General features: G+C 49.6%; 8 protein-coding genes across 18 annotated transcripts in view; 5 read left to right on the top strand and 3 right to left on the bottom strand.

The window, feature by feature from the left end:
* Positions 1 to 9980, top strand: part of FOXP3 (forkhead box P3) — a 12807-nt gene extending 2827 nt beyond the window's left edge. The window contains exons 2-12 of one of the 3 annotated variants that reach the window (XM_042974550.1): positions 4002 to 4230; positions 4757 to 4861; positions 4949 to 5087; positions 5475 to 5562; positions 5634 to 5738; positions 6630 to 6717; positions 6906 to 6986; positions 7746 to 7896; positions 8568 to 8644; positions 9388 to 9489; positions 9699 to 9980. In XM_042974550.1, coding sequence (XP_042830484.1) covers positions 4024 to 4230; positions 4757 to 4861; positions 4949 to 5087; positions 5475 to 5562; positions 5634 to 5738; positions 6630 to 6717; positions 6906 to 6986; positions 7746 to 7896; positions 8568 to 8644; positions 9388 to 9489; positions 9699 to 9848 — 1293 coding nt within the window. In that variant the 5' untranslated portion in view covers positions 4002 to 4023 and the 3' untranslated portion in view covers positions 9849 to 9980. Of the gene's footprint in view, positions 1 to 3316; positions 4231 to 4756; positions 4862 to 4948; positions 5088 to 5474; positions 5563 to 5633; positions 5739 to 6629; positions 6718 to 6905; positions 6987 to 7745; positions 7897 to 8567; positions 8645 to 9387; positions 9490 to 9698 lie in introns of those variants that run through there. The other 2 variants (XM_042974549.1, XM_007095999.3) reach the window with 2 other exon arrangements.
* Positions 9981 to 10678: 698 nt separating this feature from the next.
* On the bottom strand, positions 10679 to 24656 carry CCDC22 (coiled-coil domain containing 22). The gene is made up of 17 exons (XM_042974548.1): positions 24450 to 24656; positions 23178 to 23355; positions 17536 to 17668; positions 16656 to 16762; positions 16442 to 16508; positions 16155 to 16333; positions 14403 to 14597; positions 13798 to 13860; positions 13594 to 13713; positions 12921 to 13040; positions 12708 to 12824; positions 12499 to 12600; positions 12306 to 12413; positions 11933 to 12028; positions 11627 to 11686; positions 11473 to 11547; positions 10679 to 11037 (listed from the first exon to the last, which is right to left on the bottom strand). The coding sequence occupies exons 1-17, from the start codon at positions 24497 to 24499 to the stop codon at positions 10924 to 10926; spliced, it is 1884 nt and encodes a 627-aa protein (XP_042830482.1). The 5' UTR covers positions 24500 to 24656; the 3' UTR covers positions 10679 to 10923.
* Positions 24657 to 25978: 1322 nt separating this feature from the next.
* Positions 25979 to 50707, top strand: CACNA1F (calcium voltage-gated channel subunit alpha1 F). 2 transcript variants are annotated; one of them, XM_042973930.1, is made up of 48 exons: positions 25979 to 26074; positions 27766 to 28018; positions 28621 to 28726; positions 28950 to 29089; positions 29335 to 29477; positions 29561 to 29713; positions 30355 to 30551; positions 30649 to 30752; positions 31456 to 31613; positions 31913 to 32005; positions 32119 to 32212; positions 32381 to 32407; positions 32546 to 32706; positions 33835 to 34060; positions 34949 to 35156; positions 35250 to 35370; positions 35487 to 35568; positions 36480 to 36525; positions 36710 to 36761; positions 37176 to 37338; positions 37525 to 37654; positions 38123 to 38182; positions 38331 to 38437; positions 38529 to 38616; positions 39066 to 39173; positions 39261 to 39313; positions 40293 to 40439; positions 41257 to 41458; positions 41552 to 41710; positions 42522 to 42632; positions 42882 to 42965; positions 43779 to 43799; positions 44006 to 44134; positions 44464 to 44529; positions 44789 to 44880; positions 45564 to 45723; positions 45951 to 46078; positions 46358 to 46454; positions 46642 to 46744; positions 47008 to 47109; positions 47276 to 47406; positions 47653 to 47787; positions 48081 to 48250; positions 49030 to 49133; positions 49253 to 49384; positions 49491 to 49603; positions 49999 to 50196; positions 50477 to 50707. In XM_042973930.1, the coding sequence occupies exons 1-48, from the start codon at positions 26050 to 26052 to the stop codon at positions 50705 to 50707; spliced, it is 5913 nt and encodes a 1970-aa protein (XP_042829864.1). In that variant the 5' UTR covers positions 25979 to 26049. The 2 variants fall into 2 exon arrangements, with proteins under 2 accessions (XP_042829864.1, XP_042829863.1); XM_042973929.1 differs by having other exon boundaries at positions 31456 to 31646.
* A 3606-nt stretch (positions 50708 to 54313) lies between these two features.
* LOC102950250 (synaptophysin) lies at positions 54314 to 62228 on the top strand. The gene is made up of 6 exons (XM_042974756.1): positions 54314 to 54349; positions 55520 to 55585; positions 56705 to 56829; positions 59625 to 59820; positions 60553 to 60744; positions 61905 to 62228. The coding sequence occupies exons 1-6, from the start codon at positions 54314 to 54316 to the stop codon at positions 62226 to 62228; spliced, it is 939 nt and encodes a 312-aa protein (XP_042830690.1).
* A 5376-nt stretch (positions 62229 to 67604) lies between these two features.
* Positions 67605 to 76428, top strand: PRICKLE3 (prickle planar cell polarity protein 3). The gene is made up of 9 exons (XM_042974726.1): positions 67605 to 67720; positions 68862 to 68947; positions 69787 to 69970; positions 71965 to 72078; positions 72649 to 72786; positions 73558 to 73761; positions 73860 to 74046; positions 74822 to 75121; positions 75694 to 76428. Exons 1-9 carry the CDS (start codon positions 67679 to 67681, stop codon positions 76284 to 76286), a joined length of 1848 nt encoding a protein of 615 aa, XP_042830660.1. The 5' UTR covers positions 67605 to 67678; the 3' UTR covers positions 76287 to 76428.
* Positions 76429 to 76529: 101 nt separating this feature from the next.
* Positions 76530 to 79469, bottom strand: PLP2 (proteolipid protein 2). The gene is made up of 5 exons (XM_042974727.1): positions 79206 to 79469; positions 77967 to 78119; positions 77766 to 77861; positions 77138 to 77228; positions 76530 to 76938 (listed from the first exon to the last, which is right to left on the bottom strand). Exons 1-5 carry the CDS (start codon positions 79299 to 79301, stop codon positions 76916 to 76918), a joined length of 459 nt encoding a protein of 152 aa, XP_042830661.1. The 5' UTR covers positions 79302 to 79469; the 3' UTR covers positions 76530 to 76915.
* A 2139-nt stretch (positions 79470 to 81608) lies between these two features.
* On the bottom strand, positions 81609 to 87253 carry MAGIX (MAGI family member, X-linked). 2 transcript variants are annotated; one of them, XM_042974133.1, is made up of 6 exons: positions 87182 to 87253; positions 85755 to 85901; positions 84884 to 84966; positions 84571 to 84807; positions 84289 to 84460; positions 81609 to 83520 (listed from the first exon to the last, which is right to left on the bottom strand). In XM_042974133.1, the coding sequence occupies exons 1-6, from the start codon at positions 87234 to 87236 to the stop codon at positions 83213 to 83215; spliced, it is 1002 nt and encodes a 333-aa protein (XP_042830067.1). In that variant the 5' UTR covers positions 87237 to 87253; the 3' UTR covers positions 81609 to 83212. The 2 variants fall into 2 exon arrangements, with proteins under 2 accessions (XP_042830067.1, XP_042830068.1); XM_042974134.1 differs by lacking the exon at positions 87182 to 87253 and adding an exon at positions 86756 to 86860.
* A 9993-nt stretch (positions 87254 to 97246) lies between these two features.
* Positions 97247 to 117563, top strand: GPKOW (G-patch domain and KOW motifs). 7 transcript variants are annotated; one of them, XM_042974960.1, is made up of 14 exons: positions 97247 to 97324; positions 98605 to 98751; positions 98948 to 99059; positions 109369 to 109814; positions 110586 to 110740; positions 110840 to 110964; positions 113019 to 113128; positions 113916 to 114129; positions 114548 to 114680; positions 115355 to 115481; positions 115686 to 115809; positions 115898 to 115967; positions 116716 to 116801; positions 116896 to 117563. In XM_042974960.1, exons 4-14 carry the CDS (start codon positions 109639 to 109641, stop codon positions 117028 to 117030), a joined length of 1455 nt encoding a protein of 484 aa, XP_042830894.1. In that variant the 5' UTR covers positions 97247 to 97324; positions 98605 to 98751; positions 98948 to 99059; positions 109369 to 109638; the 3' UTR covers positions 117031 to 117563. The 7 variants fall into 7 exon arrangements, with proteins under 7 accessions (XP_042830894.1, XP_042830895.1, XP_042830893.1 ...); XM_042974961.1 differs by lacking the exon at positions 97247 to 97324 and adding an exon at positions 97601 to 97634; XM_042974959.1 differs by lacking the exon at positions 97247 to 97324 and adding an exon at positions 97646 to 97750.
* The last annotated feature ends 20939 nt before the right edge of the window (positions 117564 to 138502 follow it).

Here is a 138502-nt window from a genome sequence, read left to right as displayed (position 1 = left end):
TCTCCCATCTCTCTGTATCTCTTGTTCTCTGGGTCTTTCTGTTCCCCTATGTCTATCTGTCTGTCTCTTTCTGTTTCTGTCTCTACGTATCCCTGTCTCTCAGTCCCCTGGATAGAGGGGCAGTTGTCAACTTGACGCCCTGCAGACAGGTGAACAACTCACCCAGACACAAAGTAGAAGGGCCCTGGCCCTCATCTACTCCATGCTTCTCCCCACCCAGTGTACAAAGGGGCAAATTGAGACCCAGAGATGGGCAGGAGGGCTTCTCCCAAGGCCTCACAGAGAAGCAGAGGCAAAGTTGAGACCCAAGCTCAAACCATGGGATTCTCCGTGGGACCCTGGTTCTGTCTGCCCCCACCATGGGCCTCAGTTTACTTCTCAGCACCCATGAGGGGAGAAGGGGGACCTGAGCTGCCTGCCAGCTGCTGCCATTCCCCCTTCTGCCTTCTCATGACTTGGGCCCTTACTCAGGAAGGAGGCCCTGTGGCCACATGGGCCAGTGTAGGGCCCAGCCTCACAAGAGCTAGTCTGGGTGGGGTCCCATAGTCCCATGGGTTCAGAGGCCTTTTGGCCAGAGGGTGGTGATACTGGAGGGACATAAGTCAGTCAATGTATCTGTGGGTCTGACTATGAATAGAGCTTAGCCACGTCCCGAGAGTTGACCCTGGCCCCTGGTAACTTCCATACTGGAGCCCCTCCATAGAGCCTGGCAGTGGGCTCTCTACTGGCAAAGGCCGAGGCTTTTCCTGCTCCATGCCATGAGGCAGGCCCTAGCTGAAGGCACGCTGGCCTCTACCTCCCTGCCTCCTTCCCTATCCCTCATGGAATGGCTATGAGTGTGGGAACATCATCCCAGAATGGACAGGGAGACTGAGGCCCTGTAAGTGTTCGTTTACTGAGCTGACATTTTGTTAAGCATTTCATGTACATTAACTTTAGAAGAGGGGTACTATTACTGTCCCACCTTACATATGAGCCTGAGGAGAGTTATAGCTAGTTAGTGGCATAGCCCAGCCCCAGGCTGGGAGAAGGAGAGGAGATGATTCTGACCCTCCTGCCTTCACAGAACTTAGGAGGGAGGCTAAGAGGAGACTTGCTACAATTCCAAGCCTGGTAATCCAGAGACCCTATGAAGTAGTGACCTTCCTGTCCTTCAGGGAGTTCTAGTGAGTTTGGACACCATTGACATTGGCCTTCCCATATTGAGAGGTTGGACCCCTGAACCCCATAGAGTGGGTTTGGGATTCTGAGATCCTTTGAACCTAAGAAATGATGTTCTGTGATTCTGAAGTATAGTGATTCTGAGGTTCTGTGATTCTGGCATAGTACCATTTGAAGATCCCCAGGGTCCCAATACCTGTAGGCTCTACACAGTACTCCCCAAGCATCAAACCTTGGGCCTCTCCATGGCCCAAGAAGGGCCAGGTCTACAGGTCCCAGGGCTTGTCATGGTGGCCAGATGGACGTCACTCACCACATCCGCAAGCACCCACATCACCCCCACCTGGGACAAGCCAGCTGCAGGATGGGCCAGCCAATTCTCGGAACGAAACCCGTGGGGTGGGGTATCTGCCCCCTTCTCTTCCTCCTTGGTGCCGATGAAGCCCAGTGCATCCGGCCGCCATGACGTCAATGGCGGAAAATCTGGGGAAGTGACAACAGGGCCCAGATGCAGACCCCGATATGAAAACACACTCTGTGTCCCAGAAACATCCTCCATGCAGCTTCTGAGAAACAGTCAGAAAGGGACGCCCCAACAGACGATGCAGGAAGCCGGCTGCCCAGCCCGGCCCTCCAGGTTCCCCACCACCAGACAGACCCTATCTATGTCCCCTTTCTGAGAATGTATTGGTGCTTCCCTGAGTCTGGCCATTCCAGATGTGTTTGGGGAGGAGATTTCTTATAAGCCCTAGCCAAGTGTCCAGGCAGCTTAAGAAGTGACCACAGGCTAGTGATGTGGGCCAGGCCAGAGTGGTAGAAACCATCTATAAACTGACCAAAAGTCAGTATTCGTTTACTCAGTTTTCTGTAACAAATTACCAAAAACCAGGGGGCTTAAACAACAGAAATTTATTGTCTCACAGTTCTGGAGGCCAGGAGTCCGAGATCAAGGTGTAGGTAGGGTTGGTTCCTTCTGACGCTGCAAGGGAGAATCTGTCCATGCCGCTCTCCTAGCTACTGGTGGATTGTTGGCAGTCTTTGACATGCCTTGGCTTCTAGAAGCATAACCCCAATCTCTGCCCTCATGCATTTGCTCACCTTCTCATGGTCACTGAGTTCTGAGCCTCCGTAGACCCAGGATCTTGATTCTCACTCAGTAATGTTCTAACCCCGAGCGCCTAAGAGTTTAGTACCTAGTTTCTCACCTCCAACCTCCCTCTGCACTAGAGCTCTGTCAACCCCTGTGAGCTCACAGTAAAGAAAGGAAGGAGTGACTGTTCCCCCTAAACCCTCCTTGTGCTGGCCTAGGCTACTATCGGCAGCTGTGTGCCTAACCCAGTGCTGCGGGGTGGGGATTCTCTCTCTCTCTCTCTCTCTCTCTCTCTCTCTCACACACACACACACACACACACACACACACAGCCCCACAGCATGGGCCTTGTGAAATGTGCACACATGCACACTTTCTGGAGAAATATATGGAGCTCTCAAGTTGCCATGGGACTGTGAAACGCTGCACCTGGGTGTCCCCTTCAGTAAAACGGAGGCTGGACTAGGCAGTCCCTTCCAGCTCAGGCTTCCTCTTAGACTGGGATTCTGAGAAACTGAAGCCCTGCCTGTTGCAGAGTGTAAGGTTCTGGGGCTCAGCAAAGGTGCCTGGAGCCATTATGGAGAACTTTCTGGATAGGGTTCAGATAGGAGATACCGAGGAAGAGCAGACTTTCCAGGCAGGGCATATAGCACGAGTGCAGGCTTGGACAGCAGAGTTGGGATAAACTCTGGTGGGGGCTGAGTCAAGATGCTCCCACAGACCTTGGCTCAAGAGAGTCGGTCTCTCCTCTCTGGCACCTGCCATGTCAGCTCCATTTGGGGCAAGAGCCCAGAGATGATCAGACCCTGCCCCTGCCTGGGCCCCAGACTCCTGTACTCAGCTGCCGCTCAGTATTTCCACTGGCATGTCTAACACCAGACCCTTTGTGTCTATCCACACCTGGTGTCATCACCCCCAACCTTGCTGTCCCCATTGTCCCCATCTCAGGTGATGTCCGCTCTGTCCTTCCAGCTGCTCAGGCAAATACCTGGAGATCACCTTGACCCTCCCTTTCTTACCACCCCCTACCACATCCAAGCTGCCAGCAAATTCTGACTCCACCTTCAAAACACTCAAAATCCACCCACTTCTTACCATCTCCACTGCCACCACCCTGGTCTGTGCCCCAGCTGTCACTTGCTTGACCCTCCTTGCCAGTACTCCTGTTTTCACCTTCCTAGAGTCTGTCCCTCTCACAGCAGCCAGAGGGATCTTGAGTCCATGCCCCCCTCCACTCTTGTGTATGCCAGGTCACTGGGATAAAATAATGCCATCAGGAGAGTCATGGACCAGTCCCAGCAGGATCAGCAAAGGTCACATGGCCTGTGCAGAGTGCAGAGAGACCCAGGTGGCTGAGGCTTGGAGACAAGCCTCAAATGGTTGGGGAAAAAAGCTGAAACCTGCCCTGGCTGAGGCCCCACAAACCACCCCAAATCCCCCACCTCCCTTGTGGAGGGCATATCGCCACCAGGGCTGTGCCAGCATGCACAGGACCAGTGCACATCTGCACACTGAGCATGTGTGGAGACACACACATACCTGTGTTCCTGACACCAATGTGTGTGTGGTGTGTGCCGCACGTACACGTGACCGGTGCTGGGGTTCAGCTGGGGAGCCTTTGGGGACATGCCCCAGCCAATGCCTGCTCTGACCAGCGGAGGTGCCCACGTGGTTCAGGTGGTTGAGTAGTTCACACACACACACACCCCACAAGGGACATGTGTAACTCCTTCCCCATATGTCCCCACAGCCTGCCCTCGGACAAGGACCCAATGCCCAACCCCAGGCCAGCCAAGCCCTCGGCCCCTTCCTTGGCACTTGGCCCATCCCCAGGAGCCTCACCCAGCTGGAGGGCTGGACCCAAGACTTCAGACCCGCTGGGGGCCAAGGGCCCAGGGGCAACCTTCCAGGGCCGGGACCTCCGAGGCGGGGCCCATGCCTCCTCCTCTTTGAACCCCATGCCACCATCGCAGCTGCAGGTGAGGCCCAGGGCCCAGAATGGGGCAGGCAGGGTGGGGTACCTGGGCCTACAGGTGCCGACCTTTACTGTGGCACTGGGCGGGGGGCCCAGCTGGGGCACAGGAAGTGGTTTTCTGGGTCCCAGGCAAGTCTGTGACTTATGCAGATGTCACAGGGCCAAGAAAGTCCCCAGTTAGCAGGTCTCAGAGATTCGAGGCTCTCCCCAACCTCCCAATCCTTGTCTCAGGAGAGGAGATCCTATCGTGGTCCCACAGGCATGGCTATGTGACCCCATCCCCATGTGACAGAGGGGAGGGCTGGAGCCCAAAGAGTTGAGGCGATAGGATTGAGGCCAGCTCTGCCACTTATTAGCTGCTTGATCTTGAAAAAGTCATTCACTCTCCCTGAGCCTCAGTTTCCTAGTACGTGCAAAGGGGATGGTCAGAGTCCCTGCCATGTAGGCTTGTGGTAAGGAGTGTGTGAATTAGACATGTAGGCCAATGAGAGGAAGGATGACATCTCACCTGCCTGCCTTCTCCCCCCTAGCTGCCTACAGTGCCCCTAGTCATGGTGGCACCCTCTGGGACACGGCTGGGCCCCTCGCCCCACTTGCAGGCACTCCTCCAGGACAGGCCACACTTCATGCACCAGGTACTGACCCAGACTGGGCAGGGAGGAGGGAGCAGGAAGGAGAACTGGGTGGGGGCAGGCTAAACCACAGCCCATATGTGCCCCCAGCTCTCAACGGTGGATACCCACGCTCGGACCCCCGTGCTGCAGGTGCGCCCACTGGACAGCCCAGCTATGATCAGCCTCCCGCCACCCACTGCTGCCACTGGCGTCTTCTCCCTCAAGGCCCGGCCCGGCCTGCCACCTGGTAACACCCCACCCCACGGCTCTACAGAACCCAAGCCCCCAAGTCCTTGAATGTGAGCAGTGTAGGCTGCTGAATGGTAGCCCTCAGGAGGGCAGAGGTATCAGGTCTTATCATATTGGAAACTCCAACCTCCAAAAAAATGTCAGGCTCAGAACCTTAAAGATGCAGAATGTCAGAATCACGGAACTGCAGATCTTTGCATAGTCAAAATGTCAGCTCTTGCAAATGGCAGTCTTTGAGCGGCTCTACCAGAAGCCTTGGACGTGAGGGACAACAGAACCCATTGGGAGTCAGGGCCTGCGAAGCTCAGGAGGGTGGGAAGCTCAAAATGAGAGTCTCTGTGGGCTGAGCTCTCAGTCCCCAAAGGTGCCCTGTCCTGACCTACAGGAATCAACGTGGCCAGCCTGGAATGGGTGTCCAGGGAGCCAGCACTGCTCTGCACCTTCCCAAGCCCCAGCACACCCCGGAAAGACAGGTCAGTGGACAAGGCTGGGAAGGACCCCCGCCCTGGCATTCCCTCCCCTGAACACCCTCTGTTCCCCCTAGCACCCTTTCAACCGTGCCCCAGGGCTCCTATTCACTGCTGGCAAATGGTGTCTGCAAGTGGCCTGGATGTGAGAAGGTCTTCGAGGAGCCAGAGGATTTCCTCAAGTGAGTGACCCAGGCCCTATCCTGTCCAGGAGGGCCCCCAGTTTGTAGGAGGATGCCTGTGGTACAGGTCTCAGCTCAGGCCTCATAGGTAGCAAAGAGGCAAAAGGCAAAGGCTGAGACTGTAGGTTCAAATCCCAGCTCTATCACTCACTGGCTGTGTGACCTTGGGCAAGTTACTTAGCTTCTCTGGGCCTTGGTTTCCTCATCTGTGTAATGGGGCATCATAATAGAGGTGCATACTATTATTTACCTCCATTTTACAGATACAGAAACTGAGGCCAAAAAAAGTTAAGTGTCTTGATCAAGATCACCCAGTTCCTAAGTGACAGAGCTGTGGTTTGAACCCAGGCAGAAGGCTCCAGGCTCCAGAAACCACACTCCTAACTGCTTTGCCCTGCTACCCTGATACCAACACACCAGCCTGATTTTATTGATCCCTAAAGTCCTAGATTCTCACAGTAGCTGTTGCTGCCTCCCTCAGCCCCATCACACACGCACATACCCCTTCTCCAACCAAACCCAACTATCAGTGGTGACTCTGCACCCTGTCTTCTTCACGACCAGGACTTTACACAGGCTGTCCCCTCCACCTGGGGTGCCCCTCCTGCCCTAACCTACCTGGCCTGCTCTCAGTTTAGCAGCCTTCCAACATCACCTCCAGCACCCTGGCCAGGCTCAGGTGGTGAGCTCAGGCCTGGCACCAGGAGGTGCCAAGTAGCGTGTGTTGAAGGAATAGCAGGTGTAAGAGGAAGACTGAGGTATAGAGAGGGGAGGGAGGCTGAGACTCTGAAGAGAGAACTCCCAGAGTGTCTGGCCCTCCTCACTTGGAATATTTGAGCCAGAAAGCCAGGCCCACCATGGTCACCCACATGGAATCTCCTCCCGACCCAGGCACTGCCAGGCGGACCATCTCCTGGATGAGAAGGGCAGGGCACAGTGTCTCCTCCAGAGGGAAGTGGTGCAGTCTCTGGAACAGCAGGTAATGTAGGGGAGGGGTGGTTGGGCGATGATGGGCAAGCCTTATGTCCACCCTGTGCCAGGAGCCAAGTTCACCCAGGATGGGGGCTGGCATAAAGGGAGGGGGTGGAGCACTCCCAGGGAACCTGAGCAAAAAGGTGTGGTGGAGAATGGCCAAGGTGAGGCCTCACTTTGTGCCCATCCTCACAGCTGGTGCTGGAGAAGGAGAAGCTGGGTGCTATGCAGGCCCACCTGGCTGGGAAGATGGCTCTGACCAAAGCTCCATCCACGGTGAGCCACACCAGGCCAGTAGGTGGCACAGACTGCTTGTGGCGGGGGGGGGGAGGGGATGGGGACTTGTCCTTGCACCCAGGCCCCAGGACATCTGGGCCCCTGTCCCCAGCTCCAAACATTCCCAGACCTGGAAATCTGTCCCTTCCAACTACAAAGCCTCTGACCCTAAGATCCCAAAACATCATGCTCTTGAGTTTTCAAAGCAACAGCAAATAGCCAGACACTGACTGAACACAGACCCCTTGCTACTGGCAGGATTGGCTATGTAACTCGCAGGGTCCAGTGCAAGATAACAACACGGGGCTCAGATTTCAAGATGATAATCACAGAGGAGTAAACAAAGTGCAGGGACCTATGTGATTAAACAGGTCACACACCCATGAAGCAGGCCCTGGGTGCCAGGCACCGTTTCTGAGAACGTTGCTAGAGCATAATGATCTAATCCTCAATAGGTATTACCATCATCCCTAAGGTCACAGGTCACAGGTCACAGTTGGGGAGAAGAGAAGCCTGATTCAACCCCAGCTCGAGGCCCCAGCTTTGGTGTTCTACACACACACACACACACACACACACACACACACACACACGGGTCCACACGCACACTCTAATAAATACAGCTCACACTGCTTCATGGGATTCCGCACCAGACGAATTGAGAAGAGAGCTCCCTTGCTTTTAAAAAACACTTACTTATTTAAAATTCAAGTGGAAAGTTTAAGGCTCTGAATCACCAGCGTCTCCCTCCTCCTGCAGGCGTCATCCGACAAGGGCTCCTGCTGCATCGTGGCCACTGGCACCTCAGCCGCCACTGGCCCAGCCTGGCCCAGCCCCCAGGAGGCCCCTGACGGCCTGTTTGCTGTGCGGAGGCACCTCTGGGGCAGCCATGGAAATAGCACATTCCCAGGCAAGGATGTCCCATGCCCTACTTGGTGCCCCTTGAACCCCTAATACCCCTGACTGGCACTGGGTGGGAGACAGGAGCCCCAATAGTGCTCTTCCCCAGCACTGCCACCCAGCCTTTGGGAAAACACAACTGCTTACAAAAGCTGTCTGTCAGCATTTCCAAGGCCTGCAAGCCCCCCACTATGGTTTCTAATTTCTAGCCCCATCTCTCCTGGGGACTGGGAGAAGCCCTCATTCTGGGCTTCAGCTACTCCATTTGGTCATCAGAAGGGAGGGAACTAGCTAAGCAACTCCCAGGGACTCTCCTTTTCCCTTCTCCCAAGCTCACGAATCCCCTACTACCCACAAGGCCCGGGGCCAGGAGCTTATCAGGGATCAGGGCCCTTGAGTGTCATCCTGGCTCTGCCACATGGCCAGTTACATCCCTTTGTGTGCATACTCCACTTCCTTTAAACTTTGGAAACAATAAGGCCCATTGAGGTGGGAGTGGTACACACAGTAAATGATACATTTGATGTCCGGTGCTCAGCACAAGAACTGTGATGGTGAAGCCTGGTGCTGTTAGCAAGGGATTTTAGGATTTTAGCCGCGTAGACTCTGCTTGTAGACTGGAGGATGGGAGAGGGGGCGAGGAGCCCCGGAATGGGACCTGACTCTCCCCCATTCCTACAGAATTCTTCCACAACATGGATTACTTCAAGTTCCATGACATGCGGCCACCCTTCACCTATGCCACCCTCATCCGCTGGGTAAGCAGGCAGCACAGACCATGGAGAAGGAAAAGAAACAGGGGGTGGGGACAAGCCTCCCACAGTCCCAGCCTTCCTCTTGAGTGCCCCCAGTACAGGCTCCTGCACAAACAAACCCATGTCTCAGATGCGACCCCCCCACGCTGGCTTCACCCCAGACCTGCCCCGAGCCCAAACCTAACCACTACCCAGGCAAGATTCAGGCCCTTGACCCACCCCTTCCCTTATGCCCATCTCAACCCCATACTTAACCCCCTCCTGGACCTGTAAAATAGTCCCCAAACCAACCTGATCTTTGTCCCTGGCCCCAAACCCACCCCAGATATTATCCTAACTCCTTCCCCAGCCCTCACATATCCCAATGTGCCCACATATCCCCCAGCTGGACCCTGCCTCTGACCACTTCCTTGTGACACCTGTCTGACCCTTGTCCTCATCCCATCCCAACCCCTTCATCTGAATCTCCCTAATGCCTTCCCAGAACTTTCATCAGAGCCTGCCTAGACCTTCATCCTAGGCCCACACCTAATCCCTACACAACATCACACATTCCCCTACCTATCCCTAGCCCCATCCTGACATCCTGACCCAGAACCTCACTGCAGCCATCATCTCTGACCCTTAAACCCATTCCTAAATCCAAACAAATCAAGCTCCCACAGTTCTACCCATGTCAGACACTGCCACCCTCAGCCCAACTATGAGGGAGTGGCTCCCTTACCCCCATACCCCCTTACCCCCAGGCCATCCTGGAGGCTCCTGAGAAGCAGCGGACCCTCAACGAGATCTACCACTGGTTCACACGCATGTTTGCCTTCTTCAGAAACCACCCCGCCACCTGGAAGGTGAGCTCCTTTGGGGTGGCGGAGGCTGGGAGGGCCTCAAATGCCACCATGGTGCTGCACCAAGTTCAGGAGTGGGAGGGCCTGAGGCTGGGCTTGCAGGCATGCTGGAAAGGGGCAGGAGGCCGGTTTTTGGTGAGTAGTGCTGACCTTGGAGGATGGTTGCCTACCCATCTCCCCTGCCCCTGGCCTGGCCGGCCTTCCTTCCACAGAATGCCATCCGCCACAACCTGAGCCTACACAAGTGCTTTGTGCGGGTGGAGAGTGAGAAGGGGGCCGTATGGACCGTGGATGAATTCGAGTTCCGCAAGAAGAGGAGCCAGAGGCCCAGCAGGTGTTCCAACCCCACACCTGGCCCCTAACCTCAAGACCAAGGAAAGGAGGAAGGAAGGACAGGGGCCGAAACAGGGGACAGGGTGGGGGTGGTGGAAGTGGCCTGGGGCAGGGGTGGCAGGCCCCAGATGTGCCCACAGGGACCAAGAAGTGAGGGGTGCACAGTCTTGCCTGCCAGGGACCCTGATCCTCAGCTGACTACCCTCCTAGATCATATGCTCTGCACCAAGGCTGCTCACAGAGGCCTGGCTTCCTACAAGCTCTTTAGCCAAACTGAGCCTTTGCAACCAACCACACACATGGCCTGCCTCAGTCACTCTCCCAGATGACCGTGGGGGCTCAAAAAGACACACAGGCAGTCACAGTCCTGTCCCTCGGATACAATACAAGCACCAAAACACAAAGAGCCTGCCACAGCACACCCAGGCAACCTCAAATCTGCAATCACGCAGACGATTGCACCTGAGCACAGTTCTGCCAGCCCACATACCCCAAAGCACACACCCACAACCATCCTCCAGGCCCACAGGTACAGGGCCACATGGGGTGTGCCCAAGCAGCCTTGGTACCTTCAGGATCTCAGGACCCAAAGAACCACACAGACACATACCAGTCACACACATCCTCCGGCAGCTCCCAACAAATCCTCTTGGTCACACAGCCCATCAGAACACACCTGTGCATCTCACGTGTGCACACACCCACACAGCGCCACAGTGGATTTCCTGAGTCCCACATGGGCTTTCACAGCCACACACACACTGAATCACCAAATATACCCCATGCCTCTCCTGTCACCCACCCCACCTCCCCCGTTCTGTGCCTTACATCCCCATCCATGCCTCAGCTTAGAATGCAGTCAGAGTCCCTCATTTATTCAGGATCCAAGGCCCTAACCCCAATAAACTGTAGCCAAATTCCCACACTCTGGACGATCACCCCAGATAAGGGTTGGGGTCAGGTGGGCAGGGGTCTGGAGCCAAGGCCATAGCAGGAGGAATTGCACAGCCAACAGAGGGAATGGCTAGGGCAAGCACTTGGCCATGGCCCCCAACATCCCAAATCCCTGCCTAAGGCCAGGAGGAGACCTGTGCTGGGGGTTCCTCAGGCCTCACGGACCCGCCCCAGGAGGCCAGCGTTCTCCTGGCGAAGGGCTCGGTAGTCCTCGCGGATCTTCTCCAGGTTGCTGAGGGTCTTCTTTCCCATCTCCGTCTCGATCTAAGGCAACGCGAATCACATCCCTTCAGTGGGCCTGGCCCCCTTCCCAGCTCCTGTTAGCCACCCTGCCTCCATGGAGGCCACTCAAGGCCCCTCCCGTGCTCCCCCACCCTCCTCCAACAATAGCCTGCTGTGTCCCACCGACAGGCCTCTGCACGTGTCATCTGTTCACCTAAAGCATCATTTGCTATATGGCAGGATTAGCCACCGCATACTCAAGCTGAAGCCCTGGGAGGCAGGTGTGAAGACCTTTGGGGTGGAAACTGGGGCTCAGAGAAGGCCACCGGCCTATGCCAGCTCACATACACACAGCTACTAAGGGGCAAGGCTGAGAGTCCAGCCACAGGCTGTGTCCGGTCCCACAGCCTCTCGTGATGTTAACCAAGCAGCTGTCCACTGGCCTGCCTTGGTTTCCCCTCCTACCCCAAGCCTCACCTGCTCCTCAAGGTCTCGAACCTCCCGCATGATTGTGCCTGTGTCCTCGATGGTCTGGATGAGCTGGCTGCAGTTCTGGGGACGGCAGGAGCAGAAGGCTTGCACCCCAGCCATGCCCCACCCCAGGCAGCCCCAGGCATGCTTCTCCACTCACCTCGTGCAAAGCAGCTAGATACTTGTATGCCTTCCGAACGGCATCATCCTTCTTGGCATCCTGACCGGACAAAAGGGATCAGTGGGCCTCCCCCACGCTCCCCACATCTACCACCTCCAGGACCCCACAAGGCCACCCTCTCCCACTCCCCTGACTTCATCCTCCATGGCGCACAGCCAGGCCCAAGCAGCAGTGTACCTACAAGGCTCACACAGGGCCTAGGCCCAAGCCAACCTGTGAGCAGACAGGCAGGCAGTAGCCTAGCACCGCCCCCCACCCCTCCACCTGGCCCAGCCTGTCCCACACCTTGAAAACAAGCTCATCAGTCACTGCAAATGTCCGGTCCAGCTTCCCAGACAAGGAGTTGATTTCCTTCTGAAGTTCCTTTGTGTCCGATAAGATCTGGTGAAGAGCAGTGTAGCCAATAAGCCCATGTCTGGCACAGACTAGCAGGCCAGCTGAGGGCATTCGTGCGCATGCTCTCACATCCAGACAGGGTGTGAGTCACTGCATCGGGTGTGGCTGGAGTGGACTGGGTAGGACTGCTCTGTGTTGGGGTATGGCTACACAGCTCTGCCTTTCGGAGGGAGTGGGGTGTCCATGTGGCCATGCTACACACATCTGCCCCTTGGGCGTGCCTGCCCGTGTGCCCCAACCCTCCACAGCCATGATGGTGCACCTTAGTGATCTCTTCCTTCTGCTTTCGGATGTTGCCCACAATCTCCAAGATGCGCTGGGTATAGGCCAGCCGGGACACGTCTCGAGGCAGGGTCTCCAGCTCTGATACCTAGGTGGGGACACAGCAGGCATTCCCCTGGGACCCCCACCCCCACCCACTCCGAACCACCCAGGGCTCCCCATGCAGGCCTTACCAGCTGCTTATAGACCTCCTCCTTCCTGCGGGCCTCTTCGGCAGCTGCCCGAACACTCTGGTGCAGCTCCTGGATCTCTGCCAGCCGTCGAGAAGATTCCAGCTGCCAGGACCCCATGGGCAGAGGGACAGTGAGCAGAGCACAGGGATGGCCCCCTAGGGAGGGACTGAACCTGCCCCCCACATACAGCCCAGGACCCCACAACCTACCTCTCTGCAGTCCTGGAGCTTTCGGAGTTGGCGGTACTCAGCCAGGAGAGGGACCCGGTGCTTTTCCCACTGACCCGCCAAGTGGATCACCCGCTGGGCACTACTCTCTACCACGAGCTAGGTGGGGGTGGGGGTGGTGGTAGGGGATACCCGTCACACAGGCTGGACCCTTCCGACTCCAACCCTCCCACCCAGCCATGGCACCAGCCCCACCTGCAGCTTGGCGAGGTTGGCAGCACCGTCAGGCAGCAGCTCCACAGCCCGGCTCTTCAAGCGCAGGGCCTGCTCACGCTCCGCTGTGCTCAGCTCGCTCTGCCGACACTCGGTCTCCACCTGGCACCCGTGACCCCCACTGCCGTCATTGCAGGAGCCCAGCCACACACTACATCCCCCACTGAGCCTGGAAAGCCCTAGCCTAGCCTGAGCCCCCACAGATGACAACACATCCCTCTACCCTCTATTGGCCCCCTGGCCTGTCCTGATTGCCACAGAAACCTACAAGCGGTGAGAGACACCCATAGTCCCCTCTGACCCCTCCACATCCACAATGACCCCCAGGAACCCTGACAAGGCCCACCAGCCCCTGCCCACACAGATCCGTCATGCCCACACAGATGCCCACAGATGCTCGCACCCCTCCTGATTCTCATAGACACACACATGGCCTGACTGATGCCCACAGGTGACCCAACCCCATAGGTCCAACCCCCCAACCCTACATCCCTCTCTCACCCCCACTGGTTTTCCTGAATCATCAAGAGCCCACAGGTCCCCAAGGTCGCCTGTGAACCCTTCTAACATCTGCAGACCCCTACAAAGTCCTCTCAGCCCCTTCAAGTCCCTCTAGGCCCTCTAGGCCCCACTGTGACCCACCCCCACCTCCCACCTGCACGAGGCTGATTCCCAGGGTCTTCATGTCGGCTTCAACCTCTTCAATGTTATGCTTCACTCCCTCCAGTTGTTCCCGAAGAGACTCCAGCTCCTGCTCTTGAGCTGCCCGTGTGTCCTGGGAGGCACAGGTCAATTGGATGGGGGTGTCGGGCCCAGCAGGCAGGCAAGGGCCCAGAACGCCCGCCACTGCTCTGCTTACCTGTTCAGGCCGCTGGGAGGTGGCCGGCACATCAGACACCTGGGCTGCCTGGGCCTCAGGCTCCTGGGGGAGTGAGAAGGGAGTATCCTGACTGTTGAGGAAAGGCCCTGCCCCTCCCAGCCCAGCCTTAGCACCCCCTCCAAGTGCCCTCCCTGCACCATCCTCATGTCCACTCAACCACTGACAGCTGTCAGACTGAGTGTATAAGGACCCAGGCACTCTCTGAGACCACAGGCTGGAAGCATTTGCTCATAAAGAAACCTCCCTGACCCTGACAGCTCCTGCCCACCTGCCCATGAGAAGGATCAGCACCCTTCTGGGTAAAGGACAGAAGATATCTCCAGAGGAGACTGTCTGGGGGAAGCCGGGAGTTGCACAAGGAGCACTCCTACACCCTTACATGGTCTCCTGCCCTCCACCCTCTCTCCACTGAAGCCCCTGAGAACCCAGGGGACGCCTCTGGGTATCCACCCCAGTGTGGAGAGGGCATGCCCAGTGGGAACACAGAAACCTGTGTGGACAAAGTGTGCTGTCTGTACACAGAGCAACCCTGTGAGCCTGCCTCGGCCCCGTCAGCACGCCGGTGTCCATTGAGACACACTCACGGGATGGAAGGTGAACTTCTCTGAGTGTGTGAAGCGGGAGCCCTTGGAAGCACCAGTCCTGGCTCCAGCACCCCAGGCCTGCAGCAGCTCCCCCAGGTCTCGGGCTTGTGGAGGGGCCCCTGGCCGGCCCCAGGTGTGGCGCAGATGCTCAGCCAGGTGCTTCTGTAGCCGCTGCCGCTGAGCCCATGTGTCCTCCTGGAAACAGATGGCAGGGCAGACAGGAGGGCGTAGAGGCCCACTAGGCACCCAAGGCCCTGTCTCCTCCAGGGAGCTGCCTGACAAAGTGCTACCAACCAGTCATGGCCACCCAGTAGCCTCTCCCACCGAGGGGGCCCAGTCCCCCTCTCCTGACCCACCGGTCTGGGAGCTCCCCAAGGACAGGGTCCCCTCCTCACAGCCACGCTTCTCTCCACACCAGAGGAGCAAATCAGTAGCTCCCAAATAAGAGAGGAACATTAAAGGGTATGTGGGGACAGAGCAGAGACAGAGAGCCAAAGGTGCTGGGCAGAGAAGCAGGTAGACGCAGAGTGGAATGGGGCGGGGGACAGAGGTAGTTTTGAGACAACTGAGGAAATCTGATTACAAACTCAGTGACAGTATTAAAAGATTATTGTTAATGTTACTCAGTGTGAAAAAGACCCAGTGGTTACTTTAAAAAGTGAATGCCCTTATGAGTTAAGAGATGTATACTTCAGTATTTAGAGTTGAAATGGCATGAATACTGGGATTTGCTTTAAAATAATACTGAAAGGGGGCACCTGGGTGGCTCAGTCAGTTAAGCGACTGACTCTTGATATCAGCTCAGATCGTGATCTCCTGGTCATGAGATCGAGCCCTGTGTCGGGCTCTGCACTGAGTGTGGACCTGCTTGGGATATATTCTCTCTCTCTCTCTCTCTCTCTCTCTCTCTCTCTCTCTCTGCCCTGCACCCATGCTCTCACTCACTCTCTCAAAATAAATAAACATTTTCTTAAAATAAAATAATAGTGAAAAAAATCGGGGGAGAACAGATGAAGAAAGATTGGTGAGACGCTTATAGTTGAAGGTGGATTACAGCTCCATAAGATTCATTAGAATATTCTATTTCTGTGTTCGAAAATCTCTGTAAGTTTAAAAAAGATGGACAGAAGTAAAGATGGAACAAGTGGCAGTGGGGGAGGCAGGGGGCAAACAGAACAGACAGTTACAGAGGTGAACAGACGGGAAGGGGAGAGACGCAGTACAGACATGAGGAGACAGACAGAAGGGTGGGAAGGAGGGGCAGCAAAGCCACAGAACAAGAAAAACAGTGACCAGAAGAGACAGTGCAGAGATCTAGGGACAGAAAAAAATGAGTATTGGTGACAGTGGCAGAGACAGAGAAAGAATGAGACACTCGGAGGTGGGAAAAAGGTAGTAGAAACAGGAAGGAAGGAGTCAAGTCCTGACCATTCTGGTTGCTGGGAGCCTACACGTGGTTCAGTCAAGCACTAGCCTGAGCTGGGGGGGGGGGGTACTATCAGCTCCTGTATCTCAGAATTGGAAACCAAGGCTCTGGGGAGGGATACTGACTTGTCCGAGGCCCACAGTCTTTCTGGCTCCGGTGTTCTCTCAGGGGAGGAGCCAGGGAGGTGCATGCATGCAGAGGGGGGATGATGAAGGACAAAGTGGGGAAAGGAGGGGGCAGAGGACCAAGGGAAGCTGAGATGGGAGCAGCAGGAAGCAGCCATGAGCAGGAGCCCTGGCAGTTGGGAGCCAAGCGTCAGGCAGTACCTGGGTGGGATGGCGTGGTGCCCGGTGGACCCAGTCCTCATCCCCAGGGTGGTCCTGGCCCATGTGCTGGCAGAGCTGGATGGCATGGCATTCGAGGAGTGAGGCCACCCTCCCAGTGGGCTGGGGCACCTGGGTGGGGGCTGGTAGCAGCAGAGGACTCGCCTGGAACTCCCGGGACTCTGGAGGCAGGAACAGAGTCAGCTAGCCCTCCTGCCTGGCCGCCTGGCCATAGGGTCAGGCCCACCTTTACCCTTCTCTCCAGCCCCTCTCTGCAGCTTCACACTTACCTCCTCTGGAACTCAACTCAGACATGGCCAGCCTGGTAGTATGGAAAGGCTTCTGGGAGGCAGAGCCCTGGTGGGAGAGCAGAATCAGAGCCTCCATGATGAACTGTAATAGGGGCACTGGTGGGAGGGGGGTCAAAAACCTGAGCCCCCTGGGGTGGGGGGGGCAAGCTAGGGATGAGCAACATCGATATAAGTTGGGGGGGGGGGGTCCCACCTGGAGGTGCTGTAGCTTGGGAGTGCGAAGGAGGGGAGGGACCCAGGGCAGGGCCAGCTGGTCCCGGATTTGGCTCCCGATGGCCCGGAGAAGGATAGCTGAGTCACCTATGAAGAGTGGGGAAGGAGTATCAATCAGGTGACAGTGCCACAGTTCCAAAAATGCATATGCCAGGAAAGCAGCCGTGGCTCTGGGACCCCGTCCCAGAGATGCAGATCTGTCTAGCTATGGTTCTCACACTTGGCCATTCAACACTTACTGAGCACCTACTATGGATCAGTCACTGTTCTAGACTCTTGAGATCCTTCGGTGAACAAGCTGATAAACATCCCTGCCCTCATGGAACCAGCATGCTGGTAGAAGAGAACATGACGAAGGTCATGAGTACGATACAGAAAACTGTCGGATGGTGATCCAAGAGGAGGGTAAAAACTGCGGAGAGGAGCATGTCATTTTAAACAAGGCAGTCTGAGGAGGGCCTCCCCAAGGGGACATGTGAACAAAACCTCTAAAAGGTAAGGGGGTGAACCAGGAGGATATCCAGGGGAAGAATAATTTGGCAAATACAAAGGCCCTGATGCCTGGAGTGGCTGAGAAGCACCAAGGAGGCCCATGTGGTTGGCGGGGGTGAGGGGGGGGGAGCAAGGAGGAGGTGAGGCAGAGAGGACCCTCCCAGAACAAACTCCCCACCTGGGGCAGCCCAAGCCCAGACCCCCTTCCCCCTGCACTGCCTCCCCTCCCCCAGCCCCAATCTCCCTCTCCTACCCAGCTCTCCCAAAGACACATCCCACACACACCCCCAACCTTTTTACCACCTCCACCTCTCTCAGCCCCTCCGCCACACTCTCCTTCACCCCACCATGCCCTGGGCAGCCCATACCTGCAGGCTGATCTGCATCCTCAGAGGCATCGGAGGGCAGACGCTCAGCCAAGAAGAGAAGTAGATCCCGGAGATCAGGCTCACTGGGGTAGAGGAAGTTCTGATAGCCAAGCTCCAGCGGATAGCCCAGGTCCTGGGGGTTGGGGAGGTAGCCTCTATTAGGCAGCCAGAATCCTCCTGCCCTGGGAGCCCTGGGCCTAGACCACAAACGCTCCCACTCTCTCACCAACCACTACTCTCTGAACTTCCCCTTGGCTCCCCAAGGCTTCCAGACCTCCGGGGGAAGCCACAGAGTGATTATAGTCAATGCTACAGAGAGCAAGAAATAAGATTAAAGCTCTGGCCTAACTATGAGCCAAAATCCAGAGGCCAGACTGTTAAAAACTGAGAACAAACTGAGGGTTGATGGGGGGTGGAAGGGAGGGCAGGGTGGGAGGGAGGGCAGGGTGGGTGATGGGTATTGAGGAGGGCACCTTTTGGGATGAGCACTGGGTGTTGTATGGAAACCAATTTGACAGTAAATCTCATATATTAAAAAAAAAAAAAAACAAAAAACAAAATCCAGAGGCCATAAAAGAGAAAATGAATATTTCTGAATACATGAAAAGAAACAAAATTTTTTAATGTTTATTTATTTGTTTTTGAGAGAGAAAGAGAGAGAGAGGGAAGGAAAGAGAGAGAACAAGAGCAGGGGAGGGGAAGAGAGAGAGAGGGCGAAAGAAAATCCCAAGAAGGCTCCTTGCTGCCGGTGCAGAGCCTGATGAGGAGCTCGAACTCACGAATCACAAGTTCATGACCTGAGCTGAAATCAAGAGTCAGACATTTAACCAACTGAACCACCCTTGTGTCTGAAACAAAAATTTTAAAGAATATAATTACCAAAGTCAAACAGTGATGACAAGATGGAAAAAAAATATTTGGAGTTCCTATCACACACAAAGAGTAAATCAACCTAGTATATTAAGAGTAAACAAGCAGGGGCCTGGGTGGTTCAGTGGGTTGAGCATCTGACTCTTGATTTTGGCTCAGGTCATGATCCCCGGGTCATGGCGTCGAGCCCCACATCGGGCTCTGCTTGGGATTCTCCCTCCCTTTCCCTCTGCCCCTCTCCCTGACTCATGCTTTCTCTCTATACATAAATCTCAAAAAAAAAAAAAACTAAAGCAATAAAAGACTGGTAATACAAGAGAAAAGTCGGCAAAAGATAGGAACAGGCAGCTCACAGAAAAAGAAATGAAAATGGCCCTTAAACATAGGCAAATATATCCAACCTTGCTTATAAGGAAGGCGCAAACTGAAAGCACATTGAGAGATCTCACACAAGCATCACCGACCCGGGACCACCTGACGTTCTCTTCTCCAGGTGCATGCTAGGAGGGAGCCCCCATTGCTCTGGCAGTGTTCCTGCCCAAAACCTGCATCTAATCATAAGAAAACACTCTGACCAACTCAAATCATAGGGCATTCCATCCAACAGCTGGCCTAGACTCTTCAGAAACATTCCTCATCACAAAAGAAACAAAGAAACAAAAACAAGGGAGGACTGTAGGATGTGTCTGATTAGAGACGCAACAGTGAAATAAAATGTGTGATCCTCGATTAGATTCTACAGGTTTTTAAGAAAAAAAAAAACGCTACAAAGGATATTTTTGGGGACAACAGGGGATATTTGGCCACGCACTAGGTATTAGATACTGGTATTCTAATATATACTGTCAATACTAATATATACTATCAATATTACATTTCATGGGTGTGATCACAACATTGTGGTTATGCTGGCAAATATCCTTCTACTTAGGAGAGGCATGCTGAAAATTTTAGTGTCATGCTGTCTGCCACTTTCAAATGGCTCAGCAAAAAAAAAGTGTGTGTGTGTGTGTGTGCATCTATATACAGAGACAAGAATGGAGCAAAATGTTAACACTATAGGAAACTAGGAGAAGGGTATACAAGGGTTATACAAGGGTTATCATTCCACTTTTGTTTTTCTTTAAATTTGAAAGTTTGTCAAAGTACAAAGCTGAGGAGAAAAACTATACTGAGATGCCATTCCTCACCTACTGAACAAGCAAAAATCAGTGGACAAGGCTGTGGAGAAACAGGTGCTCTCTCCTACACTGCTGTTGGGAAGGCCAAAATTAAACAAAGCCCAGGGAGGGCAATTTGGCAAAGTCTAACAAAACAACACACTTGATTAATTTACAACGTAGCACCAGTAACTCATAGAGACTTTCCTCAACACAACAGCCAAACTAACGAAAAAGCTGCTAAAGAAGAAATAAAAAGGGGCAGAGACCTGGAAAGTGAAGGGCTCTGAAAAAAAAACTTCACGTGGTTCAAAGATGACCTCAAGTCGACCCTCCCACAGTTATAAGAGGGCCTTTTCTCCCCAGCTTCAAACCAGGAAGCAGGCTTTTGGTTTTGCTTTTTCCCTTCCAGACTCTGCAGAGTATATAGATGTGCTCTCGGGAGAAAAACCACCAGGAAACGGAGAATATGAAATGCCATGAAAAGGAAGGACAGGCTGTCCGATCATGTTAAATAAAATGCTCCGAGTGGATCACTTTCTGATACAGGTGTTTTAGACTATTTCAAAGAAATATGCTCTCGACTTGCTTCATGGTTTGTTATGTACCTTAGACAGTTATTAAGTTAGGTGGAAAGGACTTTTAGTATGAGTCATGAACCATTGCTTATAACCAGAAACTGGGCAATTAAAATCTCTTTAATACGAAAAGAAAGAAAGAAATGAAAAAGAAAGGGGAAAGAAGTATATTCACATTTGCTTATATCTGCATTAAAAAAAGAAGAAGAACCAGAAAGACACACAAGAAGCCAATCAAATAACTCCCTTATAGCAGACAGGCAGGGTAATGGAGTGAACAGTCTGGAATGGGAGCCTCGGCGAGGTATCATGTTCCTTCTTTCACACCTTGGAGATCCCTTTTACCCCTTCAATAGCTAACCACCTTTTACTTGGTTAACACTTCTTTAAAATTTTTTTTTAATGTTTATTTATTTTTGAGAGACAGAGAGAGACAGAGAATGAGCAGGGGAGGGGCAGAGGGAGACACAGAATCCAAAGCAGGCTTCAGGCTCTAAGAGTCAGCACACAGCCTGACACAGGGCTCAAACCCACAAACCGTGAGATCATGACTCAAGCTGAAGTCGGACACTTAACCAACCGAGCCACCCAGGCGCCCCTTGGTTAACAATTCTTTATATCAAAATTTCCCTGTTCCAACTACTGCTGGGGTTTCTATCTCCAGACTGGACCCTGTCTAATAAAATGACCTACTCAAAACAATAATTTTTTAGAAATTTTTATTTTTATTTTAGAAATAATTTTCCAGGCTTTGGTATAAAAAGATCGGAGTTGGGGCGCCTGGGTGGCTCAGTCGGTTAAGCGGCCGACTTCGGCTCAGGTCATGATCTCATGGTCCGTGAGTTCCAGCCCCGCGTCGGGCTCTGTGCTTACAGCTCAGAGCCTGGAGCCTGTTTCAGATTCTGTGTCTCCCTCTCTCTGACCCTCCCCCATTCATGCTCTGTCTCTCTCTGTCTGAAAAATAAACGTTAAAAAAAAATTTTAAAAAGATCAGAGTTAAAATCCATCAACTGCTACTTACTGGCTATAAAGCCTTGGACCAGTTATTTAACCACTTGGAAACTCAAGTTTCCTAGCTGTAAAATGGGGCTGATAGTACTTTCCCTATGTGTCTGCCTTAAGAGATCAGAGGCCCTATCGGGGTTCTGGGTGAGGACTGAGACACCGGCCCAGAAAGCCTTTTTCTCTGCCAGAGTTGCTGTTGGTCTGGAGCTGCATGGGCTCTGAAAGCAGACTTCCTGGATCCAAATCCAAGTTTTGCCTCTTCCCAACCTTGTGACCTCAGGCAAATCACTTAACTTCTTGGTGCTTTGCTTTCCTCATCTGAAAAAAGAAATACCAATGGTATCTACTTCTGAAAGTTGTCGCAAGAATTAAGTAAGTTAACATCATGTCACCACAGTGCCCAACACAGGGCATACACTCAGAAAACATCATTATTACCTGCATGTGTGTGTATTAGGTCACAACATAAGGTCACAGTCAAAAGAGTGTGAAAACCACTGGCTTTTAAGCTACCTTATTTTGGGTTCTTTCCGACACCTGCAATCAAAGAGTTGTGACTGATATAGAAACTCATTCCAGGAGTCAGGTGTGTGAAGTGATAGACACCAAACTATGGAGGTGGCTGAGTGGCAGAAAGTGGTTCCAGGCGTGGGGCACACGAAGAGGCAGACAGCCGAACATGGAAGCATCCATCTGGGTTAGAAGAGACCTTTTCTGGGGCGCCTGGGTGGCTCAGTCAGTTGAGCGTCTGACTCTTGATTTCGGCTCAGGTCATGATCTCGCAGTTTGTGGGTTCGAGCCCCATGTCGGGCTCTGTGCTGACAGCACGGGTCCTGCTTGGGATTCTCTCCCTCCATCTCTCTCTCTCTCTCTGTTCCTCGGCTTGCTTTCTCTCTCTCTTCCAATCTCAAAATAAATAAACATTTAAAAAAAAAAAAAAAGAAGAGACCTTTTCTGCCTACTGCAGGCAAACGGAGGTTCTGGGGCCAATCGAGGGTCCCTCTTGGCCACACTCTCTGCCCCACGCTAGAGAGAGTGTAAGCGCAGGTAAGCCAACACCAGATCCAGTGAGAGTCCACACAAACAGAAGAGAGGAATAGAGAAACAGGGGAAACCAGATCCCCAACTCCTCCTCAACATCACTGTGTACTGTCCTTGGTCTAAGAGAACAGAACTTCTCCCTTAAAAAGTGTCATCCTCGAGAAAACAGCTCCAGGCCAGGGGATAGATTGCCGGGCTCGAGAGGGCACCAAGGGCCCCAGAGAGAAGAACCTGAGAACCCCCAAGAGCAAAGTGAACCTGAGATCTAAGGGAAGGGCAGAGCCCCACAGCCTACTGTTAAGAGATAGACACTACATAAGCAAGGTACAAACTCAAGAAACTTGACCATCCTGTCCCCAGAGGCTAAATGGAAATTTTCACCCTACCACCATATACTAGGTCTGTTTGGCCATGTTTACATTCATTAAAAGCCATAGGTTGCTGGGATGCAAGCAGCCAGATCGGGCCTATCTAAGAAGAGTAAAACCACTTGCACAAAGCTTATTATATCCAGCTTTTTACATATCAGCTCATTTTTAATGCTCATAGCAACCCTATGTGGTGGGTACAATTCTTACGTCCATTTTGCAAGTGAGGAAACTGAAGCCCAAAGATATTAAGAGACTAACCCAAAGTCACAGAGCCAGCAAGCTAGGAGAAATGACATTACTCAGAGCCTCTTAGTGTTAAGCGTCACAAACTAGATCAACTCATTTAATGCCCATAAGGACTCTACTTTTATCATCTCAGTTTCACAAATAAAGGAAACTGAAGCCCAGAAGGGTTACGGTAAAACAGTTCACAAGCAGTATAGTGAGGGCCTGAGCAACTTGGACGGTTTGACCATAGACCCAACATCCTTAACCACTAATGAACACTAAACCACCAGGGGAAGTGGCAGAGAGGAAAGGCAAGAGTTTCAAAGGAGCTTAGTAACTTTGTGAAGGAGGAAGGAAGAGGCTGTGTGTATTGGGAGGAGGGCACTCACCATGCAGGCCTGAGCCAGGCTCATGGCCAGGCGGAACCGGGCGGACATGGCCAGAGGCAGCAGGGGACTGAGGCCAGAGCCCACAGCAGGATTGATCACACGCAGACAACGGACCACAGCTTCTACAACCAACTCAGTGGTGAAGGCTCGCAGGGTCTGCACATCTGGAGGAACTGCCCTGAAAAAGAAGGGAGCAGGCTCAGTGTAGGAAGTAGCCAGGAAACGGGGATCATGCTGGGCCCTGCTGCCTTCTGGAAGCCTTAGTATCAGGTGGGAGTAGGGAGGATGACATTTCAAACAGGTCCTAGGTGTTGGTGACTGCGACTTCCATTTGGGAAACTAAGAACTGGGGAAGTCCTTAGGTCCTAATGGTGGACAGAAGGGATCTGAATTCAAAAAAATCTCAAATTTCCTTATGATTAAAAGTCTTAAATTTCTGGGGTCTGGGAAGGGCAAGGGACCCAGGCGGCATGCTCTCTGGGTTTCTGGATTCCCAGTTATCATGTTCCCTGCATGTCAGGGGCCCCTAGATATTGAGCTCCTGGAGTTTTGAAACTAGATATTGGGAGTCCCGGGTTTTCGGGACTTCCAAACGTCAGGGTCCCTAGATGTCAAGATCCCTGGATAATAAGACCTTCTAGTTTCAAGCAATCTAGACATCAGGCTCCCTAGATATTGGCACCCTGGGGTTTTAGGGGCCTGGAATACAGAAGTCCTTGTGCGTCAGGGTCACTAAGTGTTGAGATCGCCAGATTTTAGGATCTGGGAATTTAAAAAGCCCAGGTGTTGGGGAACAGGGTTTGAAGGTTCCCAAGTATCCAGTCCCAGGGTTTTTGAGTGCCAGGGTCCTGGGTGTTTAAATTCCCTGGTACTCAAAATACAGGTGGCTTAGATTTTCCCAGTATCAGGGTCCCAAGGTATTGATGTCAAGATCCACAGATTTCAGGGTACTGGGTCTTGAGGTTCCAAGGTTTTAAGGTCTCGAGATGTCTGGATCCTGGAGTTTAGTGTTTACCAAGTGTCGGGGTCAAAGGGTTTGCGAAGCCCCTGATGTCACAGTGCCTGCGTGTGTGTGTGTGTGTGTGTGTGTGTGTGTGCGCGCGCGCGCGCGCACGTATGTGTCTGTGAAAGGGACCAGGGGTGTCTTAGGGTCCTGGAAGTTGGAACCCTGGATATCAACGTCCAGGGTTTTAAGGTTCCCGGGTGACTGGGTCCAGAGTTTTGTAGTCCCGGATGTGGGTATTTAGGGGTGGGCGGGGGCTGTGTCCTTACGTGCCGGCCTGGCGAAGGGAATGGATGAGGATTCGGTCCGCCTCCTCCATGATGGAGCCGTGTTCGAGTCCGAGGCCGGGTCCAGGGCCGGGTCCGAGCAAGAGAGGCGCGGCTGTAGAAACCCCGCTCCGCACTCGCGGTCCAAGGAGTGTCACAGGCTGCGCGGGGACAGACGGGAAGTGTAGTTCCGAGAGTGAGTGTGGCGCACGCCGGACGCCTGGCGTCCTGGTGCAAAGGTGCGTATGTAGGCTTGAGTGTGCAATGGCTGCTGGGACTTGTAGTTCTTCCGCTTGCAGTCCGGGGCGGGGGGGGGGGGGGTCTTCCAAGGAGGCAAAGAAATATACCTTGAGCGAGAGCGAGAGCGCGAGCGTGTGTGCCTTTGTACGCGCGTGCCCGCGCGCATTGTTCAAAAAAGGGACCAGCCTGAGAGCGGCTTCCTGACACGTACGTTCAAGGCGGCATTCATCTTACCGTTGTAAAAGTGTACAAGTTAAGGGCTGGGGCTTTAGCGTAAAGCGGCTACGGTTGAATCTTAGCTTTTTAGCTCAAGTCTTTAGCTCAAGTAGCTAAAGGTGCAACGGTGGGCAGGTTACATAACTTCCCTGTGTCTTAGTTTCTTCATCTAAAATAGAACTATCACTATACCTGCTTCCTAGGATTAAAACAATTAATTCATGTAAAGCATTGTTACCGTGTACCTGACACATAATACAGTAGCAAAGCATTACATACATTGTAATCACTAGTATTCATGCATTCTGTAATGCTTTTTTTCAATTTGTTTACATATGTGTACACTCCAAAGAATAATTGCACAGTAAACATTCATGAAATCCCCATTCATTAAAAAGACCACCCTGTCTCCACTGAGCAGGGTGTGAGTCACATTTGTCACATTTGTCAGGGTGTGAGCCAAATGTGAGCCACATTTGTCATAAATCATGTGGACATATATGTGGGGCTCAGTTTCTGAACTCTGTTCTGTTCTTAATTACTGTAGCTTTATAACAGTAAACAGTGATCTGGAATGTCCTCCCATCTTGTACTTTTTCAAAGGATTTTGGCTTTTCTAGGTCCTTTGTGTATCGATATACATTTTAGAATCAATTAGTCAAATTCCATGGAAAAATCTTTTAGGATTTCGTTCCGGACTACACTGAATCTCTAGATCATTTTGGGAAGAATTGAAATGTTCACAACATTGACTATTTCTATTAGTAAATTTAACATATCTCTCCATTTGGTTAGGTCCCCTTTAATCACTTGATAATATTTGATCATTTTTTCCCATGGAGATCGTGCCCATACGTATATTGTGTTAGGTCTATCTCTATGTACTTCAAAGTTCAGATACTGTTGGGAAGTGATATCCTTTTTCTTATTTTAATTTCTGACTGGTGCTGGTATGTAGTTTACAAAAATATTTTTTAAAAATCAGTGCCATTTCTGTTGCCAAGCCCTGGCCCATAAATATCCTCTTTGCCCCTACTCACCCTCCCATCCAACCCTGCTATGGCCCCGCCCTGTGACCTTAATCTCTCTAAAGCTGGGGGAAGAGAGGGAGGCTGTGTGCAGATGGCTCTTCAACCTCGAAAGGAGGATGTCGGCATCTGAAAGCGGGAAAGGTGAGAGCAGCCTTCCACCCCTATAGACCCTTGGAGCAAGCCTGGGCTCTGCTCTACCCTCTGTCCCTCTGACCCATCTCCTGCCCAACAGGACCCCACTCCCGGAGAGCCACCAGGGGATCAGAACCACATCACCCTGTTTCCATCCCATCCAGCAACAAACAGCCTTACCACCACCTGAACCCTGACTCTCAGCCTGACCTAGACCCTGCACCTATGGCCTCCCAGCCCCATCCACAGCTTTAGTTCCCAGCTGAATCCCGACCCTAATCCTGGCCCCAACCTCTATTTTAGTGCCCACCCCGAGTCCAATTCCAAAGCCAGCCCCAAGCTTAATCCCAACACAAACCTTACCAACCAAAGGGCAAACTCCTGTTAGAGTCTAAACACCAACATAGATACAGCCCTTACTATGAGCTCTAAATTCACCTAACCTCAGCCCCAATATCTGGATATCAATACTGTTAATGAGTAGGTCTCTGACTTTCCAAAAAGAGTGCAGATCCATTTTTAAGGACTAAGAGAGAGAGAGAGAGAGAGAGAGGAGAGAGAATTAACACTCTTGGTGGTAGTAAGTCATGAAGGCTTAGAGTCAGAAATTGCATAGGTTTGGGGTGCCTGGGTGGCTTAGTCGGGTAAGCATCCGACTTCTGCTTAGGTCATGATGCCATGGCTTGTGAGTTCGAGTCCCGCGTCCGGCTCTGTGCTGACAGCTCAGAGCCTGGAGCCTGCTTCAGATTCTGTCTCCCTCTCTCTCTGCTCCTCCCCTGTTCATTCTCTGTCTCTCTCTGTCTCTCTCAAAAATAAATAAAAACATTTAAAAATTAAAAAAAAAAAAAAGAAATTGCATAGATTTGAATCCCAATTCAGCCACTTCACCAAATCACTTAATCTCTTTTTGCATCAATTTCCTTACCTACAAAATAGGAATAATAGTTGGTGCCAGACATTATTCTGAATGCTAAACTCATTAATCCTTACAACAACTCTAAAACGTAGGTACTCTTATCAGTCCATTACACAGATAAGGAAATTGAGGCTCAGAAAGGTTGTGCAACTTTTCCCAAGACTACACACAGCTACCAAGTGGCAGAGTTAGGATTTAAACTCAGACAGCTTGTTTTCTCCAAAGCGTGGGATCTTAACCAAGCCAACTTACTGCCTCACAGAGGCTGAAACAAGGCCATGGGAATTGGGAATGGCCTTAGCTGAAAACCCCAATGCCAAATTCAAATCCCATTCAAACTTAACTTTAACCCTAATCTTGATCTTAATTCTAATCCCAACTCATTCAAACACCCAGTCCTAACTCTAAATCCTATCTTAAACACACTCCACTCCCACCGGTATTTAAACCCAACCCAGAAATCCACCACTTGAATTTAACCCTAAATTTGCCTCCAGCTATAAACTCAATCCTACCCCAAGCCAATTTAAACTCCCTACCAAGTCTAACAGCAAATACTACTTTACTTGGAAATGTAACGTCACCCTCCGTTCTCCATAAACTCTCTCAACCCCCAATCAATTCCAACACCAATTCTCACCCCTCAATTTTTAACTCAGGCACCCCCCAACTTTCCCTAATTTTACAAGCTCTTCTTCCCCCACACACTGGGATGGGATCAGGAAGGAGGTAGCCATGATTGCCCTAATAACCAGTCCCTCCTTGACTTGGTTTCTCCACACAGACACCATCCCAGAGCCCAGTCCAGCCAATGGGACAGGCCCTGGTCCTGAATGGGGGCTGTGCCCTGGGCCTCCAGCATCAGGGGGTGAAGAAATCAGCGGGGCATCAGGCCTGGGGACCCCTAAGCGAAGGACTCAGCACAGTAAGCACAAGACAGTGGCAGTGGCCAGTGCCCAGCGGTCACCCCGAGCGCTCTTCTGCCTCACTCTGGCCAACCCCCTGCGGCGGTCCTGCATCAGCATTGTGGAGTGGAAGCATCCTTGGAAACCAGGGGCAGCGCTCAGGGGTGAGGGTCACCAGGGTACCAAGAATCAAGGATTAGGCCAGGGCTGGAATGGAGGAGGGCTGAGGTCACTAGGGATCAAGAGTCAAGAATTGGGGGTGCTTGGGTGGCTCAGGCAGTTAAGCATCCAAGTTTGGCTCAGATCATGATCTCACAGTTCGTGAGTTCGAGCCCCACATGGGCTCTGTGCTATCAGTGCAGAACCGCTTCAGATCCTCTGTCCTCCTCTCTCTCTTTCCCTTCCCTGCTTGCACTTTGTCTCTCTCTCTCCCTCTCTCTTTCTCTCTCAAAAAAAAAAAAAGAGCCAAGAATTGGATTAGAAGGTGAGTTGAGAAAGGTGAAGGTCACTGCGGGGAGGGGGAGTGTCAAGAGTGAAAGACTAAATCACAGCAAGAGTTGGGGATGTCTAAGGTTTCCAGGGGGTTCAAAGTCAAAGCCTTGGTCAGGGCAGGGGTTGGGAATGTCAGGGCTGGTTACCTTGGGTCAAGCGCCAACATTGGGTGGGGAGGGCCCCAAGGGAATGTGGGGATATTCTGAGGCCTATCTGCCTGGGTCCTTGACTATCCACCTGAGGCCCTTCGACATCCTCATCCTGCTGACCATCTTTGCCAACTGTGTAGCCCTGGGGGTCTACATCCCCTTCCCAGAGGATGACTCCAATACTGCCAACCACAACCTGGTGAGGCTCACCACCCCCGCCACCTCCAGCCAGATACAGCCCCAGTAGAACCACACCACAACCTTTCAATCCTCCCCACACCCGCTCCTCTCTGACCCAGATGGCCCGCCCCCATCCAGCCCCACCCTAGGTCCCCGACTCAGCTTCCCTTCCCCGGCCCCCCTCAAGCCCCACCCCCAAATAACTCCCTGCTCTCCCACCTCACCCCCGGCTCCGCCCTCAGGAGCAAGTGGAGTACGTATTCCTGGTGATTTTCACTGTGGAAACTGTGCTCAAGATCGTGGCCTATGGGCTGGTGCTCCATCCCAGCGCCTACATCCGCAATGGCTGGAACCTACTCGACTTCATCATCGTTGTGGTCGGGTACGCGTCTGCGAGGAACATCCCCACCTTAGTTCAACTTCCTACCCCAGGCCCGCTGAATTCAGGACTCAGGGGAAAGTCTGCTTCCGACTGCCTCCATCTGGCAGCCAGAATCAAGAATATTAACATGTTTTAAACTTGTTTGCATTTCCAGTTACAGGGACTCGTGCTTTTCCGAGAAGGGAGGGGTGGAGGGAGGGCCCAAGGCCGGACCTCTGCCTCCTAATTCCGTGCTACCCCACCAGGCTGTTTAGCGTGCTACTGGAGCAGGGCCCTGGTCGGCCGAGAGACACCCCACATACCGGGGGGAAGCCGGGGGGCTTCGATGTGAAGGCGTTGAGGGCTTTTCGGGTGCTGCGGCCACTGAGGCTGGTGTCTGGGGTCCCAAGTGAGTGTCATGCCCCCGGGGGTTGGGGGTGGGGGAGGGGAGCAGGAGAGGGTTAAGCTGACCCCGCCCCTCGGTCCCCACAGGCCTGCACATCGTGCTTAATTCCATCATGAAGGCGCTGGTGCCACTACTGCACATCGCACTGCTCGTGCTGTTCGTCATCATCATTTATGCCATCATCGGACTCGAGCTGTTCCTTGGACGAATGCACAAGACATGTTACTTCCTGGGATCTGGTCAGCCATTCCACCCCTCCCCGTACAGGACACTCCCCTCCACTGGCTACTAGGCCCCACCCACTTCTCCTTGAAACCCACTCAAATCCACGAGACTCCACCCCCAACCTTAGGCTCCACCTCCAGATAAGCAAGCCCTATCCCTTTACTCAAGACTCTGCCCTCAATCCCAGACTACAACCGCCCCTTTGCTAATAGCTCCTCCCTCTATCACAAGTCTCTACTCACAGGCCAAGGCCCTACCCTGCACTCGACACCATCCTCCAGGACTGACCCCATATACTCAGGCCCTTCATCCAGACCTCAGCCCGAGCCTTGCCCCCACTCCATTTTCAAGAGACCCTTCCCAATTCACAGGACTCCTCCCCCAGGCTCAAGTCTCACTGTTATTTACAAGATTCCAACCTAAATTTTACAGTTCCACTACCCGGATACCTGTAGCTGGGACTCACAACTTTCCAGTGGTTCAGAATCCTGACCTAGCAGAGTTAGGAACTTAACCTTGCCCTTGATTTAGAAAAATCTCGAACCCCATACTGAACTTCCCAGGTGGGCGGGGCTACAGGGTAGCCATGACTGGGCGGGGGGGGGGGGGGGGGGGTGGGAGACGTGCTTCAGAATCGGAACTGATCTCCCCACAGACGTGGAAGCGGAGGAGGACCCGTCGCCCTGTGCGTCTTCTGGCTCGGGGCGTGCATGCACACTGAACCAGACCGAGTGCCGCGGGCGCTGGGCAGGGCCCAACGGAGGCATCACCAATTTCGACAACTTCTTCTTCGCCATGCTGACGGTCTTCCAGTGCGTCACCATGGAAGGCTGGACAGATGTGCTCTACTGGGTGAGGTGGATGGCGGGCGCACAGCGCGAGACTGTACCTGCCTTTCCTCCGAGAGTGTCTGCATATCCTGAGAGATGCATGCCCTCTCTCTCCCCAGATGCAGGATGCCATGGGGTATGAGCTGCCCTGGTTATATTTCGTGAGTCTCGTCATCTTTGGGTCCTTCTTCGTCCTCAACCTTGTGCTTGGTGTCCTGAGTGGGTGAGAAGCTTAGACAACTTCGCCAATAGTCCCTTTCCCATTTTTTTTGTTCCTAGCACACTCCTAGGCACTCTTTCAGAACCCATCTGAAATACCCCTTCATTCAGTGAGTCAACATTGAACATCTGTGTGCAAGCACCATTTTAGGAATGGAATAAAAGACAAAAATCCCTGTCTTCTTGGATATTACACTGTGGTGGAGAGAATAGCAACATACACAGTAGATTGTGTATACACCCATGCGTGCACACCCATAGTGGTTTATTTTTATTTTTGTTTTTTATTTTAAGTAGACTCCACGCCCAACGTGGGGCTTGAACTGACAACCCTGAGAGTCGTGTGCTCTACCAACTGAGTCAGCCAGGCAACTCACATATGTAGTGTTTCGTATGGAATCTGTGCTATGGAAAGAAAGGATTGATAAAAATAGAAATGGGCAAATCTTGCAATTATAAATAGGGACAATCAGGACAGACCTCCTTGAGAAGGTGTTATCTGAGTAGAAATGTGACACAGATGAGATAATGGGCCATGTGGATGTCTGAGGAAAGTGTTCCAAGCAAAGGGAACAGCCTTTGCTTCTGCAAAGCTACAATGTGCTTGACCTATTCAAAGAACAGCAAGGAGGCCGGTGAGGCTGGAATGATAAAGGTATGGGAGCCAGGGTGGTCCCCCCTCGCAGCCCTCTATCTTCCTCCCTCAGAGAGTTCTCCAAGGAAAGGGAGAAGGCAAAAGCACGAGGGGACTTCCAGAAGCTTCGGGAGAAGCAGCAGTTGGAGGAGGACCTCCGGGGCTACCTGGACTGGATCATGCAGGCAGAGGAGCTGGACATCGAAGAGTCCTCAGCTGATGGCAACTTTGGTTCTATGGCTGAAGAGGGCAGGGCTGGCCACCGTAGGCAATCCCATTCTGGCCCATTCCCTGCCCCACGCATGCCTCAGATGTGGGCTACCCTCCTGAGACCCAGCCCAAACCGGCAACGACTCCAGGCCCAGCCCCTAGTTCTGACCTAGAATACAGACCCAGACGCAGACCCCAATACCCTTCCCAGACTATACCCAGAACAAAGATTCCAAATAACAGCCCCCCTGCCATACATGCACGCCTGGCCCTAACCCAGCCTCAAGCCATGCTCCCCAAATGTACTCCTCACCCCGCAGGGCCACAACTGGCAGAGCTAACCACTAGGAGACGTGGACGTCTGCGCTGGTTCAGTCACTCCACCCGCTCCACACACTCCACCAGTAGCCATGGTGAGGGTCCATCCAGGTTGGGGAGGGGGACAGGATGGGTAGACAGAGAAGAAAGCCAAGTGTGGAGCCTTTGGGTCTTCACGGACTGACCTCTATTCCCACCCTGACCACAGCCAGCCTCCCAGCCAGTGACACTGGTTCGATGACAGAGACCCCAGGCGATGAGGAAGAGGAGGAGGGGGCTCTGGCCGGTTGTACACGCTGCCTGTGAGGGCCCGCAGCCCTTAACCCCTGACCCAGCCCAGAACCCAGTCCAGACCCTGACCCCAGTCCTTACTTTACCCTCGAACCTTGATCCCAGCCCCCCACCTGCAACCCCAGCCACTGACTGCCCCTTAGTCCTTTATGACGCCCACCTCCCATCCTCTTTTCCAGAAACAAGATCATGAAAACCAAGGTCTGGTGAGTTGGGATCCTTGGACCCCATGACTTTGTAAGCCCCACCTCCGAGTCCCCCATGACCACCGGGCTACCCAACTGAGCACCCCCAGGCTTGGTTTAGGTAGGTGATTTCATCAGTGGGCTCGCATTTCCCCTCAGCCGCCGCCTCCGCAGAGCCAATCGGGGCCTTCGGGTGCGCTGCCGGCGGGCGGTGAAGTCCAATGCCTGTTACTGGGCCGTGCTGCTGCTCGTCTTCCTCAACACACTGACCATCGCCTCAGAGCACCACGGGCAGCCCATATGGCTCACGCAGATCCAGGGTGCGTATCTCCCCTCGCAGACTGCCAGCCCTCTTCCCCAGTCCCCAATTCCCTCCACCCTAGAAACCCAAGTCCAGGATCTCTAGGGTTCCTCAGACCCCCAGACATTGCATTCCTGCCCTAATAAATGCAGAAACCTTAGCCTGTCCCACCCCACGTTGTAGCTTACACTTATGTAGCACTTGTGTGCATCAAGCTCCATTCTCAGCACTTTACATGTATTAAGTCAATTTCTCTTCACCAAAACATTGTGTGAATTAAGTGCTAAGGCACAAAGTACTGAGCAATGAGGTAGTGAAGAGTTCACTGATTAATCCCAGGACTCAGCTAGTAAGTGAGTCAGGCAGATGGCTCCAGAGTCCAGAATCTTAACTCCACACTGTCTGGATGGGTTAACCCCTCCATCTCTCTGTTTCCCCATCTACAAAATGTGGACAATATGGGGCACCTGGGTGGCTCAGTGGGTTAAGAATCTGACTTCGGCCCAGGTCATGATCTCAGGGTTCATGATTTCGAGCCCCACGTAGGGCTCTGCGCTGACAGCGCGGAGCCTGCTTGGGATTCTGTCTCCCTCTCTCTCTGCCCCTCCCCTGCTCGCTCTCCATCTCTCTGTCTCAAAAATAAATAAATAAAACATTTTTTAAAATGGGGACAGTAATTTTATCTGCTTCATGGGGTGGTTGGGGGGGATTAAGTGAGTTGAAGTGAAAGGTGCTTAGAACATTGCTGGACCCACATAGAGTGCTATTAAGTGTTAGCTCTTACTATTACTTGTTTTCACCTCAACCCCAACCTGAATACTGAACACACTTCTCACTGCAAGCCTCAAACCAGCCTCAGTCCCAACTAAACCCCAGACTCCAATGCTACCTTTGAGTTGGAGTTTTCCTGAACTCATGGAGGCTCACCAAGGCCCCCACCCCAATTCTGTCCCTCACCCCAGTTCCAAGCCCCTCAAAACCTCACCCACTCTGACCTATAAATTCACCCCAATTCCTAACCCTAGAGCTACCACCAACCTGTGTCTTGCCTGATACCAGCTACCTCAGATCGCCCTGTGGCCCCTACCTCCCTGCACATCTCCAAGGAAATTGGCCAGTTCGGTCACCCCTGTCCTTCTCCCTACAGAGTATGCCAACAAAGTTTTGCTCTGTCTGTTCACGGTGGAGATGCTTCTCAAGTTGTACGGTCTTGGCCCCTCTGCTTATGTTTCTTCTTTCTTCAACCGCTTTGACTGCTTTGTGGTCTGCGGGGGCATCCTGGAGACCACCCTGGTGGAGGTGGGCGCCATGCAGCCCCTGGGCATCTCAGTGCTCCGATGTGTGCGCCTCCTCAGGATCTTTAAGGTCACTAGGTGTGTGTGGCAGGGGAGGACTGGGGCCCCAAGCACAGCCCCAACAGCTGCCTCCCCAGTTCCAGTGACTATCTGCATCACCGTTCATTTAGCAAATATCCATTGAGGGCATACTGTGGGCCAGACACCCTTCCAGGTCCTGGGAAACCCCAGGAATCAGAGCAGACACAAGTTCCTGCCTCATGGACATTAAAGTCCATTGGGGAGGGTGTCTACTCCATTTCCATCCCCTTCCTCAACCTCAGCTCCAGCTAAAACATTATTCCCAGCACCATCTCTGAACTCAACTCCATACTCATCCCTAACCTTACACCATCTCTAACTCCAACCCCCAGCCACTCATTATACCAAACTCATTTACAGCTCCAACACCCAATCCCAAAGCCAGCCTCATCTCCAATCTCATCCCTAACTTGCAGCCCCAGCCCCATCACTAACCACAACCTCCATGTCCCTAACTCCTAACCAGCAACCTATCTCCAGCTGCAACTCCAGCCCCAGACTCTATCTCATCCCTATCCCCTCCTCTATCCAACTCTCAAACACAACTTTATCCCCAACTCAGCCATCTAAAACACCAAATACTCTCTTAACCCCTAACCCCAACCCCAACCCCAGCTATAGTTCCTAACCCCAATCCCAGCCCCAGTCCCAATTCTAACTTCATCAATTTCCATATAACCTACATCCTAACTTCATCTGTCATTACACCCTTAACACCAACCCTAACCCCAAACTCAATCTTCCCCTCACTTCTTATTTTCACCTCAACCCAACTCCAAAGTTCATTTTAACCCAGCCCACCCCCAGTGCATCCCAAGCTGGCATCCTGCCCTTGCTCCTGACTCACCACTGGACATGTCCACCCTACCTCCATCTCTATTCTAGGCACTGGGCATCTCTGAGCAATTTGGTGGCATCCCTGCTCAATTCAATGAAATCCATCGCATCGTTGCTGCTTCTTCTCTTCCTCTTTATCATAATCTTCTCCCTGCTTGGCATGCAGCTGTTTGGGGGCAAGTTCAACTTTGATCAGACCCACACCAAGCGAAGCACCTTCGATACCTTCCCCCAGGCCCTCCTCACTGTCTTTCAGGTGGGGCCTGGAAAGCATGGAATAGGTGGGTCTGGAGGGGGGGACCATACGGTGGGGGGTCCAAAGAGATTCACAGTGAACTCCCACCCTCAGATCCTGACAGGTGAGGATTGGAACGTGGTCATGTACGATGGTATCATGGCCTATGGTGGCCCCTTTTTCCCAGGAATGCTGGTCTGCGTCTACTTCATCATCCTCTTCATCTGCGGCAACTGTATCCTTGGAGCTTTGGGGGGCTGGGTGTTGGTAGAACATGGGGTAAGATAGGAGGTTGTTGATGGCCCACAGGCAGGCTGCTTCTTCATCCGTTGTAGCCTGAACTCACCCCAGATATCCTTTTGAACGTGTTTCTCGCCATTGCTGTGGATAACCTGGCCAGTGGAGACACAGGAACTGCCAAAGACAAGGGCAGGTGATGTCTGGCTCTGCCATCAAGACAGTCTCTCCCTGGGATCCCTGACTGGGTCCCCACACATACATCCCACACCATCAGAGATGCCTCAGCCACCCTGGCAATCCATATCCCCAGATCCAATCTACCAGTCCCCATTCATTCAACATGCATTCATTGAGCACCTACTTTGTGCCAGGCCATATTCTAGACACTGTGGAGACAAGAGGGGTCAAGGTAGACAAAGTCTTCACCTTCATGAAGCTAACATGTTCATGAAGTTAGGGAAGGCAAGCAAAACACAAACAAATGAATATATAACGTAAGTTAATTAAATATATATTAATAATATGTAATGAAGCAAAGAAAATGGAATAAAAGAATAGAGAGAAATGAAGATTGCTATTTTGGTTAAGTAGTCAAGGAAGGCCTCTATGTGGAGGTGACCGCTGAACAGAGACCCAAGTGAAGTGAGGGAGTGAGCCATGAAAATATCTGGGGAAAGAGTGCTCAAGGCAAAAGGAAAGGAAGTGCAAAGGTCCTGAGGTGCACATTCAGCACATTCACAAAAACCACCAAGGAAATCAGTGAGTCTGGAGTGGGGTGAGCAAGGAGGAGAGTGGTAGGAGGTGAGCTCAAATGGGAGAATAGGAAGGCCATACTAGGAGCATTCTGGGCATGGCAAGGACTTCAGTTTTTGCTCTAAGTGAGTGGGATCCATGGGAGAGGTGTGATCAGACGAAGAATGTGCCAGACTTAAGATTTAACAGGACCCCTTTGGCTGCTGTGAAAAGGACAGACTGTGAGGATGAGGGCGGAACCAGGGAGGTTCTATGGGACCTCAGAAAGGTCTGTTCTGACTACATTGACTCCCCCTAAGCTTTGCCTATCTACTGTAAACCTTAGCAATCACTCCCCCTTTCCTCACACAGGGAGAAGAGTGGTGAGGGGAATCCCCCACAGGAAAATGGAGTATTGGTGAGTTAGAAGCCTGGGCATTGTCTATACCTCCCATTACCATCAATACCTGTATATGTGTATATCTTTAACCCCCATCTTCTGCCTGTGCATTCCTCCATTATTGTGTTCCTTCCATGCCTCCCTTGGGTCCATCCTATAGTGCCTCCCCCACCATCAGTGACCCCCATATTTCTGTCCCCAGGCGCCTGGTGGGGAGAATGAGGAAGAGGAGGGCAGAAAGAATGAAGGAGCAGGCAAGTGGGCAGGGGCAGGTGGAGGAAGTGTGGGACCTTAGAGACAGCACCCAGGCAGAGCTCTTGACCCCTGAGACTCCTCTCTCTGAGCAGAAGCCTTTTCTGAAATCATCTTGAAAATAATGGGCTTGGGGTTTGGCCAACACCATTTGGGATGTTGAGATTAAAGAAGAGAAACAGACATTTTGTTTTACCGCAGAACTTCTCAGAGCCTTTATTATAAAGTAGTGTGTATTTGACTGTGAGGATAGTGATGTTCATTCAACACACATTTCTTCAGCTTCTACTGTGCCCCAGGCACTGTTCTAAGTGCTGGAGACACAACAGTGAGTTTGCCACATGACAAGCACTGTTGTAGGTGCTTTACATACATTTTCTCAATTAATTGTCTGTATTTTGATCTTCTGGTGCCAGGCATGGAGGAAGAAGAGGAGGAGGAGGAGGAGGAGGAGGAAGAGGAGGAAGAGGAGGAAGAAGGTGCAGGGCGTGTGGAACTCCTGCAAGAAGTTGTACCCAAGGAGAAGGTGGTACCCATCCCTGAGGGCAGTGCCTTCTTCTGTCTCAGCCAAACGAACCCGTGAGTGCTGGGAGTGGGTAGGGGGCCAAGGCAGGAGGGGATAGGGCAGGTGGAGGGCCAGGAAGCAGCCAGGGCTCTGGCAGGGTGCATGGCCTGATTCAACAGAGCCTGAACTGTGTCCCTTGGGCTCTCCCAACCAACTCTGTGGTCCTGGGCTCTGACCAAAACCCATTCCCTACTCCCCAGGCTGAGGAAGGCCTGCCACACCCTCATCCACCATCATATCTTCACCAATCTTATCCTGGTGTTCATCATCCTCAGCAGCGTATCCCTGGCCGCTGAGGACCCCATCCGAGCCCACTCCTTCCGCAACCACGTGAGCCTTTGGCTGGGGGCTGGGGAGGACACTCCTGGGGGGTCCTGCTGGGCACAAGCTGGGGCCAGGCTGGAGACACGGAGAAGATCCTAGTTGGGCAGAAAGAGAAGAGTGATAATGGCAGCTGCTTCAGGTGCCAGCCCTTACTGTGCACACTTGGGGAAACACCAGGGAGATCAGTATTTGGCTGAGGAGGAAGCTTGGGCTCAGAGAGGTTGAGCAGGCCAATGGCACCAATATAGATGAGCAGAGGTAGAGGAGCCCAAATCTGCCCAAATCTGAACCCCAGTCTTTCTGGTGGCCAAGACTTTTGCCTTATAGCGAAGTCCTTGATGATGATGAGAGAGGAAGGAGAGGGTGTGGGAGGGACAGGAAAACTTACAGAGAGGTGCACACAGACACACACACACACACTTAGGATTCCCCCCAGTTATGATTCAGTGGCTTTGCCTCTCTCTTGCCTGCCAGATTCTAGGGTACTTTGATTATGCTTTCACCTCCATTTTCACTGTGGAGATTTTACTAAAGGTAACTAACAAGCCCCCAGTTGTACCCCCAGTTGCCCCAATCCACTCTGCACCCACCCCTGCAGCCCACCTCTCCTGTTTCTACACCCTCCTCCCCTCTCTATCCCCACACCTGGAGTCTAGCCTGATGTCCCTCTACCTTTCCACAGATGACAGTGTTTGGGGCCTTCCTGCACCGAGGCTCTTTCTGCCGTAGCTGGTTCAACCTGTTGGATCTGCTGGTGGTCAGCGTGTCCCTCATCTCCTTTGGTATCCAGTGAGTGACTCTCCCTACCCCCTGCCCACTCCAGTCCTCCCAGAATGGAAGCTAAGCCTGGGCCAGGGACTGAGGACTGACCCCTCCCCAGCTCCAGTGCCATCTCAGTGGTGAAGATTCTGAGAGTCCTCCGAGTACTGAGGCCTCTCCGAGCCATCAACAGGGCCAAGGGACTCAAGGTAACCCAGCCCCACCCAAATCCACAGGACCCATGCCCTGTCCCACTGCTAGGGCCAAGATCTCTAATCAGACTGACCGTTTGCACTGGTGCATGACCGCACAGCCTGGACCCAATCTGTAACCACACATCCCTGACCACTGATCATGTGGCCTCACCCATGTCCCTTACAAGTGACTATAAATCCCTTACCAGTGGCCACATTTCTCTGATACAAGTTCCTGAAATGTGACCACATATCCATTCCTGGTAAACACTTATTCCTGGTTGGTGCCCACATGTCCCTGGCCCGTAGCACTGCCCCTTGACCATATGTCCCTGACCACACATCCCTGATCCATGACCAGATGTCCCCGGCCCAAGTCCCTGAGCCCCATCTACACCCAGAATCCCTACCCCCGGCTGCTGTGGCCCGCAGTGTTTGTTAGTCATATTTGTGGGTGCCTGCAGCACGTGGTGCAGTGTGTGTTCGTGGCTATCCGGACCATCGGGAATATCATGATTGTGACCACACTCCTGCAATTCATGTTTGCCTGCATTGGCGTGCAGCTCTTCAAGGTGGGAGGAAACACTGGAAGGAGGTCCAGGCATGGGTCAAGGTGGGGAGTAAAGGGTGAACCTGCCTGACAAATATCTTCCATACAGGGGAAATTCTACAGTTGCACTGATGAGGCCAAACACACCCCCCAAGAATGCAAGTGAGTGCTCAAAACCTTGCCCTTTGTGGAGCTCTTGACCTCTACTAAAAGCCAAAGAGGCCCCTATATCTCACCAAGGCCCCTGGAATCCTTAGAGCTTCCTCCTAAGAACTGCAGAGACTCCCTCAAGTTTTATCAAGGCCCCCCCAAACCCCTTGAATTCCCCAAGGCCCCAAGATATACCCCCAGAACTTTCCCAAGAGGTGAAGAGGCCCTCATATCTCACCAACCCCTAAGAAACCCCCCAATACCTCTCCCAAACCCCTCTCCATATTCTCCAGAGTTACCTACATTCTACTCCAGACTCCCCAGAAATCTCCAAATTACTCCCCCACCCACCATCACTGCCACCAAATCCCAGGCTTCCATCTTCAGATTACTGTAGAGGGTAGTGGTTAAAAGCATGGGCTTTGAAGTCAGGCATTCCTGGTTCAAATTCATCTCATGAGACATGGGTACATTTCTCAGCCTTGCTGAATCCCATTTTAATTAACTGAAAAATGGGGATAAAAAGAGTGCAGATCTCACAAGGTGGTGGTGAGGAGTAAGTGAGTTACTACATGGAGAGTGTACTACAATATAAAGTTATTACATGTAAAGCCAAGCACAGTGCCTGGCATATACTTAGTGCTGATAAATGTTGATTATTAGTGTTACTTTTTCTTGGGGGTGGTGATGATTATAATGGTGATGATAGCTAATATATATGGTACCAACTAATGCCAGACACTATTCTCATTGAGTGACTTAATTAATCCTTGTAACAAGTCAGGAAATGTGTTGTATTATCCTTAATTCATAGATAGGGAAAACTGAAGCACAGAGAGGTTAAATACCCAAGGTCACCCAGCCAGTAAATGGGGGACAGGATATCCAGCTCTACCACTCTGCCCTGTTACTTCCATGCCCTACACCTCAGTCCCCTTTCCCCAGATCCCCACCTTTCCTCACCCACCCAGCCTGTCTGCAACATCCACAGGGGCTCCTTCCTGGTCTACCCTGATGGAGATGTATCGCGGCCTCTCGTCCGGGAGCGGCTCTGGGTCAACAGCGATTTCAACTTTGACAATGTCCTTTCAGCCATGATGGCCTTGTTCACTGTCTCCACCTTCGAAGGCTGGCCTGCGTGAGGAGCAGGGCCCCAAGAATGGGCAGGGAACAGGGCAGGAGTCTATGCTAGGGTCTTCTTGGGATGGGTGGGAAGGTACCTTGGGATGTGATAAAGGTCTCTTGAGACTGGATAGGGTTTTGGGGGGACTGGTGGGCATATCAAAGAACTGGCTGGGGGTCCTCCAGAAGTTGGCTGGGGATGCTTTGGGAACTGGGTAAGGAGTGTCTCCAGGAATTGGGTATAGGTCTCTGAGGAGCTAGGTGGAAGTCTAGAGAGGACTGGGTGTGGGATTTTGGGGAGGACTAGGTAGAGGTCTGGAGGGGACACTGGGGGAGGTCTCAGAGGAGATGGAGCTGGAGATTCAGGGGTTTCCAGAGAGATGTACAAGTCTTTAGGGGTACTAGTTGAAGATCTTTGGGGGCAATGGAGCAAGGAATTCAAGTTTATGGGACAGGATTTAGAGATCTTTGGGGGCTTGTGGAGGAGTTCTGGGGAGCTTCATGGGGATTTCCTGGTGGCTGGAGAAGGATATTTAGGGATATGTGGGAACTTAAGGGATTTGGGGGTCTTGGAAGACCAGGGTAGGGATTCTCTAGAGGGTTGTATGGGGATCTCTAGGTATCTGGAGGGCTGAGACAGGGAATTGGGGGTCTTTGAGGTCAGGTGGGGGTCTCTTGGGGTATGTGTGGAGGTCTAAGGTGGTTAAGTCAGGGGATTTGGGGGTCTTTGGGATGCCAAGCAGGAGATTCTGGAGTGTTTGTTATGAGGTATCTGGGGGCATGTCTGGGAGGGGGCTGGGATATCTCCTCATCTACCGCCATTGGCTCCCCAGTCTACTATACAAGGCCATCGATGCAAACGCAGAGGACAAGGGCCCTATCTATAATTACCACGTGGAGATCTCAGTGTTCTTCATTGTCTACATCATCATCATTGCATTCTTCATGATGAACATCTTTGTGGGCTTTGTCATCATTACTTTCCGTGCCCAGGGCGAGCAAGAGTACCAAAACTGTGAGCTGGACAAGAACCAGGTGACCTCTGACCCCTGACCTATGGCCACCAACCCCTCCCCACCTCCTTGCCTTGAGATACCAAGCTCACTCATGCCCTGCACCCATATGCAGCGCCAGTGTGTGGAGTACGCCCTCAAGGCCCAGCCACTCCGCCGCTACATCCCCAAGAACCCACATCAGTATCGCGTGTGGGCAGCTGTGAACTCTGCTGCCTTCGAGTATCTCATGTTCCTGCTCATCCTGCTCAACACCGTTGCTCTAGCCATGCAGGTCTGATCTCCCCCACCCTGACTCCTGCCAGACACCGGACCCTATTCTGTCCACACAGCCCCCTGGGAAACATTAGGAATGCTTTAGGCTGCAAGTGCAAAACCCCCAGCTGACAGAGATTAAGCTATAAAAATATTTGCCACATTTCTTCACATCTAAGGCCAATAATTGTCAGTTGCATCCTGACTTAAGAGATGTAAGAATATAGGGGAAATGGCAGATGGCCATTGTAAGTTGCCATTGATTGTGAAATGTACCCCAGTGTCAGAGATTCTAAATGTGAAAAGATGTGCATAGTGGAGTCAACAATATATGATAGCTACCTCACATAACAAGAAGTGTAGAGGTGGGCTGTTTGATTATGGTTCATCAGGTATCCAGGCTCTTTCTCCTCCACCATTCTTAGCAAGTTGGCTTTCATTCTCATGATTGCTGCTTCATTATCGCAAGATAACTGCCACAGCTCTAGACATCAAAACCGCATTCAAGGCAGGAAAAATGAGGGAAGGTTGTACCCGGGGCTCTCCTCATTTGAGCCTTTTATTGGAAAGCAAAAATAGTTTTCATGGAAACTACTTAGCAGCAGACTTCTGTTTCTTTCTTAGTCAGAAGTAGATGCAAGGAAAGTCAGGAGATCAAGAGCTGGGCTTTCCAATATCCTTATTGAGAAACAGACAGTGTGAGGGATTTGGCCAACCCATCATGCTATCTCATCTCCAGACTCACCTCAGTCCAAGCCAGAAAATATTTTGTTGTGGGTGGGGAGGTCTCTGCCTCAGGCTCTGTCCTCACACCTGACTTTCTCCTCCAGCACTATGAACAGACTGCTCCCTTTAACTACGCCATGGACATCCTCAACATGGTCTTCACTGGCCTTTTCACTGTTGAGATGGTGCTCAAAATCATTGCCTTCAAACCCAAGGTGCCTCCTGCGAGCCTTAGACTCTCCGGCAGTGGGTGAATTCCTTAGGGTGGAGCTCATTGCAGAGCTCTCGGGGGAGGGGGCGGGGAACAGGAACCAAGGACTCTTGAGACCATGGTGTGAGAGGGGTCCATATGCAGGCCTATCATGTGGTCCAAGCTGGGCCCTGCCTCCCCAGTGTCCCCTACCACTATTGGTCCCCTATGCTAGCTCTGAGAAGACAGGGATCTACTTTTTTCCTGCCTACAGCATTATTTTGCTGATGCCTGGAACACATTTGATGCTCTTATTGTGGTGGGCAGCGTAGTGGACATTGCCGTCACTGAAGTCAATGTAAGGACTGGCCTCTCCACTAACCCACCTTTCCCCTACCAACCTTCCCTCGCCTCAACCCCAGGTCTTTCTTTCACATGAGTAGGCGCCTCACTCACCTCCATCCTACTCCTGAAGACTCAGTGCTCTTCATTCTAGCTCTATATCTCCTGAGTCCCTACCAGGTTTAGCCAAAGTCCCCCTCCACCAACTCCCTTATTCCATTTGCAACCTATCCTCTGGCTCTGTCATCTCCTAAAATGACTCTCTTTTTATTTCTATTATTTCCTCCATTGCCTCTACATTCCCCTCCATCGGCTCCATCATCTCCACCAACTCCTGCCATCTCTTCTGACTACTTCATTGGCTCCATTTCCACCACTGACTCCATTGTCTCCGACACTGGGTCTTTCACGGCTCTGTCATCACCAATGACTGTACCATTGGCTCCATCATCTCCTCCATGGTTCTATCACCTCAATTGACAATGCTGCTGGTTCCATATCTTCATCGCTGTCTTCTCCATTGGGTCCTCCATCGGTTCTCTCAACTCCATCATCTCATGAAACCACTGGCTCCATCATTTCCTCCATTGGCTCCATTGTCTCTCTTCCATCATTTCCTGTCCCTTCTTCTTTCCCTTCCACCCTCACTGCCAACTTTTCCCACAACCATCTTGATCCACTGCCACATAACCTTCTCCATAATCCCTTGAATAATGACTCTACCATCCATTATCCCCTATATCTGCTACATCATTTCTCCTTTGTTCATTTGGGCCTGTGATCTCATCATATCCTCTATCACCTCTGTCTTGGCCGTATCTCCCTTCAGAATGGTGGCCACCTTGGCGAGGTACCCCCACCTCACAACAGGGACTCTATGCTTCTTTCCACACCCACCTGCCCTTCCTTGCTTCTTAAGAGTCCTTAGAAATGTTCTCTGACTACCCTGGGGCCTGAGTTCTGAGGGATTTGGGGGCTGGGAGGGCCAAAGAATGAGATAGGGAGGTGACTGGGGAAACTGTAGACTGATCATACCAACCACACCCTCAACCTCAGAGCTCTGAAGACAGTTCTCGCATTTCCATCACCTTCTTTCGCCTCTTCCGAGTCATGCGGCTAGTGAAGCTTCTCAGTAAAGGTGAAGGAATCCGCACATTGCTCTGGACATTCATCAAGTCCTTCCAGGTAAGCTCCTGTCCCTTTGACCACCCCTCGCCCACATCTCATACCTCTCAACCTGAACTGCATCTCCCAGTGTGCCATATCCATCTGCAATTTACCATTTCCGGTTTTCTCTCTTTTCTAGGCTCCCAATTCCCAACATACCTTGGCCTCACTAACCTTATTCTATTGTATTTAGTACTGTGTCCACATTTGGGAGACACTGGTAGTCATGGGAACTTTGGGGATGGGCCACATCTCTCATCAAGCCGAGACTTGAGGAAGCAGTGTATTCTGGGGCTTATAGTTCTCTGCCTGGACCTGAATATCTATCCTCCTCTCCACCCCTATAGGCCTTGCCCTATGTGGCTCTTCTCATCGCGATGATATTCTTTATTTATGCAGTCATTGGGATGCAGGCAAGTGGGGACCCTAGGGAGCATCCCTCAGGCACACTTCTGCTGAGGGGTGTTGGGTAAGAATTCATCCACAATGAGGGTGGTGGGTTGAAATACAAGCTGGTTGATGCTGAGTCAGTCCACACACCTGTGAAATGGAATGTGCAGTGCCTGCACATCAGAGTTGTGAGGATCCTTTGAGTATTAGAAGTTGTGAAATGAGTGACAACTTGTAGGGGCATGGGTTCGCCCCTCTGACACATGCCCTGTGTGCCCACAGATGTTTGGTAAAGTGGCTCTTCAAGACGGCACACAGATCAACCGAAACAACAATTTTCAGACCTTTCCACAGGCTGTGCTACTTTTGTTCAGGTGACATCTACCCCCCTCCGCTGCCACCTTGGTCCCCAGCATGCCCTTGGGTGCTCACATACCCTTGTCTGGGCCCTGGACTGCCTGAGGTGTAGAAATAACAGGGCAGCATGGGGCTACATTTTGCCTGAGGTCTTTTCTGGCTGTGATTTGAAGAATTTTGTATAATAATCTAGCCTCAGCCATCCTTTTCCTGGCTGTAAGATGTATCCTCTTCTTAGGCCTCAGTGCCCCATCAGTAAAACACGAACATGACTGTCATCATCTTGGCCACACCAGCTTCTAAAATATCTAAATGCTGGGGCCCTTGGGTGTCTCAGTCGGTTAAGTGTCTGACATCAGCTCAGGTCATGATCTCATGGTTCGTGGGTTTGAGCCGCACATTGGGCTCCGTGCTAACAATGCAGAGCCTGCTTGGGATTCGTTCTCTTCCTCTCTCTCTCTCTGCCCATCCCCTGCTTCATGCACTCGCTCTCTTTCTTTCATCTCTCTTGCTCTTTCTCTCAAAAATAAAATTTTTTTAAAAACTTAAAAAAATAAAATAAAATACTGAAATGCTATCTGTGCCAGATACAGCCCCTGGCAAGAAGTGGATCATCTCCTCACCCCTCCAGCCCCCACAATGCCACTTGCCATGACTTCATAGCCTCCCCTCAAGGATGGCCCCTTGTGTGACCCCCCAGGTGTGCCACCGGTGAGGCATGGCAGGAGATAATGCTTGCCAGCCTTCCTGGGAGTCGGTGTGACCCTGAGTCTGACATCAGCCCTGGTGAGGAGTTTACCTGTGGCAGCAATTTTGCCATCGCCTATTTTATCAGTTTCTTCATGCTCTGTGCCTTCCTGGTGAGGACTGTTTCCCCACAACCACCACCAATGCCATGGGGGCTGTCCCTGAGGGGTCTGGGGAGGAGGTGGGGAGCCCAGATCTTCAGAGTAGGTGAAAGGGCTGGTCTGACAACATCAACCCAGGAACTCGTGACCCAGTAACCATAAGTTTACCTCAGCATCCCACCAACCCCCCACACCCTACTCTGCCCTTCACCTAACCCCCACTATTCACTGGCCCACAGATCATAAATCTCTTTGTGGCTGTCATCATGGACAACTTTGATTATCTAACCAGAGATTGGTCCATCCTGGGCCCACATCACCTCGATGAATTCAAGAGGATCTGGTCTGAATATGACCCTGGAGCCAAGTATGACATGTATCCACATAACTGGGATTGCAGGGGACAGTGCACTGCCCCACCCATTCCCCCACACACAGAACCTCTGACCTGAACCTCCCATTACCTAGTCAATAGATGCCCCAAGTTTCCACTGCCTCTGTTCTCTGTCTTCCTCAACTACCATAGATAGGGTTGGCTCTGGGGTGTTGGTAGGGGAGGTATTTATAAGCTGGTGGAGTCTTCAGAAAGGGCTGGAGGGGTTATCTCCAATCCAGCGGTGCCTCCTACCCACCCCACCTGCCCCAGGGGCCGCATCAAGCACCTGGACGTGGTTGCCCTGCTAAGACGGATCCAGCCCCCCTTGGGATTTGGGAAGCTGTGCCCACACCGAGTGGCCTGCAAGGTCTGTGCACCCACCCACCCCCCACCTCTGAGAGGGCTGTCCATCACATGGCAAGGGTGGGCAGGGGTGTGCCTTGGGTGGGGAGGGTGTGTTTTGCTTTATCCTTAAAGGTTTCTGCCCCTGGGCATCCAGTACCTTCATCCCTGGCATTTGCTCAAAGTGAGTTCTATGTCCCTGGTGTGTGTAGAGACTTGTGGCGATGAACATGCCCCTCAACTCAGATGGGACAGTGACATTCAATGCCACACTCTTTGCCCTGGTTCGGACATCCTTGAAGATCAAGACAGAAGGTGCATGGGAGGGATGGAGAAAGGACAAGAGCAGGAGAGTCCCTGGGGAGGGTGCAGGGATCACTCATTGAGTGATGGGCCTGGCTCCTGTCTCTGAACCTCGAAATGAGTGACTTTGGCTTCTCCAGGCCTGTTTTCCCACCAGTTCAATGGGGGCGGTGTGTGACTGCGGTAGAAGCTGGTGAAGCCCCTTCCAACAGGGAGGGAGTGGCTGTGAAAGGCTCTTCCTATTGGCTCAGGCCCCACATCCTCTCCCGATGCAGGGAACCTGGAACAAGCCAATCAGGAGCTGCGGATTGTCATCAAAAAGATCTGGAAGCGGATGAAGCAGAAGCTGCTAGATGAAGTCATCCCCCCTGCTGACGGTGAGCTAGCTCCACCCCAATTCCTTGAGCCCGCCCAAATGTCAAAGGATTGCTCACCATCACAAAACTAGCACTGGATGGAGGGGGGCGAAGGGGAGCCTATGCTCTGGGTAGGGGGGTAACAGGAGACCCCTGTGTGACCTTGACTTTTCTCCCTTGCCCCCAGAGGAAGAGGTCACCGTAGGCAAATTCTACGCCACATTTCTGATCCAGGACTATTTCCGCAAATTCAGGCGGAGGAAGGAGAAGGGGCTACTAGGGAGTGAGGCCCCCTCAAGCACGTCCTCTGCTCTTCAGGTCTTTAGAGGGGCCTGGGTGCGTGGGTGGGAGTATGTGGAGGACTGTGGCTGAGGCTGACTGCCCTCTTGATCTCGCGGAACCAATGTCACAGATGAGGAAATGGAGGCTCCAGGTCTCACAGAGGGTCAGTGGCGGCTGAGGGACCCCTTCCCCCACCCCACACTCCTGCACAGGAAGCAGGCTCATGAACAGGGAAATTTAGACCCTGGGCTGCCTTCCTTCCCCATTTTTTCACCCCCACAGGCTGGTCTAAGGAGCCTACAGAACTTGGGTCCTGAGATCCGGCAGGCCCTCACCTGTGACACAGATGAAGAGGAGGAGGAAGAGGGGCAGGAGGGAGAGGAAGAGGAAGATAAGAAGGATCCAGAAACATACACAGTGAGGACAAGTTTTCACTCCCCTGGGAATTTGATTGTAGAAATAGTTCCTCAATTCCTTAGGTAACTTTGACACTGCCTCTGGGGGAAGGGAGGGAGGCCCCCAGAGAAGTACTCCCCCCGAAACAGGCAAACAGGTATTATTTGATACCTACCATCCACTGTTGGAGGGTGAGACCCAGATTCAGCCCTAGTAAGGTCATTGGAGATAAACTCCAAGTGACTTGTGTCACTGACCAAGTGACTTAGATATGATAACATGAATGGCAACATTCAATCCTATGACTTCCACAGGCCCCAACGGGCTCCCAGCCCCCATCTCGCCGGAGTTCTGTGATTTCTGTATCTCTGCCTGTCGGGGACAGACTTCCAGATTCACTCTCCCTTGGGCCCAGTGATGATGATGGGGAGACTCCCAATTCCAGACAGTCCAGTGTGCCCCAGGCTGGATCCCATGGCCACAGGTATGGTCAAGGGTCTGGTGGGATATTGTAAGGGAAGGCAGGAACTAGCCAATACATGGAGATAATTCAGGGGCAAGAGGGCCTTTGAGTGGAAATTTGGGAAGGGTGGAAGGGACTCAAGGGCTCAGATGGGAATAGAGGATAAGAAGAGATTCATATGAGAAAGACAATGCAAAGGTTTAATACAAAGAACACATAGGGGCGCCTGGGTGGTTCAGCATCTGACTCTTGATCTCACCTAGGGTCTTGATCTCAGGGTCATGAGTTCAAGCCCCACATTGGACTTCACACTGGGCATAAAGCTTACTTAAAAAAAACAAACGAACAAACAAACAAAAGAAGCACATAATGTGGAACTTCCATGGTCCTCAGTTTTGTCACCTGTAAAAGGGGGATAATAATAGCACTTATCTCACAGGGATAATGAAAGAATGAAATGAAGTCACACCTAGCTGTCACTTTGACAGCCTCCTCCTCACCTCTCCCAACACACCCCCAGTTCTTGTGTTGAAGGTGTCTCTTCAACAGGCCAACTTTGATTTTTTTTTAAATGTTGCATCCTTCCCATGAGAAACATGTATTAAAAGAAAGCCCATGTTCATTTTAAAATGATGACAGGTTAATTTTCTGTTATGTGAGTTTTCCCAATTAAAAAAAAACCTAAAATCCTACTGTAGGGATGGGGCACAGAACAAGAAGGAACCAGCAGTGCAGGGCCACATACTGGGGGCCGGGGGGGTGGTGGATCTGGTCTGTCTAACTTGCTTCACTTTCCCCAGGAGAAGCTCTGGGGGGTTCATTTTCACCATTCCAGAAGAAGAAAGTCCTCAGCCCAAGGGAACCAAAGAGCAAGAGAATCAGGATGAGGAAGAGGAAGTCCCCGCCAAGGACTCTGGCCATGACATGTAGGATGAGCCCATTAGCCATGTGCAGGAGGGCAGAACTAATGGAACCCCATTGCCCATTCCCAAGCCTGAGCTCACCCCCAGCCCTCTTTCCCGCACAGGCTCTCCTACCTAGATGAGCAGGCAGGGACTCCCCTGCGCCCCATCCTTTTGCCGCCTCACAGACCCCAGAGATATGTGGATGGCCACAATGCACCACGCCGCCGTCTGCTGCCCCCCACACCTGCAGGTGAGAGCGGGCATGGGTGCTGGGGGCCCCACAAGGGCCAGCAGGGCAGAGGGCTGGGGTGGCATTGAAATTCTTCTTCACCCCCTCTGCCTCCCCCTACCCCCAGGTCGGAAGCCTTCCTTCACTATCCAGTGTCTGCGGCGCCAGGGCAGTTGTGAAGATTTACCCATCCCAGGCACCTATCATCGTGGGCGCAATTCGGGCCCCAGCAGGGTGCAGGTGAGATGGGGGAATAGGGTGCTAAGGTCTGGAAGGGTAGAGTCACCCTAGGCTGAATTTATCAAACACACTACATCTTCTGAGGAATGGGGCATGTATGAATTCACAAAACCCTCACTGTACCTGTGACAGAGGTTAGTCCCAGTTTACAGATGAGGAAACTGAGGCTCAGAGAAGTTTACCCCAGATCACACAGCTAGTAAGTGGCAAAGCTCATATTGAAATCCAGGTCTTCTATGCTCTTAAATAAACTCAAGTCTGATTTATATGCATTCAGTTTGACTCCAGCTGTATTTGCAGGGGTGGGGGTGGTAAGATGCAGGCACAGGGCTGAGTCCTAAACTTTCACACGTCACCCATCTATAATTATCCCCCTGATGTTTATTCTGGTCCAGGGTTCCTGGGCAACCCCTCCTCAGCGGGGTCGGCTCCTATATGCCCCGCTGTTATTGGTGGAGGAGGGTGCAGCGGGGGAGGGGTACCTCGGCAAATCCAGTGGTCCACTGCGCACCTTCACCTGTCTGCATGTGCCTGGAACCCACTCAGACTCCAGCCATGGCAAGAGGGGCAGTGCCGACAGCCTGGTGGAGGCTGTGAGTCCAGCAGGGCTGTGGGCAAGAGGGATGGGGGAGAAGGGGAGGAAGTGGGAGCTTGGGAAGGAGGGAATAGGGGCCCTCAGTCTCTGTGTTATGCATGTAACTGTCTATCCCCTTGCTCTGTGACTGCTCAGCATGATGTGTGTGTGACCGTCCCCAGTGACTACCCTGTACACCTTCATGCATGCATCATCTATCTACACTGACCCCTCTGTACACACTGCTTTGGCTCCATGTTGTGCTCTCTGTCAACTCTGATCCCATCTGTGCCCCCCAGGTGCTCATCTCTGAGGGCCTGGGCCTCTTTGCCCAAGACCCACGCTTTGTGGCCTTGGCCAAGCAGGAGATTGCAGATGCGTGTCGCCTGACACTGGACGAGATGGACAGTGCTGCCAGTGATCTGCTGGCACAGGGGACCAGCTCACTCTATAGTGATGAGGAATCCATCCTCTCTCGCTTAGATGAGGAGGACCTGGGAGATGAAATGGCCTGTGTCCATGCCCTCTGAATTCCCATCTGTCCTCCACTGCTCAATAAACCTCCTGCTCTCCCTTCCCCAGAGGGAGACAGGCATGGACTACACCCGTGGATTTTGATATCTTTGCACTGGGGGCCTGGGGCTATCCAGCGGCCCCCAGCTATCAATCCCCTGCTTCAGCCCTGAGCCACTGCCCACACACGAGTATTTCCAGAAACCAGGACAGCCAGGCCTGATTATTCAGCGTCAGAGAAGGAGGGAGGAGGAGGAAGAAGAGACAGAAGCCAAAAAAAGCTGGAGACTGAGTGGAGGTGGTGGGGGAGGGGAAGGGGACCAGACAGAGATGGAGGAAGGAGGAGAGAGGATGTGTGGGGGCTTAGATGAGGAGTGGGGGGAAGTCAGAGATGCCACAAGGGGTCAGGCAGGTCAAACTGAGGAAGGACAGACAGATGGGACGGAAAGATAAGAATACTCAGAATGGAGTCCTGCCAGTAGAAAGGCCAGGAGGTTGGAATTAGTGTGGTATGTAATATGTCAGGCAGAGGGGTCCTCTGACAGCATCAGGAATTTCCGGGAAGCTAAATCAGGATTACCCTGTCTCCCACTTCCTACCTTCTGCCTAAGAGAAAGAAAATCTAAGTCCCTAACAGAAGACATGGATGACAGCAAACGGCGAGGCTCCTGCCCTGGGGGAACCCACTCAGGGCCCACCGGGTATTCCTGAGACCACCTAAGAGTATCCCACTCTCCTCCCACCCGGATCCAAGAGCTCCTATTTCTACTTCTTGCCCTGCCTGTAGTCATTACCCACCCTTTGGGGTCTCATTAACTAAGTAAAGCTGTATCGGACATTTACTTTGTGCCAGGCACTCACTGTTCTGGGTTTCCCTCAGACCAAACTGAGCTGGCCTAGACATGACACAGGGCTTGTCCAAGGTGGTAGTCAGCCCTACTCCAAAGGAATTGGAGGCAGTGGTGGGAAAGGTCATGGATGGAGCCACCACTGGGGAGGATCTGACCTGGGGTTTTATCCCAGCTCTCAGAGCAGTAATTTCTCATTTGTATAATTTGTGTCAATCCAGCCAGGACTGAAATTTGAGGGAAGCCAGAATTGGAGACTGGGACTCAGAATATAGGATTGCACCAGGCCTTGAAACCAAGGCTTGGAGTGGTTAGGCTGGGGTATTGTGGGCACAGCAAGTCATGGGCAGAACATAGAGAGTGAAAGGAGACTGTTGAGGGGTAAGGTGGAAGAGGCCACCTGAGGCGAGATGATGCAGACCCTTCAATGCCTATCTCTAAACCCTGGGAGTTTTCCTAAAAGCAGTGAGGAGCCATGGGAGAGATATGAGCAGGGTAGTGACATAGTTAACTGCATTTTAGATGGATGCTCTGACGGCTGTGCTGAAAACAGAAGGGAGGGGGAAGAGACTGGAGATGCTAAAATTGGCAGGAACCATGGCTGCCTTAGCCAGGGGAGGTGGCAGAGGAGATGGTGAGAAATTAGTGGATTCCAGAGATGTGTAGGAAGTAGAATGAACCATTTATTTGGCCCTGGGCTAAGTGCATAACAGTGATTACCTTGTTTAATCAGTGCAACAACACTATAAGTACCATTTTAAACTATTTCACATGTCTGAAGTCATACAGGAATAAATATTAAAAGTGGTCTTCAAATTGAAGCGATTAAATGCCAAAACCCATGCTCTTTCCCCCCAAAAAGGCACTAAATGGGAAATATCTATTACATATTTGTGTGAATTTGACTGTGAGAGGAGGATGTTTAAAAGATAGGTACACATTCAGATGGTTCGAAATTCAAAAGGCACAGGGGCGCCTGGGTGGCTCAGTCGATTAAACGTCCTATCTTGGCTCAGGTCATGATCTCAAGGTTCTTGAGTTTGTGCCCCAAGTGGGGCTCTCTACTGTCAGCTCAGAGCCCAGTTCGGATCCTATCTCCCAACCTCTCTGCCCCTCCCCGGCTCACTCTCTCTCTCAAAAATAAACATTTTTTAAAAATTCAAAAGGCACAGAGGGGTACAAAGTGGAAAATTTCCCTTCCCTCTAGAGGCAACCTGTGTTATCAGATGTTTTATACAGGTATAGGATGCTTTACTGTTAACTTAGCACAGTGGTTAAGAATAACAGGTGCTAGAGCCAGGCTTCCCGGTTCAGATCCTGATTCCATTACTTACCAGTTGTGTGAGTTTAGGAAAATTCCTTCACTTCTCTACACCTTAGTTTATTCAGCTATAAAGATGTAAAATGAGGATGATACTAGTACCTGCCTTATAGGGTTGCTGTAAGTATTTGAATGAGTGATATATTGAAGCTATCCCAACAGTGCTTGACATAGAATAGCCACAATTTAAGATGTTAGCTATTCTCTATATAATTATGATATAATTCTTTCCTTTTCTTTCTACACTATTCCCACACAGTTTGGCATCTTACATTTCTTCTTTAACTATCTTGGTGATCATTCCATATCTCCATATTATTATTAATGACAGCTGCATAGTACTCCATTTTGTGGTTGTATCAGAGTTTACTTAAACAGGTCACCAGTATTGAGCACTTAGGGAGTGTCCATTCTTTCATATTATAAAGTGCTGCAGTGAATCATCTTGTACATACACCTTTTAGCACATGTATGAATCTACCTGTAAGCTAAATTCCTAGAAGTAGAAATACTGAGCCAAACAGTATATGGATTTGTTAGTTTGTTAGATTTTGCCAAATTGCCCACTCTAGAGGTTATACCAACTTAACTTCCACTGGCAATTTATGGGAATGCCTGTTTCTGGCCAACCTGCCAATATTGAGCTTCAGCAAACTTTTTTTTTTATATTCACCACACTCAAAGACAAAAAACAGTATCTTAGTAGTTTTTGTAGGCATTTCTTTAAGTATAAATGAGGTTGAACATCTTAAATTGCAGTTGTATTTTATCCACTGGATTTTGCAACATGGCAATCGCCATTGACCTTGTAGGCCTAGTTTTAGTAGCATGAAAGAGGGATAGTCCAATTAAGAGGGCTGAGGAATAAACAGGATACAAAAGGTAGAGTAGGAGCAGACAAAAATATGACTAAAAGGAAAGAGATTAATAGGGGAGATGGTTGGAGGGGGAAGGAGGGGTTTTTAAGACCTTGCACTATGTTTAAATCGCAGGGACTTTGGGCACTGCCAATTACTAGCTGGGCGACCTTGTGCAAATAGCTTCACCTCTCTGGGGACTCATTTTCCTCATCCGTAAAAATGGGGCTAATAGTTCCTACCACATAGGGCTGCTATAATGATTAAATGAGTGAACACATTCAACAAACTCAGTAAAAGGCCTGGCAAAAACGTCATACAGTAGGACCGACCGGTCCTCCTCGCCCCAGACCTTGGGCTGTGTTTTCAGAGACACCGATCTTCCCGGAGCGCTCTCGCGGCCCCAGCCTTAGGACTGGAATGGCGCCTGGCGAGATTGAGGTTCGGCCGGCTGTATGCAGGCGCGCGCGACGAGTGGGGCGGGGGCGCGAGGGGCGGAGCCGCAGCCGCCTAGGCTGTTCCGACGATCGCGCGCCGCCCCCGCCGCGCCCCGCGCCCGCCCTTGTTAGCAGGCGCCTCCCGCCCCCCGCATTGCTGATGCTGCTGCTGGCAGACATGGACGTGGTGAATCAGGTACGCGTTCCAGCACCGAGGACAGAGCCCGCCGCTGTCCGGCTTCCCCGTCCGGATGCAGCGGATCAGGCGACTCTGAGAGGTGGTGGCCAGGGTCCTGGCAGCAGACACCCGGTCCCGGAGCTGGGGCTGGGGTCTGCGGCAGGCGAGGGAGGAAAGGGGAGGTGGAGAAAAGAAGGAGTGAGCCCTTTGCCGCAGCGAGGGCCGTCCTCTCTGCCGCAGCGGGGTCCGCCAGAAGCTGGGTTCCTTACTGGCAACCGTGAGGAGAGGAGAGGAAGAGGGGTCTTGGGGCTAGGGTAGGGGCGGAGGGGGGCGAGGGGAGGAGGAGTGGAAGAAGATGGGGGTTGCTGTAGATGAGCTAGGAAATAGAGCGACAGAAGGCGTTGGGGCGGGGGTTGGGGGGGGAGCTGACACCTGCCCCTCCCAGAGAAGGTATCCCAGTGAATGACCACCCTTTCCCCCAGAACAGACCAAGGGGGACGATCCAATTTTGCCTCTCCAAACCTCCTACTCTCCCCTCCCCTAGCACATATCCAGTGAAGCCATGTCCCAGCCCTCCCCCACCTTAATCAGCCCGGACCCTCTCTGCCATCTCACTCTTCTTCACCACCTCAGAACCTCACCCCCTCTCTAACCAGTACCAACCCCTCCCCATCCTCATCACTTCAGACCCCCCAACCACCATCTGACTCACCTTTACCACTGCAGACCCCTCCCCCACCCTAGCCAACCTGATTCCCTCCCTGTTATGACTCACCTTCACCATCCAAGACCCCATCCCCCACCATAATGAACCCCAACTCCTTCCTCACTCTCTCCACCTGATCCTCTTCGTCATCTGACTCACCTTTACCGTTTCAGACCTTTTCCCCTTCCCCAGTTAGTCCTGACCCCATCCCCATCTTTCTCACCCTGACAACCCTCTGCAACCTACCTATCTCCCCTAACCCCCCCCCCACCAGTCCTGAACCCCAGGGGTCTTCTCTCAGAGACCCTGTGCTCAAACCTTCCCTTAAGTGTCACTTTCTCCTTCTCACTCCCTCTCCGAACATCACTCCCTCCTGGAGGTCACATGCCCTATCCCCAAGGGTCATTGCCTGGTGGCCTTGCCCCTCACCTCCCTCTCCATGCCCAACAACCCCACCCCCTCCCCACCGTTTCTCTCCTCAGCTGGTGGCCGGGGGTCAGTTCCGGGTGGTCAAGGAGCCCCTTGGCTTCGTGAAGGTGCTGCAATGGGTGAGTGTGGACTGGGCCATGAGGAGAAAGAAGGAGGTGGTGGGGTCTGGAAGAGCAAGGGTGGAGTAGGGGTGGTGAGCACAGAATGAATGAGTAGGTAGGGGGTGGAAGAGGATGAAAGAATTGGGCTCCAGGGTGAAGTCCCAAGGGGTTGGGGCTAGAGAATCAATGGGCTGTGATGTGACGTCATGTAAGACCAAGGGTACCCCCATTGTAAAGTGGAAGAATGTGACGTCCTACCTCCTCCCCTGAGGTGAGAGAGGGGCAGGGGAGGTGGAGCCTGAAGCTGGTTGCTGCGGAAAAGATGCAAGCCAGAGAAATCCAGGGACAGTGAAAGAGAATGAGAGGCAGGAAATGATGGAGACAGAGGTGGAAATACAAAGAAAAAAAAAGATACAGAGATGAGAGAAAGTGGAGACAAACAGAAAGAGAAAAAGAAAAGGGAGACAGAGATGCAAAGAGAAATAGACACAGGGAAAGTGGCAGAAAAATGGAATGGGGGAGAGATAGAAACAGAGAAAAAGAGATACTCAGAGGAAAGAGAAAAGGAGGAACTGAAAAGAGAGAGATACCACAAGGGAGACAGAGAGAGCATGATACAGAGACCAAGTCAGAGACGGAACAGGAAGATAGAGACAAACAGACCAAGGACAGAAAGACACATAGAGAGAGACATACATTTACACAGAGATAGAGAAAAAAGAGACATAAAAAGACACACATTGATGCTAGAGAGTCAGAGGCAGAGAGAGAAACAGAGATACAGAGACATCTGAGAAAGAGAAACAGACAGATACCAAGAGAACTAGAGACATAGAGAACAACAGAGACAGGCAGAAATACACAGAGACACAGAAATAGACTGAAACAGAAGGGGGGGTCAGGGCACGGAGAGGTAGAGACTGAGAGAGACATTGAGAAAAAGACGGAAGAGATGGCCACACCCCTGTAATCAGCTTGTCCTTGGAGCCGATGAGCCCTGATTAGGGGGTGGGGGTGGGGGTGGGGACTGGTCCATCTGGTGCTGCTTGTGCTGGGCCCTGATCTGTCCAGAGGAGGGCATCCCTATCCCACGTGTACACAGGATAACCATGGCCATCTCCATCCCTGCTGCCCAAGGTCTTTGCCATCTTCGCCTTTGCCACATGCGGCAGTTACACCGGGAAGCTCCGGCTGAGCGTAGAGTGTGCCAACAAGTCCGAGAGTGATCTCAGCATCGAGGTTGACTTCGAATACCCCTTCAGGTGCGCCCCCACCCTACCCCACCCCGGAATCCCGAGAGAGAGGGTGGAGGTGGGGTGGGACTGGCCAACGCCACCTCCCCAGTGGCTCCTGTTCAGCCCCCACCTCAGGGTACCACACTGGCTAAGGTCACTGTGCATGCACTGAGCACCTACCTTGTGCCTGGCACTGCTCTGGACATCTAGATGTGTGGTGAGCCAGACAGGCCTAGACTGTTGCCCTCTGGCTATGTTCTAGTGAATAGGGAGGGCCAGGAGACCGGTAATAAACAAGATCCCATATATATATATATATGGCCTTAATGCAGTAGGTGCTCAATTAATGTCAGCCAATCTTATTTAATTCCCATTCGTTTTTTTCAATACACATTTTTGAGAACCAGTAAGCCAGTTTCTGCTCAAAGTGCTGGGGACCTAACGGGAAAAAACAGACCTAGTTCCCTACCCTTATGGAGCCAAATTATAACAAATAAATTGCTAGAAAGGGATGATTGCAGATTGGGAGAAATTCAAAGAGGGGAATCCTTGTGCTGGGTTTTATAACAGAGAATGATGAGTGGGTGCTAATTAGCTATAGGAAATGACTAAATCCAGTTAAGCAATTCTGATATTTACTGAGTTGTGTGCACCAGGTGCTAGGTACATGAGGGCAAGCATAAGCAGGCAAGGTCACTGCCCTCACGATGCTGCTTACCTCCTGGGTGGGTGGGAAGACAGAGACCCACAGACAACTTTAATAGAGACTTTTGAGGCTCCTCTACTACTTAGACAAATCACATAACTGCTTTGGGTCTCAATTTCCTTGTCTCCAAAAGCAGATAATAATACCCACCTTACAAAGTTATGATGAATATTAAGTAAGTTAATACTTGGAAGGTGCTTAGCACAGTACTGGGAATACAATAAGTGCTCCATGAGTGTTTTTTATTTTTATATTTTTATTTGAGAGAGAGAGAGTGTGTGTGCGTGAGCAGGGGATATGCACAGAGAGAGAGAGAGAGGGAGGGAGAGAGAATCTTAAGCAGGCTCCATGCTAAGCACAGTGCGCAATATGGAGCTGGATCCTACAACTCTGGGATCATGACCTGAACAGAAACCAAGAGTCAGACGCTCAACTGACTGAGTCACCCAGGCGTCCTGCTCCATGAGTGTTTGTTAAAATAAAGAAAATAAATACATTTAAGGAACTCAGGAAAGAGGTCAGGGATTGAGTTGGAAATTGGGCATTTTTTGAGCACTAAGGATAAATGTAGGCTCAGGGGATCATGCAGGGTGAGAGGGAAGAGTGGAGAGAGGAAAACCCAGCACAGGCTGTGAGGAATGGTTGAAAGAAAAAGAGGCACCAGGGAGATGCAGCCTGAGGGGCAAAGGGGAGCAACAGGAATCCACTGGTTCACAGAAGCCAGGCAAGAGAGTTTGGGGAAAGAGGAGTCGGCAGCGTGGGATACTGCTGGGGGCAGGCCCTTTGGGAATCAAGAAGGCCACAAAAACCGGTGGATCCCCCCGATTGCTCCCACACCTAGGACCTCCAGTCCTGAAGATATGCCTTTTACCCATAAGTCTCCTGGAAAAAAAGTCTTTGCCCTGGTCCCCCTAACCAACCCCCACTTCCCTTATAATCCCCCAAGAACCCCTCAGGACACCCCCCTCTACCAACCCAGCCTACTAGGAACCCAGAAACTCAACCCAGATTCAACTCTTAGCTCTGTCACTTAGCAATTATACAACCTTGGGCAACTTAACATAACCTTGCTAAGCCTCTGTTCATCTATAAAATGGGTATAATAATGCCTGCTTTAGAGAATTGAGGGCGGGGAGGGTCATTAAATGAGTCAATTATCTAAAGTGCCTTGTAGGTGATCAATAAGTGCAAGCCCCTTCCCTCAGAACCTTTGCTACACAAGGAGCCTAGCACCATTTGCTCAGTCTCAGGATCCTGCCCCCCAGTCTGAGACCAAGGATCTGGAACCATACCTCAGACCTTCTCCCTAAACACGTTTTCTCCCTATGACCCCTCCTCCATTACACTGCAGGAAAGGTCCCAGGATACCTTCCCAATCTGCCTCTCCCCACCTCACATACATACACTCTGTTTGTTCCAGGATCTCTTCCACCCTCCTGTCTTTCTGTCTGTCTCCTGCTTTGTAGTCTCTGAGCTTTCCTCTGCTATGCATGTTCCTCTTCTCTTGGGGACCTGAAGTGAGGTAGGGAGAAGAGTCAACACGATGTAGGGAAAAAACAGGGTTCAGATCCCAACTGCACCATTCTCTCTCCAGCTGTGTGACTTTAGGCAAGTTAATGCGCTTCTCTGAGCCTCTGTACATTTCATTTGATACACATTTACTGAGCACCTACTATGGAGAAAAATGGAGCTAGGAAGGGGGCTAAGGAGTGCTGGGAGGGAATGGCTCCATTTCATTTTAATAGTGAGAGCAGGGAAGGCCTCACTGAGGTGACAGTTGAGCAAAACCTGAAGGACATGAAGGGAGTAATACATGAAGATATCTAGGAGAAGGACATTCTAGTGCAAAGATCCTGGGGTGGAAGGGTGCCTGGTATGTTTTACAAGTAATTAAGAGGTCAAAGTGCCTGGGTTGGAGGAGGGGATGAGTAAGACCCATTTCACCAGGATGCTGTGAGTAATCAGTAAACTGTGACTGGAATACAGTAAGTGCTCTGTGACTGGTTACTTCCTCTTTCTTCCTGGGACCTTGTCAGAATCTGGGGAACCCATGGCTGGGTAGGGGGAATGAGAGTGTTCTTAGGGTCTGGGCCACACCTGCCATCTCTCTCCACAGGCTGCACCAAGTGTACTTTGATGCACCCACCTGCCGAGGGGACACTGACAAAGTCTTCCTGGTGGGAGACTACTCCTCATCAGCCGAATTCTTTGTCACAGTGGCCGTGTTTGCCTTCCTCTACTCCATGGGGGCTCTGGCCACCTACATCTTCCTGCAGAACAAGTACCGAGAGAATAACAAAGGACCCATGATGGTGAGCCCCCACCGCCACTCAAATGCAGGGGCCAGGGGGACATGAAGGCTCAGGGACACCACCATGTTCACAGGCCACACCGAACCCAGACAGTCCCACATGCAAGCAGTCACCATAACAGCCACAGATGTTACTGCTGCTGAGGCTGTGAGCATAAAAGAAACCAAATCATAGAATGACAGGGACACACTCATAGCCCACACAGAATCCCAGACAGGCCTACACCTGGAAACCCGCCACCTCACACACAACCACACAGTCTAGATCAAAGAAAGGTGCACAGAGGTTCACTGTGACAGTCATGCCTGTCACTGTGCCACCAGACACACTGATTCCTACACAGCTGTACTCATACACCCTCATCCCAGACACAAAGTGACACAGATTCCCACATTCAGACAAAAGCATGAAGACACACTACTTTCCACAGATTCGGAAACCATCCCACAAAATCCCCCTATGCCCACACCCACACATCACAATTACACTCCCACATCCTCTGTGTCACACACACACACACACACACACACACACACACACACATACAAGCCCAAGCTAGGAACGCTCACCTTCAAGTGAGTATTGGTGGCTTCAGAGCTCAAAAGGTAGAGGAGAGACAGGGCTTTTCTGCAGGACCTCCCCCTCCCCAAGAAAGCCTGTGATCTGAGGAGGCCCCACAGCATGACATGAAGCGGCCCACTCACAGCGTTGTCTGCCTCTCCTCTGTCCTAGGACTTTCTGGCCACGGCAGTGTTCGCCTTCATGTGGCTGGTTAGCTCATCAGCATGGGCCAAGGGGCTGTCAGATGTGAAGATGGCCACTGACCCAGAGAACATTATCAAGGGGATGTCTGTCTGCCATCAGACAGGGAATACATGCAAGGAGCTGAGGGACCCTGTGACCTCTGGCCTCAACACTTCAGTGGTAAGCCCTGGGAAGGTTACTGGGATGGTGGGCCAGCTGGGGAAGGAGGCTGGGAAACCCACTGTCTGGCATGGGGAGTGGTGGAGAGAGAGTATGAGAGGAGAGTTCAGAGGAGATCCAAGAGGGCTCCCTGGAGGAAGCATGCCAACAACAGTGCCTTAAAGGATGAGATAGAAATTTTAACCACTGCAATACCCCAAATAATCCCCAAGAGGGGAATATAAGACCTTCTGACCGATTAGGTTAGGGAGATCTGGATCCCAGGCCCAGCCTAGTCATGTAGAATCTCTGACGACTCAAGACGGCCTTGGGACCTCAGTGTCCTTATACAGTATGCAGAATGAGAGTAACTTGAAATGTTTCCCACTTGGACGCCCCCTACTGGCCGGAGTCAAACTGTCTGAGTTTCAATCCCAGCTCTGCCACCTGTGAGCTCAAAACTAGTTACTCAGCACCTCAGCCTCAGTCTGAGCATGTAATGGAAAACTAGTACGAGGTCCTGCTCCAAAGTTGAGTATTTAGTGAACTAATAACAAAGTGTTTAGAAAAGGGCCTGGCACGTGGTAAGTTGTGTACAAGTGTTACAGATGCTAAGATTCCAACTTTTTTCTGTTGCTTGCTGGGTGTGAGACCTTGAGCATCTTAGCCTCTAGAGCTGGGCCCCAGTTTCAACTATAAGGAGGAGATATTACTTCCTGCCCTCAAATTGAATTATATTACATATATTTAAGTTCTATATATGTGTTTTAATATAAAAGTACATATTTATATATGTTGTATGTGTATGTACATATATTTGCATATACATACCTATGTGTGTATATGCATCTATTAGTGGTATACCTACATATTTAATAAAAATTTATACTTAGCATTTTACTATATTACAAATTTATATTGTTTACCATATTTTATACATGTATAAATATATATATGTAACAGTGACATCAACATCCCCGAGAATCTGAATTCTAACACGTCTCATGCCCCCGCACCCCAGATGACTTTTCTCCACAATTACGTTCATGCCCCAGGACTCTACAGGGTCCGAGTTTTAGAAACCACCACCCTTCGGGAGGCCCAACACGCGCAGTCTCGATGTTCCCCAGGGCCAAGTCAAGGGACGCGCGGTACGACAGCAGGGCTTTGTCTCCCCGCAGGTATTCGGCTTCCTGAATCTGGTGCTCTGGGTCGGCAACCTGTGGTTCGTGTTCAAGGAGACAGGCTGGGCCGCCCCATTCATGCGCGCACCCCCTGGCGCCCCCGAGAAGCAGCCAGCGCCCGGGGACGCCTATGGCGAGGCGGGCTACGGGCAGGGCCCCGGCGGGTACGGGCCCCAGGACTCCTACGGACCCCAGGGTGGCTACCAGCCCGACTACGGGCAGCCCGCCGGCGGCGGTGGCGGCGGCTACCCACAGGGAGACTACGGGCAGCAAGGCTATGGCCCTCAGGGTGCGCCCACCTCCTTCTCCAATCAGATGTAGTCTGGTGAGTGACTGGCGGGCGGTGCGGCCAAGGAGGGTATAGGAAAGGAGACGGGCGGGTCAGTAAACCAGTAAGAGCCAAGAATAAGTGATTCGTAGATTCAGGGGAGTTGGAGGAGCCAACAGAGAGGCGGAGCTACATGCTAAGGACGAAAAACTAGCCAATAAATGAAGAGCAAGAGAGTGGTGCCTGAAGATGGGCAGAATGAAGAACCAATGGGAGAGAAGTAGAAGTGCCTCTCTGAAGGGAATGGCAGGGAGATTTGCATAGTGTAGGAGCTACGGTGGGAAGAGGAGGTGGGCCTTAGAACTGATTGATAAGCCAATATGTTAGGATAAGGCAGGTAGATGGTGACGGTAAACAAGCTTGGGTCATGAAGGTCAGACAAGCCCACCAATCCCAGAGGAAGTGATAGATCTGCCACTTCTCCCCAACCCTAGTGGTGAGGGAGGTGCTGTGGAATTTCACAGAAGGAAAAGGGGACGGCGGAGGCAATGCGAAAGCTTGCGGGCCTTTTTGCTGGGCCTAAAAAGGGAAGTGTGATTTCCTCACGTAGGAGGGAAGGAAATGGGGAGAAGAGGCAGGGGGATGGCAACACGTGGGTGGAGGTAGCTTCTTGCACTTGGCCAGTATGGAAAGTATAGGGAAGAGTTTATTAGGTACCTCACATCTAATTCATCAAAAAACCCTGTTGCCTCTACCTTCAAAATATATCCATAATCTTCCACTTCTCACTGTCCTCTCCGAGCCTGGACATCTTCATAGCTTTCCACCTGCATTCCCATTCTGTTCTACTCACAGCATTAGGGAGGGATCCTGTTAAATCCTAAATCAGGACACTGCCCTCCTGTGCTCAGAGCTCTGCCTGGGCTCCCATCTCATTAAAAGCCAATGCCCTCACCAGGGTCTACACAAAGCCTTACCCATCACTTCTCTGACCTCCTGCTTCCTACCACTCCCCACCCCCAACTCTGTTCCAGGCACAATCCAACTTCAGGACCTTGGTACTTGCTCTCCCCCTGGAGTTTTGCACCCACATACCCTGATAACCTTACCTGGCCAGCGGCTTACTAGTCCCCTTTCTAAGTTTTTTTACATTTATTTTTGAGAGACAGAGAGAGACAGAGCACAAGTAGGGGAGGGGCAGAGAGAGAATGAGACACAGAATCCAAAGCAGGCTCCAGGCTCTGAGCTGTCAGCACAGAGCCCAATGAGGGGCTCAAACTCACAAACCGGGAGATCATGACTTGAGCCGAAGCCGGACACTTAACCAACTGAGCCACCCAGGCGCCCCAAGTCCCCTTTCTTATCTCTGTTTTAGTATCCCGTGCTTTTCTTTATCACAGTCCATGATTATTAGTTAATATGTTTATTGACTATCTCTTCCACTAAACTAGGGGATGTCACCATGACTTATTTATGCTGTACATATATCAGAGCCCTACTAATGTTAAGAAACATTTATTGAGGAAATAATAGAAACGACATGAGATAATTTACTCTCATTTTATGCTTCTCTGCTCAAAATCTTCCCATGACTTACACCTCATCCAGAGTCAAAACTAATGTCCTCCCAACCTAGTCCACAAGGCCCTATATGACCCCATTACCTACCTCTCTGACATCACCTCCTCCCATGCTCATACCACTCAAGCCCCACGGACCTCCTTGCTATTCCTCAAACACACTAGACATGGTTCCACTCCAGGGCCTTTGCACTGGGTGTTCCTCCTGCCTGAAACGCTCTTCATTCCAGTTATCTGCATGGCAAATTCCTTCACCTCCTTAATTCTTTATTCCAATATCACTTCTTAAATGAAGTCTTCTCTGACTACCCTACTTATTACAGCAACATTTCTTCCCCTGTTGGTACTCCTAATCCCCCTCACCCTGGTCTACTTTTTGTTTTTCCATTTCCTTTATTATCTCCTTATGTCATCCTACAACTCACTTATATATTTTCGTTATTGTTTGAAGTCTGTCTCCTCTGCCACAATGCAAGCACCACAAAGATAAGGATTTTTGTTTTGCCCAATACAGTTGATCACCAATGGCTAGAACATTACCTGTAAATGGACTTTTGGGGTTGGGGGAGGGGTGACCATAATGTCTTTGATACTTAACCTAGTGGGCGCAAGGTATATCTTCCCAATAGGAGCAGCTAGGGGACTATGAGTGAAGGAAGAAGGAAGAAAAGGCATGGCAGACAGAGAGTAAAGCCAAGGTGGAGGCATAGAAGCCCAGCCCCCCTCCCTAAGGGTACAACCTAAGTCTGGACCCCCTCTCCATTCTGTCTTTTGTCTCCACAGGTCAGTGCAGCCCGGGAGGACCCCATGGGTGGGCAAGAGCTCAGAAGCCCTGCCCCCCTTCCCACCCCTACACCCCAGGTCTCCGCCCCTCAAGCCAGGAGACTCTAACTCTCTTTGCTGTTTATATATATATATATATTATATATAAATATCTATTTATCTGTCTGAGCCTTGCCCCCACTCCACACCCCTCATGCATTAGGGGCCTGACCTTGAGTGGGACCCTCTCCTACCCCCACTGCTTCTCTTGCATCCCTTGGCCCCTCTCTGTTCTCTGGCCCTGTTCCCTGAGGTTGGGGGACTCTGAAAGGGGGACAGGGAAAAAACAGATCTCAGCTATGTGGGGAGGGTGGGTGTGACTTCAGATTCTCTCCCCTCTCTCCCTTCCCTTCTCCCAACTTGGTCTGGATTCCTCCAGCAATGCCTGGACAGGGGCCATTAGGGGAAATTAAACCCTGAGATGGGATAAAGGTAGACTGGTGGACTTGAGATGCAAGGTGGACTTGGAGAGGAGCTCTGGGGTGGAGAGGACTAGTCAGCCATACTGGATCTGGAGTCAGAAAAGGGATGCCCTAGGGCATTCTGGAGTGGGTCTTGAAAGGAGGCTGAGGGCATGGTTCTAGAATGGGTGGAGCCTTGAGTGAGGCAGGGGTTGGGCCCCAAGAGTGGGCAGGATTTGGAGTAGGACAGGATTTTGTGTAAGGGGTGTGACTTGGAACCTGGAGACTGTGTTTGGAAGATCATTGAGGGCATGGTTCTAGAGGGGTGGGGGAAGGCTCCAAAGTGGGCAGGTCTTGTGTTGGGACTCGTCTATGGAAGGGGTGTAACTAGGAACATTCAGGAGAATGAGTTTGATTCTAAAGAGGATAGATCTTGTGCAAGGGAAGAAGTGGGATTCAGGAATGGGCCAAGCTTGAGGTGAGGTCATGGTCTGGGTTCTAGGCAGGACAGGGCTTAGAGTGGGTGTTCATGGTGGTTTCAGAAGGGGCAGCCCACCCTAATGGAGCAGTGAAAAAAATATGTTTTAGAGTGGGCAAGTTTGGCAGTGGGGGGGGGTCAGGAATATCCCTGGCCAAAGCTGGGGACTGAACTGGCCTGGGAGGAGCTAAGAGGTATAGCTGGGAGGGTAAGGGGTGGGACCCAGAGAGAAGCATCCTCCACACCCTTGCCCACCCCCATGATGGGACAGCTAGGTAATCAGAGGACAGAGCCAACAGGTCTGTGGGGCCAGCCCACCCTTCTTCCCCTTTCCTTGCCTCCTCCTTCCTTCCATACCCCCACCCATCCTGGGGTGGTTGGAGACCCGGTCTGGAGTCCCTATCCTGCACCCACTGCTGTGTCTGTGACGTCGGTAGTGCCTGTGATTGTGTGTTGCCACTTTGTCTGGCTGTGGTCCCTCCCCCTCTCCTCCAGACACCCACCCTTTTCCTTGCCCTTCAGTATTGTTTGAAGACCTCCCTAAGGAAGAACAAATAGGATTAATTCTCCTCCCCTAAATAAACTCCTCAACCACCTAGTCCACCCGGCTCTGATTTCTCAGTGTGTCTTTTTGGTGGGGGGGGCAGTGGTGGGGGATGAGAAGAAGGACAGATGGGGGAGAGGTAGAAAGAGGAAGCTCCACCCCTGACCTGCTGGACCTGCCATTCAAGTCACCCCATCATTTTAGGTCCCTCTAGCAGTGTTATGCCAAGCCATATCCTCTGTGAAGCCTCTCCTGTTGATCACTTTAAGTCACACTCTGAGTAGTCCTGCCCAGTGTCCCACTACTGGCAACCGGCTGAATGCTCTATGGTTCAGTTCTAATTCTGGTCCACTAGCCACTCTCCTTCCAAGACTCCGTGGAACCCTGTCTTCAAACCCCAAATGGTCTGAATAGAACCCCTACACTTAATAGGGAGACTTCTCTCTACCTAGCCCACCTCATATTCTTCAGACTCTGCTTTCTTGACATTTTCTTCCTCTGCCCCAGCTGGAGAACTGGGAGACCCAATGGGCTGCAAGGCCAGGAGGCAGGGCACTGGGGTGACTCATTAGTTCATTCATTCACTCATTCCCTGGCTACTCCATGGGGCAGGGAGGGGCGGGAAGTGACTGGGATGTGCATATTGGAGCTGGGTATGGATGAGGTCCCCTGTGCCCATAATAAAAGGCCCAGCTGCCACTGCCACCATGCCTAATTAGAAACCCCTGCCTGGCACCCGAGTCCTGACTGCCGGGTCAGGGACCCCCTCCTCCCAGCCCTGAGGGGCCGTGAAGCCTGACATGTGAAGGAGAGACTCCCAGCTATGGACTGAACTCAGGGAAAGGGATATCTAGCTGGAGAGAGAAAAATGGGAGCCAGGGAGGGAAGGCTGTAGTATCTATTTCTCAGGATTTAGGGGACAAGACAGCTGGGCCTGTAAGGAAGGGGAGGGAGCAGGGAGTAGGGCCTCCCAACCTGGCCTGTGTCTTTAACCTTCTCCCCATAAATATCAAATGGTCCTGGCTCTGATAGAGTTTTGGTGTGGGGGCTATGGGGGTGAATAAAAGTTAGTTCTCTGATGGTGGTGAGGGAGCACCAGCTGGGACTGCGATGGGCTTGGTGATCACACTTGCAGCATTCACTGGGGAGAAAGAGACCCTCGGAAGATCACCAGTGGGGAGGGGGCCAAGAGGTGGCTTTAACCCCTCCTCCCAATAACATCCAAGATAAATGGACATGAAACGCCAGTACAAGTACCCTAGCGCACCACTCCTTGCAGCCAGGTGGCCACTTCTAAGTTCCCCTGCCCCGCATCTCTCCCCCCCACCCCCCCCCACCCCCCGCCTCTTTAGGCCCTAAGATATTCCTTGAGAGGCCATGTGTTACCCTGAGGTTCTGGGAGGCGTGCCTTCTGAGGCCTGGTTCTGGCTCGGGGCAGGAAAGCTGGGGAGCTCTCCTGTACGGCGCTCCTGGGCTGCGTGCCCCTCACCTCTAGGCAGGGGGCGCCTTGGCCCAGGAATGAGTGCAGGCCCAGGAGCGGGCGGTGCTTGGCGCGCTCCTCCCATGCCGGTGTCAGATATACGGAACAGATCTCCCAGGCCGGACGCGCGGTGGCCTGACGGCCCGTGAGGATTCCATCGGCCTGACCCTGCCCGGCTTGACCCTGCCCGGGCGCGCCATGTTCGCGCGTGGGTCCCGGAGGCGCCGCTCCGGGCGCGCGGTGAGCGATACTCCGGGCAGCGGTGGGAGTCAGGGGTAAACTGAGGCCCAGGAGGGGGGCAGAGGATAGGGATAGCGAGGAGGCGCGCCACTGAGGGTTTGGGAATCCCCATCTCCAGATTCCCAGAACAGAGGGGCTGGGGCTGCTGGAAACGTGTGGATGAAGGAATGTGGAGATCTGGTGGCAGCTGCTCCCTAATCGCCTCTCTGCACACTTCCATCAGCACCCCAGGACCTGGTGGTCCTCTCGTGTGAATTCCGGGAGGGGATTCTGAGGGCCAAAAGACTGGGTCATGGAGTCCTGAATTGAGTAAGGACCTCCTGAGCATCTGAGGGAATCTTGTACCTTGGCAGAAAGTGATCTTAGGGGTGAGGTCCTACACTCCTGAGGTGCCTAAATACTAAGGGTCCAGGGATTGGGATTTGGAGTTAGAGGGCTTCCAGGCTTCTACCTGAGCCAGGAGCTTTTTGACTTCCTAGACAGTGGGGCTGCTCTTCCTTTGGAGGGGGTCTTTAAGTGGGGTCTGGGTTTGGTGGTCCAAAGGACCAAAGGCCAAGGCTTCTTGGGGTGGGGATTATTGAATGGATCATGGGCTTCCTGAGATCCTGATCTAGTTCCTTAGGAATGAAAGGGGGGAAGCCAGGGTTTGGGGGAAGGGCTTTGGAAAAGAGGGACAGGGTTCATGTGGGGATCCCAAGTGAGGATGGGGCCTCAGACTCCTACCCTGTGGAATTGGAGTGCTGCTGGCCTCCTGGATGGAGAAGGGGCCAAGATGAGGCCTGGGAGGGACACCCGGATTAGAGTCTCGGTGCTCTGGTGTGGAGAGTGTTCTGAGTTCTGGGGGAGGTGTTTGAGGCCTGGAGGAGTCAGAGGCTGGTGGGAGGTGTCCAAGGCTGGGTGAGGGGGAAGGGAATTCCCTGAAAAGGGGTATATAGGAAGGTGGCCTCAACTTCCCCGCCTCTACCTCAGTTGTGTCCTCCGCTCCTGCACTCCCGGCGCTGTCCCAGCCTGCCCAGCGCTGCCCTGGTGGGACAGGCCCTGGCGTGCGGTCGCGGGCCTGGGAGTGGAGAGGTGGGCGTTGACTTCTCTCTCCCCGCCCCCGCACCTCGTCTGGTACTGCGTCTGCCCTCACCCACTTCAGCCTCCAGAGGCGGAGGACCCAGACCGTGGCCAGCCCTGCAACTCCTGCAGGGAACAGTGCCCCGGCTTCCTGCTGCACGGCTGGAGGTAGGTGACCATCTGAGGGCCTTGTCTTTGTCAGGGCCCCGTCCTCAGGGGAACCCCCAGAAGCTCAGGCCACACCCGTAGGCTTGAGCTTAGTCCATGGAAGCCTCTCAGTTGGGGCAATAGCCTAACGCTCAGACTCAGGGCCCCGCCCCCTGACTCATTCCCAATTGTCCAGTTCCCAGGAAAACTCCACCCACTACATAGCCCCGCCCCCCAGAAGTGTTCTCGCCTGGTTGCCAGTCCATCCCTAGGGAAGTCCTCAGTCCCAGGGGCTGAGCACCATCCACTGACATCCAGCCCCTCTCAGACTCAGAACTCTTCTCCCAGACCCAGTGTCCTATCCTCCCCCTGGAGCCCTGTACCCAAAACGTCTCGTGAAATCCCACAGAACCCACAGCCGGCACACTCAGGCCCTACCCACAGGCTCAGAGCCCCCACCCGCCCACAAGTTCAGACCCAGCACAAGCTAGAGCCTGCCTCTAGGAAAAGTTCCCCCACAATATCCAAAGCCAGTCCTGGAAAGAAACCTCTGAATATGTAACTCCAATCTCAGACTCAGAGCCCCACCTTTATTCAGGCCCACTGCCAGGACAGTCTGACCGAGTCCCAGAGATGATAGTCAGGGGCCACAGCCCCACCTGCAGTTCACAGCCACTCCCTCTGCTCCTCTCTCACCCACAGCAGTCCCACCCCTGGGCCCAGAGCCCTGTCCTGGCTTAGAGTCCTTGCGTGACGATAATCTGTATGTCCCTGCCCCTTATTTGTACTTCCTTGGGGCTGCCAAAGGGTCCAAGTGAGCTACTATGCCTTAGTAATTGACCCCCTTCCCTCTCCCTCAGAAAGATCTGTCAGCACTGCAAATGCCCGAGGGAAGAGCATGCTGTGCACATGGTGCCTGTGGACCTGGAACGCATCATGTGTCGGCTAATCTCAGACTTCCAGCACCACTCCATCTCCGATGATGACTCTGGCTGTGCCTCGGAGGAGTATGCCTGGGTGCCCCCTGGTCTCAAGCCAGAGCAGGTGACCAGAGGCTGCCACCTGCTCCTGTTCTCCAGTGGATGCACACACATGCAGGCACACACATATACACACTCAGGTAGAAACCTATTTGTGGGACCACACTAGGGTGTGTGGTCAAATTGCATGTATCCTTCTGACCCTTATGTAATCTTACAGTGGTCAGCCCCCCACAATTCTCAGGGAACCCTGAGTGGTCATTGAGTGGGTTAATTAGGGCATGTTCACCCCACTCCTATTCTATCTCTTAACTCAGGTCTTATCCCAGCACTTCATTCACCACATCACCATTAGTTAATTCATTCAACAAATAGTTATTGAACACCTACTGCATCCCAGACACTGTTCTAGGCACTGAGGACACAGCAGTGAACAAAACACAAAAAAATACATCCGCCCACATGGAAGTTAGATTCCTAAAGTGAACAACAGCCAATATAAACAAACCTGTAAAAATATGTCAGATGGTGTAAGGACTATGGAATAAAAAAGCAGGGAAGGAGTAGAGAGAAAGTTAGAACTGTAAATAGGGTGCCCAAGTCAACCTCTGTGAGAATATGATGTTTGGGCTTCCTGAAGGAGGTAAAGAAGTAAGCCATGCAGATACCCAAGGGTAGAGCTATCCAGGCAAAAGGAAGAGTTGATGCAAAGGCCCTGAGGCAGCAGCATTCTTGGCACGTGTGAGGAACAGTGAGGAGACCAGTGTAGCTAGAACAGTGAGTGACTAGGAAAGTGGGGGGAGGTGAAGTCCAAGAGGTGGAGGGGGGTCATGGAGACTTTGACCTCTACTCTGAATGAGGGGGAAGCCACGAAAGTGTTGTGAGCAGAAAGGGATGTGGTTTGTTTTAGGATTAGCAGGATCCCTCTGACTGCTGTGTGTAGAACAGACAAAGAGTAAGGCTGGAAGCGGTTGGGGGGGGGGGCGGAGGCAGTGAGGGAGAGGCTACTGGAGTAGTCCTGTGACTGATGACAATATTGGCAGTATAAGTAGCAAGTGGTGATCAGATTGCAGATGTTTCACAAGCAGAGCTAAGAGGATTTGCTTGTGAATATGTGAGAGAGAGGAGTCAAAAATGACCTCAAGGATGGATGGATTAACTGATGTGGGACCGGCCAAGGCCGGAGCAAGTTGAGGAGTAAGAACATAAATTTGGGTTTGGCCATCTGGAGTTTGAGATGCTTGTTAAAGGTTTGAGTGGCCATGTTGCTGGGATCTCAGGGGAGAAGTCACAGGGCTGGAGGTATGCATTTGTGAGGCATTAGCCATGACGTGGTATTCATAGCCATGAGGTTGGACATGATTCCCAAGGGACTGAATGTAGAGAGAGTCAAGAAACCCAAGGATGAGCCTGAGAACCCTCCCACATTTGGGGCTCAGCTATTTGAGGAGGAACCAAAAGGGAGACAGAGAAGGATCAGCCAATAAGGTAGAGGAAACCCAAGACAGTGTGGTATTCTAGAAGCCAAGGGAACAAAGTGTTTCCGGGATAAGGAAGTGATCAACTGTGTCCAGTGCTACTGATGAGTCCAGTTGTTATAGGGCCTGAGACGTCAACTGTGTCCAGTGCTACTGATGAGTCCAGTTGTTATAGGGCCTGAGACGTGAACAATGATTTTAATGGTGTGCACCTTGTCAATGACCATGACAGGAACAGCTTTGGAAGAGGGGCAGGGATGGAAGGGGTGGGGAAGCCTGACTGAGGTCGGGTCTGGAGACAATGGGAGGAGAGGAAGTGGACACAGTGAATGCACCCAACTGCTATAAAAGGAAAGAGAATGGTGGAAAGGAAAGTGGGGTCAAGACCTGAAAGAACTTACAGTGTATTTGGGGGGTGATAGAAATGATCCAGACTGTAGGAAGGGGAGATGGAGAGTGTCACTAGACATTCCCTTGTGATGACTTTAATTTTCTCAGAGAAGTAGGGTCCCACCATCTCACTGTATCACAACTCACCCCTAGTCTCAATCATTGTCTCCCATTCCCCATGTCCTCCCAGGTATACCAGTTTTTCAGCTGCCTCCCAGAGGACAAGGTCCCCTATGTCAACAGTCCCGGGGAGAAATACAGGATCAAGCAGCTGCTGCACCAGCTGCCCCCACACGACAGTGAGGTGAGGAGAGAAAAGACAGGAAGGGCATGCCAGGTCGGGGTGGGGAGGGCACAGCCTGAGCAAATGCTAAGCAGCTAGAAAGAAATGGACAGGGCCAGGGGCACCTGGGTGGCTCAGCCGGTTAAGCATCGAACTTTGACTCAGGTCATGATCTCACAATTTTGTGAGTTCCATCCCCGTGTTGGGCTCTGCGCTGACACTGCGGAGCCTGCCTGGGATTCTCTCTCTCTCTCTCCCTCTCTCCCTGTCTCTCTATCCCTTCCCTGCTCACACTGTCTCTGTCTCTCTCAAAATAAATAAATAAAACATTTTTAAAAAAAGAAATGGACAGGGTCAGAGGAGGAAAGGTAAGCTGATCTGAGGTGAAAGGTCTGGACAGACAGGGACAATCAGGACATTCCTTGGCAAAACCACAGCTGAGCCTCGGGAGAAGAGGTAAGGGGTGGGAATTTCAGGCAGGAAGTAACATCCATAGAAAGACCTTGAAGTGAACTCTGAGCTGAGATGAATTCTGGAAGGTGGGGAGGGGCAGGCATCATGGAAGGTGCCTGGAAGACCTTCCTACCCCAGGCACAGTACTGCACAGCACTGGAAGAGGAAGAGAAGAAAGAACTCAGAGCCTTCAGCCAGCAGCGGAAACGAGAGAATCTGGGGCGCGGCACTGTGCGCATCTTCCCCGTGACCATCACTGGAGCCATCTGTGAGGAGGTGAGCAAGGGAGGGCCTGGGTGAGTGAGTAGTGCCTTTGTTCCAGGCCCTGGTAAGATGAGGCCTGCCACTTAAGCCCTAGTGGTCTGTCTCTAATGTCCTCTCTGGTGGATGGGGTCTTTTCCTCCTATCCCACTGTTAGGCATGGACCATCCCTTACCACCTCCCTGGCCAGCAAGGTCTGTCTGTAGGACCCCCTGGTGGACAGAGCCTATTCCTCCCATCTCACTGTTGAGTGTGGTCTGTCTCTCGGGAGGCTCTAGTGGACCTTCTCTATTAGTTCCCTCCACTCAGTGGATGTGAGGTGTGGGCTGACTCTCTGGTCCTCTTGTGGTTGCAACATGTCCTTAAGAACTGACCCCCAGTAGCAGGACCTGTCTGTAGGGCCTAGTGGTGGGTCAAATTTATCTTCAAGGCCCCTCCTGGTAGGTAGAGCCTGACCCTAAATCCTACTGTTAGGATCTAAGGTGAGGTTTGTCACTAAGTTTCCCCCACTGGGCCAGGCCTCTTTGATTTCCCCAGCTCCCTAAAGCCAAGATTTGCCTTTAAGGCCACCCATGATTAGAAGGGCCTGTCTCTATGGTTTCCCCCAGGAGTAGGGTCAGTCTCTAAGTACCCTCCCCTGTAGGCAGGACCTGTCTCAAAGTTACCCCACTGGTGGAACCAGTCACAGAGGTCTGCCATGGGGATGGCCCAAGTGCGACCTGCATGACTTGGCTGACCCCATCCATCTGACCATCTTGGTGGCAGTGTCTATCTGTCATTTGGCAGTGTGGGAAGCAGATTGGAGGTGGGGACATCGCAGTGTTTGCCAGCAGGGCAGGCCTGGGTGCCTGTTGGCACCCACAGTGTTTTGTGTGCTCCACGTGCCGGGAGCTGCTGGTGGACCTCATCTACTTCTATCATGCTGGCAAAGTCTACTGTGGTCGCCACCATGCTGAACGCCTGCGCCCGCGCTGCCAAGCCTGTGATGAGGTTCGTGCCTCTCTACCCAGGGGTGGGAGTGGAGGGTGGGCAGGGCCACGGGCAGGCCCCTCTGATGGCCAAGGTGGCCTGTGTCCCCCCCCCCCCAGATCATCTTCTCCCCTGAATGCACCGAGGCTGAGGGCCGGCACTGGCACATGGGTCACTTCTGCTGCTTTGAATGTGAAGCATCGCTAGGAGGGCAGCGCTATGTCATGCGTCAGAGCCGCCCCCACTGCTGTGCCTGCTATGAGGCCCGCCACGCGGAGTACTGTGATGGCTGTGGGGAGCACATCGGTGGGTGAACGTGACATTGAACAAGGGGACAGATGGACAGCTGGGCCATAGCACCACCCCAGCAGGATCCTCCGTTAATATTCCATGCTTTCAGTCTAGTGCCAGGACCAAAGCCCTATACCCTTCAATGCAAATCTCTCACCGGTATCCCCCGTTATGCCGTACTTTCTAAACCCCACCTGCACAACACTAGGCACCACGACACATCTAGGCCCACTTCCAGAGTTCCCTCTAATTCCCAGCCCCTCCCCCCCCTTAGTCCCTCAGCCAAAGCCCAACTCCCCCAAGCTGTGCCCTATTCTGTCAAGATTCCTCCTACCTTCTAAACCACACCCTACCGTCTAAGACCCACTCCTTTCCCACCAAGGCCCCGCCCTACCTTCTTCTAAGCCCTGTTCCCACCACCCTGGTCTTTTCATCAGGTCTGCCTTCTGCACTGCATGCACCAGAAGCCACTTCTTAAAGTTGAAGCCTGACCCACATCTTAGAGTCCAATGCCAAGCCCCAACTCTGGGAGGGAGCACCCTAGGAAAGAAAGGGAAGGAGGAAACAGTTTCCAGAAAAGAAGGGATGAGGAAACTCAGGGCAAAGCCCAAAGCTCGGGTTTCCTGCTTTCTCCAGAGAAGAGCCCCATTCTGAAGAGTTGGGGGAAGGAGGGAGTCTTGGGACACCCTGCCTCAGATTCCCTGCCTCTTCCCAAGAAGGGCCCATTCAGAACGGGTGGGGATATGCCTGATGACCCTGCCTCAGCTTCCCCATTCTTCGGTCTCTGCAGGCCTGGACCAGGGGCAGATGGCTTATGAGGGCCAGCACTGGCACGCCTCAGACCGCTGCTTCTGCTGTAGTCGCTGCGGGCGAGCCCTGCTGGGCCGCCCCTTCCTGCCACGCCGCGGCCTAATCTTCTGCTCGAGAGCCTGCAGCCTGGGGTCGGAGCCCACGGCTTCTGGGTCCGGCCGCCGTAGCTGGAGCGCGGGCACAGTCCCCGCGCCTCTTGCAGCATCCACGGCCTCTTTCTCTGCTGCGGAGGAGGCGTCCGAGACCTCCACCAAAGGCACCAGCACGGAGCTGGAGCCTGGTGAGCTAACCCTCGAGCCACGCCCAGCCTCTAGAGCCACGCCCAGCCTCTACTCGTCCCTCCGCCTCAACCCTGGCCCCCTGAGCTCGATTCACCCAGGCCTTCACCTGGGGCATCCCCGGCCCCGCCCCCATCTCAACCCTTGTTCCATCCCCAAACTAGGTCTCGTCTCCAGCCCAAACTACACCCCCCCGTGAACCCTGGCTCAGTTACAAGGCCAGTCCCCTAGCCTCAACTTGTTCCTGCTTGAGCCCGAGTTGTTCCTCCTTCCCTCCAAACTCTCGACCCTCCACCCTCCACGCCCAGGCCCCGCCCCTATCCTAAGGCAAATTTGGTCTGCTTTAGCCCATGCCACGCCCCTTCTATCAGAAGCCTAGCTCCCATTCCCTCCACCCAGAGCCTGCCCTAGGCCTCATATTGCCCAAATTCCCCACCTCGCTGCCCCCCTCCGACCCCTGTCCCCACTTTCCCAGTCCCGATGGGGGAAAGCAGAGAAAGCCTTTCCACAGGCCTCCCCTGGGTGGTTGGGGGCGGGGGGAGATAACAGGGAGTTGCTCCATCTCTCTTTTCAGTTACAGGCCCCGAGGAGCCAGCCCGCTTTCTGAGAGGGGCCCCCCACCGCCACTCCATGCCAGAGCTGGGGCTCCGCAGTCCTCCCGAGCCACCCCCAGGACCCCCCAGACAGCCAGACCCGAGCCCGGAAGATGGTGCCTTTGGTCGCCAGAGCACCCCTCGTGTCAGCTTCCGTGACCCTCTGGTGTCCGAGGGAGGCCCGCGGCGGACCCTGAGTGCGCCCCCAGCCCAGCGTCGCAGGCCACGCAGTCCCCCACCCAGGGCCCCCACCCGTCGCCGACGCCACCACCACCACAACCACCACTATCACCGCCGCCAATCTGGCAGATATCGCCACCACCAATGTGACTTGGGATCAAGATCGGACTCAGGATCTTGTTCCAGCTCACCTTCTAGCCCCAGTTCTGAGTCCTCAGAGGAGGATGGCTTCTTCCTAGGGGAACGCATCCCGCTGCCCCCGCATCTGTGCAGGCCCCGGCCTGCTCAGGACAATGCAACTGGAACCCCTAAATCCCCATCTCCACAGCTCTCCGGGAACTCACGCCCAGGGATGCCTCGCCAGGCCAGAGACAAGAACTGCATCGTGGCTTGAAGGCAGTGTAGTCCTGGAGGGCTCCATTCTCAAGTCCGAGTAGATGACCCCATCCCCCAACCTAAATCATAAATCCTCTTCCTCCTTCATCTGTTTTTTGTTAATGGAGTAATTTAATATTTGTTGTAAAACAGGCCTGGCTTCTTTACCTCCTTGCTCCAGCTGTCCTCCTCCCCAATTTTGCCCCTCCTGATGCTTGAGATTTATCCACATTTGATCAAAGGATTAATTTATTCATTACCATATGTTCTAACAATCTCTTTATTTATCCCTCCACAGAACCACCACCCACACTGAGGAGTTTTTTTGGTGTGGGTCACAACCTGGGACCTAAAATCTCAAATCTGAGGCTCCCTCCTCCCTCATTTTGTGGCTTAAGTGGGTGTATAGTCCAGGCAGAACAGGTGTCTCCTTTTGGATACTGCAGAAGGAAGGGGGACATAGGCACACCCATAAAAATGGCCACACCCAGGAGGGATTGGCAGGTAGGAAAATAGATTCTCCCGATAAAGGCACTTTTACTTCAAATAAGGGACTGGAAGTTGGCTGGGAGTGCTGTAGGAGCAGGAGGGAGTTATTTCCATGGAAGTGTTATTTGCAGGTTGCAGAGAGAAATGAAGGGAGTTCACCTACACCGGGCCATCTGCAGGGTCTGCAAGTGAGGAAAAGAGAGGAAAGCATTGGCTGGATTCATACGCCTATTTACAGACAAGAGTACTGAAGCTTATGGTACTTACTGGCACTAAAGCCATCAGTACCAATAAGGGGCATTCATGCCCTTGGGAGACCCCTTTCCTTCTCTCCTCAGCCCCCTAAGCAACACTCCCCCCCCCCCACACACACACACTTACCAGTAGGGGCTGCTGTATGTCTTTGCTGCCGCAAGGGGAAGGTGATGTAGGCATCATAGCCAAAGAGGCATGAAACAATTAGGCCCAGTACCTGAGGGTGGCGATGGGAGTAAGTGAGGTTGGATTAGGTTGGTCAGCTTACTCAGGCTTTTGCTTCTTTGTCCACCACCTCCAATGACTGCCCTACACAGGGATGGTGACTAAAACCCAGATCAGGAAGCCAGAGAGCCCCAGGGAAAGACCAGGAGACTGAAATCTACCCTACCCTCCCTCCTCCTAGACCCTCCCAACACAGGGAAACCACATGGTGGCCCCACATGTTGGTGGCACCATTCACACTGTACATTTGAGACAAAGTTCTAGCAGATGATAGTCTAATGTATTGACAAAGGGGCTGCCTCTTTGCTCTTCCCACAAAGGTCCCTGTGTTGGACAAAGTATGGCCTTTCACAGCAAATGGTGATCTTGGGAGGAAAACCAGGGCCTGGGCCAGACTTTCCTGTAGGCTCTGAGGACAAGTGTGGCCTGCTAGGGGTCACACACTTTCTGGCAAAAACAGGGGCAGAGATGGCCCCTGGATTCTCAAACCCCTCTCTCTTTACTTTAGAGCTGCCCCTGCAGCTTTTACCCCTGCGATGATTTTGGAGGCATTTCCTCTCTCAACCAGGACAACAATGGAGGTGATCAGGTAGAGGATGGCCGCTATGAGGGTTCGGAAGAAATCCTGTGATGTGTAGAGAGAAGAGGGAAGTCAGCATCCAGAGTTACTGGGACCATCCCACCTGCCCAGGTCCCTCCCTAACCACGCCATTTTCAGCCCCCTTCTCACACTCCAAGGCCAGTTGATGATCTGTATCTTAGTGTGCACGTCACACATGTAGATGACAAAGAAGATAGTAGCAAGGATCATTTCAACCACCGACAGGGAGGAGTATCCTGGTGTGGAGGCACTGAAGCAGATCAGAATCACCAGGCAAAATATCTGGAAGGATGACAGGGGAAAGGGGGCCTATGATCAGTGCCCATCAGGGCTGAGGGGATTGATTTAAACTGAAGGTCTTAAACTCAGATGCCTACCAGGACTGGAAAGATGACAAATAATAATCGCTAAACATTTATTGTGCGCTCATTGTGTCTCAAAGGTTCTTCTTCTAAGAGCTGTACAAATATTAATTTACTTAATTATCACGACAACCTAATGAGCTGGGTACTATTAGTATCTTTATTTTACAGGTGAGAAAAGTGAGCTCCAGAGAGGTTAAGTGACTTGCCCAGGGTCACCTAGCTAGTAAGGGGTAGCGTTGGGTGCCTCAATTTCGCCCCTTTTCCCTTCCAGCATAGGGGCGGGCTGCTGGGAGTGGTGCAGCCAGGTGTTTTGTGAGTACTGCTGGCGCCAGCTTCAGGGCCTTGACAGGGGCGGGACCTGCGGTTCCCTCGGCAACCCTTTTGGGAAGCGGTGAGAATGACCGGAGGGGCAGGGCTGTGTTAAAGGCGTCGCACCCCTTTTACAAGTGAATCAAAGGCGGCGCCCACTTTGAGGGAGGTAGGAAACCCAGGCTCCCGAGCGGCCGGAATAGCTAAGGACCTCCGGCCCGACCACAGAAGGGTGAGGAAGAACTGGTAAAAGGCGGACCGTCCTACCCCGAAGGACCAGCTCTCAGGGCCCCACCCCAACAGGCCCCGCCCCTGGGCTCCCGGCCAGCCCGCCCGCCTGTGCCCAGGCCGCGCCACGCCCTGCCACGGGAGGCCCCCCACCTCCCAGCCCCCTAGGATCCCTCGGTTGAGCCCACCGATGTGTCCACGCGGTCTCCCTCCACAGGGCCCCCCATATGCTCTATGGACCCCTTGCGTCACCCCGTGGCCCAGCAGCTCCTGACCACCTTCTCCAAACCCCACGGACTCGCCCCGAGCCCCCAGTTTCGGGCTTCTGCCGCTAAGTCACCCACCCACCCTCCCTCACTGGGGAGCGCCTCCGGGCCCACGTCTGCCTCACCTGGGGTCGCTGGGCTACGCGTGGTCCAGCCACCCCACCCCGCCTTTGCCCACCCGCCTATCCCGGGACGCTCACAATCTCAGCCAACAGGAGAATTCCCTTTCGGGTGCGCGAAAAGTTGGTGCAGGCGGCCCAGCAGCCGGGAGCCGAGAGGCGCTCGGAATCCGCCATCGGGTGCGCTGGAGTCCCTAGGGGCGCAGAGTATCTACTTGCTTGCTCGTGGATTGGGGGACGCTGCACACCCTGCCGTCTTGCCCGCCGTCTGGACGGGAAGGGGGCCCCCGAGGCGAAGGAGGGAGTGAATCACCTCGCAGAGCAGAAGCGGGCGGGGCCGGAGGGGGCCGGGCCAGGTGGCTGCCGCCCCGGAAGCCCCTTTGCCCCGCCTGCCAAGGATACTCCCCGCCTGTCTCATAGCCCCCAGGGCGCCCCACCTCCAGAGGCGCCAGCCTTTGAGGCTTGGCAGTGCGGGGTACCAAGTGCGGTAATGGCGGTAATGGCGAGACCTTTCGCGCTTTCAGAATAGGAATGCTTTCGGTGCTGACTCAATTCGGAACCGCGGGGATCTGGTTTTGGTGGGAGGAGGGGGGGAGGTATGACTCCGTTTCCTTAGCTGTAAAAATGACTGAGGGCATGGTTAAACCCATGTGTGTTTCCAGAATTCTGAATATTTCGGATCTTAGTTGTGTGTTTCTTGACACTCTCAGCGAGGTTTGAGGCTGCTCCGTTAAAAAACACACACACACACCTTAATATTTCTTCAAGAAAAGGTGTGGATGTCGTTTACAGTAAGTGGGATAAGTCAAAACTGAAAATTGTGCCTCGTTAAGTCAGGTCAGGTTTCGTAACCAAATGGTTCCCAACATGTGCTTTTTGGACTTCAGAATTTCGGATAAAAGACCATGGTTGGTGGAATAAACCTCCTAGCAGTGATGGAAATGAGACTGTGCTAGCGCACCGGCTAAAACAGAACAGGGCTTGGTGAGCATCAAGCTGCTCAGTAAATCGGGACAGATATTATTAACAGTGTCACAGCCCAGGGTCTGATTCTCTGTTCTGCAATCCTAGGGAAGCCCTGGCCCTAAGTGCTGGGCCTCCATTTCCTGGTTCTAAGGAGAGCAGCCACCAGCACAGCCCTTGATGAGGAATGGGGAAGGATCATGGATTTCTTTATTGCTGGAAGTTTGACACGATGAGAGGAAGGCTCCTGGGGTGCCAGTCTGGGTGACAATGCTGATGACATTTGAAGTGTGTCATCCTAAGTGAGCAATTTCTCCTGACTCAGCCTTGATTTCTGCATCTGAGACATACACCTGGTCACGGGAATCTGGATATCCATGGAGATGTGCTGAGGATCACACTATCCAGACTGGACTTGGTTTTATTCTCACCCCATTTTAGGAGGGAAGAGTTGTAGCTGGAAGGCCAGGACAGTTCAACACAAGGACCTGCCTGTACCCCCAACCTGGGGCCCCTCAAAACCAAGGAAGGGGCACCCCTCTGTCAACCCAAATTGCTGAGAGTGGTTGGGTGGTGGAAGGAATGAAGCACATTTCTCCCACCCCTGAATGTGTGCTTTCAACTTTGTGAGGACATGTCTGAGATTCTAGAACAAAACAAACTCTGCTCCACCTCAGGGCCTTTGCACTTGCTGTTCCCATGGCTGTCAATGCCCTTCCTCAAGCTCTTCATACATTTGGCTTCTGGTCATTCAGGTACCAGCTCAAATGTTATGTCTCCAAAGAGACCAGCAGCCCACCATCATCACCTCCACCAACATAACCTCCTTTTGTTATTTTTATAATTCTGGCCTCTGAAGCTATCCTTTATTTATTCATTTTCTTGTCTTTTCTTTTCTGACATAAATCTACACAAGGTTAGAAATCTTTATGTTTTTCATTCCACCGTCTCCCTAGTGCAATTATTTTGTCAGATGCAGGTGAGATTAAGAGGACAGTCTTGGGAATCTGGCCTTGATTAAGATTTTTTAGGGGGCACCTGGGTGGCTCAGTCAGTCAAGTGTCTCTTAATTTTTGGCTCAGGTCCTGATCCCACGGTTGATCTCATGGATCTCCATGATCTCATGGAGCCTGCTTAAGATTCTCTCTCTCCCTCTCCCCCACTTGCACTCTTCTCTCTCTCTCTCTCTCTCTCTCTCTCTCTCTCTCAAAAAAAAGATTTTTTAATGTTTGTTTTTGAGAGCAAGAGAGAGAGCAAGCAGGGGAAGTGGAGGGAAGGGGGGGTACAAAAGATCCAAAGCGGGCTCCCTGATGACAGCAGAGAGCCTTATCCGGGGCTTGAACTCACAAACTATGAGAACATGACCTGAGCCAAAGTTGGATGCTTAACCAACTGAGCCACCCAGGTGCCCCCAAAAAGATTTTTTAAAAGTAATCTCTACACCCAACATAGGGCTCAAACTCACAGGTGTGAGTCAGCGGGCTGGGCTGAATAAAACCCCCAGATCAAGAGTTGCATACTTCACCTACTGAGCCATCCAGGTACCCCATTCTGGCTTTGATTAAATCTTGCTTCAACACCCTCCCTCAAGTCATTTATACTGTCTGGGCTCACTTCCCTCCCCCATGAAATGGACACAACAGGATTGTTGAGTAGAGGAGTAAGTAGATGAAAATAGATAGTGCAAGTAAAGCCAACAGGGGAGGCAAGGCTAAGTAAATGGTGGCTGGGGTTACTATTATTAGTCTCCTGGGTGTGACTGTGTTTATAGGACTGGGGCTCCCGACTTCCATAGAGCCACACCTCCACCAGGCTCTGAGTCAAGGGTAGCTGGAAGCCCCAGCGCACTCTCCCACAATGTCCACAGTACTGACCATTCAAGGGGTCACCTCTTTATACCCTGGCTCCCAGCCTGGATTTGCAGTCCTTCTCTCCTCTCAGCGTCACTCTGGAAACTCACCTCTGGTCTTTCAATTTGTCGCCCCTCTCCGACCCCTCCCTGTAGAGGTGGGAGTTGCCCACTCCTGCCTGACCACAGCTTCCTTCATTGGGGGTATGGGGCCAAGTGTTCAGGATGTGGTGACAAGCGGAGGTGACTGGACATTTCTGGCTTCAGCCAGTGCTGGCTTTGGGGCTATCCCGGTTGGAGTCCTGCTGGCCATATAAGCCCTCGCTTTGGGGCACTGCTCCCAGGATGGAGGAAACTCTGGCCTCTCCCAGGACCGGAACGCCCAGCATGTGGCGTGTGCATACAAGCCTGGCTGCAGTTCCTCACCATCTATGGAAGAGGGGGCCACGGCTCAAAGGTTCTAACAGCCTTTTTTTAGCCCAGCCCGCTGACTCACGCCTTCCCGACTCCACCCCAAAGGGGGTTCCAGGGCCCCAACCAATGCCCTAAGGGTGGCAGTCAACGTGCCAGCAAAAGCTGGTCAACCAGGCCGGAAGTGAGAGACCACAGGCTCCTGGCGAAAGAAGCCACTCAGGTTCTAGCCTTGCTATCTGCTCATCAGCTGAGGGTCTGGAGGATTCCTGCCTGGAGCTGTGGGTATATAGGTGCACTCCCGCTACAACGGGCCCACCTCTGCATTCCCCGTGCCAGGAGCAAAGATTATCTGTGAGCCCTGCACACCTCCCCAAAAGTGAAACGAATGCGGAGAGAAGCAGGAGTTGGGGAAGAGAAACCGAGTGGGGAGAAAGCACGCCCGGCTGAGGATCAGCAAAAGCAGACCCCGCTAGAGGCACAAGTGAAACAACACGAAGTAAGTTTGTCAATGGCTGCAAGAAGAGGCCCTCCTTGAAACCAGATCGACCCACCCCCTCATTTACGGGGTGAACTCAGGAGCCCCACCCGGCCTACAGCACCCGGCAAGTCAAGATTGGGTCGAACCATTTTATTACCACCCCCGCTCGAAACCAGAAGCGCTGGTCTGGCCCGTCCGGAGGGCTGGACCACTGACACCGCGAGGGGAGCATGAGCTGGTCCGCTGCTCAGCAGGAAGCAGGGTGAGACAACACAGAGAGGAAGCTCTCCCCGCCCATGATAGCGATGCTAGTGTGAGGCCGGCGGGGCACACCAGATACAGGTTGGGCTGTACCAAGGGAGCACTGAACCCTCTGTTACATGCTCAGTGCCTCCGCCTCCCAGCTGCCATCTCCAGAGCAAGCTGCGCAGCCCCTGGGACCCCTAGGGCCCGCGAGAGCCGTTCCTCACTCGGCACCAGCCAGGGTCCCGGGGAACCTGGGGTTCGGTCATCAGGGTCCTCTGTGCGGCGCTCAGGTGGAGGAACCGCGGGGCAGTCGGCTGCCCCCTCTGGGCTAGGCTCTGGGCTGCCCTGGGTTTGGGCCATAGTACGGGATAGCGGGTGCTGACGTGGGGAAGCGCTGGCGCTGCGAGACTTCATCACCTCTGGTCCCCCAGGATCTGGCCTGCGATCTGGGGATGGCAGAACTGCGGGTTAGATTGGGCGATAGGATGGGGAACTGAGAGCCAAGCCCCATAGTGGAGCGTGGCAGGGAGGCTCCAGGGGCTGCAGGAGACAGAGACCCCAATCCTTAGAGAAATATCCCTTTGAGGACTGGACACAACATTCAGGAACCGATGCCACCCCTCAAGACCCCCCCCAACACCACTTTTCCCAAGACCGTGCCCCACCTGAATCCAGAACATGCCCCCCCCAAAATAATTTCCTACAATCCCCAAAGGAAATCAAACCCTGACGGTGACCTCAAGATGCCAAACCCCTCCTATCTAGTACCGTAGACTCTCCCTTTCCTTAACCCACCTCCCTCTACTCCCAACCTTTTCCCTAATGGACCCCTCAGCTTTGGAACTAGACCCCCTACCCTCTGTATCCCCCTCGCTTCACCATCCCATGCTCTCCCTGCTGAGACCCACTCTGCCTTCTGATGTGAGGACCACAACTCTTCCTTCTGAACATCCACTTTTACCCCAGACCCGTTCTCCCCACTCCTCTCCCAGTACCTCAAAAGCCTCCACTCTAAAATCTACTTTTATTCCTATCCTGGGACCCTGCCCTTCCCAACCCTGCTTTTGGTAATACCATGACCCGTCACAGACAGTGAACTCTGACCCTGCCCACTGAGACCACCACCTCTTCGTGCCCTGGACCCCAGCCTCTCCACTCTGCCACCCTCTCCTTCCTCTCACAGATCTCTGACCCCTCTCCTTTGGGAAACCCACCATCTCCTTTCTGAGTCCCTCCCATCCCCTCAGGCTTGCCGGGGTGGGTTTCAAGGGGCCTGCTTAATACAAGGCGGAGACGGGGTCCGCCTGCGCGAATCCGCTCCACCACCTGCGCGTGGGTGAGGCCCTGCGTTGGCTCTCCGTTGAGGTGGAGCACGAGGTCCCCGGCCTGCAAGAATACAAGGCGAGGGGTGTTGTAAAAAGAACAGATGGAGGACACCCCAACAAAGGGTAAGGATTGGGCTAGTCCTGTTTAATGAAGGGTGTCTTATACCTTACCTGCAAGCGACCACAGCGCTGTGCCGGCCCATCCTTCAGCAGCCCACGCACTGCCAGAGGAGTATCCCCGGCTGAATCTTGGCCTCCGCTTAATGTGAGGCCAAAGCCCGCGGAACCGCGAACCAGTTCCACATAGAACCGTCCAGAGGCCTGGAGCGGCTTCGAAGCAGAACGTGCCTTATTCTGGGTCACTTGGGGCGGTGCGGTACCTGTACCCAAGGTCTCTGACCGGTGATGCTGGAGTAAAGACACAAGTGTACATACATTTCCAGTCTAAAAACAGGTGGCATTCTTTAAGAAGACAAAATGGTACCTGGGACCGATGATCCACAAAAGTGGCATTAGGCAGGCGACTGTCTGTAACCTCTATGTCGGCAGATTCTAGCACATTAATGGCTGGAAGATGGAAAAGGCAATCAGAGGGATGCTCCATGGAAACCACCAAGGATCTACCCCCTGATTTAACATTCTAGCCTCACCTCATTTCCTTGCCTGTGGAATGCAGAGAGACACACGCACTCATTTAACTGAACTCAGCACACCTGAATAACTGACTTGACCCCCCCCCCCACCTTTTTAAGTAATAAATCTGGGCCCGGCTAATAGAATAAGCCTCCAGACTTTCCTACGGCCCTCTAATACACACGAAGATCTCGCTCCTCATATTAACACCCTCAGGCCCTCCCTGGAGGGTGCAATTCCAAGATTGGGCTCCGGAACTTTCCAGGCTCCGCCCTCTAACTGGCCTATAAACTTCAACCCATTCCTGACATTTCGAGTCCCGCCCCTTCGCGTTTGTAGGCTCCACCCCCTAGAGTGGCTTTCCAGGACCGCCCCTTAGCCAAGTGCCCGCCCCCAACGCTCTCCAGGACCCACCTTCTCAGAAATGCCATTCAAAGCCCCACCGACAGGGATAACCAATCCGGCCCGCACTCACAACTAGCCATGCAACATTCACCTACTGCAGTAACCTTCCCAGTGTCACCTCCTGGAGGAATATTCTAGGATCACGTCAGGGCTCCCCCGTCTCGCAGCTCCCTCCGAGCCCCGCCCCACCAGTCCCCCCCAGGGGAGCATTGGCCCCACCCAGGGGAGCAACCAACCATCCCGGGTCCGCTACGTCAGAATCCGGCTCCAGTCAGACCCCGCCCCCCGGGAGGCCCCGCCCCGACCCCGACACGCACCGGCCTTGGGGCGCAGGCGCAATGTGGCGCCCGTCCTGCGTACCAGCGCCGCCACGTCGGCCGCAGCTCGGGCCGCCAGGGGGCGCGCGTCCAGCCGCGCCAGGAGCTGCCGGGCTCTGGGGCCCGCGGGCAGGGAAAGGCCCCGGCCTGCGCGGGTGAAAGGAACAGGTCAGCGCCCGCCCGAGCCTCGGCCAACCCCCACGCTCCCCGACGTCCGAAGACCTAGAATGCCCCTCAAGATCTTCAGAGCCCCCCGACCACTCGCTCGATAGTTCCGAAGGTCGCCCACTGCCCCTCTCAACTCCCGCGACCCCCAGACCATCGCGAGTATGCCGGTGGACCCCCGCCTGCCCCCACCATAATCCTGGAGATAGCTATTTGGCCGAAATATTCCCGGACCCTTCCGAACATCTTGGGACTATCTCTGGAGGTCTCCGACTGCCCCTTCATAACCCCAGATTCCAAACTCTTTCCGCACGATATCGAGAGGGACCCCGATTTCTCCAGATGCCCCGACAGAACAGGGTCGGCCGCCGCTGCGGCCCCGGCACCCCCGATTCCCCTTCCAGATATCCAGGTATCCAGATACCCTGATGGCCCACGTAGTCCCAGATTGCCCCTCCATTTATCCCAGAGGCTCCCCGCCTAACGCCCCCACCCCCGCAATTCACTACAGACCCTGAGTGCCCAGGTGTCCCCAGTGACCCGGGCAGACCCCTGTGGCACAACTCCCCGGAGACTCCTGAGAGCCCCCGGGTCTGGTACACGGCCCCGCGGTGCGGATGCGGGTGCGGGTACGGGTGCAGGTCGGAGACCTGGAGCCCAGCCCGGGTCGCCGGGCCCCCCTTCTCGCCGCCGCCGCCACCGCCACCGCCACCGCCACCGCCACTAGGGCGCCGGGGCTGCTTTGTTTACTACCTGTCGGAAGGAAAAGGTGAGGAGCAGACAGGCGGGGCGAGGGGTGACAGGGACGCGCCCAGTCCCTCTCCACCCTCCCGTACCTCCTCTGCTCCCCCTAGGGTCCGTGACACCCCCCGCGCGCGGCTCCATGACCCGAAGTCGGTCGGGTGGACGCACGGCCGCCAGCGACGCGTTTGGAGCTCCTGGGCGCGCTCACCTGGCGGCCCGCCCGAGCCTGGGCGCCGCTGTAGCCGGCTGGTCCCGTGCCCGGCGACCTGACCCGCGCAGTCACCTACCTGGCGGCAGGCAAGGAGGCCTGGCTGTGGGAGCCAGCGTGAGCGCTTGGCCTCCCTCTACCTCAAGCGCCCCCTCTGCTCTCCCAGGACCCTGGGCTGTGCTCCTTTTCCCACCCAGGAGAGGCTTTATTCCGTGAGCGAGAAGGGGAAGTCGAGGCCCAGAAAAGTTAAGGTCCCCGCCCCAGCTCTGACAACTAAGCACGGGGGTGCAGAAGTGGAACCCACGTTTACCAGGGAACTCTGCAGCCTCCAACAGAGCTTTGCTCCTGGTAGTTACTCGGTACATTTGCAGTGAACGTTGGCCTGAGCCAGGACCTACTTGGGAACTGGAAGAGTCTGTTGAGCTGGGCAGGGGGTAGCCCTTGAGGAGACTTGGGTACCACGGGAGGGTTTGGAGCCCTGAGCATGATAGGGCTGGGAGACTCAAGAAGCTGGGAAGGGCGGGGCGCCTGGGTGGCTCAGTCGGTTAAGCGGCCGACTTCGGCTCAGGTCACGATCTCACAGTCCGTGAGTTCGAGCCCCGCATCGGGCTCTGTGCTGACCGTTCAGAGCCTGGAGCCTGTTTCAGATTCTGTGTCTCCCTCTCTCTCTGACCCTCCCTTGTCCATGCTCTGTCTCTCTCTGTCTCAAAAATAAATAAACGTTAAAAAAAAAAAAAAAAGAAGCTGGGAAGGGCAGGTGCCCTGGAGAGTGGAGGGGTGGTAGGGGCCTGAACTTGAGGAGGCTTTGAAGGCCCCCCCTGTTGGGAGAGGACACCAGCCAATGAGAGGTGAGAAATGAGGCCTCTCTTAGGTATTAAAAGTGGGGGCAGCCTGGGGACAGAGGTCCGGGGGGGGGGGCACTTGGGCACAGTGCTACTGTAGTGGAAGGAGGAATGGGGTGCAATGAGAGACAGTCTGTGACCACCACTTTGTGGAGGAAGAAACTGAGGGGCACAGGGGCTCAGACACCTGTCCAGGGCCCTACAGCCGGCCAGTCTCAAGAAGCTTACCCCCAACATGCACTGTTTCTGTGACTTTCACTATAAGCTGTGGACACACTGTGTCCTGATGCTCATTCTGGGTGGCCGGGCAGCCTCTCTGGGCCACCTTTCAGGGTCTCTGTGGTGTCATAGGTGAGAGGGGCGGAATGGTCCCTGCTTTCCTTCCTCCTGGAATGTTGTGGCCCTCCCACCTCTGATCTGACCTTGTCTGAAGGGAAATACACTGGACTTTATTCACTGCCCTGCCTTGTTCTTGTGCGTACCACATGGGGCTGTCACTGTTCCCCAAATATGTGCATGGTTTTCCCCACCCTCCTGCCTTTGCTGTTTCCTGTGTATTGGAGCCCTTCCGAATCTTGTCCACCTGGAAAAGAACTTCATGTTATCAAGGCCCAGTTTTAAGGCTTCAACAATCCATTCATCCTTTTCTGAAAAGAAAGAGCATATGTTCATTGCAGAAAATGGATGATTGGTTGAATATGCAGAATTGTAAACTAATGTGCTTTTGTCTGTGAGGAAGAGTCTAGGCTGATATCTTTTCCTGCGTCTTCTCAGGAGCACTGGATTAGGGAGAAAAAAACCAAGGCTGATCCCTAGGCTCCCATGTCCTCTCCTTCCCTGGGAAGCCTTCCCACTCTACTCTCTCTTCCAGGTCCCTGTCCCCTTGAACTCCCCTTGGGGAATTCCCCAATCCTGCAGGGCAGTGCTGGTCACCGGACTCACTGGACTATATGGGCCTCTGTCTCCCTATACTGGGTTCTTTGCCCACATCTGACTCAACCTGGGTCTGGTGTTCTGTAGGGGAAGGTTGAGACCCTCTATAGTACAGTTCTCTGTAGAATTTTCATTAGTTTATGTATTCTGTGGACATTTTCTAACACCTGGTCAGAGCTTGCCCCCTTTGACATGCTACAAAGACATAGCAGTAAAAAGTGATGAACTGGGAGTGAATTAGGCAAACTCCTCAATGAGAAATTGGGGTTTTATTTTTTATGTATTTACTTATATTTGAGAGAGAGAGAGAGAGAGAGAGAGAGCGCATATGTGTGACCCGAGACAAGGTGCAGAGGGAGAGAGAGAGAGAAGGAGAATTCCAAGCAGGCTCAACCCTGAGCTGATGCAGAACTCCATCCCACCACCCTGGGATCATGACCTGAGCCGACATCAAGAGACACTCAACCAACTGAGCCACCCAGGTACCCCAGAAATTGGGGTTTTAGAAATAAGTATATACAGGAACTTGATACATAATGTATAGGTGGCACTTCAAATTAAATGGGAAAGAATGGAATCTGGTATATGGTGGGGGGGGGGAAATCAGCTCACTCTAACCTCAATGGGATGCCACCTCACACCCACTAGAGTAGCTACTATCAGGATAATGGAAAAGAACAAGTGCTGGCCAAGATGTGGACAAGTTAGTACCTTTGTGCATCATGGTGGGAATGTAAAATGGTGCAGCCACCGTGGAAGACAGTTTGGTGGTTCCTCAAAAAGTTAAATGTAGTCCTACTATATTTAACTTGTGATTCAGCAGTTATGATTCAGCAGTTCCACTCCTAGATACATACCCAAGAGGAATGATAGCAGAGAATCAAATAGATATGTGTATGCAAATGTTCATAGTAGCACTATTCCCAATAGCCAAAAGGTGGAAAGAATCCAAATGTCCATTGAGGGATAAATGGATAAGCAAAATGTAGTATAAACATACAATAGAATATTACTCAGCCTTAAATAAGAATGAAATTCTGATACATGCTACAGCATGAATGAACCTTGAGGACATTATGTTGAGTAAAATAAGCCAGGCACAAAAGGGCAAATAGTGTTTGATTCCACTTAGATGAGGCACTTATAATATGCTAACTTATACAGACTGAAGGTAGTACCTGGGGGGAAGGGAGAATAGGGTGTTACTGTTAATTAGGTACAGAGTTTCTGTATCCATGGATGGGGCAGGACTGAAATATTTAAAGGTGGGGAGGTTTTTAAGCTTAGATCCAGGAAGTTGGCAATGAAGGGATGAGGCTCAAATCAGTGAATGGGTAGGATTTATGAGGTAGATTAGCCTAAATCCAAGAAAAGTGTGGGGCCAAAATGGAGATAATAAAAAAAAAACATTAATGTGGCCTGGACTTGAAGAGAGGATTTCTTAAGTCCTTGAACAAAGGGAGCTTTAACAGGGGAAATGGTCTTAACTCTTAGACTGTGACAGCGTCAAGAAGGACATTGATTTAAATAATTTTATGCAGTGTGGCTATGAGGGAGTTCTACTCAAATCCAGGAATGCAGTGCTAAAATGGGGATTGGCTTGGGGTGGCTGGGTGGCTCAGTTGGTTAGGCGGCCAGCCTCGTCTCCAGTCATGATCTCGCAGTTCGTGAGTTCGAGCCCTACATCGAGTTCTGTGCTGACAGCTCAAAGCCTGGAGTCGGCTTCCAATTCTTGTCTCCCTCTCTCTCTGCCCCTCCCCTGCTCGTGCTGTCTCTGTCTCAAAAATAAATAAACATGAAAAAAAATTAAAAATAAAATAAAATAGAGATTGGTTTAAATCCACGAAAAGAGTGAACCTAAGAGAGGTAAATGGCTTAAATCCATCAATGAGATGGGGCCTATAAGGATTTTGGCATAAATTCATTATGGGGATGTCTAAAATGGGATTGGTCCCCCACATCTTGTAGTAATCAACATTAATTATGCTGGAGTGGGATTAAGAGGGGATTGCTTTAGATTTATGAATTGGGTGTGGCTATGAGAGGAATGATTATGGTAAAAGATTGATTGCTTTCCTGTAAGATGAAGAACAAGAAATGGATCTTTTGTTCAACATTGTACTGGAGGTCATAGCCAGTGCAATAAGACAAGAAGAAATAAACAACATAAAGATCAAAAGAAGTAAAACTATCTTTATTCAGGCATGATTATTTATGTAGAAAATCAGGTGGAATCTCCAAAAATCTACCAGTACTAATAAATTAGTTTAGCAAGGTTAGAGAACACAAGATCAATAAAGAAAAATCATTTGTATTTCTATATAGGCAATGATCTGTTGGAAGTTGAAACAATAAAATACCATTTACAATACCAACTAATATATATAGTATTTAGAGATAAAGTTGACAGAAACGTGTAAGACATGGACACTGAAAATTATGAACTATTTAAAATATTTAATAAAGAAGACCTTAATAAATAGGAAATATATCATGTTCAGGGGTCCTAAAACTCAATACTGTTAAGATGTCAATTCTCCCAAAGTTAATCTATAGATTCATCAGTCCAAATTCCAATAAAAATCCTTGAAGGTTTTTTTTTGAAATTAGCAAACTGACTAAAATTCATATGGAAATGCAAAGAACATAACAATTTTGAATAAACAGAAAATCAGAGTACTTACAATATTTCACTTCAGATTTATTACAGACATACAAAAATAAAGACAGTATAATATTGGTAACAAAATAGACAAATAGATCAATGGGAAAGCATAGAAAGTCTGCAACGAGATCCAGACATATAAGGACAACTGATTTTCAACAAAAGAATAAAAGATTTGTCTCTGGGTAAAGGAGTATATTTTAAACATATGGTGCTATAGCAGTTGGGTATAAATTGGATACACATACAAAAATTTTTTTTTGAGGAGTGCCTGGGTGGCTCTGTTGGTTGAGCATCCAGCTAGGTTTTGGCTCAGGTCATGATCCTAGGTTGGTGGGATGGAACCCCCCCTTCAGGCTCTGCACTGAGCATGGAGCCTGCCTAAAGATTCTCTCGCTCACTCTCTCTCCTTCTGCCCCTCTCCCCTGATCGCTCACTCTCTCTCAAATAAAATTATAAAAAAATAATTTTGAAACACACTTGTTTACATAAAGTGGTGTAATTCAAAATAGATCATAGACCTAAATGTAAAACCTAAAACTATACAATTCCTAGAAGCAAGCATAGGAGAAAACCTTTGTGACCTTGTGTTAGGCAAAGGTTACTTAGATAGGATGTCAAAAACACAATCGATAAAGGAACCAATGGATAAATTGGACTGCACCAAAATTCAAAACTTTTGCCTTTCAAAAGACAGTGCAAATCACCATCTGATGAAGGATTGTATCTACAATATACACATAATGCCCCAAATTTAATAATAAAACAATCAATGCCATAAAAAATAGCCAAAATATTTGAACATAAACTTCATCAAGGAATATATATAGATGGCATATAATCATGTAAACAGTGTTCAATATTATTAGTCATTAGGGTGATGCAGGTTAAAATCATGATGAAATACCACTGTGTACAGTTAAAAAGTCTGATCATACCAACTGTTGGAGAATATATGGAGGAAATGGAGCTCTCATATGTTGCTGATAGAAATGTAAAATGATATAGCATTTCTAGAAAACAGTTTGGCAGTATTTTAAGTTAAACATATACATGATCCAGCCATTCTCTTTGCAGGTATTTACCTAAAAGAAATGGAAGAATGTACCTATACAAAGACTTGTATATGAATGTTCATAGCAGCTTTATTTGTTGTCTTAAGTCATCTCAGGCTGGCATAACAAAATACTATACACTAGGTGGCTTAAACTACAGATACTAATTTCTTGAAGTTCTGGAGACTCTGAAGTCCAAAATCAAAGTGCTAGCCAATAAAAGCTCTCTTCCTGGCTTGCAAATGACCACCTTCTACCTATATCTTCACATGGAGAGTGAGGGGGGGAGGGAGAGACAGGGAAAGAGAGAGAGAGAGGCTCTCTCCCTCTTCTTTTTAAAAAATTGTTAATGTTTATTTTTGAGAGAGACAGAGAGCAAGCAAGAAAAGGTCAGAGATAGAGGGAGACACAGAATCCGAAGCAGGTTCCAGGCTCTGAGCTGTCAGCACAGAGCCTGACAAGGGGCTCAAACTCATGAACCACGAGATCATGACCTGAGCTGAAGTTGGATGCTCAACCAACTGAGCCACCCAGGCTCCCCTCTCTCCCTCTTCTTATAAGGCCTCAATCCTATCATATTAGAACCTCGCTGTTATGATATCATTTAACCTTAATCACCTCCTAAAGACGATCTCCAGATACAATCACATTGGGGGGTTAAGGCTTCAACATATGAATTTTGGGGCAATACGATTCAGCCCATAATGTTCATTAATAGCCAAAAACTGAAAACAACCCAAATATCCATCAACAGATGAGTGGATCAACAAACTGTGGAATATTTACGTAGTGGAATATTACTCTGCAATAAAAAAGAATGAAAAATTTTGATGGATCTGTTAGAATAAAAACCAAACAGGGAACAGCTTAGAAAATTTGCTGAGGAAACAAAACCAGTTTGGTCATACAAACAAAGTTTAACTTTTCTTGCAAGGCTAATTTGACTTGGGTCATTTCTTGCTTATGCATCTGGAAATCATAAACAAAAAAAATTGTTTCCCAAGGTTGATATGCAGTAACCACTGACCAATTCCCTATCACTGAAGAAAATTCTAATATTATAGCAAATCGTTGTGAAGAATAAACAGTCACCACTTTCTTACTGTATAAACTGCTTTATAACTATATACCCCTGAGCTTCATTCCATGTTTTGGTCTGAGTGCTCCTTGTTTACCAATTATTTTCTTGGTGTGTGCACAATAAGATTTTACTAGGGGCACCTGGGTGGCTCAGTTGGTTAAGCCGCCAACTGCGGCTCAGTTCATGATCTTTTGGTTCTTGAATTCAAGCCCCATATCGGGCTCTGTACTGACAGCTCAGAGTCTGGAGCCTGCTTCAGATTCTGTGCCTCCCTCTCTTTCTGCCCCTCCCCCACTCTCTCTCTCTCTCTCTCAAAAATAAATAAACTACATTTTTTAAAAATAAAGTTTTACTAATTACTACTTTCGTGATTGGTTTTACTTGTTATTTCTGAACTTAAAAAAATTAATGTTTATTTATTTTTGAGAGAGAGACAGTGAAAGAGAGAGAGTGCAAGTGGGGGAAGGGCAGAGAGAGGGGGACAGAGGATCCCAAGCGGGCTCTGCACTGACATCAGTGAGCCCGATGCAGGGCTCCAACTCACCAACCAGGAGATCATGACCTGAACTGAAGTCGGATGCTCAACTGACTGAGCCGCCCAGGTGCCTCTATCTCTGCACTTTTGAAATATCTCAGAATAACCCAGCTAAGTGAAAGAAGCCAGATATACTCCCAAAAAAGAGCACATACTATATTATTCCATTATATACAAATCTAGATTCCAGTTATATGTGGAATCTAAAAAACAAAACAAAACAAATGAACAAACACAAAAAGCAGAAACAGACCCATAAAAACAGAGAACAAACTGGTGGTTGCTTGAGGGGATGGGGTGGGGGGATGGGCAAAATAGGTGAAGGGCAGTGTAAGATACAGGCTTCCAGTTATGGAACAAAGTCATGGGGTGAAAGGTACAGCATAGGGAATACAGTCAATGGTGTTGTAATAGTGTTCTATGGTGACAGATGGTTGCTACTCTTGTGGTAAGCAATCACTACGTTGTATACCTGAAACTAATGGAATAGTGTATGTCAGCTATTCTTTAATTTAAAAAAATCTAGGGCTGCCTGGGTGGCTCCATCAGTCAAGCATTTGACTTTTGATCTCAGCTCAGGTCTTGATCTCAGGGTAATGAGTTCAAGTCCCACGTTGGGCTCCATGCTGTACACAAAGCCTACTTAAAAAGAAAAAAAAATAAAGAAAAATCTAGAAAAAATGCAAACTGATGTACAGCGATAGAATACATCAGTGGCAGGGGCGCCGGGGTGGCTCAGTCGGCTAAGCGTCCGACTTCGGCTCAGGTCACGATCTCACTGTCCGTGGGTTCGAGCCCCGCGTCGGGCTCTGTGCTGACGGCTCAGAGCCTGGAGCCTGTTTCGGATTCTGTGTCTCCCTCTCTCTGACCTACCCCGTTCATGCTCTGTCTCTCTCTGTCTCAAAAATAAATAAACGTTAAAAAAATTTTTAATAAAAAAAAAAAGAATAAATCAGTGGCTGGCAAGAGCAGGACACAGGAAAGAGAATTACTAGGCAGCAAGAGATAACTTTTGGCAGTGAGGATTATGTTTACTATCTTGATTGTAATAGTATCAGAGATGTAAACACAGTTAAAAACTAATCACATGTTGTCAGTTAAACCTCAATCCACTAAAAAAAGAAAAAAAAAGGCTTGATTAAATTGTTGAGAATTGGGTGGGGCTATGAGAAGAATTGACTTAATTCCATGAATGAGATGAGGTGAAAAGGGGTAATAGGTTTATATTCATGAGTGAACAAGGCTAGGAAAAGCATTGGTTTAAACCACATTGAAGCAGGACTGAGAAGGGATTTGGCTCTGTCCACTCTGATTGATTAGGGGTGTCTGGGTGGCTCAGTCAGTTAAGCATCTGACTTCTGCTCAGGTCATGACCTCATGGTTCCTGGGTTCGAGTCCCACATCGGGTGAGCTGATGAGCCCTCCCTCTCTCCCTCTCTCTCTCTCAAAAAAATCAATTTTGATTAAAGATAAGCACCAGGACTGCTACCACATAGCTTAGCTGGACACAATGCAGGTGATTTGGAAGCTTTATTCCTAATCCCTTGAAAGTGTTACAATGCACATCTCATTACCCTCACTTCCCAGAGGGGTAAACTGAGGCTCTGGATGAAGCAGTCACTAGGGTTCCACCTTGTGTAACTAGGGTCAGCCTTCTGTCTGGATGCCCCCACCCCACAACCCTGCCAACATCCTCAATGACCTAAGAACTGTTGCTTCAACTCAATCTTTGACTGTGTCCCCATTTGTGGCCCTGCTGGCTTCAGCTCTCAGTGACCCCCACTCAACACCCAGGGCCCCTGCCATTACAGTTAATCCCGGAGGCCTCCATGGACACCCCATTCTTTTTTTAATGTTTACTTATTTATTTTGATTAGGGGAGGGGCAGAGAGAAGGACAGACAGAATCTCAAGCGGACTCTGTACCATCAGCCCAGAGCTGGACGCCAGGCTCAAACTCCCGAACCATGAGATCATGACCTGGATGACCCTAGACATCCCATTCTTTCCCACAGTCACCCAAAACTGAGCATCTCCTACTCTGGAAGCTTTTCTCATTTCTAGACCCTGGAACCCCCATCCACTTGGCAAGTTCCATGACCAATTTCCAAAGCACTGAGGCTGTCAATGCCTGAAAGCCTCCCCTCATCATCCCCCCCCAGCCTCGCCTTACAAGAGTGCACAAACCCTGCAAAACCTCCTGTCCACCAATCCACACAGCCTGAAGCTCTCTTTTTGCAGAATGTAATCACCCCTCTACACCAATCACCAGTTCCCAGAGCCATGAGCCCCATATTGAAAGCTGTGCTTTCCATCTTTACTGCTTGAAGTTTCAACTAGAGCAGGGAAAGTCAATCAACAAGGTCCAGTGTATTTCCCTTCAGACAAGGTCAGATCAGAGGTGGGAGGGCCACAACATTCCAGGAGGAAGGAAAGCAGGGACCATTCCGCCCCTCTCACCTATGACACCACAGAGACCCTGAAAGGTGGCCCAGAGAGGCTGCCCGGCCACCCAGAATGAGCATCAGGACACAGTGTGTCCACAGCTTATAGTGAAAGTCACAGAAACAGTGCATGTTGGGGGTAAGCTTCTTGAGACTGGCCGGCTGTAGGGCCCTGGACAGGTGTCTGAGCCCCTGTGCCCCTCAGTTTCTTCCTCCACAAAGTGGTGGTCACAGACTGTCTCTCATTGCACCCCATTCCTCCTTCCACTACAGTAGCACTGTGCCCAAGTGCCCCCCCCCCCGGACCTCTGTCCCCAGGCTGCCCCCACTTTTAATACCTAAGAGAGGCCTCATTTCTCACCTCTCATTGGCTGGTGTCCTCTCCCAACAGGGGGGGCCTTCAAAGCCTCCTCAAGTTCAGGCCCCTACCACCCCTCCACTCTCCAGGGCACCTGCCCTTCCCAGCTTCTTTTTTTTTTTTTTTTAACGTTTATTTATTTTTGAGACAGAGAGAGACAGAGCATGGACAAGGGAGGGTCAGAGAGAGAGGGAGACACAGAATCTGAAACAGGCTCCAGGCTCTGAACGGTCAGCACAGAGCCCGATGCGGGGCTCGAACTCACGGACTGTGAGATCGTGACCTGAGCCGAAGTCGGCCGCTTAACCGACTGAGCCACCCAGGCGCCCCGCCCTTCCCAGCTTCTTGAGTCTCCCAGCCCTATCATGCTCAGGGCTCCAAACCCTCCCGTGGTACCCAAGTCTCCTCAAGGGCTACCCCCTGCCCAGCTCAACAGACTCTTCCAGTTCCCAAGTAGGTCCTGGCTCAGGCCAACGTTCACTGCAAATGTACCGAGTAACTACCAGGAGCAAAGCTCTGTTGGAGGCTGCAGAGTTCCCTGGTAAACGTGGGTTCCACTTCTGCACCCCCGTGCTTAGTTGTCAGAGCTGGGGCGGGGACCTTAACTTTTCTGGGCCTCGACTTCCCCTTCTCGCTCACGGAATAAAGCCTCTCCTGGGTGGGAAAAGGAGCACAGCCCAGGGTCCTGGGAGAGCAGAGGGGGCGCTTGAGGTAGAGGGAGGCCAAGCGCTCACGCTGGCTCCCACAGCCAGGCCTCCTTGCCTGCCGCCAGGTAGGTGACTGCGCGGGTCAGGTCGCCGGGCACGGGACCAGCCGGCTACAGCGGCGCCCAGGCTCGGGCGGGCCGCCAGGTGAGCGCGCCCAGGAGCTCCAAACGCGTCGCTGGCGGCCGTGCGTCCACCCGACCGACTTCGGGTCATGGAGCCGCGCGCGGGGGGTGTCACGGACCCTAGGGGGAGCAGAGGAGGTACGGGAGGGTGGAGAGGGACTGGGCGCGTCCCTGTCACCCCTCGCCCCGCCTGTCTGCTCCTCACCTTTTCCTTCCGACAGGTAGTAAACAAAGCAGCCCCGGCGCCCTAGTGGCGGTGGCGGTGGCGGTGGCGGTGGCGGCGGCGGCGAGAAGGGGGGCCCGGCGACCCGGGCTGGGCTCCAGGTCTCCGACCTGCACCCGTACCCGCACCCGCATCCGCACCGCGGGGCCGTGTACCAGACCCGGGGGCTCTCAGGAGTCTCCGGGGAGTTGTGCCACAGGGGTCTGCCCGGGTCACTGGGGACACCTGGGCACTCAGGGTCTGTAGTGAATTGCGGGGGTGGGGGCGTTAGGCGGGGAGCCTCTGGGATAAATGGAGGGGCAATCTGGGACTACGTGGGCCATCAGGGTATCTGGATACCTGGATATCTGGAAGGGGAATCGGGGGTGCCGGGGCCGCAGCGGCGGCCGACCCTGTTCTGTCGGGGCATCTGGAGAAATCGGGGTCCCTCTCGATATCGTGCGGAAAGAGTTTGGAATCTGGGGTTATGAAGGGGCAGTCGGAGACCTCCAGAGATAGTCCCAAGATGTTCGGAAGGGTCCGGGAATATTTCGGCCAAATAGCTATCTCCAGGATTATGGTGGGGGCAGGCGGGGGTCCACCGGCATACTCGCGATGGTCTGGGGGTCGCGGGAGTTGAGAGGGGCAGTGGGCGACCTTCGGAACTATCGAGCGAGTGGTCGGGGGGCTCTGAAGATCTTGAGGGGCATTCTAGGTCTTCGGACGTCGGGGAGCGTGGGGGTTGGCCGAGGCTCGGGCGGGCGCTGACCTGTTCCTTTCACCCGCGCAGGCCGGGGCCTTTCCCTGCCCGCGGGCCCCAGAGCCCGGCAGCTCCTGGCGCGGCTGGACGCGCGCCCCCTGGCGGCCCGAGCTGCGGCCGACGTGGCGGCGCTGGTACGCAGGACGGGCGCCACATTGCGCCTGCGCCCCAAGGCCGGTGCGTGTCGGGGTCGGGGCGGGGCCTCCCGGGGGGCGGGGTCTGACTGGAGCCGGATTCTGACGTAGCGGACCCGGGATGGTTGGTTGCTCCCCTGGGTGGGGCCAATGCTCCCCTGGGGGGGACTGGTGGGGCGGGGCTCGGAGGGAGCTGCGAGACGGGGGAGCCCTGACGTGATCCTAGAATATTCCTCCAGGAGGTGACACTGGGAAGGTTACTGCAGTAGGTGAATGTTGCATGGCTAGTTGTGAGTGCGGGCCGGATTGGTTATCCCTGTCGGTGGGGCTTTGAATGGCATTTCTGAGAAGGTGGGTCCTGGAGAGCGTTGGGGGCGGGCACTTGGCTAAGGGGCGGTCCTGGAAAGCCACTCTAGGGGGTGGAGCCTACAAACGCGAAGGGGCGGGACTCGAAATGTCAGGAATGGGTTGAAGTTTATAGGCCAGTTAGAGGGCGGAGCCTGGAAAGTTCCGGAGCCCAATCTTGGAATTGCACCCTCCAGGGAGGGCCTGAGGGTGTTAATATGAGGAGCGAGATCTTCGTGTGTATTAGAGGGCCGTAGGAAAGTCTGGAGGCTTATTCTATTAGCTGGGCCCAGGATTAGTTAAGAAGGGGCGTATAAGGGTACGTGTTCTTGTGGGTGGCACCTGGAGAATTGCTTTGATTGGGCACTGCCTAGGTAATTAAATTGTGGTGGATCCTGAGTATAAGTTGGAAGAGATAAGGCTAGAATGTAAATTTAGCGGGTTGGGCCTATGTATTTTCTATGGAGAGTCACAGCTTTCTTAGCCTCTTCCTTATCCCAGCCTTTAGTATGCTGTATTGTAAGGACAGTAATGTCTTCGATAGTCATTTGTCCCAAGACCCTCTTGCTTCTCATACAGAGTTCCTAGGGTGGCAAATACAGAAAAGTGTGAAAAACCTGTGGATACTTTGGGGGAGCTTCAACAGTCCATGGCGCTGGAAACTTCCTTAATGAATTTGGGGGCACAGATTAAGGGAGAGGATGGCAGAGGAGGATGGGAGCTGCAGGAGAGTACTCAACAGGTCAAGGCTGAGAATCCAGCACAGGCCCTGACTCAGTATTGCATGTATTTTCATAAGTTAAGTCTTTTTAAGTTTTTTTCAACAATGTTTTGTAGCTTTCACAGTACAGTTTTTACACTTTTTTTTTTGATACATCTATTCTTAGGTATTTTATTATTTTGAGGTTCTTGTAAATGGAATATTTTATTTATTTATTTTTTTACCCCTGCATTCTATTTATTTTTTTATTTTTTTATATTTTATTTTATTATTTTTTTCAATATATGAAATTTATTGTCAAATTGGTTTCCATACAACACCCAGTGCTCATCCCAAAAGGTGCCCTCCTCAATACCCATCACCCACCCTCCCCTCCCTCCCACCCCCCATCAACCCTCAGTTTGTTCTCAGTTTTTAACAGTCTCCTATGCTTTGGCTCTCTCCCATTCTAACCTCTTTTTTTTTCCTTCCCCTCCCCCATGGGTTTCTGTTAAGTTTCTCAGGATCCACATAAGAGTGAAACCATATGGTATCTGTCTTTCTCTGTATGGCTTATTTCACTTAGCATCACACTCTCCAGTTCCATCCACATTGCTACAAAAGGCCATATTTCATTCTTTCTCATCGCCACGTAGTATTCCATTGTGTATATAAACCACAATTTGTTTATCCATTCATCAGTTGATGGACATTTAGGCTCTTTCCACTTTCCATAATTTGGCTATTGTTGAGAGTGCTGCTGTAAACATTGGGGTACAAGTGCCCCTATGCATCAGTACTCCTGTATCCCTTGGGTAAATTCCTAGCAGTGCTATTGCTGGGTCATAGGGTAGGTCTATTTTTAATTTTCTGAGGAACCTCCACACTGCTTTCCAGAGCTGCTGCACCAATTTGCATTCCCACCAACAGTGCAAGAGGGTTCCCGTTTCTCCACATCCTCTCCAGCATCTATAGTCTCCTGATTTGTTCATTTTGGCCACTCTGACTGGCATGAGGTGATATCTGAGTGTGGTTTTGATTTGTATTTCCCTGATAAGGAGCGAGGTTGAACATCTTTTCATGTGCCTGTTGGCCATCCGGATGTCTTCTTTAGAGAAGTGTCTATTCATGTTTTCTGCCCATTTCTTCACTGGGTTATTTGTTTTTCGGGTGTGGAGTTTGGTGAGCTCTTTATAGATTTTGCATACTAGCCCTTTGTCCGATATGTCATTTGCAAATATCTTTTCCCATTCCGTTGGTTGCCTTTTAGTTTTGTTGGTTGTTTCCTTTGCTGTGCAGAAGCTTTTAATCTTCATAAGGTCCCAGTAATTCATTTTTGCTTTTAATTCCCTTGCCTTTGGGGATGTGTCGAGTAAGAGATTGCTACGGCTGAGGTCAGAGAGGTCTTTTCCTGCTTTCTCCTCTAAGGTTTTGATGGTTTCCTGTCTCACATTCAGGTCCTTTATCCATTTTGAGTTTATTTTTGTGAATGGTGTGAGAAAGTGGTCTAGTTTCGTGACCCAGTATATGATCTATCTTGGAGAATGTTCCATGTGCACTCGAGAAGAAAGTATATTCTGTTGCTTTGGGATGCAGAGTTCTAAATATATCTGTCAAGTCCATCTGATCCAATGTATCATTCAGGGCCCTTGTTTCTTTATTGACCGTGTGTCTAGATGATCTATCCATTTCTGTAAGTGGGGTGTTAAAGTCCCCTGCAATGACCACATTCTTATCAATAAGGTTGCTTATGTTTATGAGTAATTGTTTTATATATCTGGAGGCTCCGGTATTCGGCGCATAGACATTTATAATTGTTAGCTCTTCCTGATGGATAGACCCTGTAATTATTATATAATGCCCTTCTTCATCTCTTATTACAGCCTTTAATTTAAAGTCTAGTTTGTCTGATATAAGTATGGCTACTCCAGCTTTCTTTTGGCTTCCAGTAGCATGATAAATAGTTCTCCATCCCCTCACTCTCAATCTAAAGGTGTCCTCAGATCTAAAATGAGTCTCTTGTAGACAGCAAATAGATGGGTCTTGTTTTTTTATCCATTCTGATACCCTATGTCTTTTGGTTGGCGCATTTAATCCATTTACATTCAGTGTTATTATAGAAAGATACGGGTTTAGAGTCATTGTGATGTCTTTATGTTTTATGCTTGTAGCGATGTCTCTGGTACTTTGTCTCACAGGATCCCCCTTAGGATCTCTTGTAGGGCTGGTTTAGTGGTGATGAATTCCTTCAGTTTTTTGTTTGTTTGGGAAGACCTTTATCTCTCCTTCTATTCTAAATGACAGACTTGCTGGATAAAGGATTCTCGGCTGCATATTTTTTCTGTTTAGCACACTGAAGATATCGTGCCAAGCCTTTCTGGCCTGCCAAGTTTCAAAGGAGAGATCAGTCACGAGTCTTATAGGTCTCCCTTTATATGTGAGGGCACGTTTATCCCTTGCTGCTTTCAGAATTTTCTCTTTATCCTTGTATTTTGCCAGTTTCACTATGATATGTCGTGCAGAAGATCGATTCAAGTTACGTCTGAAGGGAGTTCTCTGTGCCTCTTGGATTTCAATGCCTTTTTCCTTCCCCAGGTCAGGGAAGTTCTCAGCTATAATTTCTTCAAGTACCCCTTCAGCACCTTTCCCTCTCTCTTCCTCCTCTGGGATACCAATTATGCATATATTATTTCTTTTTAGTGTATCACTTAGTTCTCTAATTTTCCCCTCATACTCCTGGATTTTTTTATCTCTCTTTCTCTCAGCTTCCTCTTTTTCCATAACTTTATCTTCTAGTTCACCTATTCTCTCCTCTGCCTCTTCAATCCGAGCTGTCGTCGTTTCCATTTTGTTTTGCATTTCGTTTAAAGCGCTTTTCAGCTCCTCGTGACTGTTCCTTAGTCCCTTGATCTCTGTGGCAAGAGATTCTCTGCTGTCCTGTATACTGTTTTCAAGCCCAGCGATTAGTTCTATGACTATTATTCTAAATTCACTTTCTGTTATATTATTTAAATCCTTTTTGATCAGTTCATTAGCTGTTGTTATTTCCTGGAGATTCTTCTGAGGGGAATTCTTCCTTTTGGTCATTTTGGATAGTCCCTGGAGTGGTGAGGACCTGCAGGGCACTTCCCCTGTGCTGTGGTGTATAACTGGAGTTGGTGGGCGGGGCCGCAGTCAGACCCGATGTCTGCCCCCAGCCCACCGCTGGGGCCACAGTCAGACTGGTGTGTGCCTTCTCTTCCCCTCTCCTAGGGGTGGGATTCACTGTGGGGTGGCGTGGCCATCTGGGCTACTTGCACACTGCCAGGCTTGTGGTGCTGGGGATCTGGCGTATTACCTGGGGTGGGTAGGCAAGGTGCACGGGGGCAGGAGGGGCAGGCTTAGCTCGCTTCTCCTTAGGTGATCCACTTCAGGAGGGGCCCTGTGGCAGCGGGAGGGAGTCAGATCCGCTGCCGGAGGTTTGGCTCCGCAGAAGCACAGAGTTGGGTGTTTGCGCGGAGTGAGCAAGTTCCCTGGCAGGAACCGGTTCTCTTTGGGATTTTGGCTGGGGGATGGGCGGGGGAGATGGCGCTGGCGAGCACCTTTGTTCCCCGCCAAGCTGAGCTCTGCCATCTGGGGGCTCAGCAGCTCTCCCTCCCTTTGTCCTCCAGCCTTCCCGCTTTCTGAGCAGAGCTGTTAACTTATGACCTCCCAGACGCTAAGTCGCGCTTGCTGTCGGAACACAGTCCGTCCGGCCCCTCCGCTTTTGCCAGCCAGACTTGGGGGCTCTGCTTGGCCGGCGAGCCGCCCCTCCGCCCCGGCTCCCTCCCGCCAGTCCGTGGAGCGCGCACCGCCTAGCCGCCCTTCCTACCCTCTTCCGAGGGCCTCTCGTCTGCGCTTGGCTCCGGAGACTCCATTCTGCTAATCCTCTGGCGGTTTTCTGGGTTCTTTAGGCAGGTGTAGGTGGAATCTAAGTGATCAGCAGGACGCGCGGTGAGCCCAGCGTCCTCCTACGCCGCCATCTTCCCAGGTCACTCTGTCGAAAGTGGTCTAGTTTCAACCTTCTGCATGTTGCTGTCCAGTTCTCCCAGCACCATTTGTTAAAGAGACTGTCTTTTTTCCATTGGATGTTCTTTCCTGCTTTGTCAAAGATGAGTTGGCCATACGTTTGTGGGTCTAGTTCTGGGCTTTCTATTCTATTCCATTGGTCTATGTGTCTGTTTTTGTGCCAATACCATGCTGTCTTGATGATGACAGCTTTGTAGTAGAGGCTAAAGTCTGGAATTGGGATGCCTCCTGCTTTGGTTTTCTTCTTCAAAATTACTTTGGCTATTTGGTGCCGTTTGTGGTTCCATATGAATTTTAGGATTGCTTGTTCTAGTTTCGAGAAGAATGCTGGTGCAATTTTGATTGGGATTGCATTGAATGTGTAGATAGCTTTGGGTAGTATTGACATTTTGACAATATTTATTCTTCCAATCCATGAGCAGGGAATGTCTTTCCATTTCTTTATATCTTCTTCAATTACCTTCATAAGCTTTCTATAGTTTTCAGCATACAGATCTTTTACATCTTTGGTTAGATTTATTCCTAGGTATTTTATGCTTCTTGGTGCAATTGTGAATGGGATCAGTGTCTTTATTTGTCTTTCTGTTGCTTCATTGTTAGTGTATAAGAATGCAACTGATTTCTGTACATTGATTTTGTATCCTGCAACTTTGCTGAATTCATGTATCAGTTCTAGCAGACTTTTGGTGGAGTCTATCGGATTTTCCATGTATAATATCATGTCATCTGCAAAAAGCAAAAGCTTGACTTCATCTTTGCCAATTTTGATGCCTTTGATTTCCTTTTGTTGTCTGATTGCTGATACTAGAACTTCCAACACTATATTAAACAACAGCGGTGAGAGTGGGCATCCCTGTCGTGTTCCTGATCTCAGGGAAAAAGCTCTCAGTTTTTCCCCATTGAGGATGATGTTAGCTGTGGGCTTTTCATAAATGGCTGTTATGATCTTTAAGTATGTTCCTTCTATCCCGACTTTCTCAAGGGTTTTTATTAAGAAAGGGTGCTGGATTTTGTCAAAGGCCTTTTCTGCATCGATTGACAGGATCATATGGTTCTTCTCTTTTTTTTTATTAATGTGATGTATCACGTTAATTGATTTGCGAATGTTGAACCAGCCCTGCATCCCAGGAATGAATCCCACTTGATCACGGTGAATAATTCTTTTTATATGCTGTTGAATTCGATTTGTAAATGGAATATTTTAATTGCATCTTTATTTTGTCTATGGAAACAATTGATTTTTGTATATTGATCTTCTATTCTGTAAACTTGCCAAGCTTGTTTAATAGTTCTAATACCTGCTAAAGAGCAAACATTTAACTGAGTAAATTTGAAGATTTAGTGGGTTTTATTAAACAATTCATAAACTGTAGAGTGGAGGTTTGCTAGGAGTTATATAAAATGGCAAGTTTTTATAGGAAGGAGGATTGGGCAAGAAAAGAGAAAAAAAGCAAAAGAAAATAAAGTATTGTTTTAGGTAAATTCACTTCCCCTCTGAAGAAAATGTGGGGTGAGGGGTGGGCGGTTCTTATCATGCAGATTACCTGATCTTCCTTTGGGAATGAGAGGGCCCCAAGTGAGAGATTACCTCTTTGATACAGACCAGAACATTCCAGATTGATTGGTTTAAAATTCCACTCTTGGAGAGGTTGAAGTTGCAATTAATTGCAACTTGGAAGGCAAGTGACTCCACCTTCGGCTTCTGTGTGGCTTTATTTTTAACAGTCCCAAGAATTCCAAAGGAACTATACCAACATTTTGATGTGCTTCCAATAATAAAACAAAGAAGTACTCACCAAACAAACTAGTATTCACTAAGAGAAACAAGTACTCACCAAAAAATGATAGTTTTTAAACAGATCTTGAATAAAGTCAGAAATGTTAACCAAAGGCAGGGAGCTCAGAATCCTAGAGGAGACTCACCCAAGAGAAGTAGGTCTGGACTGACAGAAGCCATGAGCAAAAGGTGCTTGGGACAGGTACCTCACATGATTCCCTGGATCATCATTCTTCTGGGGTCATCTCCTTTGGATCCCACTTCTGACTCCAAGGAATGTCAACCTAAATACAGAGGTAAACCGAGGCAAGCTCAGAAAGATGAATTTATTTGGGAATAGGAAAAAAATTGTAATTCGGGTCTTATCTGTAGCTTGCTACAGTTTGGGTGTCCAGAATTGCAATCTTTGCTGTTCCCAAATAAACTCATCTTGTTGAACTTGCGTCAGTTTACCTCTTTATTTAAATCGACATTTATAAAAGTTGCTTTGTAGTCTTTATCTGCTAGGTATCTTTAAGGATGCCCAGGGCTTCTAAGCCTGGAAACATGGCCATGAGATTGATTATTGTGGTCTGTGTTTTCAAGACCATCCTCTGACCCAGCACATTATTCTACTTACCAAACATTTCACTTTCATTTATTTATAGCTTCACATTTAAATGTTTTAGTATATGTGTTCCATGCAAGAAATGTGCTATAATTCATTTACCCAGTCTCCTTCTGTTGTCCTTTAAGTGGTCTTCAATCTTTTGCTACAATAAATAATACCATGATGAATCTGACATAAAAATCTTTTCATTGGACTCCTGGCTGGCTCAGTCAGAAGAGCAGGTGACTCTTGATGTCAGGCTCATAAGTTTGAGCTCCACATTGGATGTCGAGATTTCTTTTTTTTTTTTTAATGTTTATTTTTGAGAGAGAGAGAGAGAAAACAGGGTGAGTGGGGGAGGGGCAGAGAGAGAGAGAGGGAGACACAGAATCCGAAGCAGACTCCAGGCTCTGCGCTGTCAGCACAGAGCCTGACACAAGGCTCGAACCCACAGACTTTAAGATCATGACCTGAGCTGAAGTCCGACACTTAACCAACTGAGGCACCCAGGTGCCCCATGGATGTAGAGATTTCTTAAATAAACTTAAAAAAAATCTTTTCGCACATCTTTAATGATTTCCTTGGGATGAATTTTTAGCACATCTCTGGTATTATTTCTGGTGGCTATTTCAGTATCACCCTTCTACTTTATAAGCTCTTATGATGAAGGCAGGCTGGGTCCGAGGACCCAGAGAGGGTCCCGCAGGACCAGCCAAGAGGGTCCTTGGCTTCACGCAGCATAAAAATCAAATGTGAGCCAAGAAGAAGTAAGAGCAGAATTTATTAAAGATACAGAGAGAGTACAGATACAGGCAGAGTGTCTGGGAGACTCAGAAAGGAAAGGAGAGAGTCTTGTCTTTGCTTGGTGTCTGGGGTTTTTACTGAGGATTGTGGTCTGATGTAAGTGTCCTCTCAGGCATTGAGGAACTGGACAGAACAGGGAGAATGGTCCACGTGTCCTCCATAAGTCACTTATTCCTTGGTGCTAGGGGGTCTTAAAATTGAGATTTCTAGCACCGGTGGTCTGGAATACACACACGATGGCCTCACTCACTCATTCCTTAGAAGTTTTCTATTGTGCTGGAAGGCTCCAAAGAAATCATTAACTCCTTCATTCTTACAAGGAGGACATACATTATTTGTATTATAAGGAATGTGTAAGGCAGGTGTGCTGGTCCTAGCAAGAAGAGAAGCAGGGAAATGGGCAAAAAAGCAGTCCTTCAAAAAACAGCCCTTCATGGGGCCCTTTCAATTTCTCTTCTCTCTCTTTAAGGTCCTACACAAAAGGAACCTGTCCCATTAATCTTTCAAAGCCTTAGAACGTGGCTCTCACAACATATTTAATGTTGGTAGTATAAGCAGAAATAATTTGTGATCCCTGGAAAAAGAAAGATGAGGCATAAATTTCTTGACATAAGAAAAGTCACTTTAGAGATGCCTGCATGGCTCAGTCAGTTAAACATCTGGCTTCTGCTCAGGTCATGGTCTTATGGTTCCTGAGTTCGAGCCCCACATTGGGCTGACTGCTGTCAGCATAAAGCCCACTTTTGGATCCTCTGACCACCGCCCCCCCTCACTGGTTCTCTCTCTTTATCTCATAAAAAAATAAACTTAAAAAAAGAAAGAAAACTCATTTTAGACTCTTGCTCATCTTGCAATTTTTGCCTGACAAGCACTACTTGCACATTTCTTGTAGAACTTCCTGAGATGTGTTGAAATTGCAGAAGAATAGATTTCAGTAGATAATGATTTGAAGGAAACAAAAGAATGTGAGGACAAAGAGACACTATCAGGCCAGAAGATAGCCTAATCATATCGGCAACAATAAATCAGTGGTAAAACTTCCATTTCTGATTCAAAAGTAAAGGTTGACCTGACACATATTCTTGAGTCCTCTTTGCAGGATTTAAATCCCTTTGAGCACTCAAATACCGGACCAACTGGAGCCAGAGAATTGATGATGCTGACCAGCTCTCCTGACTTCAGTTAACTTGAGACCTGGTCTCAGTTGCCTTAAGATGACCTTTGCTCCAATTCCATGCTGAATTCCCTATTTTGCAAGCCCTTCCATGAATATATATGCACTTTTAGCTTAAAACTTACCCATTTTTATTGTTGAAGGAGACACTGCTTTGGGAGATATCCCCAGTGTTCTCCTTTATTTGTTGCAAGTAAAACTCTTCCTTTTCCTATTCTTTGCTTGGATGAGTCTTTTGGCTCCATTTCTACCAAAAGGTGAACCCAGTTTTGGGTAACAGTGGGAACTACAGTTGACTCTTGAACAACATGGGTTTGACTGCACGTGTCTATTTATACCAGGATTTTTCTCAATAAATACAGTATAGTATTATAAATATATTTTTTCTTCCTTATAATTTTTTTTTAGTTTATTTATTTTGAGATACAGCGAGTGAGAGTGGGGGGAGGGCAGAGAGAGAGAGAGGGAGGGAGAGAGTGAATCCCAAGTAGGCTCTACACGGATAGCACAGAGCCCCATGCAGGGCTTGAACCCACAAGCCTGAGATCATGACCTGAGCTGAGATCGAGTCAGATGCTTAACCATCTGAGCCACCCCGGCACTCCTCCTTATGATTTTCTGAATAACATTTTCATTTTTTTCTTTAGCTTACTCTTAAGAATACAGTATAAAAAAATACAGTATATAATACATGTAACATACAAAATATGTGTAACTCTACTGCTTAGGTTATCATTAAGGTTTCCAGTCAACAGTAGGGTATTAGTAGTTAAGTTTTTGAGGAATCATAAGTTATTTGTAAATTTTCAACTGTGGGGGCAGGGGATTGGATCCCCTAACCCCTGAATTATTCAAGGGTCAACTGTATGTATGTGTATTTTTTAAAGTAGTCTTCACACCCAGCGCGGAACCCAACGTGGGGCTGGAACTCCGGGCCCTGAGATCAAGACCTGAGCTGGGATCCAGAGTGGGATGCTTAACCATCTGAGCCACCCAGGCACACATGTATATATACTTTTAATATCTGTTTAGGTGATTGTTCCCCACTGGACTATGATCCTCTAGAAAGGAGGAGGTCTATTTTATTAATATTTGAATCCAGAGCTTGTGGTGTATTAAATCTGGCAGCAGTAGGCACCATTTACATGTCTATTTGTTATTGTACACAACTGACACAGATTTTTTTCTTAAATGATGTATTTTTATCTACACTTCCCATACCAGTAGGGCACGGCGATTAATAACTACTTGTTCACTACCTGAATGAAAGAATGAATACCCCCAAGAACCACATATTCCTATATGATTGGCGCGACGCGCCCCTATGAAGAACAGCAACAATTACTTCTTAAGGCCCCTGTTCCACGTACGCCAGTCGACGCCGCAGTGTTTTCTGGGAAAGGTAGTTCTAAAGCCCGTCGTCTGGCCCCGGTCAAACTGAGCCCAAACTAAACTTCCCAGAAAGCAGCACACTCGCCTGGGAAGAGGGGCAAGATGGCGGACGCTGAAGACGGTACTTTGCGACCCGCGGGAGCCTCTGCTGCCCCAATTTCATTCAGCTTCAGTCGCACGTCTGCCAGGAGACGGCTGGCGGATCCGGGAGACGACGCGAGTGCGGCTCCGGAGGAGAAGGATTTCTTAAAGACCGTGGAAGGGAGGGAGCTGCAGAGGTGAAGCGCCGTGTCTTTCATCCCTTGGAATTAGGTTCGGTGGGTTCAAGCGGGAGGGTGGAATCTGAGTTGATTGTTTTGGTGGCAGCGGCCACCAAACCTTTGGATCACAGCCTGAGGAAATTCGTGGAGGCGAGAAGGCGGGAGTGTGTAACAGGGGAGGTGGGGAAATTGGACCTGACAGCCAGGGCGTTTGAGAAAAGAGGATGTATTCCTGAGAGGGTGTGTCTTTAGCACTTGGGGGCCTTGAGATGTGTGCGTTTTGAGAGAAGGAAAGGAGTGGAGAATGACAGGACCCCTAGTTTGTCAGCTGAAGCGGTGGAGCTTCTCCAGTATAGGGAATGGGGTGGAGTGGCAGATGGAGTTTTGGGGAGGCCGTCATCAGCTTAATGTGGAAAGGAGAGTTGGAGGGAGAGACTTCCAGAAGAGAATAAGCTATCCAGGGGTTGGTGTGGAGCCTGGACCTGGGGGAAAGTCTGGGCTGAAGATGGTGACTTGTGAGTCATTGTGAAAGCCACGGAAGTGGGTCTTGGGCTGAGCAGAGATTCCAGGACTGAAGGCTGATTCCTCAAAGGCACTGATATTTAAGAGTTGGGGGTGGGGGAGAGAATCTAAAGAAAACACCATTAGAGACATGACAGGAGAGCGAGGGTGTGGTCCCTCCAGCTGGGGGTGAGTTTGGCTCTTGTGTTTTCTCTGAAGGGAGGAGTGTGGCTCAGAACCCACTGACCATGCTATTCTCCCAACTTCACATCTCTGTGTCCACATCAGTGTGAAGCCCTCAGAAACCCCCAAGGAACTCGTCATCCCTTTGATCCAGAATGGCCATCGCAGGCAGCCACCGACCCAGGCTCCTGGGCCATCCACAAACACTGAGGCCTTGGTGGAAGGGGTGCTGTCTCAAGCTGTAAAGGAGATCATTGAAGGTAAGTGATCCCCTCTTTGCCTTGCCCCAGTGAAGGAAGAGGGGGAGGAAAATGGAAGGAGAGGGTTGGGCCTCATTGCTTCCTCCCATTCTTCCTTAGACTCCAAGAAGTCCCTGGAGGAGAGAGAAAATTCGGGTATCGACCCCATGCTTGCTATCCCCATGATCCAGAAAGGATGCCTCCCTAACGGAGAAGGGGCAGACAGCGAACCCCGAGCTGAGACAGTGAGCTGGCCCCTAACTCCTCCAGCCCCAGCCTCTCTTTGCCCTGTCTGCCAGGCTTGCCTCTCTGCACCCAGCAGGGAAAGTCAGTGTGTGTACTAGAGGCCTGCTGCCTAGCTCTTCCTCCTTCTGTCCTTTTTTGGAAGCATTAACAAAGGAATCCAGATACTGAGGTGTGGAAAATCACTTGCATTCTGGAATTATCTGAACAAGATGAGCAAATGGAACAGGAAATGTAAAGATCCTGAGGGTAGACTCTGCCTAGAGTGTTTGAGGAACACCAAGGAGACCAGTGTAGCTGGAGGGGAATAAGTGAAGGGGAGGAGTAGTAGACAATTTCAGGCATCCCAAGACCAGAAACACAAGTTTCAAGACACATAGGAACACTAATAATATTAAATGCCAAGTAGAACTGTCTATGATGACAGAGTGTAATCTATCACACCGTATTAAGCAGAGGTAGAAAGTGACAAAATTGGAAAGTAGGAAGTGGCTAGGGCTAAACTAGGCAGGGCCTTGTGGGCCATGGTGAGGACTCTGGCTTTTATTGTGAATGATATGAGGGCCATGAGAGGGCTCTGAGCAGAAAGGGTGAAGACTTAAGATTTCACAGGATCTCTCTGGCTACTATGAGCAGAACAGACTAGTAAGTAAAGGCAGAAGCAAGGAGACTAGCAGTGCAGGCTAGAAATGATGGAGCCTCAGACCAGAGTGGTAGGAGTGAGGCCTGGAAGGACAAGTAGGGTTTAGTGAGAGAGGGAGGAGCAGGGTGAGTACCAATGGCAGCAACAACCTAAGCAACAGCATGGTGGCAGGGAGTCGGTGTTGTGTGTGCCCATTGGTGAAGCAACTTGCAGTGTGTCTAAAGTGAGTATAAAGAATTGGAGTGAGGATGGGAGGTGATCGATAAGGAGAAGTGAGGGGTATGTCTACAGAAGCAACAAAGTCTGTCTTTCATACACATGGATTCCACTTTTCACCTCTTTATTCACAATTTTTTAGCGATGCTTCTTTGGGGCCTATTTCTCTTACAGCCCCAGACCACCCTCTCTTTTGACTGAACTGTTCTCATTGGCCTTCAGATGTCTTCTGATGTCTTTCATCTTAAAAAATAGGACCTTCATCTCACTTTCCACCCTGTTCCCTCTTTGGCCTCATTTCTCTCATTTCCTCTCCTCCCCCAGCCTTCCACATCTCAGTTGAACCCAGGTACATCTATCCTTCCTCTCAGCCAAAAAACCTTAGTGTTGACTCCCCTCTTTATTCCATACCCCCAGGTACAGCCTTTCAGCAAAATCCTATCATGTCCCTTTGCAGAATACATCCAGAATCTGACCATTTCTCACCATCACCACTCTGGTCTGAGCCACAAGTATCTGTCATCTGGACCATTGCTGTAACTTCCTCACTGGGTCCCCTTGTGTGGTGGCCAGCCTCCTGTAGCTCCAGCCCAGATCTCCTGATTAATGTCTCACCACCCTCTCTGCCTCCACAGCACTGTTTCAGTCAGGTTGACTTTCATGATGCTCTTCCCACACCAGATCTTGTCCTGCCTCAGGGCCTTTGCTCTTATTGTTCTCTCTGCTTGGACTACTCTCCCTTCTATATCCTCCTGGCTCCCTCTGTCATTTCTTTCTGGTCTCTGCTCAGATATCAACTCAGTAACCCTCTCTTCTCCATCCCTCTGCATCCCCTTAAGCTGCTTTATTTTTCTTTATATAACTTATCACTACCTGACATACCATGTTTTAGGTATTTTATTTATTGTGTGTCTGTACAACTAGAAGGTAAGCCTCACAGAGCAAGGGTTTTTGTTTTGTTTACTGCTTTATCCTCATCACCTAGATTAGTACCTGGCACAGAACAGGTGGTTTATAATTATTTGTTGAAGGACAACATGGAGGAGTAAAGTGAGAGACAGCAAGAGGAAATCAAAACTAACCTTGAGCTTATTGGAAAAGAAGCATTGAGGGTCACCCTGTGGGTGTTAGTAAGCGCACTTCGGAGGACCCACTGTGAGCCAAGCCTAACCGTCCTTCCTCTGCCTGAACCTGTAGGTGCCGGAAGAAGCTGATTACGAGGCAGTCCCTGTAGAGGCCTATGGGCTGGCCATGTTACGAGGCATGGGCTGGAAACCTGGCGAGGGCATTGGCCGCACGTTCAATCAGTGAGTTCTAGGGTATGGGCAAGGGGCAACAGATGGGGGCAGTGAACAAGACCCCCATGGTTACCACCCATCCAAAACCATCCAGGCAGGGAGAGGGCATGTTACCACCCTAATTAATTTAGTAAGCCTTTCCACTACTGTTTCAATCTCCTATTTACCCTTTGAAACTCTGTAACGAGATCCCATTTATGTAAAGGTTACTTTTCTGAACATCAGCTTCATCATCTGGAAATGGAGATGATGACAATATTGACTTCCCAGGTCTGTTGTGGAGTTATGTGAAATTATACACATAAAGCACTTACAGCAGGCCCTGGCCCCAAATAAACATAGACTAGACATTTGCTATTATCACACAGACTTATGGTCCCTTCTTCTCAGTTCTCAACTCCAAAGAATTCTGAAAACCAAACATTTTTTTCATAAACCATTTAGTAGCCAAACATGACCTGAGACACAGAGCATTTTATAGTCTATTTCTCCTGCTTGGCGTGAACATTTGTATGATTTCCCCTGTAGAAATATCAGGGTGTTTGATTACAGGGATCTGCCTCAGGTCCTGCTGTAGATACTATGTAATAGATGGTCTATCCAATGTGTTATTAGGTTGGACCAAATGAAATTGTTATTTCTGTAAATCAAAAGCAGTCCTAGTGTGAGATGGGGAAGGCTATTCTTGAACATGTTGACAGGGTGGAATTTGAATAGTAGTGCATGGGGGAGGCACTGAAAACTTACATCTTCCCCCTCTCCTGGCCAACAAGCTCACATACTGTGCTCCCTGCAGAGTGGTAAAGCCCCGTGTCAACTCACTGAGACCAAAGGGGTTAGGGCTGGGTGCCAACCTGACTGAGGTCCAGGCCCTGGCCCCCACTGGCCCCCACCACCTGCCAAAGCCAGATGAGGAGCAAGAGAAGGATAAGGAAGACCAGCCTCAAGGACTGGTGCCTGGGGGAGCTGTGGTGGTTCTTTCTGGCCCGCACCGAGGCCTCTATGGGAAGGTAAGGAACAAAACTGTGCCGAGAGCCTGAGACAGGCAGCGGGGAAGATTGATGTGAGGGCCAGAGGGAGGAAGACTTGGGTTTGGGGTGGAAAGGGCTGGAAGTCCTTGTCTTTCAGGCATGCCTGGCTTGCTGCCTCATTCGGTAACTCAGAACCACTTGCTGGGCCTTTCTGAGCCTCAGTTTCCAACTAAAAGAATGCCATATGCCACATGTTCCTGAGGATTAAATTCTTAAAATATATCTAAGCCACAGAGTCTGGCAGGGGAGACATATGGACCAGGGCCTGTCCCAGGCCTTGGGTCAGTCTGGTGGGGGAGACACAGGGGTCAAGCCTATTGGAAATAAGAGTGGACAGCTGGGGCCTAGGAATGTGGGTTTAGTCCACATTCCTAACTTCTTCCCCCCAACCATTCAGGTAGAGGGCCTCGATCCTGACAACGTTCGGGCCATGGTTCGCCTGGCCGTGGGGAGCCGCATGGTGACTGTTAGTGAGTACTACCTGCAACCTATCTCACAGCAGGAGTTTGACAAGAATTCCTTGGATCTCAGTGAGTGAGCTTTTTACCTAGCTGGGAGAGTTGGAGAAGCATTCCGGGTGGGGGGGGGGGTGGTAGGGCCTGTCCCAGGTGGTGGGGTTGGCAGGGAGATCAACAGTCTGCCTGGCAGGTGTGACTTCTGGTCAGAGGTCAGGAGGCGAGAATGAAGATAAGTGGTTTATTCAGTTTGAGGAAAAATTGATGTAGTAACCCTAGGGCTTTCTTTTGCTTCTTTCTGAGAGAGAATAAACAGGTATGGAAACCAATTCCTATCTTTGGGAGGTCTATTCAGGGTGATGAGCCTCTCTTCTTCTAGGGAGTGAGGGCAGTTGGGACTAGGCCATGACCAGGGATGAAGGCATTCTAGGCATGGCAGCAGGATGGGGCAGTTTGGCAGATGGGAGATTGGTGCTGACAGAGCTCTCAGGATTTTCTAGCCCATACTAGGTGGTCGCCTCAGATTAGCAGCATCAGCGCAGGCTCGAGTGGCTGAGGAAGGCTTTCTAAAGGAAGCCCCAGCAGTTGAAGGGAAGGGGAGAGCATTCCATTGGTGTAGGCAAAGTCATGATAGTAGGAGGGGACACTGAGGCAAGTGGGAGGTGGCCTGAGGCTGAGGTGTAGCCTGCAAGGTAAGAGAATGGCACACTGAGGCTCCTTCCTCCTTCTCCCCACACACCCTTGTGTAGGCCAGATGCGTAAAACTTCCTCAGTGCAACAGAATGGAACAGCTTCGTCATGGAAGGCCCTCCGGGATCAGGACCTCCCCAGCCAGCAAGAGGACTCACAGAGGAAGCGAAAACACCTTCCTGACCGGTGGGACCCTGGGCACCTGGGATGGGGGGGGAGAAGGCAAGGCTGTGGAGAGGCTCCAGCAGTCAGAGAAAGCTTCCAGGGCAAGGCAGGCACATAGAAGGAACTAGAGACAGCATTATGGGTGGGTTTCACAGCAGCAGCAAAGGTGGGGTGAGCAGAATGTGCATCTGATGAACTAAGCCCCGTGTTGGCCCCTTTCCACAGACAGGGGGAGCCTGCTGCCAAGAATGAGAAGGCAGGTCCCAGGAGCCAGCACTGGTTGCACAGGGACCTACGCGTACGCTTTGTGGACAAGCTGCACAAGGGTGGCCAGTATTACAACACCAAGGTGGGAACCCTGCAACCTGGGTCCTCCTCCTCTCCCAGGGACTAGGTCCCCATAACTCCAAGATTCTCACATCCCTTGACCTCCCCAGATGACGATCGAAGATGTCCTCAGCCCAGATACCTGTGTGTGTCGAACAGATCAAGGCCAGGTCCTGGAAGGTGAGTCTGAGGGATGGCCACTGGGTCGTTATCATCCTGGAGGCTGATGGGAAGGCTGTCTTAGACCAAGAGGCTGGTGTGGGCAGAGGCTGGGAGATAGGGTAGAGTTCAGATATTTTGTAAGATCCAGAATCATCTTTTTTTTTTTTTTAATTTTGAGTCTTTTTTTTTAAGCTTATTTATTTATTTTTGAGAGAGAGGGGGAAGGAGGGAGGGAGAGAGAACCAGCAGGGGAGGGACAAAGAGGGGGACGGAGGATCTAAAGCAGGCTCTGAGCTGTCAGCACAGAGCCCAATGCGGGGCTCAAACTCACAAACCATTAGATCATGACCTGAGCCGAAGTTGGATGCTTAACCGACTGAGCCACCCAGGCGCCCCCAAGGCCCAGAATCTTCTGACAGAACATTAGGCACTTCTGTGATAGTGATTATCTGAGCCCCTCCTTTCCCCATCTGCGACATTGACATGAAAATGAGCTATTTCTCCCTCTTGTACAGATGTGTCCTGAACTCCTTGTGCAGGGCAGGGCAGGGCATATAACGTGCCCACAGTAAATGGTATCTGTTGTCATCACCCATCATCTTCCTACATAAGTGCTCCCTTTTTTAGGAACTGCTCCTTAGGTGTCCTCACCCACACCTGTCAACAGGGTACAGAGTGGCTCTCAGGAATACAGAAAAGGACTTGTGACAGGACCCTGGGTGGGCTAGTCCTGGCTGTGGGCCTCACTCCCTCCCCTCATCTGTAGGCCTGAGGGAAGACATGCTGGAGACCCTGGTCCCCAAGGTCCAAGGCAACCGGGTTATGGTGGTGCTGGGGCCACAGGCTGGAAAGGTGAGTCCCAGACCTGGGCGTGGGGGGTGGGAGCATGCAGGGGATGTCCCAGAGTCTGGGTTGGCTCTGCTGACTCCACCCGCTGCTACTCTAGGTGGGCCGCCTGCTGGACTGGGACAGAGTACGGAGCCGGGCTGTGGTGCAGCTGCAGAGAGAGAATCAGCTGGTGGAACTTCACTATGATGCTGTCTGCCAGTACCTGGGCCCCAGTGACTCAGATGAAGACTGACCCATGGTCCCGCTCCCACCCCCAATGCTGCCGCCTGCTCTGTACGGTGTGGAAAGCCAGTCTTCACAAAGGTGGGGAGGTCATTGTTCCATCCTCCACTTGCACCTCAGCCCCAGGACCAGGACAGGGACAGGGCATAAGATAGATGGGCCTGAAGGGAGGCTCGAAACAAACCTGGTATTCTCCAGAAGCTAGTGTGTAATAAAAATCATTTCAGAAACTCAGTAAAATGACAAGATCGTAAGTGTGTGCTGAGCTGAGTAGAAGCGGGAGCTGAGCTGACGGAGGTGGGAGCCGTTCCAGGCTTCAGCCCCACCTCCCTGCATGGGCTGACAGACAAGTTCAAGGATCTGTCTGCTTACAAGTTCATTCTTGGAATACAGAAGCTACGAAGTATGTCCCCTGAGCAGACGCTATGGAGTCTGGAGTGCCACATCTCTGTACAACTTCCTGAAGAAGAATCCTAGTGGTGGCTCTACTTTTTTTTTAATTTTTTAAATGTTTATTTTTGAGAGAGAGAGAGAGACAGAATCCGAAGCAGGCTCCAGACTCAGCTGTCAGCACAGAGCCCAACACGAGGCTCAAAGTCACAGATGGCAAGATCATGACCTGAGCCAAAGTCAGAAGCTTAATTGACTGAGCCACCCAGGCGCCCCATTGGTGGCTCTACTTTTTACTCTTGGTCCAGACCAGACGTCCAGAGGATGTCTTGAGCCAGTGATGAGAGTCCAGAGGAAGGGAGGCTTCTACCCACAAATGGGATGTGTTTGCACTATTTCCCAGAGGAGTCAGTTAATTTCAGGGCCCCTGTTTTAGTCCCCAAACTTTGGCTAGAAAGTAAAAAAAAGTTTTGTCCCAGGTAGGATTTCTCTGATCCAGGTAACTGGACTCTCAAAAAGGTTATTGTCAGACAGCCCTCAAACTTTTTCCCATTTAATGGGCTGAGATCCAAAATCGACAAGGGAAGCAAGAGCTTTAGGTCCAATTGCTTCTAAGTCATCCCCAAATGCAAACTGGTGCAGCCATTCTGGAAAACAGTTTGGAGGTTCCTCAAAAAATTAAAAATAGAACTACCCTATGACCCAGCAATTGCACTACTAGGCATTTATCCAAGGGATACAGGTGTGCTGTTTCGAAGGGACACATGCACCCCCATGTTTATAGCAGCACTATCAACAATAGCCAAAGTAAGAAAAGAGCCCAAATGTCCATCGACGGATGAATGGATAAAGAAGATGTGGTATATATATGTACAATGGAATATTACTCGGCGATCAGAAAGAATGAAATGTTGCCATTTGCAACTACGTGAATGGAACTAGAGGGTATTATGCTAAGTGAAATTAGAGAAGGATAAATATATGATTTCACTCATATGTGGAATTTAAGAAACAGCAGATGACCATAGTGGTAGGGAAGGAAAAATAAAAACAGAGGGAGGCAAACCATAAGAGACTCTTAAATACAGAGAACAAACTGAGGGTTGCTGATGGGGTGTTGGGTGGAGGGGTGGGCTAAATGGGTAATGGGCATTAAGGAGGGCACTTGGAATGATGAGCACTGGGTGTTCTCTATAACTGATGAATCACTAAATCTACTCCTGAAACCAATACTATACTATATGTTAACTAACTTGAATTTGTTTTAAAAAGATGATATAACTGTTATAAATATATACACCCGAAATCAGAGTACCTACGTATATAAAGAAAATATTGATATATATGAAGGTAAAAATAGTTTTATTACACTATATGTTAACTAACTTGGATTTAGATAAAATTAAAACTACAAAATAAAAAAACAATAAATCATCCCTAGGCACTAAGTTATTGATGTAATAAATGGTATTTGAGTTAGATCTAGACCACTGGTATGAACTCCTGACCTGTCAGGACATGGCCCAGTGCTGTAGAATTTTTTTTTAAAAATAATTGAATTATCACATTAAAATTATTACAACTCTTTTTTATCTGATTAAATCTTTTGAAAATTTTAATTGTTGAATACATGTTATCATACATACATACAATGTTATCTTAGTTTCAGGTGTACAACATCAAGTGATTGAACAATTCTAATACATTACTCCATGCTCACTAAGAAAAGTGTAGCTACCATCTGTCACCATACAACATTATTACAACATTATTGACTCCATTCCCTATGGTGTACTCCTCGTCTCCCTGACATTTTTTTTTTTTTTTGATAACTGGTAGTTTTTACCTCTTAATCCCCTTCACCTATTTCACCCATCCCCTTCCTCTTTGGCAACTACCCCTAGAGCGGGGCGATAAAGGTAAGCTACTGTCTCTGCCCAGCAGAAGCAGAATGCTGTTTAGAGCCAAAATGAGCAGGTATAGAAAAACAGTTGGCCAAATCAATGGCCATATGCTGAGTAAGGTAAGGGGATGATTGGAAGACCTTCCAGTATCATAACCCCAGTGTGAAGTACAATTGCACAGGGGCACCTGGGTGGCTCAGTCAGTTAAGTGTCTGACTTTGTTGGCTCAGGTCATGATCTTGTGGTTTATGGGTTCGAGCCCTGCGTTAAGCTCTGTGCTGACAGCTCAGAGACTGGAGCCTGCTTCGGATTCTGTGTCTCCTCTGCCCCACCTCCACTCATATTCTGTCTCTCTCTCAACAATAAATAAACATTAATTTTTTAAAATGTGTTATGAAGTATAATTGCACAGACAGATATTACTGATTTACTAATTTACTGATCCCTAATTAATTCCAGAACTCCTCTGTTTTCAGGATTGGCCAAGCAGGGCGGTTAAAGCAGACAGCAGAGGACAAACCCCCACCCCTAGTTTTTCCCGTTGCTGAGTCATAATTGTGATGGTACACACTGTCCCCGGAGTTCCAGGCTGGGTTGTATTTTTCAAGTTGGGGGGAAGGGTCACAAGTTCTAAAGGCTCCCAATCTGGCACATCCAGTAGTCCATTTGCCTTATTGTATGTGCTACACCCAGTCAAGAAGGCCTCCTCCTTTCTCCAAATCATAATAAATTCATCTTGATAACACCCTCAAGAAGAGCTTAAAGCTTCCTGGAGAATGGTACTGGTCCTCTGTCTCTGCCCTGCAATGTGGTATAACCTGGCAGTTTCAGACAATCCCTTCCTCTCCTCCATGTGTCATAATACTTAAAATAGATTTCATCAGATTTTGCTTTCCTGGAGATGACATTTCTCCTGAGCCTGTCTTTAAAAACAGGGCCAAAGGGAAGAAAAATACAAACAGAGTCGGGGAGGGAGGGAGCCTCTGGGTGGCTCAGTCAGTCTTGATCTCATGGCTCACAAGTTTGAGCGCTGGGTTGTGCTCTGTACTGACAACTCTGAGCCTGGAGCCTGCTTCCGATTCTGTGTCTCCTCTCTCTCTGCCCTTCCCCGGCTCGTACATGGTCTCTGTCTCTGTTTCTCTGTCAAAAATAAAACATTAAAGAAAATGGGCTGGGGGCGCCTGGGTGGCTTAGTCAGTTGAGTGTCTGGCTCTTGATTTCAGTTCAGGTCATGATCTCACTGTTCCATGAATTCAAACCCAGCCTAGGGCTCTGTGCTGGCCTCGAGGAGCTTGCTCAGGGTTCTCTGTGCCTCCTCTCAAAAATAAACATTTATGTAGGTAAAAAAACAAACAAACAAACAAAAAAAACGGGTCTGAAGTTCTTAAATACAACCCTGTGTCCCGAACACATAGCCCTAACAGAACACCTCGTCCCCCAACAGACCACGGTGGCTTTTTGTTTCCCCTGAGTTCATCCCTCCTGATCCCTCAGGTCCAGGACAGGCTCCTTACGCTCTGAGAAGTGTGGACAGCATCAAGAAGCTTTCCTGATCTGTCCCTTGTTCATCGCACACAAAGAAAGATGACCCTGCACAGTTTTCTCTCGGCCCAATGCCTGGTGCTTGCCGGCTACCAAGGTTGCCCTTTGCCAGCTATTGCTGTGACAACAGCTGTGAGCCTGTGAATTCTCCCTGGGCCACTCACAAGGCCGGGGCTGTGACCCGTACAATTTGTTCAGACTGGCTTCTTCCACATCACAGGGTATGAGCAAGATGTGGTTGAAAAAGCATCTGCCTCTTCTGCTAAGTCTCCAGAAGTCTCCCTGGCAGGGTGCTGCCTCTATTAAACACTGTGCAGGGGCAACTGGGTGGCTCAGTTAAGCGTCCAACTTTGGCTCAGGTCATTATTTCATGGTCTGTGGGTTCAAGACCCACATCAGACTGTGCTGACAGCTTGGAGACTGGAGCCTTCTTCAGATTCTGTGTCTCCCTCTCTCTGCCCCTTCTCCACTCATGCTCTGCTTCTCTCTCTCTCTCTCAAAAATAAACATTAAAAAACCTGTCATAAATTTGTGGCAGCAGATCAAGAAGCAGTTTCTTTACCTTTCAGAGAGTGAGTTATTTGGGTGATTGGGACTCTGTTGCCTAAGGGCTGAGCCTGGTGGCAGATGCATGCAGTTAGATTCTCCTCTGACATTCCTTCCTCAGCCAGGGAATCCTCCCCTCCACCCCCACATTGGCTCCTGTTAACCTCCATGTTCCAGCACCACGCAGAAGGATTAAGTACCCAACAACTTGGAAAGCTGTATGAAGGGCAGTGTGTCCTCACCAAGTGCTCCTATTGCCCCAATCCATTCAACAGGCATCTATTGAGCCCTTACTGTATTCCAGGTACTGTTCTGCATGCTGGGGGAAAAGTAGAGAGTAAATCATTCAACAAACATGAGTCCCTACTATATGGCAGATGTGATGCTGGGGATATGGCCATGAATAAGACAGACAAAGATCATTGCCCTTGTGGCATCTGCGGTTCCAGTGAAGCTGAGAGACAGTAAGCAAAAAACACAAGAGGTAAATTACCTAGTATGCTAGAAAGTGATGAGTCATGGGGGGGTGGGGCAGGAGCAGTGTAGTGGGGGCAGGGAAGAACAGCAGGGTAAAAGTGAACTGGAGTGGGCAGATGGCAGGATTCATAGTATGGCCAGGGAAGGCTTTCTTTGCTACAAAGGTGACACAGGAGTAAAGATAAGAAAGAAGTGAGGGACAGTCCTGCAGCAGCTCGGCCTGTGGTGGCACCATTGCTGGTATGTTTGGGGAATAGCAAGGAGGCCACCATGGCTGCTGGGGAGTAAATGAGGGAGAGGGAAGTAGGAGGTGAGGTCAGAGAGGTACCGCAGTGCCTTCAGGGCCACACTCCATGTTCTCACTGAGACAAAAGCATGGGAAACCTGCACACAACCACTGCCAAAGGCTGCGTGCTGATGCTCCTGTCCCCCCGCCCCCCCCCCCGCCGCTCCCCCCACACCCAACCACAGTAAACACACTTGTCCTTCTAGTGCTTTGGTCAGTCTGGCTGATTTTCACTGTTGGGGATGAATTCTCCCACTGGCCACTCACTGGGGTTTCCCGGAAGGCTTACCTTTCCCATCAGTGCCAGTTGGGGTGCTTTGGGGTACTTGCTTCAAACTGGGGAAGCACCTTTCCTCCCAGTCCTCAGACAGATCTCCAGCACCTTTCATATATCCCTCTTTCACCACTTCTCTGGAAGCGTTACCATTGCTGGAGGATCATCAGACCACCAGTAAAGGGTGAGAAGCTCTCAATATTTCCCCACAGCATCTCAAAAGAGGACTAAATGCCACTATTTGTGCTCACTAATCCTTTGGGAGTTCTGATTTCCCTCATAACCTTATCCCATCCTTGTCTTCAAAAGTGCCTTAGGGGCGCCTGGGTGGCTGAGTTAGTTAAGCATCCAACTTTGGCTCAGGTCATGACCTAAGGGTCTGTGGGTTCAAGCTCCACATCGAGCTCTGTGCCGACAGTGTGGAGCCTACTTAGGATTCTCTCTCTCCCTCTCTCTCTCTGCCCCTGTCCTGCTCTCTCTCCCTCTCTCAAAATAAATAAAATTTTAAAAGATAAATACAAGTGGGGCTCCTGCATGGCTTAGTCAGTTAAGCGTCCGACTTTGGCTCAGGTCATGATCCTCTGGTTTGTGAGTTCGAGCCCTGCGTCAGGCTCTGTGCTGACAGCTTGGAGCCTGGAGCCTGCTTTGGATTCTGTGTCTTCCTCTCTCTCTCTGAACCTCCCCTGCTCACACTCTGTCTACTCTGTCTCTCTTTCCTTCAAAAAATAAACATTAAAAAATAATAAAGAATGATGAAAAAATAAAAGATAAATAAGAGTGCTATAAATCATCAGGAAATTGCAAATTAAAACAACGAGAGCACTACACAGAATGGCAGCTAACCAATTGCTGGTGAGGTGGTGGAGCAACAGGCACTCGCATCCATTGGAGGCTGGGACACAAAATGGCACAGCCACTCTGGAAGTCTGTCTGGCTGTTTCCTACAAAACCAAACATACTCTTGACTCTATGATCCAGCAATCACATTCCTTAGTATTGACCCAAAAGAGTTGAAGGCTTATGGATAAAGACATTGTGTTTTATATACACAATGGAATACTATGTGGCAATGAGAAAGAATGAAATCTGGCCTTTTGTAGCAACGTGGATGGAACTGGAGAGTGTGATGCTAAGTGAAATAAGCCATACAGAGAAAGACAGATACCATATGGTTTCACTCTTATGTGGATCCTGAGAAACTTAACAGAAACCCATGGGGGAGGGGAAGGAAAAAAAAAAAAAGAGGTTAGAGTGGAAGAAAGCCAAAGCATAAGAGACTGTTAAAAACCGAGAACAAACTGAGGGTTGATGGGGGGTGGGAGGGAGGGGAGGGTGGGTGATGGGTATTGAGGAGGGCACCTTTTGGGATGAGCACTGGGTGTTGTATGGAAACCATTTTGACAATAAATTTCATATGTTGAAAAAAAAAAGAGTTGAAGGCTTATGTTCCCACAAAAACCTGCACATGGATATCTACAGCAGCTTTATTCGTAATTGCCAAAACTTGGAAGCAAACAAGAGGTCCTTCAGTCGGTGAGCAGATAAATAAACTGTGGTGCATCCAGACAGTGGAATATTATGCAGCACTAAAAAGAAGTGAGCTATCAAACCACAAAATGCTATGGAGGGAACTTAAATGCATATACTAAAAAGGAGCCAATCTGGAGAGACTGCACACTAGAAGATTCCAGCTACATGCCATTCTGGAAAAGGCAGAACTAGGAAGGCAGTAAAAAGTGCTTCCCAGGAGGGACACCTGGGTGGCTCAGTCCGTTAGGCATCCAACTTTGGCTCAGGTCATGATCTCACGGTTTGTGAGTTGGAGCCCTGCCTTGGGCTCTGTGCTGGCAGCTCAGATCCTGGAGCCTGCTTCGGATTCTGTGTCTCTGTGTTTCTCCACTCCTCCCCCACTCACGCTCTGTCTCTCTCCCTCTCAAAAAATAAATAAACATAAAAAAATGGTTTCCAGGAGTTGGGAGGGAGAGAGGGATGAATAGATAGATCAGAGAGGATTGTAGGGTGATGAAACTATTTTGTCTATTATGTGGTGTATACATGGCATTATACATTTGTAAAAACAGTTTGCATGTACAACACCAAGAGTGAACTCTATTGTAAGCTATGGACTTTGGGTGATGATGATATGCCATTGTCAGTGTAAGTTCATCAGTTGTAACAAATGTACCATTTTGGTGTGGGATGTCAAGCAGGAAGATGTGCATGGGGAGGAGGGGAGCAGTGTTCTAATTTCCACACAATTTTTCTGTGAGTCTAAAACTGCTCTAACAAATAAATAAAGCCTATTCCTGTTTTAAAAAAAAAAGTGAGGGGCACCTGGGTAGCTCAGTTGGTTAAGCGTCCAACTTCGGCTCAGGTCATGATCCCACAGTTCGTGAGTTCGAGCCCCACGTTGGGCTCTGTGCTGACAGCTTGGAGCCTGGAGCCTGCTTCAGATTCTGTGTCTCCGTCCCTCTCTCTCTCTCTCTCTCTCTCTGTCCCTCCCCTGCTCTACTTCTGTCTCTTTCTCCTTCAAAAATAAATATTTTTTATTAAAAATAAATAAACGTACAAAAAAGGAATTTAAAAAGTGCTTGAAGAACATTTATAAAAACTAAGGCTACACCACCCCCTTTGTCTTTGCCATATCCTATTTGTAGATTGTTTTCAAAAAGCATTAATATAAACATTCAGAATATCCACAGTAGTGAATAAATAATTGTTCATGTTTGGGGTCTACGAGATGACTTTTTATGCTATCAGAAACATTGCAAAAGGACATGCACACAGAAAGAGATGGCGGTGGCCTAGGAAGGCAGGAGACGGGTTGTATTATTTCTATAACATGTATACACCCATGAGAACAGCATCACAATCACGATAGTGAACATATCATTATCCCCAAAAGTTTCCTCTGCCCCTTGATAATCCCTTCTTCTGGCCCCAGCCCCATCCCCAAGCACACGCTGATCTGCTTTCTGTCACTACAGTTTATTTTGAATTTTCTAGAGTTTTCTATAAATTTTCTAGAGTCTGTCTGACATACTCTACAAAATTATTAGAAATTCATCCACGTGACTCATGTATCAATAGGTCATTCCATATATATATAATAAAACCCACAGGGGCACCTGGGTGTCTCAGTAGGTTAAGCTCCTACTTCCACTCAGGTCGTGATCTTATGGCCCGTGAGTTCGAGCCCCATGTTGGGCTCTATGCTGACAGCTCAGAGCCTAGAACTTGCTTCAGATTCTGTGTCTCCTTCTCTCCCCTTGCCCCTCTCCCACTCCCACTCTGCCTCTCTGTCTTTCTCTCAAAAATAAGTAAACATTAAAAAAAGAATTTTATAAGACAAAACTCACATACCATAGGTTCCACCCCTTTCAAGGGTACAATTCAATGGTTTTAGTACATTCATAAGGTTGTGCAACTATCACCACTATCTAATTCCAGAACATTTCATCACCTCTAAAAGAAACCCTGTACCAGTTAGCATTCACTCTGTTTTCCCCTCCCACCAGCCTCTGGCAATTACTAATCTATTTTCTGTCTCTACAGATTTGCTTATTCTGGATAGTTCCTATAAATGAACCATACAATATGTGACCTTTTGTGTCTGGCTTCCTTCACCCAACATCATGTTTTCAAGGTTCATACATGTTATAGCGTGTGACAGTAATTCACTCCTTTCTATTGTGTAATGCTTCAATGATATACCACCTTTTGTTTATCTACTCAGATGTTGATGGAGATTAGTGTACAAGTCTTTGAATGGACATACATTTCCTTTTCTTGTGGATAGATTTCTGGGAATGGAATGCCTGGATCACGTAATAAATATACATTTAATGTTTTTTTTTAATTTTTTAAAATGTTTTATTTATTTTTGAGACAGAGAGAGACAGAGCATGAGCAAGGGAGGGGCAGAGAGAGAGGGAGACACAGAATCCGAACCAGGCTCCAGGCCCTGAGCTGTCAGCACAGAGCCCAACGTGGGACTCAAACCCACAAACCGTGAGATCATGACCTGAGCCAAAGTCAGACACTCAACCGACTGAGCCACCCAGGCGCCCCATAATGTTTTAATAAACTGTCAATATCCCAAGTGTCCAGCACACTATGTAGCATATAGTAAGCTTTCAATAAATAATTGTATAAAGAATAACTGACCTTATGACCAAAAAACAAACACACAAACAGAAAACTCTGTCAAACTGTCTCCCAAAGTGATTATACTATTTTACATTCCTACCAGTAGTGTACAAGAGTTCTAGTTCCTCACATCCTCGACAAATTTTGGTATGGTCAGTCATTTGGATTTTATCCATTCCAATGTTTATTTCTGGTATTTGTTGTGGTTTTAATTTTCGTACCCCTAATAACCAATGATATTGAGCATCTTTTCACGTGTTTATTTGCCACCTGTATATCTTCTTTGATGAAAGTTCTGGTAAAATTCTTTGCCTATTTATAAAAAATGGGCTGTTTGTTTCCTTGTTGAGTTTTTAGAGTTCTTTATATATTTTGGATAGAGATACTTTATCAGATAGATGCTTTGCAAGTATTTTCTTCCAGTGTGTGGCTTGTCTTTTCATTTTCTCAACAACGTCTTTTGAAAAACAAAAATGTTGGGGTGCCTGGGTGGCTCAGTCAGTTAAGTGTCTGACTTTGGCTCGGGTCATTATCTCACAGTTTGTGGGTTCAAGCCCTGCATCAGGCTCTGTGCTGACAGCTCAGAGCTGGGAGCATGCTTTGGGTTCTGTGTCTCCCTCTCTCTCTCTCTGCCCCTCCCCCGCTGATGCTCTGTCTCTCTCTCCTTCAAAAATAAATAAACATTAAAAAATGTTTAAAAAAAGAAAAACAGAAATATTAAATTTTGATGAAGGCAAACATATCGATTTATTCTTTTTGGTTTGTCCTTTTGATGTCATATCAAAGAAAATTTTGCCTAATCCAAGGTCACAAAGGTTTTCTAGAAGTTTTATGGTTTTTAAAAAATATTTATTTATTTTTGAGAGAGAGAGAGAGAGAGAGCGGAGCAGGGGCAGAGAGAGAGGTGGATAGAGGATCCAAAGCAGACTCTTCGCTGACAGGAGCAAGTCCAACATGGGGCTCGAGCTCACAAACCGTGAGATAATGACCTGAGCTGAAGTCAGACACTCAACTGACTGAGCCACCAGGAACCCCTAGAGGTCTCATGGTTTTAGATTATACATTTAGGACTTCATTTCATTTTGAATTAATTTTTGTGTATGGTGGGAGGTACAGATCCAAGCTCATTCTTTTGCAGGTGGCTATCAAACTATTCCAGTACCATTTGTTGAAAAGACTATCCTTTCTCCACTGCATTGCTTTAAAGCTTTATCAAAAATCACTTATTCACCACAATGGAAAGAAAAAAAATCAGTTGTCCATATACGTATCAATTTGTTTCTGGACTCTATAATGTTCTATCGATATATTTGTCTATCTGTGTGTCAGTATCATACTGTGTTGATTACTGTAGCTTTATAATGATTCTTGAAATCAGGTAATGTTAGCCCTTCAACTCTGTTAATCTTTTGCAAAGTTGTTTTGGCTATTGTAGGTCTTTTATATTTCCATATGAATTTTAGAAAATGTTTGTCAATTTCTACAACAAAAGAGACTACTGGATTTGGATCAAATCTACAGGTCAATTTGGGAAGAATCGACATGTTAATAATATTTAGCCTTTGACCCATGAAAAAGGTTCATTTATATATGCCTTCCCTAATTTCTCTCAACAGTTTTTGTAGTCTTCAGTATATAGGTCTTGCACATCTTCTGTCATATTTATCCCTAAATATTTCATATTCTTTTTTTTTTTCAGAATAGGCTCCATGCTCAAATATGGGGCTTGAACTCATGACCCTGAGATCAAGAGTAGCACGCTCTACCAACTGAGCCAGCCAGGTACCCCAGTATTTCATATTTCCTGATATTATTGTACATATTATTTTTTAATTTCAATTTCCAGTTGTTCATTGCTAATGTATAAAAATACAGTTGATTTTTGTACATTGGTCTTGTATCTTGCAATCTTTTTTTTTAATTTTTAAAAAATTTTTAAATTTACAACCAGATTAGTTAGCATATAGTGCAACAATGATTTCAGGAGTAGATTCCTTAAGCCCCTTACCCATTTAGCCCATACCCCCTCCCACAACCCCTCCAGCAACCCTCTGTTTGCTCTCCATGCTTAAGTCTTTTATGTTTTGTCCCCCTCCCTGTTTTTATATTATTTTTGCTTCCCCTCCCTTATGTTCATCTGTTCTGTGTCTTAAAGTCCTCACATGAGTGAATTCATATGATATTTGTCTTTCTCTGACAGACTAATTTCGCTTAGCATAATACTCTCCAGTTCCATCCACGTAGTTGCGAATGGCAAGATTTCATTCTTTTTGATTGCCGAATAATGCTCCATTGTATATATATACACCACTTCTTCTTTATCCATTCATCCATCGATGGACATTTGGGCTCTTTCCATACTTTCGCTATTGTTGACAGTGCTGCTATAAACATTGGGGTGCATGTGTCCCTTTGAAATAGCACACCTATATCCCTGGGATAAATGCCTAGTAGTGCAATTGCTGGCTCATAGAGTAGTTCTATTTTTAATTTTTTGAGGAACTGTTTTCCAGAGTGGCTGCACCAGTTTGCAAAAGAGATCCAGCAATGCAAAAGAGATCCTCTTTCTCCTCATCCTCACCAACATCTGTTGTTGCCTGAGTTGTTAATGTTAACCATTCTGACAGATGCGAGGTCGTATCTCATTGTGGTTTTGATTTGTATTTCCCTGATGATGAGTGATGTTGAACATTTTTTCATGTGTTGGTTGGCCATCTGGATGTCATCCTTGGAGAAGTGTCTATTCATGTCTTTTGCCCATTTCTTCACTGGATTATTTGTTTTTTGGGTGTTGAGTTTGATAACTTCTTTATAGATTTTGGATACTAACCTTTTATCTGATAAGTCATTTACAAATACCTTCTCCCATTCCGTCAGTTGCCTTTTAGTTTTGCTGATTATTTCCTTCGTTTTGCAGAAGGTTTTTGTTTTGGTGAGGTCCCAATAGTTCATTTTTGCTTTTGTTTCCCTTGCCTCTGGGAACGTGTTGAGTAAGAAGTTGCTGAGGCTTGTATCTTGCAATCTTGCTAAACATTAAATTTACTAGCTTTTTTCATTGGATTTTCCACTAGATAATCATATTGTCTTCAAATAAAGACAGTTTTACTTTTTCCTTTCCAATCTGGTTGCCTTGTGTGTGTTTTTTTTCTTGCCTTGGTGCACTGACTACAGTCTTTAGTACAATGTAAAATAGTAATGGTGAGAATAGATATCTGTTCCTGGTTTTAGGGAAAAAAAGCACTAGCCATTAAGTATAAGGTTAACTGTAGGGTTTTTTTCCTCCCTCTCCAACATACCTATCATTTATTAAATAACCATTTATTACCAAGCAGGGTCAACACATCCTAATTATATGCTATAAATTCAGCAAAGTCCCAGCTTCCTGTCCTTCTAGGGACTCTGGTCATACCTTGAATCAAAGAGTTCCCTTGTGATGGGTAAGACAATACTCCAGGGGTAGAGTTGTATTATTTTGTAGTGTCAGGCATCCAGTGATTCTAGCAATGTGGACCCCAGACCAGCAGCAGCAGCATCAACTTGAAACAGCATAGAAGTGCAAATTCTCAGGCCCCTCCTGCATATGAATTTGACATTCTGGGGATAGGGGACAGCACTCCATTATTATGAGCCCTCCAGAGAATTATAATATGAGCTCCAGTTAAGAAGTGCTCTTTCAAAAAATAATGGCAGAGGTAGGTTTGTTTCAGGGTCAAGCCTTGGGCAACACTTCTAAGGACAAAGGCCACAGTCACAACTAGATTCTCATGCCTATTAAGGCAAGATAGAGAGGGCTTCAGAAATACTTTAACCAATACACATATCTGTTTTTTCTTTCAAGGAGATTTTACTTTTTAAGTTTTACTGTGGTAAGAGCACAACATGAGCTCTAGCCTCTTTTTTTGAGAGAGAGAGAGAGAGAGAGAGAGAAAGAGAGAGAGCACAAGCACTGGAGGGGCAGAGGGAAGGAGAGAGAGAATCCCAAGCAGGCTCCATGGTCAGCATGGAGCCCAACACTCCCATGACTGGGAGATCATGACCTAAGCCAAAATTGGCTGCCCAGCTGATCAACTGACTGAGGCACTGAGGCACCCTGAGATCTATCCTCCTTGAGTGTGCAATACATAATTGTTGACTATAGGCACAATGTTGCACAGCAGATCTCTAGAACTTATTCATCTTATTTTATGGATGTATGTATGTATTTTTATTTTATTATTTAATTTTTTTAACTTTTATTAAGTATAGAGAGACAGAGTGTGAATGGGGGAGGGGCAGAGAGGGCAAGAGACGTAGAATCTGAAGTAGGCTCCAGGCTCTGAACTGTCAGCACAGAGCCTGACACGGGGCTCAAACTCACAAACGGCTCATGACCTGAGCCAAAGTCAGCTGCTTAACAAACTGAGCCACCCAGGAGCCCCTGTATTTTTATTTTAGAGAGAGAGAGGGCCTGAGCAGGGGAGAGGGGCAGAGGGAGAGAGAGACACTCTTAAGCAGGCTCCATGATCAGTGTGGAGCCCAAAATGGGGCTTCATCCCATGACCCTGGGATCATGACCTGAACCTAAATCAAGAGTTAGACAACCGACTGAGCCACCCAGGTGCCCCTAGAACTTATTCATCTTAATCTAAAACTCTATGCCTGTTGATTAGTAACTCCCCATTTCTCCCTTCCCCCAACACTTGTAAACCACCATTCCAGTCTTTGATTTTATGAATTTGACTATTTTACATACCTCATATAAGTGAAATCATGCATCTTTCTGGGTCTGGCTTATTTCACTTAGCAAAATGTCTTCAAGTCCATCCACGCTGTTGCATATTGTAGCATTTCCTTCTTTTTTTTTTTAATTTTTTTTAACGTTTTATTTATTTTTGAGACAGAGAGAGACAGAGCATGAACGGGGGAGGGGCAGAGAGAGAGGGAGACACAGAATCGAAAGCAGGCTCCAGGCTCTGAGCCATCAGCCCAGAGCCCGACGCGGGGCTTGAACTCACGGACCGCGAGATCGTGACCTGAGCCGAAGTCGGACGTTTAACCGACTGAGCCACCCAGGCGCCCCTATTTCCTTCTTTTTTGTAAGGCTAAATAGTATTCTATTGTATGTATATGCTGTATTTTCTTTATCCATTCATCTGTTGACTAATATTTAGGTTGTTTCCACATATTATCTATTGTGAATAATGTTGCAAGGAACATGAGAGTGGTAATTTCTCTTCAAGATCCTGATTTCAATTCCTTTGGATAAATATCCAGAAGTGGGATTACTGGGTCACATGGTAGTTCTTTTATTAATTTTTTGAGGAACTTCCATATTGTCTTCCACTGTGGCTGCACCAGTTTGCATTCCCACCAACAGTGCATGAGGGTTCCTTTTTCTCCACATCCTTACCAAAACTTGCTGTTTCTTTTTTTTTAAGTTTATTTATTTTGAGAGAGAGAGAGAGCAGGGGAGGGGCAGAGAGAGGGAGAGAGAGAATCCCAAGCAGGCTTCTCACTGTCATCACAGAGCTTGACATGGGGTTTAATCTCATGAAGAATATGACCTGAGCAGAAATAAAGAGTTGGACACTTAACTGACTGAGCCACCCAGGCACCCCTTGTTTCTTGTATTGTTGATTTTATCCATTCTGAGAGGTGTGAGGTGGTATCTAATTGTGGTTTTGATTTGCATTTCTCTTCTGATGAGTGATGTTGAGAATCTTTTCATATACCTGTTGCGTTAGGTTGAAGAAGTTATTTTCTATTCCCACTTTCCTTAGTGTTTTATCAGGAAATCATGTAATTTTACCAACTTCTTTTCTGCACCTATTGAAATGATTATATGGGTTTTGTTTTCTTTTGTTGTTTGTTAGTATGTGAAGTTATATTGATTTAAAAAAAAAACACTCATTTTTTTTTATTTTACAGAAAGAGAGAGGAGAAGAGCAAAGGGAGAGAGAGAGAATCCTAAGCAGGCCCCACACTCAGAATGGAGCTGGACTTGGGGCTCAGTCCCACAACCCTGGGATCATGACCTGAGCTGAAATCAAGAGTCAGATGCAACCAACTGAGCCACCCAGGCGCCCCTACATTGATTGATTTTTGGTTTTTTGTTTTTTTTTTAATTTTTTTAACGTTTATTTATTTTTGAGACAGAGAGAGACAGAGCATGAATGGGGGAGGGTCAGAGAGAGAGGGACACACAGAATCCAAAACAGGCTCCAGGCTCTGAGCTGTCAGCACAGAGCCCGACGCGGGGCTCGAACTCACAGACCGCAAGATCATGACCTGAGCCGAAGTCGGACGCTTAGCCGACTGAGCCACCCACGCGCCCCCATTGATTGATTTTTGAATGTTAAAGCAACCCTGTGTTGCTGGGATAAGCTCCACTTGGTTGTAATATATTATCTTTTTAATATAATGTTGGAATAAATTTGCTAAAATTATGTTTATAATTTTTGCCTCTGTGTCATAAGGGATATTGGTCTTTAGATTTCTTTTTCTGTAATGTCTTTATCTGGTTTTGGTATCAGAGTAATGCTGGTTCCATCGAATGGCTGGGAAGTATTCAAATTTTTGTAAGAGTTTGTATAGAGTTGATATTATTTCTTCCTTAAAATGCTTGGCATAATTCACCAGTGACACCGTCTCAGCCTGGAATTTTCTTTGTAGGAAGAATTTTAACTGGAAAGTCCATTTCTTTAATAGATATATAGTTACTCAGGTTATCTATTTCTTTGGTTTAATTGTAATCAAATACACATAGCATAAAGTTTACCATCTTGACCATTTTTAAGTGTAAAGTTCAGTGGTATTAAGTACATTTACATTGTTCTGCAACCATCACCACCATCCATCTCAAGAGCTCTTTTTATCTCACAAATCTGAAATTCTGTGTCCAGTAAACAACTGCTCCTCTACCCTGGCAACTATCTACTTCTTCTTGAGTGAGCTTTGGTAATTTGTATCTTTCAAGGAATTTGTACATTTTTATTAAGTTGTGGAATTTATTGGCATAAGTTTTTTAAATATTCTTTTATCCTTCTCGGTTTCTGTAGAATCTATAGTGATGTCACCTTTCATTCCTGATATTGGTAAGCTGTGCCTTCTCTCTTTTTGTTTTTAGAAGTCTTCATGTTTATCAATTTATTGATCTCAATGACCAGCTTTTAGTTTCATTAATTTTTTCCATGGTTTTCCTGTTTTCTATTTCCATTGATTTTCACTTTGATCTTTATTATTTCCTTTTTTCTGCTAACCTCACCTTTAAATTTTTAAAAATTTTTTATTTTAGAAAGAGAGAGAGGAAAGTGCAAGGGGTGGGGGAATGGGGCAGAGGGATAGAGAGAATCTTAGCAGGCTCAATGCTCAGTGTGGAACCCAACACAGGGCTGGAGCCCATGATGCTGGGATCATGACCTGAGCTGAAATCAGAGTTGGACACTCAACCGACTGAGCCACCCAGGCACTCCATACCTTACATTTACTTTTCTTTTTCTAGTTTCTTTATTTTTTAATTTTTTTAAGTTCATTAATTTTTGAAGGAGAAAGAGAGAGAGAGAGAGAGAGAGAGAGAACGCTAGTGAGGGAGGGGCAGAGAGAGAGAGAGAGGGACAGGGAGACACAGAATCTGAAGCAGGCTCCAGGCTCTAAGCTGTCAGCACAGAGCCCAACACAGGGCCAAATTCATGAGCCATGAGATCATGACCTAAGCTGAAGTCGGACGCTTAACCAATTGAGCCACCCAGGTGCCCCTTCTTTTTCTAGTTTCTTATGGTGGAAGCCAAGGTAATTGATTTTAGACCTTTCTTAGTCCTTTCTTCTTTTCTAATATTGGCATTCAGTGTTATAAATTCATCCACAAGTACTGCTTTAGTGGCATCCCAGAAATACTAATATGTTGAATTTTTAGTTTCATTCAGTTCAAAATGTTTTCTGATACCAATGTTTCTTTCTTCTTTGATCCATGAGTTATTTTAAAATGTATTATTTAATTTCCAAATATTTAGTGATTTTCCAGACATCTTTCTGTTATCAACTTCCAATTCAGTTCTATTGTGGTCAGATAAAATACTTTGTATAACGTGAATCTTTTTGCATCTATTGAGACCAATTTCATGACCCAGCATAAAGTCTCTCTTGGTAATAGAGGGCATCTGCTTCATGCTGGTGTCCTGACAACTTTGCATATATCTGCACACTTCATGGAAGCAAGGCTTAACCACAGCTGATCTAAGTCTTGGCAGAAGATACGATTTCCCAGAACATTAGAACATGGGAAGCTTGTGAGAAGCTGCTACAAGATAATTTCCCACTCACTTTCCTATCTTTTTTAAAGATTTTTTAAAAGTAATCTCTACACCCATTGTGGCCCTGAAACCTACAACCTCAAGATCAAGAGTTGCCACGTTCCACCGACTGAGCCAGCCGGGTGTTGCTCACTTCCCTTTTTTTCCCCCCAAATTACAAGAAAGTATTTTTTTCCAAGAAAGGCTTTTAATAAAATGAGGCACAATGTTTGATAAGGCAAAATTCACACAGAGGGTTAAAATAGCATCACATTCTCTTGTGTGTCCTTTGGGAAAAAAGGAGGTATAGAATTGAAGTAGCTTAAATATTTTTTAGAGCATTTACCATTACAAAGTAATATATAAATTTGATGCAGTTAACTATATCTTGTTCTGAAAAGAAAATTTAATTGTTGAATCATGTTACTGAATTACATTTATTGTTATCATTAAGTTTTAAATATCTATATATTTATATAGATATCCCTAATTCACAAGATTTCAAATACATAAAATTAAGAAATCAGATAATGAAAAGTAATTTGACTAAAGTAAAAGTACATATATTTTCAACATCCTTTTTTGATAAAGTCCCAAACTTTATAAAAAGTTAAAGTTAAAATACTGGTAATTTAAAATATTTCTCCCATGATATTTTTGTTTCTCACGAATACAAAGTGGGCTCAGAAATGCAACAAACACCAATTATAGGCACACAGGTTTCTCCGTGATTGTATTGTTGTAAAGTGATTGTTGCAAGTTAATATTCCTTCTCAATAACATACATCCATCCCATCACATCAGTGACCACCACATCAACGTCAACCATTAAAGCTTAAAGGGATTCCCTTAAAACATCAGTTGTAGACAGAAGAACTAACCAACTTAGTAATGTTTTTGTAGTACCATCTCTCACTTTCCTATCTTTGAGGGAGAATTTTTCATTGTCTTACAAGTTCTGATGAGGTATAAGGTTTTCTGTCTCATCCTGACCCCTCAGTGTATAGCTGCACACTATAAAAGTGCTTAGGGACAGGGTGTTCTGATACTGGTGTTGCAATCATCTGGCCCTTTTGTTTTGGTGTTATCCTATGGGGCAAAAGATATGGGTAGCTGACACCTTTGCTACTCTTGTTTTTGCTATGTAAGTAACAAACTGAATCTAGCAAAGGTTTGTTATTTCTTGACCAAATATTTCAGCCTTGCTTGACAGGTAAATTTTTTGTGTGCATTTGAGATGAGTGTTATTCTGTTGTTTGGATGGAATGTTTTATAAATATCAGTCAGATCAAGTTGGTTGCTACTGTTGCTTTAAGTCTACCATATTCCTGCTGATTTCCTGCCTACTTTTTCTATGAATAATGTAAATAGGAATAAGGAAATTTGCAACTGTAATTGTGAATTCGTCCATTTCTCTTTGAAGTTCTATCAATGATTGCTTCATGTGTTTTGAAGCTCTGTTACTATGTGCATAAATGTTTAAGATAAATGTTTATCCTTTGTAATAACCTTTACTCTGAAATCTACTTTGTCTGATATCAGTATAGCAATTCCATCTTTTTTTAACAACTAGTGTTAGCGTGGTATATCTTTTTCCATCCTTTTATTTTTAACCTATTTGTGCCTTTGTATTTAAAGTGTGTTTCTTACAGGCAGCATTTAATTAGTTCTTGCTTTTTATCCAAAGTGGCAATCTTTGTCTTTTAAGTGGATATTTAGGTCATTTATCTTAAAGTGATTAGTGCGATAATGTGATATAATAAAGTTTGAGTATATCATCATCTTACTATTTGTTTTCTATTTGTTCTTTGTTCCTTTTTCTCACTTCTTCCATCTTCTTTTGGATTAATCAGAAATTTTTAACTATTTCTTTTTATCTCCTATGTTAGTTTGTTATCTGTAACTCTTGGATTTGTTATTTTAGTGGTTGGTTTAGCATTTGTAGTATACATTTTTAACTTATAGTATGCCTCTTTAACTGATATACTACTTCATGGATCATATAAGGACCTTATAGTAATAAGTTTCCGTTTATTCCTTCCCGACCTTTATGCTATTGTTTTCATGCATCTTACTTTTACATATGTTATAAACACCACAAAACATTGTTGTTGTTTTTGATTAGTCAATTATCTTTTATTTTTAAATTTTTTAAATTTATTTATTTTGAGAGAGAGAGAGGGAGAGAGGGAGAGAGAGACAGAGAGAGAGAGAGAGAGAATGAGCAGGGGAGAGGCAGAGAGAGAGAGAGAATCCCAATCAGGCTCCACACATCAGTGCATAGCCCAATGCAGGGCTTGAACCCACAAACTGTAAGATCATGACCTGACTGAAACCAAGAGTTGGTCGCTCAACCAACTGAGCCACACAGGCACCCTCATCAATTATCTTTTTAAGAGATGTAAATAATAAGAAAAATATATTCTATATTTATCTATGTAGTTACCATGTCCAGTGCTCTTCATTTCACTGTGTAGATCCAGATTTCAACCAGATATCATTTTCCTTCTGCCTGAAGGGTGTTCTTTTACATTTCCTGTTTTGCTGTTCTAATGGTGTTGAATTCTTTTAGCTGTTTAATGGCTAAAAATATCTTTATTTTTTCCCATGTTTTTACAAGACATTCTTACTAGGTATGGAATTCTAGGTTAACAATTTCTTTTTCAGTACTTTAATATGTCATCCCACGGTCTAATGGCCTCTCCGGTTTCTGGTGAGAAACTAATAGTAAATCTTATTGAAGATCACTTGTATGTCCTGCTTTTGTGATTCTCTCTCTTGGTGCCTTTAAGATCCTTTTTCTTTATGTTTTGAAAGTTTGATTATGATATGTCTGGGTATGTATCTCTTTAAATGTATCCTACTTGGAGTTCTTTAGTTTCTTGGATGTACAGATTGTTTTTCATCAATTTGGAAAGATTTTGACTGATCTTCAGTCATCTCCAACCACCTATTCAACATCTCTACATGATATCCCATAAGCATTTTAGACTCCAGAAAAAAAAACCCAAACTCCCAATTTCCCATCTCAGATCTGCTCCTCCAGCTGACTCCCAGGTGAATCAAAACCTTTTGACTCATTCTTGACTCCTATCTTTCTCACACCCTATATCCAATCCATCAACATATCCCTTCAGCTCCACCTTCAAAATAATTCCAGAATGCATCTTATCTCTTCCACTACCCAGTGTCAAAGCCACCAAAAACCATTGTCTGATTTATTGCAATAGCCTCCTAACTGCCCTCCTTGCTCCCCCTTTCCCTGCCCCCACCTTGGTCTTCACATAGCAGCCAGGAAGTACTCTTTTGGAAAGGCAAGTCTGGTCACATCTCTGTCCTCTCCTCCAAACTCCCCAGTGATTCCCTAACTCACTCAGAACAGAGCCAAAGCCTTCAAAAAAAATTTTTTTAACCAAACCTTTAAAATGGCCTACAAGGCCCTGTATGATCTTTTCCCAACCCCATACCTCTGTGACCTCACCTCTCAAGCTGTATTGATATCCTTCCTGTTCTTTTTGCCTACCATGCTCTTCCCCAAAATTTCCATAAGACTCATTCCCTCTCTTCCTTCAGGTCTCTTCTCAAATGTCACCTTAGCACAAAAGCTTCTCTGAGCACCCCAAATAAAATAGCAACCCCTACCTCTA

The sequence above is a fragment of the Panthera tigris genome, chromosome X (assembly GCF_018350195.1).
Source record: "Panthera tigris isolate Pti1 chromosome X, P.tigris_Pti1_mat1.1, whole genome shotgun sequence".
Classification (NCBI taxonomy): Eukaryota; Metazoa; Chordata; class Mammalia; order Carnivora; family Felidae; genus Panthera; species Panthera tigris.
This window is presented reverse-complemented; position numbering and strand designations above follow the sequence as displayed.

Bases quoted from the DNA above. Each gene is read 5' to 3' on its own strand.
- CCDC22 (XM_042974548.1), bottom strand. From the start codon at position 24,499: ATGGAGGAGGCGGACCGAATCCTCATCCATTCCCTTCGCCAGGCCGGC. The intron at 17,669-23,177 runs GTGAGTGCCCTC...CCCAACCCCCAG, and splicing joins GCCTGGCTCAGGCCTGCATG to GACCTGGGCTATCCGCTGGA. The intron at 13,041-13,593 runs GTGGGAGGTGGG...CACGGGTGCCAG, and splicing joins TGGGAATCAGCCTCGTGCAG to GTGGAGACCGAGTGTCGGCA.
- CACNA1F (XM_042973929.1), top strand. From the start codon at position 26,050: ATGTCGGCATCTGAAAGCGGGAAAG. The intron at 34,061-34,948 runs GTGTGTGTGGCA...TCTCTATTCTAG, and splicing joins AGGATCTTTAAGGTCACTAG to GCACTGGGCATCTCTGAGCA. The intron at 48,251-49,029 runs GTATGGTCAAGG...CACTTTCCCCAG, and splicing joins GCTGGATCCCATGGCCACAG to GAGAAGCTCTGGGGGGTTCA.
- LOC102950250 (XM_042974756.1), top strand. From the start codon at position 54,314: ATGCTGCTGCTGGCAGACATGGACGTGGTGAATCAG. The intron at 55,586-56,704 runs GTGAGTGTGGAC...CTGCTGCCCAAG, and splicing joins TCGTGAAGGTGCTGCAATGG to GTCTTTGCCATCTTCGCCTT. The intron at 56,830-59,624 runs GTGCGCCCCCAC...CTCTCTCCACAG, and splicing joins GACTTCGAATACCCCTTCAG to GCTGCACCAAGTGTACTTTG.
- PRICKLE3 (XM_042974726.1), top strand. From the start codon at position 67,679: ATGTTCGCGCGTGGGTCCCGGAGGCGCCGCTCCGGGCGCGCG. The intron at 67,721-68,861 runs GTGAGCGATACT...CACCCACTTCAG, and splicing joins GGCGCCGCTCCGGGCGCGCG to CCTCCAGAGGCGGAGGACCC. The intron at 69,971-71,964 runs GTGACCAGAGGC...ATGTCCTCCCAG, and splicing joins CTGGTCTCAAGCCAGAGCAG to GTATACCAGTTTTTCAGCTG.
- PLP2 (XM_042974727.1), bottom strand. From the start codon at position 79,301: ATGGCGGATTCCGAGCGCCTCTCGGCTCCCGGCTGCTGGGCCGCCTGC. The intron at 78,120-79,205 runs GTGAGCGTCCCG...TCATCCTTCCAG, and splicing joins TTCTCCTGTTGGCTGAGATT to ATATTTTGCCTGGTGATTCT. The intron at 76,939-77,137 runs GTAAGTGTGTGT...CCTCACTTGCAG, and splicing joins ACATACAGCAGCCCCTACTG to ACCCTGCAGATGGCCCGGTG.
- MAGIX (XM_042974133.1), bottom strand. From the start codon at position 87,236: ATGTACCGAGTAACTACCAGGAGCAAAGCTCTGTTGGAGGCTGCAGAG. The intron at 84,808-84,883 runs GTACCATTTTGT...TCTTTACTCCAG, and splicing joins TTGTGGATCATCGGTCCCAG to CATCACCGGTCAGAGACCTT. The intron at 84,461-84,570 runs GTAAGGTATAAG...GTATTCTTGCAG, and splicing joins AGCGCTGTGGTCGCTTGCAG to GCCGGGGACCTCGTGCTCCA.
- GPKOW (XM_042974960.1), top strand. From the start codon at position 109,639: ATGGCGGACGCTGAAGACGGTACTTTGCGACCCGCGGGAGCCTCTGCT. The intron at 114,130-114,547 runs GTAAGGAACAAA...CCAACCATTCAG, and splicing joins ACCGAGGCCTCTATGGGAAG to GTAGAGGGCCTCGATCCTGA. The intron at 115,482-115,685 runs GTGGGACCCTGG...CCCTTTCCACAG, and splicing joins CGAAAACACCTTCCTGACCG to ACAGGGGGAGCCTGCTGCCA.